The sequence below is a fragment of the Pongo pygmaeus genome, chromosome 5, assembly GCF_028885625.2.
Source record: "Pongo pygmaeus isolate AG05252 chromosome 5, NHGRI_mPonPyg2-v2.0_pri, whole genome shotgun sequence".
Classification (NCBI taxonomy): domain Eukaryota; kingdom Metazoa; phylum Chordata; class Mammalia; order Primates; family Hominidae; genus Pongo; species Pongo pygmaeus.
In genome coordinates, this window is record NC_072378.2 from 52,980,856 (window position 1) to 53,125,034 (window position 144,179).

At 44.2% G+C, this 144,179-nt stretch overlaps 1 protein-coding gene across 1 annotated transcript; it reads right to left on the minus strand.

Annotated features, from left to right (window-relative positions):
* Window positions 1–1,288: 1,288 nt before the first annotated feature.
* TRAM2 (translocation associated membrane protein 2) lies at window positions 1,289–81,239 on the minus strand. Its single transcript, XM_054490760.2, has 11 exons — window positions 81,007–81,239; window positions 40,034–40,097; window positions 20,508–20,617; window positions 19,880–19,996; window positions 13,430–13,488; window positions 12,143–12,227; window positions 11,462–11,532; window positions 9,941–10,045; window positions 9,509–9,652; window positions 8,474–8,637; window positions 1,289–7,154 (listed from the first exon to the last, which is right to left on the minus strand). The coding sequence occupies exons 1-11, from the start codon at window positions 81,124–81,126 to the stop codon at window positions 7,081–7,083; spliced, it is 1,113 nt and encodes a 370-aa protein (XP_054346735.1). The 5' UTR covers window positions 81,127–81,239; the 3' UTR covers window positions 1,289–7,080.
* Window positions 81,240–144,179: the final 62,940 nt, after the last annotated feature.

Here is a 144,179-nt window from a genome sequence, read left to right on the forward strand (position 1 = left end):
GAAGCAGAAATGATCATCACATCAAACTGGCCACCAGGGAGTTGAAAGACTCTAATACACACACACACACACACACACACACACACACACACACACACACACACACAGAGAGAATGAGAATTAAGATTAGCACTGGTAGCTGAAGCAATCAGGTCTAACTGACGAATTTGACTAAGAAAGACTGCTTATAGTGCTTACGGCTTTGGGACTAATAAAAATCTGCCTTGTGGGTAAAGATGGGCTGTGAGTTAGCCACTACTCAGAAACCTGGGCCTGTACCTTGTCTGCACCATCAGGGGGCCTTGAAAATACCATCCAATTAAGGTGTATCAAATCCATATCTATGGGCTTTGAGGGTATTTGGGACGAATAGGTAGAGAAGACTTCTCTAAATGTTGTCTCCAGAGCATCCACTTGGATAAGTGACTCCTGAATATCCTGCTGGCACATAAGTTCATTTTAAAAAGCGAATTTGAGTGCTTTATATGTACCATGAACTTACTTAGCATTCAGTATCTCTAAATCTCTCACCACGATTCCCCACAAAACATGAAATCCTTTTGACACAGATGAGCAAAAAGACTCAGAAGGGTTAACTGCTTGAGTTCACCTAGCTTCTCATGGCAGAGCAGGACCCAACTCTACAATGAAGCTTGCCATGCATCAGAACCAGTCACCTTCACCTCAAGCAAACATTTCCTCTTTCTCACACCCCATGGGTGTACCTGACTAACTGCCACCTGTAACTGCACTCATCTTTTGAAATCTCTCCAAAGATGGTTCTGGTAAACACAGCAAGCAGCTACAGGCAACAGCAGCTATGTAAGTGACACCAGCAATCCCATTACTAATACTTGGGTGTCTTCTAGTCAGCACCAACATATTTGTTGGCCTTTACACAAACGAAACCCTATTTCCTCCAAGCTAAATAACGTCATAGTATAGTAGGCATCAAGGATGATGTGCTTGTTTCTGGAGCTTCCTACCCACAAACCCCATGTTAAGAAAACCCTTTTCCACTTTACTATTAAAGATTCAAATAAAAATGATGATGCTTATTGCTATCCAGCACTTGACATAACTGACTCTCCATCCTTAATTCTAATTCCCTAATTCATATCACAATGGACAAATACGGGTCAAGATATATAAGAAATGACTAATATAGTGAAAAATATTAGACATGAGGGCTAAAACTCATTGCAAACTCCTTTAAGCAAACGTAAACATCCATGTTAAAAGCATCACTGTATAAAAGCACGTCAAGGAAATTATGAAACAATTCTGATAATTTTCTGCCTTTTATTGTTATTTCAGAAAATATTTGATCATTTGTTCCAAAATGTACATTTAAAAATCCATAAAAAACTGTAATTTGTTTTAAAACCAGACAGAAACAGTGGAAAAATGATTTTGAAAAAAAGTTCACCAAAAGTAAAAAGACACCCCTCCCCCCAACCCTTTTACATGAAAGCATAAATACGGCAGGTACAAATTTTCCTTGAGTTCCTTGTTGAAATTTGGTCCATATGAACAGGCTAGAGTAGAAAACAGACAATTTGTCCACATTTGCATTATCAGTTGCTCAGGGCACCAGCAGCCTTAGTTCATCCTTCAGATGTTTTTTTAAACAGAGGAACTGAAAAAATGAGGTTTACAGTCTCATCACATGAACACTCAAATCTGTACCCAAGGAAACGGTGGTATCATATTTACTATCACAGCTAGAGCCTATCAGGTGAACAGGGCTATCCACCTGCGGCTGTTGCTTGGCAAAATATCCTTCCTCTCCACGTGAACAAGAAGCTCTAGAATGCTTTTAGGCAGAGTGACGGTGATGTCATGGGCACCACACCAATCTTATTCCTGGACAATGACTTAAGCCCCATCATGAGAATGGTTTTTTTCCTCTTCAACAGATTTTTAAAAAATAGACCTCTAAGATGATGCTACGTGTTCTAAAAGAATGCCACAGAAACCCACCCAGGATCACGAGAATGACAACAACAAAAGGAAAGTGGCTATTTCTTGTGTAAGGGATGATGACTACCCCTCCCATGGGTCCCATTTCTCCCCCAGTTGCAGGTGTTTTAAGGGACAGAAAGGCTGTGGAAAGGACCACTGGCTGGGAGAGTTATTGCACAACCCGGAAGAGTGAGAAAAACGTGGGCAGGCAAGGGGTAGGGGAGAGGGTTGCTGCGACTAAAACAAGGTAACACTGAATTAGGAGCTCGAACAGTTCTGCAACAGTCAGACATGTATGTGTTAGCACTTGAACTGGAGACTGGGAAGTAAAAGTAAACACCTTTATCATATAAACTTTGGGCTGAATGGGAAGCAAAATAGACCAAAAGAGGTTACGGCAAGTGGGCCTTTTAAAAAACATCTGGGGGTGGGGAAAATAATGGAGAAGCAGAGCTTGCTATGTAGGGCCAGAGGAGAGTTTTCGAAGTGGGGGCTGGAAGCTCTAGGCTTCTCTTAATAGGTATGCTTGTGGTTGGGCCACCTCACAGACTTCCACAGCCACCCAGCTGGGCCAGAAGAGAACTGACACAAGGGAGAAACCAAACAAAACAGAACACACCACAGACCCTAATGCTGGGCAGCAGGGTTAGAAACAAATGGGGCGAAACTGTCACAATCCATGTCCCTTTTATATGTAACTATACTGAGGTATGGTGTCCTTGGCTGCTGTCGAGCCCTGGCAGCTGGGGGCTGGCCACGGAGTACAAGTGAAAACCACACAGCAAAATAAGGCACTTATTCTCACACATGCACGCGCGTGCGCGCAATCTGCTTGGGACAAAAAGTCTACAGGTGTTGCCAAGCATGAAAGGCTACATGGAGACTGCAAATCCCAATGCTCGTCTTTATAGCTCTGCCAGTCCAGGGAACTCCGAATAAAAGAATGAGGCAGCTTTCACTGGGGAGAACTGGTCTTCAGCCTTTGCAAGGTGGAGCTAACACTCATGCGAGTAGTGGGGTAGAGTGAGAAGTTGGTAGTCTTCCTTACTGGGACAACCTTGGGCTGGAGAGGGATCCTATTTAGGTTTTCCAGTCATCTGACAATGACCTAATCCTCCAATAATCCCTAAAGTCCTCTCCTGAGAAAAGGAACCATAAGCTCGGAAGGCAGAGCGAGGAAGAGCACTCCACTGTCTTGACTCAAAAGCTTTCAGCACTCCCTCTGTTAGAGGAGAGGGCTTAGAACATCAAGAATTGAAGTTTGTGCACTTGTGCCATAGGCCCTTAGGCGGAAGAATTAGTTACGTGCAGACTTCCCTACCTCTCACACCAGGCCTAGAAAAACTAACTAGGAAGGCTGAAGCATACAAAGGAAACCCAAGCCAAGACCTTTTCTAGGCACAAGGGGGTCGGCAACCCACTTCCAGTTAAAGCATCCATGGAAGATAAGAATTTTGTTGTGGAATCCTGGGATGAGATGCACTCTTTCACCCAACCTCTTATTAGCTGCTTAGAAAAAAGAAGGGGTATTGACAAAGGAGGTCCCAAAAGAGACCCCAGAAGCACACACTCACCCCAAGCTTCAGGGGTTCTTAGGGTCCCAGGGTTTCCGGTCAAGAGAAGGATCTGTGAACGTGGCCAGGGCAGAGGTGTCTACTGGGGTTTCTTAAATGTTGGGAAGTTATGCCTTGGGACATGAACAGACAAGTTTCTCAGCAACCATTTCGGTCTGGTGGCCCAGACACACATAGGATTAGAACTGACTCGAAAGGGAGGACAGCGGCTCCCCCACTGGCTCAGCCTGCTCCCCTCTCGCCCAGAACCATCCCCTACCTTCAAAAGGAGCACATGCAATTTATTAATAGTGCAGCTATCAGCGCCCGGATGGTAAAAATAACTCCTATCATCACTGCACCTCCAAGGAGGGGAGCGGGTAGCACAGATCCTTGGTCCACCAGCGCCACCTCCCTCTCCTCCTACTGTGTCTGTTGGCTTCCCCACAAATGTAAGTTAGCCAGGGCTGTTGAGAGGCCACAGTTGCTGAGGTAGGTTACATCTTTTCTCCTGCTCTTGGTGCATGGTGCTGAGCTCTCAAGCTTGGAGGTGTCTGGCAGTGCCTTCACAAATGGCGTGCCTTCACAAATGGCTTGGCACTTTGGGGCAGGAGAGAATGCACAAAACTGAAGAAAACAGCCAAAGTGGCCAAAATTAGAACAAGCTAGCCCAACACGCTCATAGGATGAAGTGGAATTATTTCAGCTCTGGCAACACAGTCTGTGTCAACCTGCCAAAGACTTGGCTCTGCCGTGAAATAAATGTGCCAGGGAGGGTGGCAGGGGGAAGAGGGTGACAAAGTACCCTACAACTACCCTCTAACCACCGCCCCCCCACAAACATCCCTGAAGCCCAGGCTAGCAAGATGCCAGCCCCACTCATGGTCTCAGGGTTTTTTTTTTTTTTTTTTACATAAAATAAACCCTTAGCACACCCCTGTCCACCAGGAAGCAGAGTCTAAGTTGACCCTGGCCACTGGGCTGGTGGGACCACATCCAAGGCATGATGTACTGGCAGCACGGGGAGCTTGCAAGAGACAGGGACATGAAGTTGTGGCGTCTCTGGCACGCAAGTGTCCTGGGACAGAGCAATGGAAACCTACAGGCATGACAATGAGGGTTGCTTGATGGCAAAATTTCAGCTGCTCTGCTCACACTACCTCTCCAGCAACTGGCACAACGCAGGCACCTGGCACATCCCAGCATGCCATACATATCTGTTGAAGCCACAACTCAACAGCTTAACCTGGGCTCACCTGAGAGAGGCCTCCTGCATGTGAGGCCCTGCCAATGACACAGCCTGGAGAGCACCCAGGATGGGTGTTCTATAATGGGGGAGGAAGGTGGGCTTAGGAGGCTGCTAGCTGAACATGCCATTTGCAGTTATTAGGCAAGATGGGGGGCCTGAACTCAATTACAGCCTCTTTCAGGGCTGTTTGACTAAAGTGGCTAAGGGATCCCATATCAGGTCTGCTGTGTCGAGACCAAACTGCCCTTTTACCAACGTTTCTGCTGTGCAGCCCAGAGAAGTGTCAGGGAAGGAGAGCGAGAAATGGGAGAAATACATATTTTCAAAAACACTGTCTCACTTCCTAAGGGTAATCAAAAGCAACCACGGGTAGCTCTTCCCATTTCTGCACCCTTATCATAGAGAGGGATGAAGGCCTCCAATGGCGTTAGGAAACAAATCCCTCGGTTACTGGGAAGCTAAAATTTATCTATGATGTAAGTGGCTTGGAGAAGGGGAGTTGCCTTGATGAAAAGACCCATTTCCCCCTTTTTGAATCTAAATCCAAGGTTTGGTTTCTACTGTGATGTCAGAAAGATGACCAGTATTCCAAATGACGCTACTATGCCTGCACCTACCAAGTACTACTCCCCTTTGCCTCAAAACAGAGTTAGGAGGTTCTTAATTAGGACTTTTGTTTTTTTAGACAGTATTTCGCTATTGTTGCCCAGGCTGGAGTGCCATGGTACAATCTCCGCTCACTGCAACCTCCGCCTTCTAGGTTCAAGCGATTGTCCTGCCTCAGCCTCCCGAGTAGCTGGAATTACAGGTGCCTGCCACTATGCCTAATTTTTTGTATTTTTAGTAGAGATGGGTTTCACCATGTTGGCCAGACTGGTCTTGAACTCCTAACCTCAGGTGATCTACCCACCTCAGCCTCCCAAAGTGCTGGGATAACAGGCGTAAGCTACTGCGTCCGGCCGTAATTAGGACCTTTTTAAAGCTGAACGCCCCTTCTAAAAGTCCTCACAGGGCACCATAAGGACTTGGAGGCCTTGTTTTCAGGTGGAAGGGAGGGGAAAGAATCTGTGAGGGAAGGGGTCAGAAAGGCGCCTATCATCTACCCAGAGAGTGACTCTCAGTCAGTCATGGTTTCATGCAGTCTAAAATGCTGTAGTTGTGCTCAAAAAACAATTCCAAAGAACACTCAAAAAGGGCGGCCAGATGAACAGTGGTCCAAGTGACCCTCCCCGGACACCAAGGGACCGGCATGGGGCTGAAGCCCTTGAGGCTTAGTGTTTCTGCAGCTAGAGATGAAGTCAAGGTAGTAAGTTTGGCCCCTGACGGGGCTGGCTGGCTCTGGAGGTGAGGACCAGCCTATCTCAGGCAGGTTTATGAACTGCTGTTTGGTTTGGTTTTGAATGCTTGTGAATGGCTGAAAAAGCAATGGTGACTGGGACTGCTGGAGAAAGGCCTAGGTCAACTCCACTGTGGGTTCTGCCACCATTACCTTTCTGGAGGCACCTGCTGCGCAGTTTGCTCTGCTCTTGCTCTAAGCAGTGGGAAGACGTGTCTCCCCCACAGAGCAACAGCAGGCTGGCTTCCAATCCGCGGCCAGCCACTGGTAGGAGCTCGAGTCACGGGACCCAACCGAGTTCACACCATCCTTCTGGATTGAGTTGTCATGTCCCAAAGCCAAACGCCTTGGCATTTACAACAAGCAGTGGCTGCTGTGCCTCAAGATGGTACATGCAGAACTGGAATCATATATCTCGTCAGTTAATGAGCACCAAGGAGACTATGATCCGAGAGGGCCGCTCTCTCTTCTTGCCCATCCACATGAGGACCACCAAGGGCCTGCTACCAGCCCCAGGTTTCTGACCGGCAGGCCCTGGGGGACCGAAGGACAGGACTGCAATCTTAGCTCCCCTCCCATTGTAAAAATCAGACAGAAAAATTGCAAGATAAGGTGAAATTAGGAAGTAAAAAGGAAAAGCAGCAGCCATGAGGCAAGAGACAGAGCAAGCAGAAAGGTGCCAGCCATGGGTGCCTGGCGTTCTGGAAAAGCCCGCACAGGACAGGAGTGAGGACAGGAGGTGGCCTGAGGGGGAGAAAGAGAAAGATTTTTGGCTTTATTGAGAATGGTTTGTGGAAGAATAAGAGAAAGCCAAGAAGAAGGAAAGCGAAACGCCCCCTCCCCCACATTGAAAGACAGGTTTCAGCTGTTTGAGACGGAGCATCACAGGCAGGGAGGAGGAGGCAGGGAGGGGGCCTGGGCTCCTCGCCCCCTGCTGGGCTCCCACCAAGAGGATTCCTGTTCTTAGCACTTTGGCCTTAGGGAGACTTGAGTTTCTTAGTCCGTGGGGAGGTTCCGTTCTCTGCCTTCACCACTCCATTTTCATGGTAACCTGGGAAGTGGAGAGAGACAAGCATACATGGTGTTTCTGCTGGAGCTAAGGCAGAAGAGGGGAGGGTGGGGCCAGGCCAAGGAAGGGGCCCGGGCAGCCCAGCTGCTATGCATGGATGCACCAAAGTGGCGCCAGGCTGCAGCCTTGCACAGCAAACGCAAGCCAGCAGACGGCTCCCAGGAGGGTCCTGTCTTCCCCAGGGCCCTGGACTAGTGACCCTGTTTGAGAGGCTTGGTCTCTGACTGCGCTTTAGCAGGAGGGGCCTGGGATGACACACAGTAACTCAGCAACAACAGAGGCCAGCCTGCCCAAGCCTGAGGCTGGGGCTAGATACTCGCAGAAATCACTTAGATGCTGTCACTGTCTCACTGTCCTCAGTTCCTCTCAGGCCCCTGCAAGGCATCAGCCCATTTCCAGTTCAGCAAGAACTCCCAGGAGCAGTGGCCACAGAAGGGAGGGGGACAAGAGGCTGTAGGAACAAGGCCTCAAGCAGGATGCCTGACACTCCTCTGGCAGAAAAATTGTGCTCTATTGTTCAAAATACCTCCGTGCGCCTGCTCAAATTCAGAGGTACTGGCTGCAGTCTTATGCCCCATACCTCCCCCGCCAGCCAGGCGACTCTGCGACACACCCAGCTGCGCGCGTGTCTGGTTCAAACACACATAAGCCCTTGCCAAGCAGGTAGCCACCTAGAGAAAAGCAGGTGAGTCAGAAAGCAGCGCCCGGTGCAGACAGGCCCCCAGGCTGGGCAGAACGTGCAGGGCTGGCAGGGCCTGAGGACCTGCTGAAGGTGGGTGATGACTGAAGTGTGTGCAGGGGCGAAAGGAGAAGTGTCCCACCCCTACCCCCCACCTAGCACTATGTCACTGTGAGTCATTCTTGGAGACAGAGGAGGAGCCAGCAAGCTGGGAGGCAGGGGCAGGCTAAGATGTGGAGCAAAAGGGCAGGTGAGGACAGAGGCCACCGTCCGGCACTGAGAATGGGCGGCGGCGGCAGCAGCAGCACTTGGCTGAGGTCCAGAAGCCACCCTGAGGACACGCTTCCTGCCAGAGTTCCCCACCCAGCCACTGCCCTGCCCCGTGGTGGCCAGGGCTCCCAGCCTAGTTAGGGCCAGCCCCACCCACAGCCTGTCCCTGGCCCACACCCAGCCACGTGCCAATCAGGGAGCTAGGAGCCCCAGCCCTGAGGTAGGGGGCAGGAAGGAGAAGCTGGCAGGATTGGTCTGGGGAGCGCCCAAGAAGCCAGGTGCCTTGGCTCCTCCCACCCATCCCAGACAGACTTCCCTGGCTCCACTCTCTGCCAAGGGCCCTGGCACTCACCAGATTCCCTCTTGATGAGCCTGGCTGGTAGTCTGGGTGTAGCTGGGACTCTCCGCTTTGCACTCTGCTCATTCCAGTATTCCCGCCAGTGCCGCAGCTGGGAGTGGATGAAGCGCCACATGAGCCAGGCCTGGGCGGCACACACCAGCAGCAGCATGCAGAGCCTGCAGAGGGGCAGGGGGTGGGCTTAGGCTGGGGCTTGGGCTCACAGCCTCGGGGCTGGGTTGTGCAGGGGAGAACAAGGGCCAGGGGCCCTGCAGTTCCCATGGCTCATCACCTCCGCCTTCACCACTGGCCCTCTTCGATACCACCACTATCACCAGGAAGAATGTGAGCTTCAGTCAGTCTCTGCTCCAGCACACATCACATGTGCCAGGGAGATGGGAAGGAAGTGGCGACAGACGTACGGCCAGCTCTACAATCACGCTACTCCCATGACAAGGGAGGGGTCCATGGCTGTGTCTCTTTTGCACCCATTGCACAGAACAAGACTAATGTAAGCTCCACAAATATTGGTAGAATTCAAATGAATTGAATTTCTGGAAGAGTGGCTTCTCATTTAACATGTCACTTAAAAGTGGAGCAACCCTGGACAAATCACTCTCCTGGGCCTAGGGGCTCCGGGAAATAGTGGCTTCCTCACTGCCTTTCTCACTGGTAGAGGAGGCCACTGGCCAAGCCATTGAGCACATGGTTTTAAAGCACCCACACACAAGAAGAGGAGAATGATATCAACTGAGAGACTGGGTGTGACGCCTCTGTGCGCCACAAAGTGCCAGACAAATGTAAGGGATTCCTATTTGGACTAGTCTGAGTAAACCAGGACCAGGGAGTGAAGATGGTTTGGATGGAACCAGAGGCTGCTATCTCTTCTCCCCTCTGGCCTGATATCCAGAGATTTCCAAAAAATAACATGTGGGAGACTAAAGGGTCTGCTGCCTCCAGACCTTCTGCAGGGGCTGTGCCAAGTTCAGGAGGCTCCTTGTGGTACTCAGGAAGCCCTGGCTTATCACCTTGGACTTCTGCTTGACTCACCTGCAAAACAAAGTGTTGAAGTTCCCTTTCTCGGGATCAAATGCCTGGTTTTCCATGCGAGCCAGTCCAAAGCCAATGGCCAGCACGGCAAGGGTGAGGATGAAGAGGCGGGTGACCCCAAAAACAGCAGCCCAGGCACTGAACCTGCTCACAGAGGCAGAAGAGGGATGTCAGTCTTTAGCGCCCTTGAAGGAATCTTCACCCACTTCTCCAGAAGAGACCCCAAGCGGGAAGAGGATTCAAGGTGGCTGGGGAAAGTGCTTGAGGGACGAGATATCTAAAATCAGATGTTCCAGAAAAAAATAACGTGAGGGCACCATCTGCAGGTAAGCGGGCAGTGTGCACCCAGGGAGGGACCCTCCAACCATCTGGGCCTTGGGGGAACCCCTGCCCAGGTCTCTAAGCAGGCCAGCCTGCAGCAGCCCCACTTACAGTTTCTCGTTGTTTTCATCTGCAAAGTAGAAGAGTCGAGCCGTGTGGAAGAGGAACTCAGTTGAGTACTGCAGTAGCAGCAAGATCAGGCCCAGGCGGCTCAGGCTGGGGGTGGGGAAGACTAGATTACATTCCCTCCAAGATGCTGCGTGGAGCAGAAGCCATTACATCTTGGCTCAGGCTGTCCCCTGTGCCTGGCTGGGCTCTGCTTTCCACTCCCACTTTCCCTGGCTGGCTCTGCTCCATCCTTTAGGATTCAGTTTAGCTCTCACACCTTTAAGACATTTTTCCTAATACTGACCCGCTGGCCGTTCAGCTGTCCTGTCTCGGTCAGATGCCCTTGCCTGCTCCCACAGCAAACCTGGCATAGGCCCTTCACAGTACTTAGCACCTTGCACTCATCACCTAGGCTGGAACCAAGTACATAAAAGGTACTCAGAACACATTTGCTGAGCTCTGAGTATAGGAATATGAAATGTTCCTGTTGTCTGACTTTCCATTATCCAAGCCTTCACAGCTCTGAGGTACATGCAGAAGCAGCAAGTGCTCCTTCTGTGTGGTCCTGCTCATACATTCTTCTCTGGTCCTCGCCACTGCTACGGTGACAGTGCAGACTGGCTTCTTAGACCCGTTATGCATGTAACACATGACCATCCAACACAAGGGCAGAGCTGGCATCACCCCACAGCCTTACGGCCCTCAAAGACCCACCCAGGAATTGATGCTGCTACAGGCCACCAGAGACAGGAGACAGAGTTTGAGAGCTCCCTCCCTGCCTCAATCTTACTAATCCAAGTCAGTCATTTGCACAGGATGCCTGCTGCAAGGACCTAGTCCAACACACCTCAGGATTTCCAGGCACCTCGGCAGAAAGTTACACACAGTGAGCTCTGTAAGTGCCAGCCTAGAGAAAGTGTGGGGTGCTCTCTTTTACTGCATGGATAACACTCAGCAAAAGCCCAGATTATCAATGACACAGCTTATTAACATCAAAAGAATGCTTTTCATAAGAGGCTCTTCAAGAACTAATATTATAGCAATTCTTTCTGCTTCTAGAACAACTAAGAGAGACCTACTCTCCATGTCATTATAAACCAAAGGGAAGGGAATTCCAGGGCTATGAGCTCTAGCAGTGTTTGCATTGGACACTGTGAGGTAAGAGCCCAGCTTTGGGAGGCCTTCAAGCTGCAAAGCCATTGTTCAAAGGCCAACATCCATTGGAAGTCTTCCTGGCTCTCTCTGTTGAGGGTCTTCTGGGTTGCAGAGCAGATGATACATACTGTGTTATGGTGTTCATCACTCTCAACTGTCCTTACTTATGTCTATAACTGTGTCTTCAGACTGAGAATGAACCACTGAAGATAAAGAATCTTCCATTACCATCTTTGTATTGCCAAGTCTTAGCATGGTGCTAGGCACACAGAGGATGTCAACAAATGCCTGATAATTATATGATTGTGTGGACAGATGCATGGACATAAAAGTGCAAGGAAATCTGGCTGGCTCCATGGTCTCACTCACTTTAAGAGGTATGCTCCAGCTATATGCACCAGGTACAGGCAAATATACTGGAGCTGGCGGGGAATTTCCTCCTGGAAACAAGAGAAGCAGATGGTAAATTTGCTAATTCCCTAACTGAAGATTCAGGGAAGGGGGAAAAGTGCAGGGGGATGAGAGAGGGCCAGGCTCCTCTGGGCTGCTTTAACACACAGTCCCATGTCCCACGAGTCCCACAGTCCCACTGCACCAGGCTGCTGAAATTCAAAGACATTCAGGTCCATTCCCAAATTCCAGCAGCCTTGGGTCTAGTGTCAGAGGGCGAGGTTTGGATTGAGAAAGAAGAGACAGGGACTGGAGAAGAGGGCTCTTGGAAATAATTCAGAAGGAAACTATAAAAAGTAAAAATAAAAAAAGACTATGGAAATGGCAAAGACCTCTCCTATGACATCTATAAGACGAGAGTTAGGTTTCCTCCAAAGCCACAGGTCTGGTGGAAGAGGCAGGCAAGAGACTGACACTGGTGATCAACTACGTGGCACTTCTCCAAGAGATGACTCAGCATGTTGCTCAACCCGCAACATATTCCTATCACCACCCAACACTCCATGCTTCTGGAGGAAAGGAAGGGAGGTACCCCTGGGAATAGCAGGAGGGGAGTGGTCAATGAATGGCCTCCAAGAAGGGGGAGAAGTGAGCACTCACCTTCCGTACCTTCTGGAAGTATAGCTCAGGAAGTGCGTGCAGCCAGTAGGCCAGCTGGCATAGGTAGAAAAACTTCACCTGGAAGCTGGAGACAAGGGGGCAAGTCACATGGGCAGGATAGAGAAAAGTGTCCCTGCAGACACTGGCCAAGCACAGGAGGGAAAAGCATGGGCCGAGACTCTGCCTGTGAGGAGCTGGTCCAGGAGCAAGGGAGTTAGGCCAGTGACCGCCGCACCCTGAGCCTGGGACCCTGGCTTCTCCATTGGCCTGTGCCCTTGTTGCACATACAAGACCACTTAAAGGACATGGAAAGTCCACAGAAAGAAACAAACATGATTAAAATAGTGCAGAGGAGGAGGAATCCTTCAGCCTTGAGGAGGCAGCTGATTACAGAGCACTGTTGATGGAGATAGGGACTAACAGATACACTGACACAACAAACGGCTCTAAGCAGCAAGGGAAGGTTCTAACTCAGCCCTACATCCTTTGCTATTGTTGCTCTTAAAGATCTCGGGAAAGGCAGCAAGGCGCGGTGACTCACGCCTGTAACCCCAGCACTTTGGGAGGCTGAGGCAGGTGGATCACCTGAAGTCAGGAGTTTGAGACCGGCCTGGCCAACATGGTGAAATCCCATCTCTACTAAAATACAAAAATTAGCTGGGTGTGGTGGCACATGCCTGTAATCCAAGCTACTTGGGAGGCTGAGGCAGGAGAATCGCTTAAACCCGGGAGGCGGAGGTTGCAGTGAGCTGAAATCATGCCATTGCACTCCACCCTGGGCAACAAGAGCAAAACTCCATCTCAGAAAAAAGACAAAAAACAATCAGGAAAGGCAAAGGGTGGCCTCCTGAGGAGATGGCCCCAGGTATTGCCCTCAGGGTAAACTGCCCTCTTGGCAGCACTATATGAGGCAGAGGACGCTGACTCTGACAGACCACCAGCCATGGCAGGCCAGAAGGAAAGACACTCTATGGATGTCAGGGGGTCGCCAAGAAGGTAGAAACCCAGAGGGCATTATGGAGGGAGATGTTCTGCTTCTGTATCTGTCTCATGCAGTTGAGGCACCTCCGTGATGGGAGCCAGCACAGATGGAATTTCATCTGGGGATTCTCTGGTCAAGCATGCTGAGAAGTGGCTTCCAGACAAGTCTACCATCCACAATAGGCTCAGGGCATGATCTGCTCGTCAGGCCAGCTGGGCCTGTGGTGTTCTGGCCACACTCCGTTGGGACAGGAAGGCAGTGGGCCCGGTTGCTCCTCCCTGGGGCTGAGTCAACAGAATACTCACGGGAGGTGCACATGTGGGTAGTCTTCCCAGAGGCTTCTTGGGTTTGTTAAGTATCCTTCCTGCAGTGGGCGAGAAGAGAGACCATTTAGAGATGTTGACATGAGACCTGCTGGGGCCCTGGGACCAGTCCAGGAGTCAGGGATGCATCCAGCCCCCACCTGACAGAAAGAGGAAGGAACAGGAAATGTGAAAACAGAGAACTTCTCTGTGTGGGACCCCTGGTGCTTGGCTGGTTTCTTTACTGTGGAAGAGTCATGCTGGAGTAGGAAGGGCCACGCTCTGAGGTCCAAAGACCCACATCTGAAGATGAGTCTGACAAGTAAATTAGTCTTGCTCCTCTGAGCAAGCTAATTAGTCTCCCTAAGCCACAGCTGGCTCATCTGCAAAACAAAAATACCCACCCTCACAGAGTTATTGTTTGAAATGAATGGGATAGTTTATGTGCCACTGTCTAGTCCTGTGCCTGGCATGCAGGCGCTCAGGAAATGCCTCTATAATGAATAAGCAAATGAATTCTAGAATCACCACTCGCTGGAAAAATGAAAAGCCTACTTTGGCTTTTCACATCCTGCTGAATAAAAAACATGGCAGGACCCCATAGGCCTCACCTTGCAGCTGGACTCTGACACCTACCACACTGTGTCATTACTGTCAGTTGTTTCCATTACTCTTGCACGTCCCTTCACACTAGGGCCTTTTCTTGCCTATCTTTAGAATTCTAACATCTAGCCCAGCACCTTATATGGGGTGGGGATGGTAACATGAAAATCCTTCCATCACAAAACATCTAGAAATGCTGGGTGAAATCTAATGAATAGCTCACAGTTAAGAAAGGGAAACCCCCTGGGACCCAAAGGGAGAGGGAGGCTAAAAGGCAGAGCAGTAAAGTGACACTGTAGCAGCCCAAAAGGCACTAGTCATGGGCCAGGGTTTTTGTGCCCATGTGAGAACAGAAGATGGTGCCTTGGGAGATGGAACCCAAGACCCTTGTATAAGACCAGGACCTCTGAAAGGCCACTATCTCAGAGAAAGGAAAAGACTAGAAAGTGTTTGCTGACCAACACAGGGAAATGAAGATATCTGCTCAGCCCATACTCAAGGTGAAAACGAAATCATTTATGCTAAAAATCTGCAACCTCAGGTTCACTCTGAGTTTGGAGGTGAAATATACTACCTGTGTGATCCAAAAGCCGCCAAGGTAAGAAATTAGAATTAATAGTGTGGTGGGCCAGTGATACCCTAGGGACATACCCTCATCCAAGGATGCTCAGGATTCCCACAGATAAAACCTTGCTAAAGATGAATTTATAATCCAAGATTACAAAGCACGGAAAGAAATAATCTACCACAAGCAAGAGTCAGCTGACACTACAGGAGTGCAATAAACACCAGTTGGTTGAATGAATGAATGATGAATGCTTTGGGCAATTTTTCTCTTCTGAAGAAAGGGCTCTTATTTGTCACTCAGAAGGCAGAGCAGATTAGATTAGGATGACTTCATCTTAGAAATGGGAAAATGAAAAAACAAATAGGAAGGATCTCCTGAAATAAGAGTTTTGTTTTGTTTGTTTTTTTGATAAGGAGTTTTGCTCTTGTTGCCCAGGCTGGAATGCAATGGCACGATCTCAGCTCACTGCAACCTCCGCCTTGCAGGTTCAAGCAATTCTCCTTTCCTCAGTCCTCCCGAGTAGCTGGGATTACAGGCACGCGCCACCACGCCCGGCTATTTTTTGTATTTTTAGCAGAGATGGGGTTTCACTATGTTGACCAGGCTGGTCTCAAACTCCTGACCTCACTTGCCTCGACCTCCCAAAGTGCTGTGACTACAGGCGTGCACCATCGCGCCCAGCCAAGATAGTTTTTCAGTAGCACAGCTAAAATCTGAGTTGGGCCACAAGCCTTCTGGTCCAATAATTTCAGGCTAGGTTGCTTCAGAAAATCAGAAAATCAGCTGAGCTGGTGGCTTTGATGAGAAGGCTGAGAACCTCAAATGTTCACACTGGGATTAAAGGCAGAGGTTTTACAGTGCTCAGAATGAGGCCAACAGGGTTTAGTAAGAAGCATTCTAGGTTATTGTCTATTAGGATCTTTAGTTGTATTTCCAAGTGAGGGCTGATCCACCCACTTTTGAGTCACTAAACGCCCTGTGACCTATCAGCATGCCTTTCGGGTATAGTCCACAGCCCTAATCCCACTTGGGCCTCCATGAGCGCAATAACCTGACTGATAAGTCCAATCGGATACATCTATACCCCTGTAGTCACAGTCACCTGGATTAGAAGGAAATGATCTCACTTCGAACTTACATGGCCTCATTTCTAATCTATTCTCACTACCACTGCCCTCCTCTCTCCTCCCTGGGTCATGCGCCGATTGCGGAATAAAAGTGGATGAGGCTCTCGGGTGGTGGCGTGTGTGGCGGTGTTGACAGTTGTGAGCTCTTTAAAATACACTGCTTCTATCACCTCCACCCGCCCCGTCTGTCGCGCATACGCCTGCCTTCATCAGCTCTCCTGCCCCAGGCTACCTCATTCCAGGGACATCAGAGAGATGAGAATGTCTCTTCCTAGAGGAAGCAGGAATGTACTTAGCAGGAAAAATGGTACTTCTGAAACTGAGGTGGGAGAGAAAGTTTTGCCCAAACAAGACTCGCCAAGAAAAGCAGCACTGAGAGCAATGTAAAGCCCAGAAAATCTCGTGATTTTAAACAGGAACGCTCCTTGGCTTGGCCTCTTACTTAGAGACAAAGAGGTCAGAACTTTGAAGCCAACAAGCAAAGAAACTCCCCAGAAAAATGTTGCCTGCTTGTGAATGTCCAGTCCACTGGGACTGGAGGAGGAAAGGGGTGGAGGGAGGAGAGCAGGGGGAGCCAGAGGAAAAATGACTCACTGCTCTGAGAACAGCCTTTTCCAGACCTCTGTCCAGGCAGCTGTCTGAGGGAGGACTGAGGCTGGGGCACCCTCTGAGCTCAGGCATGCAAAGCACCTGAGTCCACAGGGGGCTGAGTGTGACCCAGCAAGCACCTGAAACCCACCCCAAATCCCATCCACTGACAGGCCCCAGCGGATGGTTTGGAGAAGCTTTTGAAATCCTTTGTTCTCTCTTGATTCTACAAATCCACCCATGAGCTAAGCAAGGCCTCAACAAGGTGGAGAGATCCCTCCTGTTTCCCCAGCAGCCTTCCTTTTGGTGTGTGAACAAACACAACCACGAAGAACAGCATAATTCAGACATAGCACAGGCAAGTGCTACATAAATTCAGACATACCTTATATTATTTGACCATCAGAACAACCATGCACTAAAAATCTGCCCTAAAGCAACTAGTCTGTTAGTAGAAACCAGTCCTGGTACAAGCACCAGCATTAAGGACATTCCCTCTACTTGGTTCTAAAATCTACGGTGGATTTTAGGTTCTAAAAGATGAAGTCAAATATAGCAAGGAAGTCAGATAGGGAAGACCAAACGCCCACCCATCCTGCTTTCTCCAGTGGAGTGTTTTTTTTTCTTTTTCCCTCAACAATGAGTAGTTGATCAAAGGTAGATTAAAAGTTGGAGGCTGACATTCCTATAAAATTATTGGCGGTCCAGCCACACACCTACTGCTCTGCCTCTATATATGCAGAGAGAAATGTTTCAATCAAACATCAAAATAATACTGGTATTTCTTGTAGGAGGAATTTGCTTTTTTGAACTTCTCTATGTTGTTCACTTTTTAAAAAATGATAATTTATGATATTTATTAAAACAACCAATTCATTACTTAAAAAATGTTGAAGGCTGGAGAGAGAAGATGCATTTGCAGTTTATTCACTCATTCTCATAGCCAACATTTAGTGGGCACTTAGTATGTGCCAGGCACCGTACCAGGGATACAGCAGTGAGCACGGTGCCTGCTAGCAGGCAGCTCAGAATCTAGTGGGAGAAACAGAGAATACACAATCAAGAAAAGCACCAGCAACAGGCATAGCGCAGAAAATGCAAATTGGTGGGGGGTTCTCTGAGGAGATGGTATTTAGGCAGAGACTTGGATGGCAAGAAGGAGTTGGCCATGGGATGGCAGGGGATGGAGCCCTTGAGCAGAGAAATCACCAGTACAAAGCCCAGGATGCAGAACAGCCAGGCCAAAAGTGGGGTTGTGGCCAGTGAGATGAGACCAGCAAGATCAGCAGGGCCCAGATCACATGAGTGGGGAGGAAAAAATGATTTCACTGCAAGTGTGATGGGGCTTTTAAGCACGGGAATGTATGGTTTTATTTCTGTTTTAAAAGATCCATCTGGCTGAGCAGAAAATGGATTGGGGTGGGAGGGTACAAGAGTGGAAACAGTCTCCTTCTAGAAAAAAGATATTCAGTGTCTAGGCAAGAGATGATGGTGGCTTGGACTATACAGATCAAGGTTTCTCAATCTTGGCACTATGGCCAGATAGTTCTTTGTTATGGAGGCTGTCCTGTGCATTAAACACTATATTGTAGCATCCCTGGCCTCCACCCACTAGATACCAGTAGCATATTGCCAAATGTCCCCTACAGGCCCAAATCTCCCCTAGTCAAGGGTCACTAGACTAGGGTTGGTGGTGCCGGCAGAAAGCGGCAGATAGTCTCAATGTGTTTGGGAGGCAGAGCTGGCAGGACCAGCCGATGAAATGACTGTGGAGAGTGAGAGAAAGAAGAGTCATGAAAAAATTTGCATCATAACAGAAAAATATTATTTTTTTAAAAAATCAAGCTGTTTTTATGCCTTTTACAGAACTACCTCTCTTCTTCTTCAATCACTTTCCTTCCAGGAAGCACGGTTCCAATGGAGGAAGGCAAGGAGCCAAATGTTGTTGGGTAGAGTTGGGGGGTGTCACTGGAGCTTTCTGTGGTCCCCTGGTCTCTGTGCCTATTGAATATGTTCAGTGGGGAACTGGCTCTCCCCAGAATAAAAGACTGTTATGTGCCTCCCCAAGAAAAGCCTATGTGCTCTCAAACTAATTAGCATCATGTTCAAATCCTTGAAGAACTGAGAGAGGCAAAGACAGAGCTGTTGAGCATTTCACACCCTGGAAGGCATGTTAAGCAACTTGGCTCTAGCCTCCAAATCTGGTCGCCACGTGTCACAGCTGGGGTGGAATGTTTGGGGGTGAAGTTAAAAGGGTAAAAGTGATTCAGAGATGAGGCAATCCTTCTCCTGAACGGCGTCTTTGGTATCTTGAGGCTGTTCTGCTTCAAAGCAGCTTAGGCCTCCAGGGTTGGGCATGAACTGAACGTCAAGGGACTGGGTGTGGTCTGAAACCTGGAAGTCTAGGGACTTGTGTGCACAGCACGACAGCAGGGATGCACTGTTCACACAGTGTCAATCTGCCCCTGGGACTGTGACAGAGTAGCCTTGCCTGAGAGGATGGAAGTCTTGGGCCCCTCATTTAAAATTCCTAGTGTTCTGCTTAGGAAAGCTGTTCTATGATGAAATGATAATAGGAATAAAAACAATGTACAAAAGGACATGTTGACTCTGGCTTTGAGAATAGGAATTCAACATTCAGCTCTGGAGACAGAGTTCCTTGTGATGGGAGGGCCCATCGCTGTCACTGAAAGAAGAGGAAGAAAGTGAGGGATCTGTGGAAGGCTGGGAAGGAAATCTTCAAGAGGTCACAGGGTTGCTGAATTTTCCAAGACCCAGGCATGGATTTCTCAGGGGGCCAGGTTACAGGAAGGTAGAGCTCCAGGTGGTGGTGGGTACTAACTCAACACTTCCTAGCAGGACAGGCAAGGTCTTGTTACAGCAAACTCCAAAGGACCATCCACATTCCTTTCTATGAGGGAATTTTGCTCTATCAAAGGTTGCTTGAAATAAGAGTCTGTTTACATAGAAAGGAGGGGAAAATTGTCTGGTCCTGCAGGCATTTGTTGAAACCGCATTGACTCTCACAGGATTTGATGAGCTGACAGAGTGAGGCTGGCCTCGTTTATAGAAGGCCAAGGTAGTAAAACAGAGAGTAAGCTGGGCTTCGAACTCTACCTCCAAGTCCAAACTATCCTTTGCTGTTTCGAAACCACAGAACCACAGGCATACTGCAAAATTTGAGCTTGGAACTCTTCAATCTGTAACATGGGTATCAGAATGAATATCAAATGTATCTTATGGGACAGTGTTTGTAGAAGAGCCTTGTAAAACAATACAGTATTATGTAGATACATGGTATCATTACTGCAGTATTGCATAATGATTATAACAAGTGGTGACTGTTGGACTCTTTCCAGCTATAAAATGGTATCTCTCTGCAATACCATGAGGATGCAAACATAGTTTCAGTTCTAAGAAGTAAAGAAGGTTCTAGAAACTTGTTTCCCTTAACAGAAAAAGAAAAAGAGCAAGGGGTCCTTTGCAGTCATTTGATTAGCAATCCCAGAGCCGGAATTGCCCCTTGGTCTGAGCTCTCCCGCTTCAGCAGTCCTGAGAATGGCTCACCGTCACCACCACGTAGAAGCACCAAATCACTGAGGTGAAATGAAAGACGACCAGCTGTCCAGATTCATTGAACTTGCTGTGTTTGACTTTGGAGAGATGAAGCCGTTTGCTGATTTTCTAAAGAATAAAGAAAACCCCTCATATTAATATACAAATGTATCCATATTGGGCAGGTTTCAAACTCCTGTATTCTCCCCACAGAAGGGTTGAACATCGTTAGAAGTTTGCAGCTGGCCATAATTCAAGTCATCTGGTGTAAGCCTACTGTGTGCATACAGTGCTTGGTCTAAGGCAAGCATTTTGAGAAAGAAGCAAGATGAATGTCTCTAGCCTACGTGTAAAGAAAATATCCCCAATTACTCAATGTGCCATAGACCCATAAGGACACCATCTCCAGACAGCTTTCTCTCTGTGTAATAAATACTGCTGTCTCATGTGCTGATTAAAGGAGGCTGTGAGAGGGAACAGAAACCAAAGTGTGGTGAAGGAAGCCCAGGCAATAGACCCAACCAGCACAAGCAAGTTGGAGAATGAATGGTTGCAGAGCTGCAGTTTCCTCTAAGGCCAGGTCCTCCACCCCAAGGCACCTCCCCAGCTTCTGATCTCAGAATCCAGACACATCACTTACATCTAAAATGTACTCCTGAACCACAGCATGCAAGATGATGGTGATGAAGATGTAGAACAAGATTGTGACCAGGTCCTTAGGGCCATAGTGGTAGTGCACGGTCTCACTGTCTGTGGAGGTAATAAAAGTCCCATCAGCATCCCCGGGGGAAGGAAATACTCTGGGACCCAAAACTGAAATGAGATGGGAGGCAAAATGTGCCATCAAATGCTACCCGTTTGCTATAGCCCCAGACTCAGAAGAAGGTTTCTGCCCCAGAATCCTGCCCACCCTCTGGTCTTAGCCCTTGGAAGCACCAATGGAGGTGGCTAAGGAGAACCAAGTGCATGGCTGTATTGTCCTAACAGTATCTCCTGAGTCTGTGCAGCAGAGCACAGTGGTTATAATGGAGCCAGGGTTAGAGACCACCAATCCCCATCACTGGCTCTATCACTCCCTAACTGTGTGACTGTGGATAAAGGACTAACCTCTTTGAGCCTCAATTTCCTCCCCTGTAAAATGGGACCATAGTTACGCTTTCTCAAGAAAGCACCGCGTAAGGGCTAAATGTGGACTCAGAAGCTGGACTCTTCAGTTTGTATTGCAGCTATGTCCTATGTGACCCAGGGATATCTCCATGTGTGACTTTTCTGTACCTCAGTTTTCTCATCTAAAAAATGAGGACAACATTTCCTGCATAGTATGTTTATTATGAGAATTAAATGAATAAATGCGAAGTGCTTAGAACAGTGTCTGGCACATAGTTAAGTGCTATATATGTACTTGCTATTATTTTTGTTGTTGGGCTAGTGCAAGGATCAAATGAGATAATTTGCTTACAACAGTGCCAACAATTTACAGTAAGTCTGCAATAAATGGTGGCTTATTAAAATACAATTTAATAGTAATAAATTAGACAACATCTCAGGTATAGAAATCTTGTGAAACTCTGCCATTGCAGCCTGTGGACAGAGGAGAATCTGCATCCTTGCTCCAGTCAGTGGGCATCAGGCTGCGGGGCTGTGAGCCTGGTGGCCATGTGCCTGGGTCTCGGCTGCTCTCTGCAACCCCCACCTCCACCAGGCAAATGGCTGCTCTCCAGCTGTGCTGTGTTCGCTCTGAGTCACACACACATGAGTCATCTCACTGCTGGGATGCATTTACCAGAAGGTAGCCAGGCTCAGTTTGTTTCAGGGTGGCCAGGGAACAAAGTCAAGCTGATTGGGTCACTCTGGGAGTCCACCCTAATCTCAGCCACCCTAGACTGGGAGAATGTAATGGTGGGCAGTAGTGAGGGGGTGGGAGGAGGTGGCGAGGACAGAGAGAACATGATCTTTGAAATCAGACAAACTTTCCTTTTTCCTCTCCCTCTTCCTTTTCACAAAGACCTATTCTGTGAGAGGCACTGGGCTAACTGTTGAAACATGGAGATAAAAGACACCACCCCCGGTTGGAAAACATACAGTGCAGCAGGGAGACTAACAGACAGATGTATGATTACACTACAGACAGGCAGCGCTCCCGAGAGGCACACACAGTGAGCCACAGCAGGCGAGGGCCCCACTCTGGCTAGGGTGGAGGTTGTGGGTAAACTGTTCACTGGTCAGGGTGAATAGAACAGCATTGGCACCTGGGGACCAGCAGGAGAGGCCGGTAGCGGGGGACATCCTAGCCAGAGAAAGCAGCATCCACAAAGAATGAAGGGACTGCGGCTGGAGTACTGGGGGCAGAGGGGAGGTCACCATGGTGAGCGGCGGGCTGCTGTGCGTGGCATTGTGTGCCATGTAAAAGGGTGTGGACTTTATCCTGAAGGCAACGTGGAAACATCGAAGAATTCAAATTAAACAGGAAAATGATGACATTTGCGTTTTGGAACATTTACTCTGGCAGCAGTGAACATGCCCAGAGGTAAGGACACCGGTTAGAAAGCTCTTCCTGTGATCCAGGTAAGAAGCCACAGGGCCTGAATCAAGGCAGGAGAAGAGAGAGGAACGGAGAAGGAGGTCTGTCAGTGAGAGAGAGCTGATGAGCCTTGGCCACTGAGGACCGAAGGGCTGGGATCCAGGATGGGGAGTCGTCAGGCACTGAAGACCCGAGGAGAAGACATGAAGATGAGGGAGAGCAGACTCATGGCCCAGCCTCTCTGCTCTACCACATGTGACACCAGGATTACATTTTCCTTGCCTTCCTCATAAAAAGGCCAATTAGGTGGCCGCATATTTTGAAATTATAAAATAACTAAACACAGTTTCATCATCAAGATCATCCTTACCAGGCAAAATGGGATTTATACTCAACCAAACAAGCACAGTCCAAAAATCAGTGAAACAGTACCTGACAAGACCTTAGATTATCCATTTTAAAGTCCTTTACGAGGGTCACCTGCCATTCTTGATCCCAAATACTAGGGTTCCAAAGAAATGTGACTATAATCTGAAATCCTTCTTGAAACTAGAATGAATGTAGAAATAAACACAGACTTGTGTTCTGCTGTTGAGAGCTGCGCACATGCATCCTCATTGGCTGACAAACCACGCACAGGGCTCCATGCTGGGCGCTGGGAGACGGCAGTGAGCAAGGTGGGCACAGCCCCTGCCCTCTTGGAACTTAGCGGGTACACACCACATCCTCGTACACTTAAACACCAGCGGCCAAACAACTGTAACTCAACAACAAAAACCAAACAACCTGATTCTAAAAGGGACAAAGTTATTGAAGAGACATTTCTCCAAAGAAGAAATACAAATGGCCAATAAAGACATGAGAGATACTCAACACCACTCATCATGAGGGCGCTACAAATCAAAACCACAACAAGGTTATCTCCTCACACCCATAAGGACGGTTACAATGAGGAAAAAACAAACAAACAAGCAAAAAACAGAAAAACAACAAGTATTGGTGAGGATGTGGAGAAATTGGAAACTTTGTACATTGTTGGTGGGAATGTAAAATGGTACAGCCACTGCAGAAAACAGTGTAAGTGATTCTTCAGAAAGTTAACAATACAATTACCAAATATTTCAGTAATTCCACTTCTGGGTGTTGGGGTAATTGAAGGCTGGATTTCAATAAAATATTTGTACATCCATGTCCATAGCAGCATTATTCACAATAGCCAAAAAGATGGAAGCGATGCAGGTGTCCATGGATTGATGAATGAATAAACAACATGTGCTGTATACATACAGGGGAAGATGATTCAGCCTTTAAAAAAAAAGGAAATTCTGACACATGCTACAACATGGGTGGACCTCGAGGACATTAGACTAAGTTGAATAAGTCAGCCACAAAAGGACAAATACTGTATGATTCAATTTATTTATTTATTTTTTTCCCCATCCAAAAAGAGCTGTATTTATCAGCTGCAGCCAATCATTATAACACAGAAATGCCAGCCCAAAATAGCCTCTATCTCATATTTTTATTTTATTTTTTTTCTTTTTTTTTCTTTTATTATTATTATCATTATTATACTTTAGGTTTTATGGTACATGTGCGCAATGTGCAGGTAAGTTACATATGTATACATGTGCCATGCTGGTGCGCTGCACCCACCAACTTGTCATCTACCATTAGGTATATCTCCCAATGCCATCCCTCCCCCCTCCCCCCACCCCACAACAGTCCCCGAAGTGTGATGTTCCGCTTCCTGTGTCCATGTGTTCTCATTGTTCAATTCCCACCTATGAGTGAGAATATGCGGTGTTTGGTTTTTTGTTCTTGCGATAGTTTACTGAGAATGATGATTTCCAGTTTCATCCATGTCCCTACAAAGGACGTGAACTCATCATTTTTTATGGCTGCATAGTATTCCATATATGAGTTACCTAGACTAGTCAAATTCAGAGACAGAAAGCACAATGGTGGTTACCAAGGGCTGGGAGTGAGAGGAATGGGAAGGTGCTATTTAACGGGTACGGGGTTTGTTTTGCAAGATGAAAAGTGTTCTGAAAATTGGTTGTACAATAACGTGAATGTATTTAACAATACTGAACTGTACATTTAGAAATGGTTAAGACGGTTAAGTTTTACGTTATGTGTATTTTACAATTTAAAAAACAACAACAGCCAAGTGTGTCAATGCTCTGAAGTGGACTGAAGGCTGGGGGTGTGGAGCAGAAGGTTGGGGACCTGCAGAGGTGGGAGATCAGGAAGGACCCCTTAGAGGTCAGGGCAAGACATGCGGACTGTACCCTAAAGGAATGAGAGATACTGGAGGATTTTCGTCACATGTTCATAGAGACCTCTCTTCCTGCCACAGGGAGAATGGGTTAGAGTGGGAAGGCTGGAAGCCAGGAGAGCAGTCAGAAGGCGCCCGTGGGAATTCCAGGCAGAGCAATCGGAGAAGACATGGGCGTCGGGTAGATTCGGTAATGGAATCAAAAGAACCAGCTAACACGCTGGCTATGCGGATTGATTCTCAAGTTCCTTCTGGAACAGTACCTATATTCTATAGCCTCTTTCATGGTTTTAAAATTCTGCAACATGCATTATCTCATCTGATCATCTTAACTATCTCATGAGATGAGCAAGGAAAGTCAATGAGGGAAGAGTTCACAGAGTTAAGGGACACAGTCCGTTTCTTGGGTTTCCTCAATCCTAGAACCCAGCCACCAAATGCCACCTCAAGGTCAACACAGTCCCCCCATCCCACCCCATCACAGCTCTATTTCTGGTAATATACCATTCCTCTGACCTCTTACTCCTACAATCATAAGGAACAGCTTCATACACAATACTCAAAAGCTATATTCTGATTCGCACTAATTATCTCCATGATTTCCCTCCTTACCTGCTATCCTCCTCCTTTTTGTTTTGTTTTTTGAGACAGAGTCACCCAGGCTGGAGTGTAATGGCGCAATCTTGGCTCACCACAACCTCCCGGGTTCAAGCAATTCTCTTGCCCCAGCCTCCCAAGTTGCTGGGATTACAGGTGCAGGCCACCAGTTCTGGCAAAATTTTTTTTTTTTTGTATTTTTAGTAGAGATGGGTTTTTGCCATGTTGGCCAGGCTGGTCTTGAACTCTTGACCTAAGATGATCCACCTGCCTTGGCTTCCCAAAGTGCTGGGATTACAGGTGTGAGCCACCGCACCCAGCCCTATCTTCCTACTTTTGATCAGAGGAGGAAAGTAGTAGGTTGGTACAAATGTAGTAATAAATTGGTTTGGCCCTATTTTCATAGAACTATAGAGATTGGACCTTTGTCCCCTTCCGGATGCCTATAAACAAACTGATGTTTTTGATTTTTTTGTTGTTTTTAAATTTTGGTTGCCACTAATTCTTATAAAAATCCTCACACAAGGCCGGGTGCAGTGGCTCATGCCTGTAATCCCAGCACTTTGGGAGGCCGAGGCAGGCGGATCATGAGATCAGGAGATCGAGACCATCCTGGCTAATATGGTGAAACCCCTGTCTCCACTAAAAATACAAAAAAAAATTAGCCAGGCGTGGTGGCGGGCACCTGTAGTCCCAGCTACTTGGAAGGCTGAGGCAGGAGAATGGCGTGAACCCGGGAGGGGGAGCTTGCAGTGAGCCGAGATCACTCCCCTGCACTCTAGCCTGGGCGACAGAGCTAGAGACTCCGTCTCAAAAAAATAAATAAATAAAATAAAAATAAATAAATAAAAATCCTCACATGACCCAAGTTAGAGCTCCCACTTCTCATAGACTGCCCCTGTCATGCATGAGCTCTCAAAAAGAACAACAATCGTTTGGCAATAATCTATTTTTTTTTTTTAGAAGAATAAGTCCAGCACATCTCTGGCCTATGAGGCCAGAGAGGTGACTCTGATTTTGGATCAAAACAAAACGCCTACAGGGACCAGGGGGAGCACAAATGAGCCAGGTGGTCCAGGTGTCTCAAGATAGCTGCTTTCAATACAGAGGCCCACTGCATTAAGCAGGTCATATTCTTTACTTCCACAGAGAAATATGCTTTCCACTGTTTTTCTTTAAACATATCACCCTCTTGGTCTATCTTTCACATCTCCACTTTGAGAGAAACAAGTTTAAGAGATATCCACTGACCTTTTAACCTTACTAAAATAAATACACGTTAAAACTGAGATAAATGGTAGTAACTGGCAGCCTCGATGTCAGGAACACACTAGAGAGGAGGGGCATGTGTCCCACAGGGGTAAGGGAGGCAGTGAAGAAGCTGCATCTCAGCCACCGTGGCTGTGGGAGAGGCGCAACCCAGTGGCTGGAGTCCCAATGTTTCAATAGCTTTCTTTTGAAAGAAAAATCTTTACGTGAAATCATCTGATTTTAAAATGCTGATGACTAATTCGAAATTTTTAAAAACACCGTATGGGCCAACACCAGACTGGCCAAAGAAAACACATCTGTAGGCCAACTCTGACTACAGGCCACAGATTTGTAACCTCCAACCTTCATGACTCCTGATACCTTTCCAACACCAATACTCTATGAGCCTTCTTCCTATATAACCCTATGGAGTACGCCAATATGCTCTAGTGTAGGAATTAATCCAGCTTTGGTAAAAAGCACCTTCAATAATGACCTTCCTACCGTAGTGGGTTATCCCACCTCCCATCAAAAGTGCCACTTGCTTTGCTTATCTTTGATTACAGTTTAAAGAGAGACCTGAAATAATCAGAATCTTGGCTGTTTTGACAACCTCTGTGAGCAGCTGTCCCTTTTGGGGAGTCACATTCTGCTTGACCTCCTGCTCCGTTTCCTATGACTAATAGATATTTTCCTGTTTCCTTCTGAGGTCACCTGCAAGCGGCTTCTCCTGCCTGCCTTTACATTTCCCAATCCTGTCTGGATCCCACTGTGCGGTCTCTGACCTCCTCTGCACAACCTGAGCTGGTGTCCACTTCTTACTGCCATCCCATCTGCTTCTGAGAACTCATGTGAGCCAGGGCAGGCATCTGCCCTAGAAGCTTCTTCTTTTGTCTGAAAGCTAGTTGTTTAAAGAGCACCACTGTACTCCCAGTTTCTTTCCGAAGCCCTGCAAATCTGGATTTGTAAAATTTTCTTCTATTGGTTTCTGTGCCAAGAGCCAACTCTGTTTTCGTATTATTTTGAATTTTTTACACTATATATAAATCCAGAATTAGATATGGAAACACCACCACAAACAAAATCCGGAGGCAAATGATCACCTGGGGAAAATATTTACAATTCAGATCAGAGACAAAGTGCTAATCTTGCTAATATGTAGTAAGTTGCTATAATTTCACAATAAAAGGATTGTTAAAAATCGAGTAGAAATGAACAAAGGATATAAACAGACAAGCCACAGAAAAAAGAAACACAGAAAAGATGGCTGTTATACATTTAATAAAATGCTCAGCCTTACACAGAAGAGATATGCAAATTAAAACTACACTGAGATACCATTTCATACCTATCAGATTGGCAAAAATCCAAAGCTTGACAATATATTCTTGCTAAGGCTGTGGGGAAACAGACTCTTTCTTACACACTGCCAGCAGGAATGTAAAACGGTACTACCTCTTTGGAGGGCAATTTGGCAATTTCTATTGAGATTACAAATGCATCAATCCTTCGATGCAGCAATTCTACTTCTGGAAATTTATCCTGCATCTGGTACCTGCTACAGTCAAAATGACATGTGTACAAGGTTATACACCACAGCACTGTTTTTAATGGTAAATGAATGGAAACAACCCATGTTGTTTTATCTATAGGGAACTGGTAGATATAGCTATAATACACCAGGGTTACTCAACATGTGGCCATGGGCCAATAGCATCAGTAACACCTGTGAGCTTAAAAACACGCATTCTTGGGCCCTACCCCAGGCCTATTGGCTCAGAAACTTAAAGTAGAAATCTGTATTTAACTACACCTCCAGGTGATGCTGACCCAGCAAAAATTTAAAAAACATTTATGTAAGCAATAGAGAGATTTAAAAACATCGGAGAGAAATGAAATCAAGAACAGGTAAAACTGTAATCGGGGGATTTATGAACTAGAATAGCGGTTACTTTAGGAGGGGTGCTGACTGGAAGGGGCAGGAGAAAGCTGGGGTGCTGTATCTTGATCTAGGCTAGAGCTGCACGGGTGTGTACATATGTAAAAATCCATCAACATGGGCACTTGGCTGCATTAAACCTCAAAACACATTTTTAGAAAGTTGATGACGCTCTCTACATATTGATATGAAATGATATCTAGGATACATTATTTGGTGGGGAAAAAAGCCAGGTACAGAAGAAGCATACAGTATTCCATCTTTTATGTAAGAAAGGGCAGGAAAGAAAAATATGCATTTGTATTTGCATAAAGCAACACTGGATTGCCAGTTAAGAAATTCTTGGAGGGGGAGTGACTGCCCACAGGGAGTAGAGGTGTGAAAGGGAGGGAGCGCAGGGTGGGAACAAGACTCTCCCTCTGTAGTCATGGACTGGATGGGGCACAGGGAAGCTAGGAAGTGGGAAATACTCTATCTTGGTCTGGGTTCAATCGGTACAAAAAACCTTGACCTAGGTTAGAGCTGTACAGGAAAGTGTTTTAATACAGATTTATACTTGAACTGTGTGAATGTATTTCTATTCAAAAAACAATTTTTAAGTAAGTCTTCAAATTCTTCCTGCTTTGTACAGATAAAGTGGTGCCTTCTTCTCTACTTTGTTGCTCTATTTTTTCTTTTTCTTCCATAGGGAGCGAGAATGGGCATGAAAAGACCTGGAGCTCACTTCTGGAGCCGCCACTTGTCTGTCACATGATCCAGGGGTCATATGATCCAGGGTCTCTCTGTCTCAGTTAACCCTTCTGAACAATGGGATAAAACCATCTACCTTTTCTCACAGAGCTATACACTGTAAGGTGCTATGCAAATAGATGAAAGTATTATGCCTATTTCCAACAGAAACAATCAGACGCTAAAGGAACAGAAGAGTCACTTGCTCTATGCCATGCATGATACTGAGCACCTCTCATGGGAACATTTACTCTTCAGAGTAATCCCGGGTATTATCTCCATTTACTGACATGGCAGCTGAGGTGTAGAGGTGAGCAGTCGCTGTGCCCCCAGGACCTGCAGCTAGGCAGCAGTGGGGCCAGGACTCAACTGTGCTACTGATGCCAGGGCCAAATCCATTAGCTCCCCATCAGGCTTCTCTGCCTCCTGATGCCCCTTCAAATCACACAGAAGGTGCACTCATTAAACCCTGGAGGCCTGCCCCCACTCCCCCAGGTGGCAGGGAAAAAAGAGGAGCTTAAGACAGGCATGGGGCAAGCAGCCTCCAAGGGCAGCACTGTCCCCACTCTCCAGGCTGCTGGCCTACTCCCTCTGTGGCCTCCCAACCTGGAAGATGTGACCAGTGGTGTTTTAACTACAAGCATCACCATAGTTCTCAGACACATAAGCATAGATACACACACACAGAGGCTGTTATGGGTTGAATTGTACCTCCATTAAAAAATATTTGGGCCAGGCGCAGTGGCCTATGCCTGTAATCCCAGCACTTTGGGAGGCCGAGGCAGGTGGATCAAGAGGTCAGGAGTTCAAGACCAGCCTGGCCAACACAGTGAAACCTCGTCTCTACTAAAAATACACAAATTAGCTGGGCTTGGTGGCAGGTGCCTGTAATCCCAGCTACTCAGGAGGCTGAGGCAGGAGAATCACTTGAACCCAGGAGGTGGAGGTTGCAGTGAGCCAAGATTGTGCCACTGCACTCCAGCCTGGGCGACAGAGTTAGATTCCAGTCCTAACTCAGATAGAGTCTTTACAGAGATAAATTAAAATGAGGTCATTAGGGTGGGACCTGTTTCAATATGACTGGTGGTCTTCTAAAAAGGGAGAAATTTAGACACAGAGACAGACACAAACAGAGGGAGGGTGATGACAAGAGACAGGGAGAAGATGGCCATTTACAAGCCAAGAGAGACCTAGAACAGATCCTTCCCTCACACCCCTCAGAAGGAATCAACCCTGCCACCATCTTGATTTCAGACTTCTGGTCTCCAGAACTGTGAGACAATACATTTCTGTTGTTTAAGCCATTCAGTTTGTGGTACTTTGTTATGGCCATCCTAGGAAATACACACACACACACACACACGCACATGCACACGCCAGAGAATTAAAGATCTGACAGATCTTCAGAGTTACCATTTTAACCCCACATTGCATGCTTTATAATATATTTTCTCCATTTTTATAGTAAGGAAGGAAGATAAAGAAAGGATACTTCCATGACATAAAACAATGTAGCAAAGATGAATGAAGGGCTGAAGAGAAGTTGATAAGATCCCGGGTTTCTGCATTGCTTTTTGTTTGGTTTTTTTTTTTTTTTGGCCCAGGCTGGAGTATAGTGGCACAATCTCAGCTCACTGCAATCTCTGCCTCCCAGGCTCAAGTGATTCTTGTGCCTCAGCCTCCTGAGTAGCTGGAATTACAGGTGTGCCCCACCACACCCAGCTAATTTTTTTTGCATTTTTAATAGAGACTGGCTTTTGCCATGTTGGCCAGGCTGGTCTCAAACTCCTGACCTCAAGTGATCTGCTCACCTCGGCCTCCCAAAGTGCTGGGATTATAAGCATGAGCCACTGTACCCGGCCTGCATTGCTTTCTTGATGCACCATTCCTTTTTATAAGGCCGTAACCCTCCCTCTAGCTTTCCAGAAAGAAATATACAAGGATTCCTAGGTGCTAGGCACATACTACAGACTCCACCGTACTTCAAAGTTCTGTGGCTTCTGCATACAACATCACCTGGGCATGACACATGCATTCCATAGGCTGCCTCACGTGAAGAATGCTTACAGCTAGGGGAAGGTGTGAACTTTTTAAAATTCATTGAGAGCTATAAAGAAAAAAATAATCTCTCAAGAATCACATCCAAAAAAATTTTTTTTAATTAAGGCTTTTTTTTAAACTTACATTAAAAAAATAACAATTTCAACAAACCCACTGTTAAATTGACAAAAATTATTTCAGTAAAAACTGATTAGAAAAAAAAATTATCCAGCTGGGTGTGGTGGCTCACACCTGTAATCCCAGCACTTTGAGAGGCCGAAGTGGCAGATCACTTGAGGTCAGGGGTTCCAGACCAACCTGGCCAACATGGTGAAACCCCATCCCTACTAACAATACAAAAATTAGCCGGGCGTGGTGGCAGGCGCCTGTAGTCCTTGCTACTCGGGAGGCTGAGGCAGGAGAATAGCTTGAACCCAGGAGGTGGAGGATGCAGTGGGCAGAGATCGTGCCACCGTACTCCAGCCTGGGTAACAGAGCAAGACTCTATCTCAAAAAAAAAAAAAGAAAAAAGAAAAAAGAAAAAAAATTATCCTACCTAGATAGAAGAAACAATTTGATCAGGAGAAATAGGAAAGTGAAATTCAAGTAAAGATGTGGGGTGGGGTCTAGGTCAGAAAGGGTGCGGGGTGGGGTGGGAGGAAGAGCAAGATGATTCACTAGGAGAAGACATTTGGAGGCTCAGTGCAGCAGTTCAAAGATGTGGGTCTGCAGGTTCTGGCCACCGTTCCCGCTGACCGCAGGCTTCAGGCTGGTTAACAATCAGCCACAGCCACTCTGTGGTTCTGCTTATTTAAACCTCTACAAGCTCCACACGGAATGGGATAAATTATCTCAGCTACGACAGGGAATTGCATAAAAATCAAGCTGTGTCTGAAGAAGACACTTCTAGTTTGCATGGAGGTGTTCAGTGTGTGAAAATTCATTGAGCTGAACACATGATTTGTCCACCTTTCTGCACAATTGTTACACTTAATAAGTTTTAGTTATTGGAAAAAAAAAATCAAGTCCAGGGCTGGCCATAAGACCTGGGTCAGAGGCTCCCCATTCCTTTTCAGATGGCCAACCAATAAGGCCAGGGACACTGGGGGCCATGGTTTTTCTCTTATTCATACAAATAGAACCTCAGGGCCAGAGAGCTTTGTGGCTGTTTGGCTCAACAGGGCCAGGACAGAGCCAAGTCTCTACCTCCCTGGTTGGGACTGCCTATGCCTACTGCCCCATTTGATAAACCCAGCTTTTCTAAAGCTTTCCAGAACCCTGGTGCTGTATAGGTGTGAGCACCCCAGCCCCTCCTTGGCTCTCACTGGTGCATCCTTGGGAGCACGAATCAATTCTCTGAGCCTCAGTTTCCTTGGCTATAAAAGGAGCAGGCCAGGCTAGATGAGTCTCAAGTCTCCTCCAGGTGTATGGGCCACAGATTAGGTAGATTTCATCCATAATCAAGTATGGCTTCCATCTCCAGAGCCACCGCTGCCCACATGTCTCTTTCCTTTCTTGACCCCCATGACCTCATCTTACAAAGAGGGGCTCAGCTTGATATGTGATGTCAATCTTTCAAGTATATGATACAAGCAGGAGACAACACTAATTCCTGCCAACCAGCAAAGGGAACAAGAATCATTTTGAGCTCCGGAAAAAGGCCTTTCGCTGAATGAGGCTTTAAAACCATCTGTCTGAGGTTGTTTTGACTGCAGCGAGTCTCATCCTAGAAGAGGCTGCGAGAACAATGGCCAAGCTATGGTGTAGGAGGTTCTCAGGCCTTTCATCTCTGGCTGCAAAATGCAACAGAGCAGATGGTAGTAATAAAGCCAACTGGGATCCACAGGGCCCGGGGATGGATCCTTGTTACCTTTGATCACTCTAAAACCTTTCTCTGGAAGAGTTCCCTCAACCTTAGCCTTGGTGTTCTAGGTGTGCAGCAGCAGGCAGGCTGAGCAACGTCAAAGCTACCAGAACTTCTGCCCACATTGCCTTACAAACGTGTACATGACTTTTTTTTTTTTTTTTGAGACCGAGTCTTGCTGTCACCCAGGCTGGAGTGCAGTGGCGTGGTCTCGGCTCACTGCAACCTCTGCCTCCTGGGTTCAAGTGATTCTCCTGCCTAAGCCTCCCGAGCAGCTGGGACTACAAGCGCCTGCCACCACGCCCGGCTAATTTTTTTGTATTTTTAGTAGAGATGGGGTTTCATCATGTTAGCCAGGATGGTCTCGATCTCCTGACCTCTTGATCCACCTGCCTCGGCCTCCCAAAGTGCTGGGATTACAGGCGTGAGCCACTGTGCCCAGCCACAAATGTGTACATGACTTCTTAGGGAGCTGTATAGCCCCAGCTGGAAACCAACTCCACCAATGATACTCCCCACCTCCCCCGACCTTTCCCAGACCAAATATTTATAGAAAAACAGCAAAACTAGAAAAGGACAGAAAGATGCAAATGAGTTACTGGGTTTAGGGGTTTCCCTATCTTACCTTTGAGGTTAGAAGCACAGGATTACTTGAAAGCCTAACTAGAGATTTTCGCCCACCTCACTTAAAGCCGTGCTTCTCGGGCTTTATGGGGCACAGGAATCTCCGGAGCTCTTGTTAAAATGTAGGTTTTGATGCAGCAGGTCTGCGGTGGGGCCTGAGAGTCTGTTTCTCACAGGTTCCCAGGTGGTGCCGATGGTGTTGGTCTACGGAAAATCTGAGTAGCAAGTCCTTTCAAAGGACTCCCAGGGCTTCCTGTCTACAAGAACCACTGGGGTTAAGGGAGTGCTCATCACTCTGGATTTTGCAGATGGGAGATGGAGATCCAGGCGTTAAGTGTTTCACCCAAGACAATTCAGCAAATTAGTAGCACAACCCAAGACAACCTTGTGGCTAAATGCTTAGCCCGTTTAGGCTCACCTGTTCTAGATCAGAAAGGAAGCCAGCAGGCCTGGAGTCTGCCTGTGGGAAGAACTTTTCTTTTCTGGCCTTTATAGTCTATACATTTCTGATCACACACTAGATGCTTTGTGGTAGTTTAATTAAAAAGAAGACTCAGAGTGTGTAATGGTAAGACCAGAAAACACATATTTTATTCCTTGCCAGAACCGAGCAGGGTGGATAGTTGTGGCCAGTTAAATTTGAATTTCAGATGAATGATGATTAATTTTCTAGTATAATGCTATCTCATACATAATTTGGGACGTAATTATACTTTTAAAAAGATATTTATTGTTTATCTGAAAATTTAACTGGCAGTCCTGAATTTTCATTTGCTAATAGAAAGGCAAGCAGGAATGAGGAGAGCAGAAGTTAGTAAAGGAATATTTCCTGCTTCATCACTGTTGTCCTTAAAGAAAACCTCAAGGACACCAGTGTGGCAGGGGCTCCACCAGGATGCATAAGATGCATCACTGCCACTACTGTGTGCATCTCTCTGAATGAAGCTTAATCTTTTTAACCAGCTGATTATAATGCACAAAATCATAAATTTATAGCTGGTGTTATGAGCTAAATTGTCTCCCCCACCTCCATCAAAACTCTTGTTGATGTCCTAACTCCCAGCACCTCAGAATGTGACCTCATTTAGAAACAGGGTCTCCGCAGATGTAGTTAGTTAAGATGAGGTCACCGTGGAGTAGGTTGGGCCTCTAATCCAATATGACTGTGTCCTTATGAAAAAGAGAAATTTGGACACACAGACTGACATGCACACAGGGAGAAGTCCGTGTGAAGACTGGCACTTCACACGCGAAGGAACTACCAGAAGCCATGAGGGAAGCCTGGACCAGATCCTTCCCAGAGCCTTCCGAGGAGTGCGGCCCCTCTGCTGGCCCCGTGGTCTCGGGATTCTAGAATCCAGAAGGCTGGGATGGTAAATTTCTATTGTTTCAGCCACTAGGTTTGTGGTACTTTTGTTACATCGGCCCTAGGAAACTAATACTGGGAGCTGGGAAGAAGAGAAAGGATTATAGAAGAAGAGGGAGTTACGGCAAACAAAACCGTCAAGAAAAAGCCTCATCCACATTACTTATTAGCTTTGTTCCTTAGAACTTGAAAACTTCCACTGAGGAAGACACAGGGATTTGGAAATGATGGACCCCCTTATATGAAAACAGTTACTGGCTCTACTAAAATTCAGTTTTAAATGTTGGGTTGAGCAAGTTACACACTACTTAAGGAAGAAACCTTAGAAGTCAGAATTTACCCTGGTTATACAAAAAAAAAAAAAAAAAAAAAGGTACATTTCCAAGAGTAGAGTACGATCTAAGGAGATTTTGGGGAGGGTTTTAAAAATCACAGCCTTAACAGACTTGTTATTGTAAAGTGTTTTTTCCCATGAGAAGTTTGCTTTCCTCCAGTTCTTACAAACCAAACATTACCATATTGGGTTTAGTGATTAAGAAGCTCGAAACAAAATTAAGCAGGCCATCCTGATTTCATTGTCTCTCTTGATTATTTGCTTGTCATATTTCCAACAGCCCCAAATGGCAAGATTTAAATAAAAGATAGGCTACTTAAAACACTTTATCTTCTCTTTCTAAAGTAACTGAAACCCCCTCCATTTAGCATGTACTTCACTGTACCTTTTCCTCTACCCAGGCCTGTTCTGGGCCTGGAGGAGGATTCCAGGAGCAGAATTCAATAGTCCCACCCTGTGAAAATGCCAAACCCCACTGGCTCCAGTCACGCTGGCCTATGTACAGTTACTAGAACCCCCCGAGGTGTCTGCACCCTCACTTGAGGGCTTTTGCACATGCTGGTCCCTGTGCCCGGAGTGCTTTCTTCTACGCAGACCTCTCACTCTACTCACAACACAACGCAACCCCCACACTCAGAAACATCTTCTGTCACCACCCCTTTGTTTTTCCTTACCACATAACCTTGTACATTTCCTTCATCACCCTGTTACAACTACAATTTAATTCATTGTTTACTTGTTTATTACCTCTCTCTCTCTAATAAATGATAAGTTTCATGACATCAGAGATCAGATGGGTTCTGTACATTATTTTACACCCAGACCCTGGCCCACAATGGGCACACAAATAGTTGCCTAGCTTGATTAACTAATTAAGCAAATGAAGGCATGACATGATCCACAGTGGCACTCCACTACCCCCACTCCACCTTACTCAAACACTGTAGGAAGCTTTTTCTGCCCAGAGGGTCTGAGTTCAGCTCTAGAGTGTGCTGTCTATGCTTCTCATGCTGTTGTGAGAAGAATGCTTGAGGATATCACTTGTCTGCCAACGTCTCTGGGAAGGTTTCAAACTCAAAAATCAACCCTCTGATCATGATCTGGCTTCACAAATAAGCCCTTCTTATAATAAAAGGATGCCCATTCACAAGCACATCAACTTTTTTGGTCTCCAGGATAATTCTTTCTCATGGTAAATTAGTAACACAGCTCTGGGTATGTGGGGTATGATCCAGGGTCCCCTGTAAGTTGACTTCAGGGAGAAATGTAATGAAAACACCAGCACAATGTTTGATAACTGGCTATCTCTATAGACATTTACAAACTGGCATTCTGATTTTTTTTAATCCTGTGCATTTTATATTTACAAAACAACTTTAAATTTAGGGTTTATGGGTCACGAGTATTAAATGACAGAAGGTATTTTGGCAATACATACATAAAACCTTTACATACTACTTAACCCAGAAATTCCAGTAATAGGAAGTTATCCTAAGAAAGTCATCACAAATAAATGTAAAAATTTAGCCACAAGAATGTTCACTGCAGTACTATTTTCAATAAAAACAGGAAACTTAAATATCCATATGGGGCCGATTGGATAATTTGTGGTAATCCCTATTAAGAAACATCCTGCAGCTTTTCAGAATATCTGGTTGAATGGAATGATAATCGATGACACACAAAAAGGTTCATCATATTATAATAACAAAAAATTGTGCTATAAATCAATATTCCAAAACATTCTAACTTTAGTTTTTTTCTGGGTGATGGGGTCCTGTGTGACTTTTATCTTCTTATGGTTTTCTGTGTTATAATTTTTCTCTAAGAGTTATATATCATTCACCTAAATGTATTTTGAAAAAGTGTTTAAGAATAAATTTTAACTAGTCACAAAAGGTCAAATACTATATACAATTTCACTTATATGAGGTACCTAAGGTAGACAAATTCACAGAGACAGAAAATGGAATGGGGGCTGTCGGGGGCTAGAAGGGGTAGGGAATGGGGAGTTAGGGTTTGGTGGGCGGAGTTTCAATCTGCAAGATGAAAAGAGTTCTGGAGATGATGGTGGTGATGGCAGCACAACAATGTGAATGTACCTAATGCCACTAAGTTACACACTTACAAATGGTTACGATGGTACATTTTATGTTATATATATTTTACAATTTTTTTAAACTAAAAAATAAATCAGTAAATCTTGAGTACAGCCAAGTCTCTGTTATTAGGATTTTCAAGAGGCAAGAGTAAATAAGCCCGGATTTGACTTAGAACACATAGCCCTGAGCCACATCATCCACGTGCCCCTCAGCACTAGAGTGTGCCCTGGGATGAGCGGGCATCTGTCTGCTTCCTGACCACTCGTGCTGGCCACATGTTTCCTGGCCCACTGAGGGCAGAGATGCTCTCCAGTCTCTTTAGTAGCATGGAGCTTTCTTCCTCTCTTGCCAATGTCCCTCAGTTTGACTCTCAGATGAAGAAACTGACTTGGTTGCCCCAGAAAAGCATGGCTTCCTTCCAAGCCTGGCCACAGTGACTGCAGCGGATGGTGGGCCCAGGAAAGATTCATGGCTATATCCTCCATGAGCCACAGGTTCAGGAATTTGCCCCCAAAGTCCTTTAGCTAGTAGCTGGCAGAGCCAGACAAGGAAAAGAATCTCACCTTAAACTCAAGACAAGTCACCTCTCTACTATAAAGAGGAAAAGGCTGGGTGCAGTGGCACATGCCTGTAATCCCAGCACTTTGGGAGGCTGAGGCGGGTAGATTACCTAAGGTCAGGAGTACAAGACCAGCCTGACTAACATGCTGAAACCCCTTCTCTACTAAATACAAAAAATTAGCCGGGCGTGGTGGCGCATACCTGTAATTACTTGGGAGGCTGAGGCAGGAGAATCACTTGAACCCAAGAGGTGGAGGTTACAGTGAGCCAAGATTGCGCCATTGTACTCCAGCCTGGGCAACAAGAGCGAAACTCCATCCAAAAAAAAAAGGCTGGGCACGGTGGCTCATGCCTGTAATCCCAGCACTTTGGGAGGCCAAGGTGGGCAGATCACCTGAGGTCGGGAGTTCGAGACCAGCCTGACCAAAATGGAGAAACCCTGTCTCTACTAAAAACATAAAATTAGCCTGGCATGGTGGCGCATGCCTGTAACCCCAGCTACTTGGGAGGCTGAGGCGGGAGAATCGCTTCAACCCGGGAGGCGGAGGTTGCAGTGAGTCGAGATTGCGCCATTGCACTCCAGCCTGGGCAACAAGAGTGAAACTCCATACAGAAAAACAAACAAACAAACAAACAAACAACAACAAAAACAAAAAAAGGATAAAGAGGAAAGAACTAGGCTCAGCAAACAAAAGTCCTTCCTTTGTTCATCAAGAGGCCATCCAGGACTTTGCCACTGAGAAAGGAGTGATACTCGGGTGCTGGTGGCAGGATCGGAGAACCCCAAAGTTGCAGACCTGTGCCCGAGGGCTCCCGAGGGCTGGACTCGGCCTTCAGATGTGTTGGTTTGGTTTACGCAATGTTGACCCGCATGGTGTTTGCAGATTTTCTAAATTAGTTGGCAACATTTAAAAATCAGAGTATTTCTACCTAAAAAGAGATTTATTTGGATTCTTTTGTGGGTGGTGGAAAAGGAAGCTCTTAGGCACACAGGATTTACACTCCTATGTGACAATTGGCTGGAAGTGAGCAGCAGCTACTCCTTTAGATAGACCCTCTCCCCTGTCCAATTCAGCGATTTACCTGCCTGGCCCTGCTGTTCCTTGAGCTGTAGCCCCTCAACTGTACTGGGAACTGCCTGTGAGGCTGCTCTGGTACCTGGCATGATGCTGGCTGGGCTCCCTGTAAGTGCTTGGAAATGCTCAGCCACTATGGGGGAAGCTTGTGATGCAGCAGCTCTAGTCAGTGGGCCTTAACAACAGTCCTGTGACAAGACTTGTGGCTGGGCCTGAGGTTTAGTCCTTACCCCAACCCAGTCAGAGTGCAGCACCCTAACCCCCAACCATGCTTCCGTGCACTATCAAAATGCAACATCTTGCCCATTCTCCTCACTGAAAATGTTAAAAGGAAGCCATGCTCTGGAGAACAGATCAATGGTCATGATGCTTCACATCCTGTCTCCAACAGAACTCAATGTTAGATGCTTTGGAGAAAGGAGTAGGAGCTGCACGAAGCACCACGTGGTGCAGCAGGTCCTCTTCTGATGAAGAAGAGAGAGAGCAGAAGAGAGGAAGTTCTTAGCTGTTAATGCTGCACCACTGCAATCTCAGTGGTGGAGGCTGCCCAAGGCGGGTGGATCACGAGGTCAGGAGTTCGAGACCAGCCTGGCCAACATGGTGAAATTCCTTCTCTACTAAGAATACAAAAATTAGCAGGGCGTGGTGGCACATGCCTGTAATCCCAGCTACTTGTGAGACTGAGGCAGGAGAACTGCTTGAACCTGGGATGTGGAGGTTTCAGTGAGTCAAGATTGCACCACTGCACTCCAGTCTGGGTCATAGAGCAGAGACTCTGTCATGGGGGAAAAAAAAAATTGTACACAGATGGGGAAAAGGAAGCTTTCCAGGTCCTTCAGGGTTAACAGGGCCAGGAGAAGATGGAGACCAGTGATTCTTACCTGCTGTAGGCACGCTAATGTTATACTGAGGTAAAATAAATAGAAAGGCAGTCTTGGCTGTGACCTGTAAAACAAAGGAAAAGAGTTCCAGTTTAGCTTTTGGCCACATCAAAAGAAACAAGTGGAAGCTGCTAACCGCTCCTTTTACATCTTAGACCCTCAAACCTCTTGACTGAAGGGTTCTGCCTAATGCAGAGTTAGCACTAGTTTTCGTTCTATTTTTCTTTAATGACATACCTCTCAATACCTGTACCCTGGGACTCAGATGGTATCTAGACTGGTACTCACTGCAGATGAGATGAAACAAGCTGTGTGTGGCAGGACGGGAGCTCACAAGTGAATAGTACAAATCTGTCAGCCATTCATTCATTCAGATATTTATCAGTATAGTTCTGTGCATCACCATTGTGGAAGACAGAAACTAATAAATAAAATCACAACCTTCAAGAAGGTTAGGGCCTAGCTGAGGTTTCCCCAGCACTTTGGCTGCCTGTGCATTGGAGAGCAGCCCTGAAAGTCGACACCTGAGCTTCAGAAACAGAGAATTCCAGCTGCTAATTTCACATCTACCTTACTGGAAGGCATGGGGCCAGAAGTAACATCCCACACTGCTGGTTTATTTCAAAACTGCCTTTAAAATCTTAGTTGTGCTGTGAAACAAAAAACTGTGGTTGCCACCTAGTTATGAATGGCCAAATCAGTACTGTGACAGTTTAGCCAGTAGGGGAGGGATGACAAAACCTGGGGGTTTGAAGCTTGGACTCAAGAATCAACTACCTGCGTTCAAATGCCAGCTCTGCCATTTTCTTGCTATGTAACTACCAGCAAGTAATCTTACACACTGAGCCTCAGTCTGCTTGTCCATAAAATCAGGGGTGTTTGTAACAACTCAGCTAGTTTGGGATCTACAGACTGGTGCGGCGCTGGCCCAGCTGCTAGCGTTGTTCAAAGCTCCCCAGAGGTTTCGGATGTGCAGGTGGGCCTGAGAACCATCATCCACACTGTTCTGAAACCTGCATCAAGGCCAGGTGAGGAGGAGGCCCAGGACCAGGCCTTTCCCAAGAGCCCTCTGGAGACACCTCGTCAATAAAGGGGTGCTGGTTCTTCTCTAACAGAGGTTTGAAGGATGCACATGTGAGGGATAGGGTGGAGGACAAACACACTGGACAGTGGCAAAGGCAGCATGGAAATGAGTGAATGATACATCACAGACGCCCTGTGTTGCCCAGATATGCCAGTGAAAGGTCACTATCCTCAGCTACCTCTAGAGACAACCCTCTCCTTTAAAGAGCAAATCTCCCCACTCCCCTGGTCAACAAGACCCATCTCACTCAGTGGGTGTCATTTACTCTGTACACAGAGATGCAGGACGAGCCTTCTAGTGTCTTTCTGCTGCAGCCTTAGACATGTCCTATCAGGCTTGCAGGGAAAAACCCAAATGAGATTAGCTAAGAGGAGTGATAGAAAACACCAAGCCCTATCTGAATATACAGGTCTTCCTAATCCCCACCCTAAAACCTTATTACCTTTGGTCAAGACCTTTTTCAGTGTTCTCGACCTACTTTCCTGTCCAACTGCCTGTATTTTCTTTAGAACAGATGTGCTGGGTTTCAGCCAATACATTCTACTCACTACTTCCTTTGGGGAGTTTTAGCCCCTCTCAGTTTGTGTCCTACCTTTCCTATACCCACCACCACACACACACAGTTCTCCTGATTAGAATCTCACGCATCCCTTCATGACCCACCTCAATTGTAACCTCTGTGAAGCCATTCCCAGCAGTTCAAGGGGCATGATCTCTGCTTGCCGGATGCACTCTGTGTCAGGCTCTGCTGTTTTTATCATTTCCATACCCTTGTTCATAGTTCTCATCAGGCTCTCACCTCCTCCACAGTTCTCATCAGACTCCTCACAGTCCCACAGGCAGGGACTGTGCTGTCCTGTCCCATTTATCCTCCCAGCCCCTCTTAAGTAAGGAGCCCGGATGCACACAGTAAGTGCTCAGTAACGGTTCATTAAGATGAAAAATCAAAAGCCAAGTCAGCTTCACTCAGCTGTACTTATTTCCCCTCTGTCGTGGGAGCTGCCCCCAGTGTCATCATCTAGGCTGTCCTCTATCACCAATGGCCTTCTCTGTGAGACCTGTCCAGGCACTAAGCCACCTGAATCCAGCTCTGCCACAGAGCCCCTCCTGACCACGCTAGCCATGTTGGCTGTCTCTGAACTCCGCTCACATAGGTCATTCCTGGCCCAACCACCTAACACTTCATATTGTCTGACATGACTCCTCTGAAAATAAACCTCATCTTCTCAGCCTGAAATCCCTGTGAAGGAAGATCAGAGGAGTTGGAAGAAATGAGAGAAAGGAGGAGCCAGGAGAAAGGCAGGCAGGCATTAACCAAACACTCTACTCTGCCTAGGCACATATCTCCCACTTGATTTCATTCAGGAAATGCACATGTCTTTTAGAGCACAGGGCGGAGTGGACCTCTGTGGGGCTTGGGCTGTCTGCCATCCATTCTCCTCTCTTAACGGCACCAGGGTTTCCTGAGGGAAGCCTCTCTCCAGCTGTGTGTGGGCATAGGATGTGTGTGGGGTCACTACGGGGGATGAGAGGATGGAGGGGATAGACCCTCTCTTCAGGGCAGGAGCCGGGCCAACCGGACACCCTCCCCTGGGCTCTGGATCTTGGACGGGTATGAGGAGGTGCTGCTGGCCCCCAGAGAGCCTCCTTCCGTTGGACAGGGTCCACTTCTAAGACACATTATCATTCAATGTGAAGAGCACTGGTGTTCAACTCCAGCTGCACATTAGAATCCCTGGGGGAGCTTCTAAAATCTCTCTGCCCGAGCCACACCCCAGCCAATTAAACCAGACTCTTTGGGGCACGGGGAATTTTGTCAAACTCCCCAGAGCATTCCAATGCACTGCCAAGTCTGAGAACTTTTGCATTTTTTTAAAGGAAGATAGACATCTGGTATGTGGGCTCTACATATATTCTTGCCCTCACCCAACATATACAGTTAACTGTCATCATTCACACGAGTTATGTTCTCTCAAGTCACTGCAAACACGGAATTAGTGAACACTGAAACCTTGCTCCTGGGAGAAATACAGGGTTAGGTTCCTGCAAGCCTCTGGTCCCACTTTTGTCAACAGATCAATTCATAACCTTGTTTTATGTGTGTTTCTGTTTAAAGACACCTAATTTAACATATATTGTTGATTCATTAACATTGAATTCATGGCCAACAGTGCTATAACTCATGCCAGAATAAAGCTTATCTAACCACATACGCTATCTCCATGAGGCACATCGTAGTCATCCTACGCTTAGGACGCTAGACAGCACTTCTGCATTTTTAAATAGTGGGGGCCATTTTTAAATAGTGAAATCACCAAAAAGCAGCATAAAAATGCAAAAAATGTGGCACTAAAGAGACTACGAAAAGGACGTCTGTCTACAGGATGAGAGCCGGAACGGGAGGCACAGTGTCGCCTTGTTTGGCCTCAACTGGGAATGTGAGTGTTGGGCAACCCAAAAGTGTTTGCAGCTCTGCACATCTCTGTGAATGACCAAGGAAGCTGATTTGGGGGTTACAAATAAATCTCAACAAGTAAGCGAATTTGCAAAAACAAAATTCACAAATAATAAGGATCAAACGTATCAGGGCAAACCTGAATGTCGGCACCATGAGGGCCAAGATTTTTTTTCTTTTTTAACAACTGTATTCAGGTATAATTTACACAACAACAAAAAAAATCACCCATTTTAAGTGTACAGCTCTAAAGCATTTATCTTTATTTTTAAACTGTCTCTTCCTTGGGGAAACAAGCTGTAGGAGCATGGGGATCTGACCTGCCTTATGATCTGACTTGCCTTGTTTGAGGCGCACATCCATGGATGGCTTCAAACTGCCCCGGAACAGAGCAGCACTCAGCAAATGCTTAAATGAACACAGCTACTAAGCAGGAGAGAGTCAGTGCTGTGCTCAGCTATCTGACCCTCATCCTGTCATCTGTCCACGATTATTCTTCTATGTATGTCCTCTCTCTCTCGGTCTGTCCCAGAGCTGGGTGAATAGTAGGTTTCTCATAAATTCCTATTTGACAAACTCATACTGTAAGCAGCTATAATATTTAGTGACTGCAGATGAATGCTTAACATGTTTTCTGAACATGATTCTGAGAGAACAGGATCTACGACCATAATCATGACAAAAATACTAGATCCCAGTATTTTTCCATCCCTAGCCCCCCGGTAGTAGCAGCAGAAACCATTCTAAAAAGTGCAACTTTCTCTGTAAACAGCCATGCTTGCTCCCACATTACCATAGCTCAACAAGATGGTGTCAGTTTCCCTGGTTTATAGATGAAAAAGCCAAATTTGGGGCACAGAGAGATAAAGTAGCCTCCCGAGACCTCACAACTATACAAGCAGAAAAGGCAACATTCAACTTGATTTTTTAAAAACCTTGTCCCAAAAACAAACTAAGGAGGCACACAATACTGCACATAGAATAGAATGGTAATATAAAATGGAAGCAGGAAAGAACACAAAAAATATGCATTTTAGGCAAAGAAAAGAAGGAAGGAATGAGGCTGATCCACAAAAATGCATTCCAGGAAGTCCTACTCATTGGCTAAAGGTGGCCAGAAATTTGGCTCCAAGCTTTTCTGCAGCCACCTGAAGGAGTGATCAGCTTCTAGACTGACCACATCCATCCATTAAAAAAGCAAAAAGCACTAGTCAAGAGCAGACTTACTTCTTCAGCCTTCTTCTGTGCCTTAAAAGGTCCTTTAGCACCCCAAATCTTCACTCCATGACCCTCTCCTGACCTCAGACTAGGGATGAAACCACTAACAAGTCCCTCTCCGCAAGCACCGGCTGAGTTCCTGTAGCACACAGGGCTGAGAACCAGGGGCCTATTAAAAATGTCATTCCAATTATTTCTCATCCCTCTAAGGCTGTTTATAGGAAACATTATTGAGTTTAATAGCACTTTAAATGCCAAGCTCAGTGGGTAAAAGGTTAAAAGTGACAACGTGCTAATACACTAATGTAAAAGGAGAACACTGAATTATGTAGGAAGGGTCACATCACACACACACATATACAAAGAGAAAGAGAGAGTGAGAAAGAGAGAAAGTTTCATTAAATTTTTAACTAAAACAGGGCATCAAACACAAAGGCAAAGGCCTTGAGCATGCTTGTGTAGCCATAACAAACCAAAACTGTTTCACACGCCATGCTGTATTAGGGGCACATGAACCTGAGCTCTTGGCTGCAACTAGACCAAGGATGCTGGTGAAATAGCTGCTTCCAGCTAAGCATAGTGGATGTGGATTCCAGTCCCAAGTCTGCTGTGGGCCAGCTGGGTGACCTTGGGCAGGACATTTCACCTCTCTAGACCCCAGTTTACTCATCCATTAACAACGACAACAACAGTTAATGTTATCAAGTGCTTACTCGGTGCCATGCATGAGTCCAAGGGCTTCACATAAATCTATCTCATGTCATCCCCACAATGACCCTACAAGGTAGGTACTAATCATGTCCCCATTTCACAGATAAGCGCAGGAAGGATAAAGCCAAAGGAGCAGCTCAGAACAAACATCCTTAAAGGTCCTTCTCACCCTCAGCTCGAAAAGGCAAACTTCACCTGATTCTACTTACTTTCCAATGCCCAAAACGCGACCTTACACTGACAAACTTTCTAAGAGGTCTTTCCAGAAGTTTAAAATATATTGTTGCTTCTTCACCTTGTGAAGATAAGGTCTGGGTATCATCTATGTCTGACAGAGCAAGAAAATAAGGCCTCTCGGGTTAATCCACCACCTGCCAGCCACAGGCACTGAGTACACCTAGGCTTCCAGATGCCCAGATAGGTTCTCCTTTCACTGCAAGTTGTTAGCTGGTCACCAAAGATAAAAGAGAAGAACTGTGATGAAAGCAGTTTCATGGCTTCTCTTTTAAGTATTAAATCCTTTGGTTCGGTTTATTCTGTTTTTTTTTTCTTGGCAGACACATCCATGCATTGGCACTTGGAAGGGGCTGTGTGGGCAGACCAGCCCCCGGGGGCAGACAGTGTACAGAAGGCCTTATTTTCACAGGAGCAGCTCTGCTCTTAATGACTTCTGTCCCATGGACACCACCCCTCCCACCTAAAGGACAAAACACAGAGACACATATGTCCCACGACTGACAGTGAGGACCCTCATTTTTTCTTCCTGAGAAACACAGGGTAAAGCCAAGTGACAGGTCCTGCTGAGGCTGGGAAATTAGGTACCTAAAACTTCCCTTCTTCTCCGAGCTCGGCCTGTTTTTGGAAGCCAAAGTCTTCACTAAGGCTTTCCCCCAGATTGATTTTGCATCTTTCTGCGGAGGAAGTGAATAGGAAAATTTCAGGCAGACAAGAAAACCTTGGAAGGTTACGCCCAATTGGTGGGGAAGAGATTTTTGGGTTTTTTTTTTTAACAAAAGAGTCTTTTAGCCTTTTTTCCTGGAGTGTTTATGTCCCAAGCCCACTGATCACCTGCATGCACCAGGTATGTGGTCAGGGTGTGATGGACGTGGGTTTGCAGCCCCTCCACTGCTCGATAAAAGGCAGATACAGCTGAAACAAAGACGCTTTTCACTTGTGCTTTCTGAAAATGTCCATTTTGAAGGGCCAGAGGCTGGCTGCGAGGGCTGAGCGCCTGAATCGCAGGGGGCAGAGTTCTGACAGTACCTTTCTGTGTGGCTTTTAGCAACGCCTAGAGATTGTGGTTTTTCACCTGAAAAACTGCCTTGATACAAAAATCAGGCAAAGCTAAACAAACACGCACACAACAGATTCTCTACAAGCCTGTGATCACGATGTTGAATAGACTCACTATTAACAGTTTTGATAGCAGTTTTAGATTAAAAGTGACATTGTGTATTTATGAAAAAAACTCGCAATTTGAATAGCCATGATAAAATTATATTACTTGGTTTGTTACAGTCATTGATTTAAAAGTCTAAACTTTACATTGGGATACAGAGGAATGTAGAAAGAGTCACAATAAAGGGTTTAAAAAATCTTTCAAGTTGGGCTTTTTAAAAAAGAGAATAAAGCTTGAACTTGCCATAATATACATCCCCAATTTGGGAAATTAATCGGGTACTGAAAAACAGAGGGTGGCCTAGGGAAAGCCCTTCCCCACTGCCTTTATATCCACAAGTTAATTATAACTTTAAGAAGACTGTGTATTTATGCAATTTATGCTGGTATAGCTTGAACTTGGCCTTCTACGTGCTTTATAGATAGCCTTATATAAAACATACGAATTTGCCTGAAGTAAATGTATTACTTCTTTGAGAGCCTTAATATATATATTCTCATCCTCCCCTAAAAAAAAAGCACTGACTAGGTATTTCTAATACTTACCACTTGATTATATACTTTGCTCTCACTCATACCCACCTGCCCCCACCAAGTAGCTTTTCCCCTTATCTGGATAGCACAGCATACTCATAAACCATTCCTTATGGAAGCTAAAAACTACAAAACAAATTTTAAATGCTCAGGCAAAATAATTTTCCAGAATAGTGACATTCTTAATATTTATTTCTCCTGCATCATGGGGCAGAGTTCATATTACTGGTTGTGTTTGGATATGAGTAAAACACACATTGGTCAGAACAAAATGTTTTTACTTTTGGCCAAAAGCCACCTGTTCTGATGCAGTATCATTGATACATAAAAAATAATAACATAAAAAAGAAAGGATTATGGAGTGAAAAATTTTAGATTGTGAGTGATTTTTGGAGAGTTGAGATTAGGTAATATTTTAGACTTGACCACAGAAAAGAAACCCCTCACTGGTATAGCACAGTGTCATTTCAGCTGTAGTTTTTAAAGATGTTTTCGCTCTGTAAGACAGAAAGCAAAAAGAGAGGAGGGTCATTCTAATCAGCATAGATGTGTCTGCGACATCCTGTCTGTCACTAATCTGCAGCAAGCAACAACAGTGGGTGCCAGGGAGAATCATCCCCAAGGAACTTCTGGCATTTCCTGGTATTCAGGGAAATAAACGGATTATTCAAGGTCTCCACAGACTCAGGGTAGCTGGACCAGGCAGGACCCAGGTATATTTGCCTTCATTTGCTTGTTTGCTCTTAGAGAAAGCAAGAGTTGGCAGATAGTGATCTGCTGCAACCATTTTAAATTATTCTCCACCACCTTGAAAGTTTCAAACATCAGCATGTTGACCCCCACAAAACATCAGCATGTTGACCCCCACATTTTGACTGAAGAGCTAGGCACGTGGATTAGAGCCTGCTAAGAAAATGAACTGTGAGTTCACACAGCGATGGAGCAGGGTGAAGCCATCTCCAGGGGCCATAAACCAGGCCCGTCAGCAGGGCTGCAGGCCAATTCTCACAGGAAGCCTTCAAATTCCTCTGGGTATTTGTGTAGGGGCACATAAAGACAGGCCTTGACCCTGGATGTCAACCTCCGCCTATCATTAAACTAAGCGAACTGACGCCGGAAAGTGAAAATATGAGTTTTTTTAACGTTAGATGTGTGATCTCTGTGTCCTATTTCCGTACTACCCCTACTCCACGGAGGAGTGTGTCAGTAAAAGAGCTTAAATGAGGGGTCTCATGGAGTTGGCCATGGTACCATTCCAGTAGCTTTAGAAGTCAAGGTCAGGCTGGGGACCTCTTCTATGTGTGTCTCAGTTCTGAATCACCTTGGTTTCCTACCACTCTCTGTTACAACAGTGCATCCTCCTCCTATGGGAAATGCATCCTAACACACCCGGCACTGGCGTTTGAGTCCATCTTGCTTGAGTCTACAAAGACCGGCCAGTGACCACCTACGTGAGGGAACCCGATAAGCAGAACTTCATGATGATGATTTGATTCCAGCGTCTTAAACCAAGGCCAAGAACATTAATGAAAAACATCCAGCACTCAAACATCTCTGTTTGTCAGCAAATAATATTCACAAGGGGATATTCAGAATCATCTTCAAAGTGGAGAAGGAAAATAACAACATAAAAGGCAAGAGTTCCCGGGAAAATGTGCTACAGATGAACAGGAAATACAAATCTAACACCAAAGGCAGGACCTCAGGTAAACACTCCCCACACTTTGCCACAAACCAGTCTCCACATACCCCTAAGCCAAATAAACAAAGCCTGGGCAAATGTCAATATTTAAATACCATATCCCAAGGTTTCTCTGTCTCTCACATACACAGTTATATATGTATAAAATCTCATTAGACTAACTTGAAAGTGGGTTTTAACTAAAATATAAAAAGACTTGGGGATTTTTCTCAGTCCTGCTAGGTTAGTCTCCATTCCAAGCTCTAGCATCCCAGGAATCTGATGGTGACTTCATGCAGGGCAAAGGTGGCCTAGGAAGAAAACCAAAAATCAGATGGAGAGGCTGGACCCCCCATCTGAACTCACAGCTGGGTCTCAGAGGTTGACAGGAGGCATCAGACACCCTCGGCCGTGGCTCAATGTGCAAAACCCCACTTGGTGCTGAATGCAGGCCTTGGAGCAAGGTCCAGGAGGCCAGGTGTCCCCCACCTGAGGCCCATTAAGTAAGTCTCTTTCAGAGGCCTACAAGAAGAGACAGGAACGGCCTGGGACACGAATGACCTTAAGCTTTTGCCAAGAAGCACAGATAATCTCTCTGTAAGAAAATCACAGGGTAAGAGCATAAGAAGGGGTGGACACAGACACACACAAAGAGAAGGAAAGAGGAAAGCAGCTCTCCTGCCAAGGCCTTGCAGGAGTAGGGGAGGAATGGGGAGCATGGTTCTCTTCCTTCATTCTCCTAGTCACTGCTATGAACCCCACCTCCACCTACTGCACACACACCCCGAGCAGGAACCAAGGCCATGGCCTTGCCAAGGGCAGCTGGAAGACCCACCCCCAGGTGCTGTTTCTGCCATCTCCCTCTGACCAAGCCCTGGGAAAGACAAGAGATCCATCTTAAAATTCCACAGGCCCTGTTCCATAGTCCTCCATGGCTCCCTATTCCTCAGGACAGAATCAGGACCTATGCTGACATTTCAACTCCAAAGTGGCCCTACCTTGCTTCTCATGTTTTGCCCCCACTCCCACACTCAGGAATTTTGCTCCAACCCCACACCCGGCACCACCATCCCAGCTAGGAATGGTACCACTGCTCAAATGTGCAGCACAGACAGATAAATCAGTATGCAAAAAAGTCATTTACAACACAACAGAATCATCATTCTCACAGGGCAAGTACAGGCGGTTCAGGATGGAGAGGCTCCTGACTGTGAGAACTGAGGCTGCCCCACCCCAGGGAAAACTTCACCAGCAACGTTCTACCTGATCTGCACTCTGAAGGGCTGAAGAGGCAAACAGGAGGCAGGAAGGGTGCTACAGGCTGAGGGAACTGCGTGCACTAAAGCAGAGAGAAGGGAGAAATGTGCTCCCTGGGAAAATGAGGGGCCTGTGTATGGATAGTAGTAAGGCTGGAAGGTTGGCAGAAGGTAGGTCCTATGAAGGACCCTTTACAGCAGCAGATATAAAAATCAAACTTCATCCTACACGTGAGAGGTAGCCACTGATGGTTTTCAAGCAGGGGACAACCCAAGGTGATTTCCATTGCACAAATCTCATTCTGCTCACAGTGTAGAGAAAGGGCTGGAGACGGGAGGTGAGCCAGGCAGCACAGAGACTTAGGTTACTGCAAGAAGAGATCATCCAGGCCTGGACTTAGGTAGTGGCAACAGACCTGGGGTGGGGCTAGGCAATTTTCAAAAGACTTGATGGCACAATTAATTAAGGTGAGGGAATGGCCAAAAGTGGTGCTCAGGTCTTGTTCAGGAAACAGACATACAAATGTCCAATTTAAATAAAATGTGCTAGGGGTGATGACAGATATTCACAGGGTGTTGTAGATGGCTAGGGGTATGTGAGGTGAGAAGGGCGCTGAGAAGGCACAGTCAGAGGGGCCAAAGGAAACCCAGAAGGAGCCCAGCAGCCCAGGGAGGAGACCATTGCAAGGAGTCAGCTGCACACCTGCAGATGCCCCAGGGAGGACCAGTCAACTCAGGACTGAAATGTGAGCAGCCCGTGAGCAGGTTTTTGTTTTGTTTTCTGATGGGTCCCAAGTGCCTACAACAGCACTTGGCACACAGTGGGGACTTAATAAATATTTATGGAATGAATGTGTGAAGTGTCCATCAGATTTGTAAACCAGAGGTCACTGGTAAATGCTGCCAAAGCTGGAGGAAAGGAGGGGCAGAGCTGGTGTGTATGGGTGAGCATGGAGTGGGAGTGTGGAGACAGAAGTGTGGACTGCTCAGTCTAGCAGCTCAACTCTGAAGGAAAGCAAAGAGATCAGGAGCTAGAGAGGAGTGGACAGTCAGGGAGGCACGAGAGAAGCTTGGACCATGTGTGGTGACGAGAAGGACCATGGAGATAAATGTGGTTGGACATGCAGAAAAACAAGTGGGGCCTAGAGAGGATGATCTCCTGGGAATTACACCAATCCAAAGGGTATTTCTTCAGGAACTGAGATCCAGGGCTACAGAGAGGGATGCCCAAGAGGGAGCACTGGGACTGGGCAGCTTTTGTTAAGACCACGCCCTTTCTCAGTTCTCCAAGACCCCTGCTGCTTGTGCAGTTCGGACACCTAGTCTTGATACACACACCAGCTATGGAGAATATGCTCAATAAACACCCCATGAATTAATGTACTTTCAGAGGAGCTGGAGGGGAGAGAGGCAAAAACAAAATTAACATCCTCCCTCCACTATATTCACAAAGGGGCTGGGAAATTTTCTGCTATTTAATCAATTCTTTTGAACCGATGCTACACTGCCACTCTCAGCAGCTGTGACTTTAATTTCATTCATTTCTCTAGAGGGACAGGCAGGGCCACCTGGATGGATTTACAAGGGATGACTGTTCTGCACGTTCCCAGGCGGAGAACTGTCAGGGTGCCAAAGGGGTGGAGGGCCACGGGAGGCCTTCAGTCTCCTCTCAGCCTGTCAGCCTTTACTGCGTCAGCTGGACTGATAGAGTTCAGAATCAGAACCCACAGACATGCAGATAAGCACCTGGCCATGGGCCAGGATCCATGTTCACATTCTACAGCCACAGTGACTGCTGCCATAACCATGGGGCAATTCCAGATCTGACAATGGCCACACCGCGTTTTCTAAACAGATATGTCACGGAACGCATTAGAAGTATGGTGTGTTTGTGTGCTTATGTTCATGTGCACAAAGCTGGCTGGTAAGACACTTTCACACCCTAGTAATATGTCTTTGTTTAGCACTGTCCCTACAAAACAAAATATAAACATTTTTAAAAATCAATTCTTCAATCACAAAATATTGAGCACATGCTCTGGGCAAGGCACAATGCTACTGGAGATGAAAGCAATTACAAGACCCACTTCCTTCTCTCAAAGGCTCAGGACCAGAATCCAGAGTCAGGCTATACATCTACTGCAACTCCATTATCACGAAGATGATAAAACCAACCACTCTTCTTTGAATATTTACTGCAAGCCAAGCAAGGTAAAGGCACTTTACACAATTACATCAAATAATCCTCAGCAACCCTGCAAGGAGCGACAATGACATCCAACGTGTGAGATCTTATGAAATGCCAGGCATTGTGCTAAACGCCAAACAGGATTACCTCATCTAACCTCCAACTCTATAAGGAACTGCTACATTACTACTATTCACTGAACTTCTATCACCTGCCAGGAACTGCTCTGAACACTTACAGAAATGATCTCACTTAATGCTCCCAGAGGCCCTAATGTGCAGAAAAGTGAGGCCCAAAAAGCTTAAGCAACTCGCCCCAAGGCACACGGTTAATGAGCCCCAGAAGCGAGACTAGAATCCAAGATCCATCTGACCGTGACATCTGGACTGTTAATCACCATGCTACCTGAACGATGTGCCTAAGATCTAATGATCAAAATGAGACCTTGATGCATAAAGGGTTCATTTTAAGACAAGAGATGTCATAGATCAGGACAGCGTTAGGCAAAGGGCAAGTGGAAGCTCCTTTGCTTTCTCCAGGGCAGAGACCATGTCTTTATTTATCTCCATACCCACAGTATTCTTGGCACAAAGGAGAGACCCAAAAAACATCTGTTAGTGCCCTGGGTTTGGAGATTTCTGGACCTTCTCTGCGAAGATTTCTGGGAGGGGGTGATTTGAGCCAGAAAGATGTACATAAAGTGGATAAAAGGGGGCAGGTGAGGGTTAGAACAGAATCATAATGGCACTGAGAAAGGACTGGAGAAGGCCTAGAGATACAATGGTTTAGCTTAGGATAGTCATGATGGCTTTATGGGGGCTGTCCACTGTGTGGTCCAACTTCAGATCTCAGCTGTGCCCACTTGTTTCAAATGAACTAGTCTAAAATGGAAGAAAGAATATCTGGCCCTCAGATCCCTTAACGCTTTCCTTCCCTTCCTTCCCTTCCTCCCTCCCTCCCTCCCTTGCTCCCTTCCTCCTTTCCAAAAGCTGCCCAAAATCAACTGTCTGTCTCCTGAGTTCATCAATGGGGATATCACCTATTCCAGCATGGTGCGCATTTCAAAGCTTTGCTTCCCACAGTGAAATGATTGTCTCCCTCAAAGTATAAAGGAGGCAATATTGTAACATAAAATTTGAAACTCTTTTCAGCCACAAAACTCTAAAAAACCATCTCATATTTAATAATTAAACAATTAAATTTCATCAGTTACCTAACAGATACGTGAGTCCCAGCTCCTGCATGTGAAACTGTCAAGAAAGCCATTTCCTGTTGGATGCAGATATTCAAAGACTAGCAGTAATTAGACACAGTGATTAGAATCCCATTTATGCTGCACCAGAAACTCCTCTTGGTCCCTGAGGGCTAGTGTGCAAAGCACTGGGGCAAGAGAAGGAAATGGGTTTAAGTGGTGCTTGCGTATTATCTGAACCAGCCAAAAGATGGAAGTGGAAGCATTTAATGCGCCATCACTTTAAGAAGCAAGGGTGATTCTAAGTCTCACCAGAAATCAGGGCAAGAGTAGCTTAAAGTTAGATGTGTTGCATTATTTGGCTTATTACAATCAGGAAACGTCTGTCCAAAAGTCCTATTCTCAGAGATGGTAGTATTTCAGGGACATCAGTTTAGCTTTGCCACCCTTTGATTGCCTGTTGTCATATATGAGGTAGGATTCAAACAGAAGGCAGAATAGCATCTGTAAGTTCTACTGGGCTGCACAATGCTCCATCCTACCCTGTGTCCCAGAACAGACAGCTTCACCTTTATGGAGTACTTCAGTGGACTTCCGATGGAATCTGCAGAACAGGAGAGAGCATGAAAGGGGTATTCATCACCTGGCTCCTTTCCTGCTGGACAGTTCTGGCAGTGACTGCAACCCTCCACCAAAGCTCCAGCCCCTCCCCTTCAACCACAGCTCTCAATGGTATTTCCTCTCTCTCCCTTCCCTCTTAGTTCTAGATCCATGCTATCCTCAGCCCCTTCAAGCTTAGGGATATCTCCCCACGTTCGCAAGCCTTAGAATGCTTTACTGTTCCTTATCTGTTTCCCCTGAGCCAGTCCACGCCCTTGTTAATAGTGCCTACATAACCGTTCCTCAATTACCCCACCTGTTTCCTGTTGGGACCCTGACTGATGGAGATATGCTCCTCAAATAAAAGAATACTAACACCATATGATAATAATTAACCTCATCAATGTAACCGCTGGCAATGGGACACTATTTTTATTTTTTATTTTTTTGTGACAGGGTTTCACTCCCATCGTCCAGACTGGAGTGCAGTGGCAAGATCTTAGTTCACTGCAGCCTCTGCCTCCCGGGCTCACGTGATTCTCCTGCCTCAGCCTCCCAAATAGCTAGGATTACAGGCATGCACCACCACACCCGGCTAATTTTTGTACTTTTAGTAGAGACAGGGTTTCATCATGTTGGCCAGGCTGGTCTTTAACTCCTGGACTCAAGAGATCCACCTGCCTTGGCCTCCCAAAGTGCTGGGGTTACAGGAGTGTGCCACCATGCCCAACCGAATAGGACACTTTAAACCAGCAAAATTATCCTCCACACACATCCCGGTACTATCCCTCATGAAACGCATGGGAGGCAGACAAATCGCCACTCTTTATGGGCCATCTAATTTCCAAAGGACCAACAGTGTTGATAACCAGTGTCAGAAATGGTTTTCTTTAGGGAAGACACCCTGGGACTGGCTTCTCACAAACTCAGATCAAGATAAACCACTGCGGTGGACGAACAATTTCCTGCCTGAGCTTTTCAAGGGGGCCTTTACTGAGGCAGGAGGAGGTGAATATAGGATCTTGAGGACACCACTGGCCTCAAGCTGCAGTGACGAATATGAGTCCTGGCTTCATGAACACTCGATCACATAGCTTTATTATTTTGGAAAAAACATATCTGTTATGAATGGGGATTGGCTCTACACTAACCAATACTGTCTCCTAATTAATATCTGATCTGTTTCAGCCCAGAAGGCAAAGGATCTTTTACCTTTATGTGCTCAGAGTGCCACACAGGGTCGCCTGGATGAAGGGATTACGCTGCTAGTCCCTAGCCATTTACCTCCCTTTCACAAAAGGATTCTTTCTAACGTTTTCAGGATAGAGCAGCAACTGAAGCGAGGGTGGGCATGCAGGGGAGGGTGAATGAGGAAGGAGGGAAAGTCTGCAAACAAACGGGCCACTTATCTCCAGGAGTCTTTCTACCTTTTCCTACAGCTGAGTAGCTTGGGGGAAGGTTGTCTGCCAAGCTTCCCTGGCCCGTGTAAACACTCTGGCACCAGCTGGGGTTTGGAATCTGCTGAGTCTCTGCCAGCTGGCAACCTGGAGATGGGTCAGATTAAAGGAATGCATAATGAAGAAGGGGGTGGGAGATAGAGGCTGTATTTACACAGAGGGGGTCTGCAGGGGTCAGTACGGCGCTAGCCAAAGGGGCCTCTGGAAGTGGAAAAATAGGAAGGGAAGAGGAAGGGATTTCAATGTGCCCAAGCACCATGCCCCACCCAACTGCCCAAGACTGTTATGTTCATTTATTTTTTTCCTTTTAAAAACTGACTTCTTTGTCCCCTTCTCAGTCCCCCGCAGCATCTCCCAAGCCAATTACACACAGCCCTTTGAAAGGTTTGCAGCTGGCCGCTCGAGAAGGCTCAGCGTGATCAGACAACACGGACACTTGATCTTCTGAGATCCCAATTTGGGAACGTTAACACGGAAACCCTAGCCACGTGCTGACAAGCAGGCCCTGGGCCACATTCTGCCCCAGACTGAGCCCGGGCAAGAGGAGAGGGCACAGACAGCCAGCAGTCTCAGGCAGCCATCCTGGCTTCCAGCCTTAAAGAGAGAGAGATTCCAGGCTCCCCCATGCAAAGCCCAGGGGGCACGGATGCAGAGAGGACAGCCCTGGGACAGGACCAACAGGCTCCCCAGCCCTTTCACTACCCCGAGGAGGCAAGGAGGACAAGAACAGACTGAAATCTGTTGGGTATTTGGTGGCCACACCTGCTAGGAAGGCCACCTGCAGCTCTACTGAAGCCCGTGCAAATAGGTAAAGCTCAAATGGCTGTACATATATTACTAAGACAAAGCAGAAGGGAGAAAAGTGCAGTGAGGAGGCAAGAGACCTGTTCCCTGACAGCTCAGTCACAAACCCGACGGGCTGCTTCCAGCTGCTCCCATCCACCTCGCTGGGCCTCAGAGTTCTCATTTTTTAAGGGTGTTCTCTGAAGTCCCTTTACATCCACGGATTCTTCCCCATGCTTCTGGGACACGGCTTCACTTCCAGGCTCATGGTGCAAGCCTCAGCTCTTCTTGCTTTCTTGGAAATCTCTGCTGTAGCAGCCACCTCTATTCCAGTGACACTCAGATCTACTTTTCCTGCTGGAATCTTTCTCCCCAGGGTGGGAGGTGGGAGGCTGCATCTTTACCTAGATAGTGCACGATTAACTCCCATTCAACATGCCAAACCTGGTGCCCAGGAGAAAGCTCTATACTTGCCTATGTCCCAGGCTGCGGTCAAAGACTCCCCACCTTTCCTTATAGCCGCTTGTTGGCTTTTTCTTTCACTATTTTATTAAATCCATCATTTCTACTCCGAATGCTGCTAAGAGCTTCATATTCTCATTTGCCACCAGCCTGTAGGAGAGACTTCTAACTGGATCCTCAGCCTCAAGACTCAAAACCCCTTCCTCCCCTCCCACTATCCACAGCTAGAACAGCCAGGCATATACACACAAACATACATGCACGCACCACAGCCCCTCCATTGCTTTCTGCTGCTTAAAGGATAATGTCTAACTCTTTAATCTGGCATTCCTAATCCTCCCTGCCTCTCCACATTTGATTGTCACAACTTTCCAAACTAATACGATAGCCCTGTATGTCCTAAAGGATATATTAAGGATATTATTCCATTAAATATTCTCCAAGATCAACAAATGTATTTGGTAGAGAAATATGTAACTCATTAATACTGTATGAAGGCTCTGACAAGTCCTGCAATAAAGAAACAGTAAAGAAACAGCCTAGCATTTCCCAGGGCAATCTGGCCCAGGAACCCTTGTGTAGCAGTATGCGTAGTAGCCGCTTTCTTTGATTCTCTGAAGGTCCTTTCTTGCCTGCACTCCAGCCATCTGCTCTGCCTTCCATTTGTTCATCTGCCTTGGCTTTCCTTTGAGAGCCTGCTCCAGCCTCACCTCCTCCCTCCTCCTCCCCATTCTACCATCAGTCCTCTTGGCTGCTTCCTCCTCACACCTGAAGCACTCGCTGCCTGTACCTCTTTGTTGAGAGGTAGTAGAGCACAATAGTTAAGAGCCCAGATTTTGGATTCAGAAAGACCTGTGTCAAAATCCCAATTCTGCCCTCACTAACTCTGAAATGGAGTTGTTCAGTTGCTTGGTGTAGACAGAGATAGAATCCATAAAGAGGACTGTGGAGGGGACTAGTGGGATTAGAAGGTCAAATGTAGCACAAGGCCTAGCACATCACAGGTATTCAATAAATAACAATTAGTCATTCTTCCTCTTGTTTTTTATCATTGCTTTGTCATTTATCATTTTCTGGGTTCTCCTGCCCCTACCCTTTGCATATATCAAGCTTAACAAATACGTGCTTATAAGCCACCAGCAGCAACAGCTCCATCTTCTATGGGACAGCAGGAAGACACTCCAACCTGCCAGCCCTGAGCACACCATCCGCCCCAGCACACCATCCGCCCCAGCCTACCAGCCCTGAGCAAGAGGCTCTCCCAGGCAATCAAGTCCTAGAACTTCACAGAAGCCCCTCAATGTTACCACCCAGCCCTGTCCCCACCGCCTGTTTGCTTACTGCACCCCTGGGAAGGGATGCGGAGGCAGGGCACCCCACTTTGGTTTTGAAAACCAAAGTGGGCCAGGCGCGGTGGCTCCCACCTCTAATCCCAGCACTTTGGGAGGCCGAGGCAGCTGGATCACCTGAGGTCAGGAGTTCGAGACCAGCCTGGCCAACATGGTGAAACCCTGTCTCTACTAAAAATACAAAATCAGGCATGGTGGTGCGCGTGTGTAATCCCAGCTACTCGGGTGGCTGAGGCAAGGGAATCGCTTGAATCCAGGAGGCAGAGGTTGCAGTAAGCGGATATCGTGTTACTGCACTCCAGCCTGGGCAACAGAGTGAGACCCCATCTCAAAAAAAAAAAAAAAAGAGAAAAGAAAGAAAGAAAACCAAAGTGAACAGATCTCACCCAAACCCAAAAGCTGACTGGGTAACTTACTTCCACAGCCTCTCAATGGGGTAGCAATGGGCTACTGTGTTGGGGTTTAAATTTTTCAAATTTTCACCATTTCAACAACCATTTCACCACAGGCCATTTCATCCATGTGGCTTGTGTAGTTAATGTCTAGAAGTAAGAAGTTACATTTCCACTTTAGAGTCAATCTTTTTTTTTTTTTTTTTTTTTTTTTTTACAGAGGTTCTTGCTCTGTGGGCCAGGCTGGAGTGCAGTGGGGTGCAACCACGGCTCACCACAGCCTCAACCTCCCAGCCTCAAATGATCCTCCTGCCTCAGCCTCTTCAGTAGCTGAGGTACACGCCACCATGCCGAGGCTGGTCTCGAATTCCTGGCCTCAAGGGATCCTCCTGCCTCAGCCTCCCGAAGTGCTGAGATAACAGGTGTGAGCCACTGTGCCTGGCCAACTTCTAGTCAACCCTGACTTGAGTTTTTCTTGATGCTTTTGTATCCTTCTCTGACTGATCTAATACCCCCACTTTCACCTTCTGAGCCACTGTTCAAAAGGCTTCCAAAAAGTAACGCTTTGATTTATGTTAGATGGGAACGGTATCTGTAAGATCCAGGGTGCGGGCTTCTCTTTCCAGCATCCCTTGGCTGTCAAGCCCCCTCCTCCTGCCCTCTTCGCTCTCCCACTTCCACCCCCACCCTCCACCTGTGCCCTGGCTTCTACCCCCAACCCGCCACCTCTCCCCCAGCAGCAGGCTTATCACTAATCCAAACTTTCCATCTTTCCATTCCCAAAACAAAATCACTTTAACATTGCCTTTTTCTGATCATCAAAATAATACGCACTTCATTAAAACAAATATATATATATGAATAGACAGATATAAGCATGGAGAAAAAACGTAAAATTACTTGAAATCCTACGACAGAGAAAAACATTGGTGCTATTTTGATGATCATCCTTATAGGTATTTTTCTATAAAAATAAAACACATCCAAACGCTTACAGAAAAAGGCCCACACCAATATGGTATTCTGTAAGCTGCTTTTAAAAAAACCATAACCATATGTTTTGGACATCATTCTATGACACTGCATACAGATTTATGTCACCATTTTAAATTGATCTAACCAATCCTTTACTGGTAGGCATTTAGGACAACCTCATCTTTAAAAAATGCTAACATCTCAAAATATTTGGATATACTATTGAGTGGGAAAAAAAAATCGGAATTCAGCCTGTGCATTTTTATTACAACCATAAAAAATCATACTGTCCAGGCACAAAAACAGAGTAAAAATTAAGTCAATTTTTTAAAGTGGAAGAGCTATAGGAAATCTGCTTATAAAAGTGGTATTTACACAGAAAAGAAAGCCCTTCAACAAAAACAACGTGTAAAATGCAAAATCTCCATTATTTTTAAACATGTTATGATGGTTAGGTCACGCCTCAGTATAAAATATTTCAAGCAGCTGATCTCCATTTAATTTAACCTCATCGTTTTCTTCCCAGTGGGAGAGGAAGACAGCAGTAAGCAGTGCTGAAGCCATATGATCTTTGAGAAGGGACAAGGTGAGGGGTAATTCTGGAGCTTGTGGCTCTTGGGGGAGGGCATTCACGGGCAGAGCCGGGGGCTGGGGGCTCAGGCACGAAGGGAGAAGTGGGGCTCAGAGGTCACCGAGAAGCCCTCCGCAAACCCACTCAATCTGTACTTTTTGTTTTGTTTGGCTTTTTTTTTTTTTTTTTTTTGAGACACAGTCTTGCTCTCTCGCCCAGACTGGAGTGCAGTGGCACGATCTCAGCTCACTGAAACCTACACCTCCCGGGTTCAAGTGATTCTCCTGTCTCAGCATCCTGAGTAGCTGGAACTACAGGCATGTGCCACCACACCTGGCTAATTTTTTGTATTTTTAGTAGAGATGGGGTTTCACCATGTTGGCCAGCCTGGTCTCAAACCCCTGACCTCAAGTGATCCACCCGCCTTGCCCCCACAAAGTGTTGGGATTACAGGTGTAAGCCACTGTGCCTGGCCCAATCTGTAAATTTCTTAAGTCTTCGTGGCCCAGACAGCAATGTTTGAGTGTAAAAGGTATAGGCCAGGCACAGTGGCTCATGCCTGTAATCCTAGCTCTTTGGGAGGCTAAGACAGGCAGATCACTTGAGGTCAGGAGTTTGAGACCGGCCTGGCCAACATGGCGAAACCCCATCTCTACTAAAAATACAAAAATTAGCTGGGTGTGATGGTGCGTGCCTGTAGTCCCAGCTACTTGGGAGGCCAAGGCAGGGGAATTGCTTGAACCCAGGAGGCGGAGGTTGCAGTGAGCCAATATGATGCCACTGCACTTCAGCCTGAATGACAGAGTGAGACTCCATCTCAAAAAAAAAAAAAAAAAATCATTTTGGGAGGCCGAGGTGGGCAGATCACCTGAGGTCAGGAGTTCGAGACCACCCTGGCCAACATGGCGAAACCCTGTCTCTACTAAAAACACAAAAGTTAGCCAGAGTGGTGGCGGGCGCCTATAATCCCAACTACTTAGGAGGCTGAGGCAGGAGAATCGCATGGGCCTGGGAGGCGGAGGCTGCAGTGAGCCAAGATCACACCGTTGCACTCCAGCCTGGCGACAAAGCAAAACTCTGTCTCAAAAAAAAAAAAAAAAAAAGTCTGGTGAGGAATGGATGCACCAGGATGTACAGACTGTACATAACCTATAATATGAAAATTAGAGGCACATAAAATGGCTGCTTAATGATAGAGACAATACTCATGGAATTAATTAATTAACATTCAGGTACTCTGAACAAATACATTGAGTCCTTACTGTATATCAGGTTCTATAAGGATGCCATGCATGCATTATTCACTTATCTGGTCCTTTCAAAAACTCACTGAAGTAGGTACAAGAATTTTCAACACCATTTTACTGACAAGGAAACGGCCACAGTTAAGTAACTTCATCATGTTATCTAGTTAAGTACAGGAGTTGGTAAAGAATCAGACAATCTAAATCAAAGCCTGCACTCACCACGCATGCATAACACCGTATTTATAAGCCCCGTGTGACGTGGCAATGAGAAATGGAGAATCAGGGTGTATGTCCTGATAAGGCAACTGAGCCTCAAATCTGCAGCCTATTTTTCCAGGGAAGAAGAGCCTGCGAGTTAATCATCATAATAAACCTTTTCCAAAAGGAGCTCTATATACTATATAAGAATGCCTTATCTTTCACTTTCAAGAGGTCTCCATGGAAATGAACAAAATCAAATGTGAACTGGAGCCAGTTCTCTGCAATCTGTTTAGTTTTACACATACCCCTAATGTGGGACTTCGGCCACGTCACCATGGCCATTTTTTAGACACAAAATGAAGAAAAGGCACTTAGGAGTAATCACAGAAGTCATTCCTAAAGGATGCTGAGCTTGCAAGCTGAAGGACAGTATATTTAGCTTAAATATGATGACTGGAAAGTCTAGGATACTATATTTGGGCAAACTGTTGATTTGGGGTTTGGTGAAGTTCTGGTTTTGGCAGCAGCGCCCTTCTCCTGCCCTACCCCCACCTCAGGCCACGTGGGCTCAGCTATCGAGCACAGCTCTCGCACAAGCAAAACCTGCAGACTTGGCCTCCCCAAGGCTCTGGGGAGCAGAGCAATTCCTCCAGGGATTGACAGGGTGAGAAACTACTTCGCAATCAGCAAGTAGCCAAACCGGATGCCAGAAGAGAAGGAACCCGGGAGCAACAGGTGGGAGCAGGCCCAAAAGCCCCCCCATGTCCAGTCCCATAACGAGTACCTCACCACTCTGGCCATCCTGAAATGTAACCACTGGTTTTCCTATCTGTCTTCCCCATTAGACTGAGCAGGGAGTGTATCCTGATAATCTCAGAGCAGTTGCTCAATAACTGTGGAAGGAACTGAAGAGTTCTGGAGATTGGTTGCACAATGTGGATGTGCTTAACACTACTTAACGGCACACTTAAAAATGGTTAAGATGGCAGATTTAATGTTACATGTATTTTACATAATTTTTAAGAAAACACAATAGTGACACTATTACAGCAAACAAAAAGTAATGGCACTTGGATCCTTCTAACACTCACTGTATGAAATCTGGTAGAGTGTAGGTGGACTAATTTGAGTTTAGGAAGTATGGGAGGGTTAATTAGGTAACCTCCCATACACCCTGTTAATGGTGAATCATGATTTGCTGCAACAAAAAGTCACAGAGCAATGGCAAATACGATCCCCCTATTAGGCTTTTCCATGTGTCCTAAAGAAGGAAGATTCAGGAAAATGTGTCAGTGGCTACAGATGTGGCCCCAAACCCAACCAAGAAATCACACTCCATTAATTCCAACAAATATTTTTCCTCACACCCTTCTGGCCTCAGACCTTGGAGCTGGCACTCTTACTTATTAACAGAGACAGAGAAAAATGGAAAGCTGTTCAAGAACCTGTGCCTTCCTTATAGGACAAGAAGATGGCGTTTCACAAAGTGGGATCTGTGGAATGTTACTATACACTACTTGGAAAGAGATGATCACAGACTTGAGAAATGGTGGATAGTACTTTAGTAAGTTTATATGCTCTGCGAATCTCCAAAAAAGGGGGCATGGTAGAAAGAGTTCTGCACACTTCTCTGGCCCAGAACCCCCAGCCCCCACTGTCATCCCCAGGGGTTTCAACAGCTTGGACTCCACATCAGGAAAGATCAGTGTAACAGACGCAACGGATTACTTGGAATATCCTGAGTTCAGATCCTGGCTCACCAATTTACCAGCTGTATCATCTAGGGCGAGTGACTTGAATTATCTTGGCCTCCATCTCCTTCTCTTTAAAATAGAGTAAAGGACTCAGGCTGTGAAGTCAGACACACGGACCTTGAATTGTGGCTCTGGCATTGATGAGCAACGAGAGTCCTTAGTCTTTCTAAACCTCAGTTCACTCATCTGTAAAAGGGAGGCACCACAGTATCTGCCACACAGGCTGATTGTGGGGGCTGAATGACAGAATACAGGTAGAGTGCTTTTTTACAAGACTGAGCACAAAGCAGGTAGTAAATACAGAAGACGAGCTTGTTATCTTTGATTCTATAAACTGTGAAGTGCTCTATAAATGCTACCTATTCTTTAAGGCCCAAGTCAAGTCCCATTCTTCATGAAGATTCCCTGATTGCTAGAACCTAAACACTCTCTCACCTCTGGGCTTACCCCATTTGTAAACTATGTTTACCACAAATGTATCTGCATTGAATCATATGCCAATATGTGGTATTATATCCTACATTACTATCTAGTGGTTCAGACATAATTCTTATCTCAAGTTTTTTTTTTTTTTTTCTCAAAACAGAATTGTGGGAAGTTAACTGAATTTAAAAGCAATATACACCTACTGTAAGAAAATTTTAAAAAAGAAACATATAGGCCGGGCGCGGTGGCTCATGCCTGTAATCCTAACACTTTGGGAAGCTGAGGCAGGTGGATCACCTGAGGTCAGGAGTTCAAGACCAGCCTGGCCAATGTGGTGAAACCCTGTCTCTATTAAAAATACAAAAAAATTAGCTGGGCGTGGTGGTGGGCGCCTGTAATCCCAGCTACTTCAGGAGGCTGAGGCAGGAGAATGACTTGAACCTGGGAGGCGGAGGAGGTTGCAGTGAGCCGAGATCATGCCATTGCACTCCAGCCTGAGCGACAAGAGCAAAACTGTCTCAAAAAAAAAAAAAAAAAAAGAGAGAGAGAGAAACATATAAAGTTGAAAGCTGAAGTCTTCCATAAACTATCTCCTAGAGAGATACCAATGTTGACAGTCTGCTGTGTGTGATCTTTCCAGGTGTTGCCTGTGCATATATAAACATAAGGTTTTTTTTATTAAAATAGGCTCATTCTATACATACTAATTGTAATCTATTTTTTTTTTGGTCAGATATCAGTCCAGGTCAACACAGAAAGATTGATCTCATCCTCTTTTAAACAGCTATAGAGTATTCCATTGTATGGCTATACCACAATTTACCTAATCGGTTCATTGTAGGTGGATATTTGGGTTATTTCTTGCTGTTAGAGCAAGAGCTGTGTCCTGTGTGTTTTGGCATCTCCATGGAGTTCACACTGTCGTATGAACTCTAACAACATTTGCTCTGAGTCACAGAGGATTACTGGCTCACAGTTTATCAAATATAACTCTCAATAACCAGCACTGCTGGGTCAAGCCAGAATAATGGGCAATATTCATAATACTGGCCCTGAGCTATCACTCTCAGATCAAAAAGACAAGCTGTTCAATATCGTTTTGATGCTGGCTCCTTGCCTGTATTAAAATCAATTAATGACCCAGCAATTCCACCCCCAAGGTATATATCCAAGAGAACTGAACACATGACATCCACACAAAAACTTGCACATGCGTGTTCAGAGCAGCATTATTCATAATCGCCAAAAGAGACAAATGTCCATCAACTGATGAATGCATAAACAAAATGCACTTCGCAGTACAATAAAATGATTCAGTCATAAAAAGAAATGAAATACTGATACATGCTACAGCACAGATGAACCCTGAAAACATGCTACATGAAAGAAGCCAGGTACAAAAAACCACATATGGTATGATTCCATGCATATTAAATGCCCATTTGCGAGTCCAGAGACACAAAGTAGAGAGTTGTTGCTGGGGTGGAGATGCAAGTGGATATTAAGGTGGGATGGGGAGCAATGGGAAATGAATGCGAAAAGTTTTTTGTTCGTCTGTTTGTTTTGTAGAGACGGAGCCTCGCTCTGTCACCCAGGCTGAAGTGCAGTGGCGCAATCTCGGCTCACTGCAACTTCCGCCTCCCAGACTCAAATGATTCTCCTGCCCTCAGCCTCCCAAGTAGCTGGGACTACAGTACAGGTATACGCCACCATGCCTGGCTAATTTCTTTTATACTTTATAGTAGAGACAGAGTTTCTTTTTTTTTTTGAGACGGAGTCTCGCTCTGTCGCCCAGGCTGGAGTGCAGTGGCGGGATCTGGGCTCACTGAAAGCTCTGCCTCCCGGGTTCACGCCATTCTCCCATCTCAGCCTCCCGAGTAGCTGGGACTACAGGAGCCCGCCACCACGCCCAGCTAATTTTTTTTTTTTGTACTTTTAGTAGAGACGGGGTTTCACCCTGTTAGCCAGGATGGTCTCATCTCCTGACCTCGTGATCCACCCGCCTCAGCCTCCCAAAGTGCTGGGATTACAGGCGTGAGCCACCACGCCCGGTCCTAGAGACGGAGTTTCACTGTTTTGCCCAGGCTGGTCTCGAACTCCCGAGCTCAGGCAATCCACCCGGCCGGCCAAACAGGTTTCTTTTGAAGATGACGGAAATATTTTGAAATTAGATAATGGGGATGTTGTAAAGCATGGTGAATACTTTAAAAATCACTGTATCATACACTTTAAAATGGTAAATTTCATGGTACGTGAATTCTATCTCAACTTAAAAATGCAAAAAAAAAAAACTTTAAAAAGTGGTTATCAACTGGTAATTCCACTTTACCACTCATGTATTGAAAATATATGAGATCCGATTGAATGTCAAGTGCTGTGCTGGGTACTAGAGATACTATGGTAAGCAATGCCTCCTGCCCTCAAAGAACGCACAGCGAGGTTGTGGAGTATGACGGGCTGCACATGATAAACTTGGGGGTCATCAGAACCATGATAAGGGAAGCACAGGGAGAAAGGAGGGCTTTCCAGAAAAAGTGGGCTGCAGCTTGAGGAATGAGGAACAGCTGGCCAAGTGAAAAGAGGAAGCATGTCCTGAGTAACTTGTATGAGGTGCCAGAGGCAACAGAAACGTCATAGAGGAGCTGAAATATAATCAATAGGAGAGAGCCCCATGATCCAAATGTGCCCAACAGAGTAACTTTAAAACTCCAACATGTATTTTGCCTCCTGTTACATACCAGGCACTTGCTAGATGCTGAGAATTTTTTTTATTATACTTTAAGTTCTGGGGTACATATGCAGAACATGCAGTTTTGTTACATAGGTGTACACACGCCATGGTGGTTTGCTGTACCCATCAACCTGTCACCTACATTAGGTATTTCTCCTAATGCTATCCCTCCCTTAAGCCCCCACCCCACCACAGGCCCTGGTGTGTGATGTTACCCTCCCTATGTCAATGTGTGCTCATTGTTCAACTCCAACTTATGAGAACATGTGGTGTTTGGTTTTCTCATGCTGAGAATTTAGCAGGGATCAAGATCAATGAAGGCACTGGTAGAACTTGTAGTATGTAACCATACATTTTCATGGGTATACAGTAAACAGTCTATGGCTAATTCATTCATTGACCTGGACGTGGTATTTTAAAAGGACCAGTACAATTTGTCAATATCTATCAAAAATACAAATGCAGTTAACGCTTTGACCTTATCATCCCACTTCTGGGAAAATATCCAACAAGATATGCCTGTATAGGTACAAAATGACATATGTACCAAGATATTCACTGCTGCATTGTTTATAAGAGCAAAACACTGGAAACTACCCAAGTGTCCGTCAAAAGGGGACTGGTTAAATGAATTAAGGTGACCCTGCACAATGGAAGACTGTGCAACCTTCCACATGAATGAGGAAATTCTCTGTGTACTGACATGGAAAGATCGCTCAGATATTTTGTTAACTGAAAAGGCAAGGTGCAAAAGTGTAAATAATACACTTCATTTTGTATAGGAAAGGAAACAGACAGATAGATAAACAGACAGACACATATAAGGATATATCTTATTTATAGCTGCTTGTACTTGCTTAAATAAACCCAACAAGACAAATACATAAAAGTCAATAAAAAGTGGTTACTTGGGGCCGGGCATGGTGGCTCAAATCTGTAACCCCAGGACTTTGGGAGGCCGAGGTGGGCGGATCACGAGGTCAGGAGATCGAGACCATCCTGGCTAACACAGTGAAACCCCGTCTCTACTAAAAATACAAAAAAATTAACTGGGCGTGGTGGTTGGCGCCTATAGTACTAGCTATTCAGGAGGCTGAGGCAGGAGAATGGTGTGAACCCAGGAGGCAGAGCTTGCACTCCAGCCTGGGGGACACAGCCAGACTCCGTCTCAAATAAAAAAAAAAAAAGTGGTTACTTGGGGACAGGGGAGCTAGATGAGAACAGGTGGGGAGGGACAGTTCTCAATGAATTCCTTTGTGTTTTTTTATTTTTGAGTCATGTGAATGTATCACCTAATGGTACCTAATCAAAAACACTATATATATATATATTTTTTTTTTGCCACATGAATGTATCTCCTAATGGTACCTATTCAAAAAAAAAAAAAATTTAAGCTTTAAAAGGCTAAGATTATAGGCTCTCTGTCTGCATGCACATGCTAAAGTAGCCAGCATTCCTAATGTGCTCAAAAGCATCTCTTACTGGTTACCCAAGAACTCAAAAGAGACAGCAGGGATAGAAAAGCTTCAAATGACCACCAGTAGCAGAAAGGCAACTCACACACACACCATCCTGTGTGTGCATGGGACCATACCTGACAAACTCATACTGACTACGTAGTAGGTACAGAGGTGCTGGGGATACTGAGAAAATGTGAAACACCTCTTTCCTTGGGTCATGGACGGATGGCTCACAGCAAGTGCAAGGAGCCATGCCCGGCCCTACTGCCAGTGACCTTGCTAGTACAAATTGGAGTCACTCTCACGCTGAAAAATCTTCAATGGCTCCCTATTACCTAAGCTGAGGACCAAACCCCAATTTTTAAACAAACACCTCCATGGCCAGAACCCTGCCTGCCAGTCCGGTGTCACCTTTCACCACTTGCACCCTTAACCAGCCCCTACCCAGCCCACTCTGGCAATATAGAGGCACTTGCCATATTCCCCCTGCGCCCATGCCTTCTCTCTGCCTGGAACTCCCTCTCCCCAGCACATCTGCCTGCCCCATGCCCCTCAAGCCTCAAGGACCAGCCCAAACATCTCCTTTTTAAAATGAACAGTCCCTACCCTTCCCAGAGGGGTTATGCTCCCTTCCCTGACACACACTGTACCCACCACGCACAAGAGCAGCAGTGACACTGTCACTCCCTAAGGACTCTCAACTCCATGGAGGCAGAATCTTCACCTCTTCATCCTTTATCCCTAGCCCCAAGAACAGGGCTTGGCAGAGAGCAAATGCTTGGCCCAAGTCTGGCTGAATGAATAAAGAAGAGAAAGACAGAGGTGGGGAGAAAGGAAGAATTAACCCTCTCAGGGCAGAGAGGCTGGAAAATGCGTTCTGAGCAGGTGGTGCTTTTTGCCATATCTGAGGTGGGCCTTAAAAAAGAAATAGCAGTTATAGGATGAAATGGAGAATGAGATGACTTGGAGTGCAGGGTTCATGAACAAAAGCAGAGAAGCATGAAGGAGGAGGGAATGTTCAGGGAACACAGGTAGGTTGGTCTGCAATGAGGGTCAGGGCAGGGACGAGGCCTGAGGGAGGTGCAGAGTCCAGGACAAAGGCTGATCAGATTGCCGGGAAGCTCTGAAGCCAAGCTAATTGCCCGGCCCTTAAGCGGGCATCTTGGAAGGAGTCTAAGTAGGGAGACCCATGTTCAGCTCTGTGTTTGAAGACAATCCGTGACAGCTATGAGGAGAAAGGATCAGAAAAGATGAGAGTGTGGGGTCCAAGTTAGGACAAACCATAGCCATTTAGGTGAGGAATATCAAATGCCCAAGCTAAAACAAAAGATCATTAGGGCGAGAGGAGACCTGGGGGCAATTCAGGAGGTAAAACCACTGGACTTAGTGAACAGACACTGGGGGCAAGGCAGGGGAGGGCAAGTGACAGCTGCGGGCTTTGGTTCCGGTATATACACTTGTTGAATTTCCCTCTTCTAGAGACCATGCAAACTACAGTCATGCATGGGGATGGTGGTATGGGAGCTAATAAAATTGTGGTGTCACCAACAGGCCTTGGGAAGAAGACCCCTAGATACTCAACTAGTCTGCTAGAAATCAGACAAAGGGAAAATCTCACTGCATCTATTTCTAGGGGGTCTGGTAAAAGTTTAGAGATAAACAGCACACAATGGATCCACCAGTCCTCTTCATGTTACCACACGCACTTCAAAAAATTACTTACTGACACCTTCATCAGGAACTTCCAGGCGCAAAATATAGGTAGACCTCAGTACATAGCGAGTGCTAAGTAACTTTTCTGAATAAATGTTACATACAGGCTGTGCCTACTTCTTCTGTCCACTGAACATGCCATGTCCCTCCCAACCTCCACTACCTCTGGAAAAGCCTCCACAAAGGAAGTTCCCACCCTCTGTGCCTACGCTGAACACTGGACCAAAACCAGTTTCCTTAGGTAAGTCCACGGTACTTGCATGCAAGCCTCTTTATGGCTTATTTAGCTAACAAAACAAAAAAAGATAGAGGGAAAAGATGTTCGAACTCACTGCGTCCCTACCTTTTAAGAAATTAGAAGTTACATGAGATACAAACAAATACCTTTTTATTATAATAAGTCCATAGGACACTTCAGTGATAAAGTCATACGAAGGCAATGCAAGACAGTGAAACGGAATGGTATGCACGTTCAGGAGCACCACTGGCATCACTGCACACCTTAGGGTTATAAGAAGGTCTAGGGAAAAGCCCTTTCTCTCTCCCAGCTTTCACTGTCCTTGCCCGCCCCACCACTGCCCTGCTGCTTGCCTGTGTCACATGAAACATATAAGAAAGAGAGCTGAGAATGGCTTTGCAGTTTCTGAAGTCTCTGAATCAACACCAGAGACAGTTCAGCTGCTTTGGGGGCTTGCTTCCTGGTTGGGGGTTGAGACTGAAATTTCCCCAGGTGGAAGTTCTCACCTGGACCAGTGCCCCAGCCTCCTAACCAGACTTCCTGTCTCTAATCTCTAATCTCTAATCTCATCCCCTAAGCCACTCTGGTAGTCTCCAGAGCAACCTCATCACACCGCTGTCCTTCCTAACAGGCTTTAAAGACTCCCATTACCTCCAGGACAGTCTCAACTCCACGGCAGGACCTAAGGGGCCCTGGGTGATCTGGCCCCACCTCCACCCTTGTCCCCGCTGCATCGCACCTCCAGAGCATCCTATGACACTAGTGTGCTGAGTGTCCAATGCTACACACCAGCTCATCTGTCTACAAAGGATGGACTGTTCTATCGCCCTCCCATATCTCCTTCTTTCTCTGGCCTTATCTAGCATCCATCTATCCCTATTCTGAGCTAGGAGACCCCCCTCCATGTTCCCAAAGCATCCCCTCTAGTACACTACACTTACTGAGCACCACTGTGTGTGCTAGACCAGAAGACCCACATGGCAGCTCAACTGAGGTAGTCATCATCAAGTGACTGTACTTGCCTCCTTTTATCTATCTCCCTTATGAGATGGTAAATTCCTTGTGATTAAGCAATGTGTCCTTTTTCTGTGTGTTCCCAGCATCTAGAATGATGGTTCACACAAAAGCACTGCTTAATCAACATTTGCAGAACAAGGGGCAAGAGGTCAAAACCAGCTCAGTTCAGACTCACGTCCCTTGGGCCATGTGAGCGGCAACCCAACTGGTAGGGCTGAGAAACCAACAACATTGGTCAAGTTACACTTAGCTATGCCACAGCTGCAGGCTAAAGGCGTGGTAAGTGGTCAGTGAAAATCTGGCGAGGCCATAGTTGTCATGCCTGAAGTTATCTGGACCCAGGAAATGCAGGGAAGAGTAGCTGAGAAGTGTCACATTCTCTTCTTTCTGAAGCTCCAGAAATGAGCACAGTAGAGAGAGTTGTATCAACAAATATGTTAGCTGGCTTGAATTTCATATTTCAGTGTTTTGTACAGAGTAGGTGTATTTGCTGAATGATTATAAATAAAATAAAACTCAATGGCCAAATGGCTGAATGGTGTTGAATGTAGATATTTCCCAGGCTGGGCAAAGAATGACAGAAATGTTTCTTTTACATTTCTTGGGTAATAAAATGTACTATGCAGCAGACCAACTTTGCTTTTTACTTCAGCGCTATAAAACTGTAGCTTTCCAGAAATTTCTGCGGATGAATCAGTCTGGATAGCCAAATTCTCCATATTGCCACAAATTTAGTTTTGAAACTTCAACATTGTTCATTATGGATGGCAATCTTAAAGTCTCAAAGCCAAGCCCAGATTCCTTTCCAATATACAGATTTTCTCCTTCTCCACTATGGGTTCTGCTAAGCCATATTTCATGCCAACCCCAAATTTGTGCTAGAACCTGGTTTCAACTCAAATAATAAATGAAACCAAGATTAGAAATGAGCCCACTAACCTAATGGACCACAATGTTTGCCTAGCTACTACTCCTAAATCTATAGGATTGGGGAAAGGTGCCTCTCTCCTTCTCCTCCCAATTTCTGACTGGCAATTTGAGTTTTACACACATTTTCCAGTCCTGTTCTACATATCCATGTTAAGAAGGCACAACCAGGCCACCGGACATTTGACACATCCATGAAGCAGGTGAGCCCCAGAGACGTGAAGGGCCTTGCATGGGCCACAAGGCTATTTAATGGAAGAATCCAGGCCCCTGTCCTCACCCCTTTCACTGCACGCCTCCCTGTTGCAGGCCCTCCACTGGCACCAGCCATAATTCATTCCTCAAGAACCCTGAAAGAAGGGCACACGTTCCAGCCATCATAACCAAACCAGAACCCTGCTATTTTTTAAAAAAATCAACTACCACCCATTCCTTTCTACTTCAACATTCCTCCTCCAGTCACAAAATCCGTACAAACAAGTTATTCCTTGCCTGTTGAGGTCACAAGTTGATCAAGTACAAAGCTGGACTACAAACTAAAAACACAGTCTCAACTCCAAAACCATGGGTCTGAAAAGTTCCAATTCTGCTCTGAGTTCTGAGGAATTCTTCTCAGCCGGAAACCAGGCATTGTGAGGCTGGCCCTGTGATTTCCTGCAGGACTCCAGGAATTGCTGGAGGGAAAGCCTGTTTATCCTGGGATTGCTCCTCCAGGTCAGGAGCTCCCAGACTGCTCTTAACCTTCATGAAAGGAGCTGATAAATAATTGCATAAGTTCTGTCTCTATCCTTTGTCTTGAGGTAGGTACGTCCTTCTCCCTCTCCAATAGCCACAGAAGTCTTCATAACAGTGCTGGGCCCCTCAACAGTCTCTTTTTAAAAGTCTCTATAAAAAGAAAAATTAAATACCCTCTAAGACAGAATATCTACACTTATATAATAAAGATGAAGGAACAAACTGATTAAACTAACAATACTCTGCCCCTGCAAAATTCAGGGGCTTTATTAAGAAGTCCTCTTTCCATTTCAAAGGCAGGGCAACTGAGGCTAAGAGAGCTATGTCCTTCCCACCAGAGGTACAATCATCAGCTCCACCAACCCAAAAAAGACATTAGAGATCATGTTTGGGTTTGATGTTTAAAGTCTTAAGAAACCATATGGAAGAGTTCTCCTAACTCCAGCCAGGGTTTCAATCAATACAGGCCAGCACCTTGATCTTCAGAACTATGAGAAATAAATGCAGGGCCAGGCACGGTGGCTCATGCGTGTAATCCCAACACTTTGGGAGGCCAAGGTGGGCGGATCACCTGAGGTCAGGAGTTCGAGACCAGCCTGGCCAAAATAGTGAAACCCCATCTCCACAAAAATACAAAAATTAGTCAGGCATAGTGGCAGGCACCTGTAGTCCCAGCCACTTGGGAGGCTGAAGTGGGAGAATCGCTTGAACCCGGGAAGTGGAGGTTGCAGCAAGCCAAGATTGCACCACTGCACTCCAGCCTGGGTGACAAAGCAAGACTCCATTTAAAAAAAAAAAAAGAAAGAAATGCAGGTTGTTTAAACCACCAAATCAATGGCATTTTTGTCATAGCAGCCCAAACAGACTGCCTTTACGCAATAACGTATGTATAAGGGTACAAACTGTGCCTCACAAGGTATCTAAAAGTGACCACCACTCTTCTCCTTGAATACTAACCACACTATACCCAGGGCATTAGTTCTTAATTTAATAAACCACCCCTTCCATCAACAGCAATGGCTCAAGGTTGAGGCCCAATAGTTTGAGGACGCACCTGCCACTCACATCAAGTTTAAGACCTGACTTCTATCCACAAATAATCTAACAGCTTTAAGCTACCATACTAAGACCTCTTTGAGAAGAGGGACCTCACTTATTCATCTCTGCATTCCCAGAGCTCAGCACAGGCCCAGAACAGGCACTCCAGCACTCAATAAAAAGCTGCCAAATAAATGAGCAGAGCACTCAATTTCAAGACTTCTACACAAATACTGGCATTCAAATATTGGAATTCAAATTCACTAGAATTCCAGTGGGCAGAGCTGTAGAAGACCACCAGAGATGAGTCAGAAGACTTGGATTCTAGCCCCCGTTTTACCAAAAATTCACTCTACTATCCTGGGCAAATCTCCCAGCCAATGAGGGTCTTATTTTGTTTTTCTGTAAATACAGTAGAAGACTTCTTAGGTTTCCCTCTAAGATCTTAAACTTATAAAATACAAAGCAAAGATGTGCCCTTGAGCTACAGCTACAATGTTAACTTGATGATAAGGGCAGTAAAAATATAACAGCCAGAGTCATCTTTTCTTACACAGATGCTGGGTAGCAGCAGGCAGTAACTTTACTAGTAGGTAAAGCTCCTGTGTGTTTGCTTATGTTCACATGTTATATACACACACATTTGGGTCACTCCCTGTAGTGTCTTTCAGGGAGATGCAAATTTCAATAATTGTTCCAGGCAGAAAAGCCTCCAAGTGGAACAAAGACCCACAGACATTACTCCCAGGTAATAAACAGATTCCCCTCAGACAAAAAAAAACAAAGCAGCCGGTGGCTACATTCCATAGACGCCCCATTTGTGGAAGCATCGGGGCTGAGCTCTAAATGTAAGCCAGACATTGCTGAGTTCTTACTTTGGCTCCGACTCTAACTTGGAGTGGATGGTCCTTGGCCAAGTCTCTGCTCTAGAAGCCAGGCTCTGGATGAGTATGGCAACCCCCATAAACCATCCCGATTACAGGGTGAGGCGAGTGAAGCATTTCACAGATGTAAAGTGCTGCCAGCCCCTCCAGACAAATGAGGAAAGCCGTCACGAGGCAACGTGGCTTGGTGGAGAGCCACAGAGCAGCCCCTCTCCTAACCTTGGGCTCCTACAAACTCACCAGAGACCTCAGAGATCCGCCCCAATCCTCCCTGCCACACACACACACACACACACACACACACACACACACACCCCACACACACACACCCTGCCTCCATTTCCCCTGCTGAAAAGCAAGGACTTTTTGCAAGAGTCACTTGCAAAGCTCTTTAAACCACACAGTTAACTCGCAATGTTAACCAGCTGCGACCAAGTTAGGTGTGGTTCTCCTCTACTATGGGACATCTGAGACAATAGAGGTATACCAAGGCAAAGTAATAGAATGTATAAAAGATAAAGGTCTGTTTGTGAAATAAGAAGGGCTGTTCAGGAACCATGTTAGTACATTTACTGTTTCCCCCCACCCCTTTCTTTAACCATTAGGTACCAATGGATACCAGATACACAGAGCTGAATAAAAAGGTTAAGAGATACTATCAGTAAAGTTTCCCACCAAAGCCTGCTAATAGCGCTCTCGCTGATTAGAAAGCACTTCTGTCATTTGGGAACTCTAATCTGCTCTTATCAACCCTCTGGCTTCGTCATTTATAAGGGTGGGAATGAGAGGTACATCAGCTATGCCACAGAGTGATTTCTGGGGCCCCTGCCCATGAAGAAGCAGATCAAAAAGGAGCTCATGCCTGCCAGAGTGAAGCTTTCACCATAGCAACACATGTTATTCTACAAACAGTCGGGACTAAGGCACTCTGTTGTGACCGGTCCGGACAGTGCCCCCGAGAAACGACTGACTGAGGGTTCAGACAACAGAGCAGGCAAGAGAAAAGTGGTACCTATTTAACTTGCAGGGCAGTCTCCCTGTGGTTTTTACTTCTCCACAAAGTTAATAGTGGCAGCCCTAAGACCCTCCAGTACCCACGGACTGTGTTCTAATAAGATAGATGTCAAAGAGAAAACAGGTGTTCTCCGTGGAGCAGCTGCACCACCAGGCTCCCTGGGGAAAAGAAGTTCTGGGGTAGAGAGATTGGTCTGTTTGGAGATTAGATGGCTAGCAGTGGAGAACTTGGGGGAAAGGTCTCCATCTCAAAACATATCACCTCTAAAATGAAATACAGCCAGGATGCTCAATGAGCCACCTGAGGACGAAACATGGACTCCCAGACCCACCAATGAAGTCAATAACAATAGTCATCCGTGTACTTGTTGAGACCATTAAGTGCCCATGTGCCAGGTACAGTGCTGGGTATTTTTACACATATTACCCTTCAGTGGGTAGTTAGGGTTAAAATGTCATTAACCAATCAATGTCACTTTTCTGGATATCACATTTGTGCCAAGGAAAGAAACAGGAAGAATCAGTGTGCCCTTACATCCCATAGGATAGGATTACACTTGAGGCTTGACCAGTAGTAAATCTAGCTCCAAATTTCTGCTCTGTTGCTCATATCATGGAGGCACCTGTATAGAAATCCAACCACAGAACAAGAGCACTCAAGAGAATACGTGACCCTCCTTGGTTTCCTCTGTCTAACTTCTCTAGGACACCATGGATAGAGTAAGTAAAAGGCTAAAAGGGAGATGCATAAAGTTAGGAACTAGAAAAGCTGGCAAATGCACTTCTTCGAAAATGCATTAGAAGTTAGTCAAAGAGGCCAGGCGCAGTGGCTCAGGCCTATAATCCTAGCACTTTGGGAGGCCAAGGTGGGCGGATCGCCTGAAGTCAGGAGTTTGAGACCAGCCTGGCCAACATGGTGAAACCCCGTCTCTACTAAAAATACAAAAATTAGCAGGGTGTGTGGCATGTGCCTGTAATCTCAGCTACACAGAAGGCTGAGGCAAGAGAATCACTGGGACCTGGGAGGCGGAGGCTGCAGTGAGCCGAGATTGCACCACTGCACTCCAGCCTGTGCGACAGAGCGAGACTCCTTCTCAAGTTGACCCGTGTCCACAGATGTATTATGTGTGCCATTTGCACACGTCTTTCTATGAACACAATAGAAGCAGGATTGTTTTATGATGCTGCTAACATTCACAGACAGGACCCGTAGCCACATTTCAGGTTACGATGCCTACAGGTATGTCTGGGAGGATGTGAACCAGTGCCATGGAAGCCATGTACTAGCAGGTGGTGACACAATGGGCTCCCATTGTATATGCTGCAAACATTTCACCCTGACAAATCAATCAGTGTCAGGAGCAGGCAAGAAGGTGATTCCTGAAGAAAAGGTAAATCCGCCAAATCTGCCTCCAAAACAATTAAAAAGCAAAAACCAGCCATCACCAAGAACTCCTCTGGGTCCCTAAACCTTTAAGTCATCACAGACCAAAAAGAAACCAAACCTACAAATGATAGGCTCAGAATTGTGGAAACATTTCTTTGCAGCCGCAGAGCCTGTAAATGAGCTTAAAAAAAAAAAAGTTTCAGTCCTGAACTGACATTTTAAAGGTAGTATATAAATTGCTTCCTCTCTCTTCGGTGCACCCCCTTTTTCCTCATTCTCCATTCGCTAATGAAAGACTTTTCCTCTTCCCTTGCCTGTTTCAATTTGAAACGTGGCACAGAATGGGACACTGGAAGAAGGGAAGGTGGAGGGGGAGGAGGCTACTTTCAAATCTGACACACATACCCCCCAACCAGCTGTCCACACCCTGGTTGATGGTCAGGCCAGACTCCACCTAAGACAGGACTGAAGGACCAAAGAGTTGAGTAGAAAACTCCCCCTGTGCCACCTCTAGCAAAAGCAGACTTAACGGTGGAAAGGAAGGAGGGGGAAAATAAAGTTCCACATTCCTGACATTTTTTAGCCAAGTGCTGTGGCCGCACAGAGCAGCTTCTCTATTCCAAGCAGCCTGTAGGACTGGGAGAAAACCTGGGTTCAGGGGGGAAAAGCTGCCCCCTGCCTTCGAAACAGGATGGCTCAAACCTAAACCAAAATCGGGGTAGCAATAGGGGTGAGTGGTAAGGGGAGAGACAGCCTTTCATATGTGTTCCCAAAAGGAAATTATCCCAACGGAAAGAATTTCGAGTCATCATCTCCCTGGGGACAGAGAACTAAAGCCCTGGGGTCCCTAACGGGGAAACAGAAGCCCCCTGAATGCAGAAGAGGTGACCAGTGAGTTGGGGAAAGAGCAACGCAGGGATGCAATGCAGACACAAGGGCTGTGGCTGCCTGGGGCGTGGGCTGATAGGGGGAGAGGGACCCAGCCCATTGGCAGAGGCACGACAGAGGACCCCAAAAGGAGGAATGGCCAAGAGAGTCGCTCTTTGTGGGAAGTATCATAATTGAGTTTTCCTGGCTCAGTTTCTGAATGAAGGAATCCTAGCCAGGGCCAAGTCAGAACTCCAAGAGCCTATGTCCTCTCACCCCTTTCTCCCATTCCCCTTGCACCTCTTCCTGCCATCACTTCTAGGAAAAGTGTAGCGAGTCCCCAGCTGTACCTACCATCACACCATATGCATCCCTACATACCCACACATGCACACCACACACTTCCAGAGGGAAACCCAGAAGATCCTAAATGATATCCAGCCAGTCCTGTGCTGGGTTATGAGGCGTCTCCCCAGGCTTTACTCTGAGTGTGAAGATGCCCACATTTGTTTCTCTGTGGTACCTACAGTATCCAGGATGCTTCTGCTCTCATTCGATAGAGGCAGCAGTTCCAAACTCCCCCTCCCCACCCCCAGGAATACTCATCTCTGTGGAGAGTTGGTCGGTGGGTAAAGACAGTGAGGCCCCCACCATGTGCCCGGCACAGAAGAACACAAGACCTTCTTACTGGAGGCTTAGGGCAAAGCCCTCTTTCTCCCAGAGAAGCACAGACTGATGATCTCACAAAGTACCTCCAAAAGAAGGAGACACCTGCCCTGTACGTCCTGTAGGTTCAAGGTGCTATGGGAAGAAGTGATGGGCTTGGCAGGAAAAGGGGGCCTGTAGGCATTTCAACCAGGGGCCTTGCTACACTCCCCAGTACAAGCCTAAGGGGGAGGAAGAGTAGTTTTGTTTGTTGTTTTTCTCGTCCTGGGCCTTTCTCTTTCACCAGATACTGGAGGTAAGAGCTCTTAGCACCTTTCAACTTCTAGAGTGGCAGGTTTAATGCACAGGACTTTCCATAAGACTAGAGACCCAGGGAAGGAGGTAGGTACCAAACACTGGCAGCTCTTTCTGAGCAAAGATAAAGCAGGTAGGGCCACAAACCCTAACAAATGCTAGAAATATGACAGAGAGAGCCACAGGCTATGTGAGAAACTTGGCCGCTGCAGAGCCTGTGGCTTTGAGGTTTACAGCTGTCACGTGTATCTTTCCAGCCACACCCTCCAAGGCTGGGGACACGCACTCGGAGGCCTCTTAGAATGGAGGACAGCAAACAGACAGCAGAGAATGCTCTGGGCAAAGGAAATTCTGTTATTTTGTTAAGCTATTATTATGATAAATAATCACAGGGCTCCAGGCGCAAGAGACTTTTTCATGTTGGTAGGAGATGTTATGGCTTTTGTTGCTGATATGATCTCAGTTAAACCTTACAACCACCCTGTGAGGAAGACTAGTTTTATGAACGTCTTTAATGATGGGGAAACTGAGGCTGCAGTCAGTTTTCAGTCAGACTAGTCACGGAACAGGGACTGAGACACACGGATATGACTCTGCGTGACACCACACACTTCCAGGGGAGAACCCAGAACAAGGTGGAGCAAGCCTGACCCAATATACCACTAGAGAGAGCTGTGAGAGGGAGAGGAAGGAGAGAGGGACTGAACTAAAGGAGCACTACCAAAAAGTAGAGTGGAGACCCCAGTCCCAGCACCACCGTTTATTTCCTACAGACCCTAAAGCCCAGCCACGGACACATTCATTCATCCAACCCTGACTTGGCCACCACAAGAATGTTCCCAGCTTGAGGGCAGCTTCGCCAGCCAATTAGGGCCCTTGTCATTCGTAGAGATACAGGGAACCCGAGACAGAGGGACACGGAAGGAAATTTAGCCAGGCAAGCCATCCTCCATCTCCAAGGAAGTTTGTAAATGATCACAACTTCCTAACCCAACCGTGAGAATGCAATAAGCAAGCTGGCCCAGAAGGGAGGACAAGGAGTCTCAGGAACCAGAGCAGACCACGGTGAGAGTGAGGGGAATGTCGCTCACATATCTCACTTCTGAAACAAGATATACCGCAACAAACCCATGCCAAGCTTCCTCCAGTTCTTCCCACTTTTGAATATCACATTCTTCTTGCTCTGCAAGAGTAGGGAATCCTTCCCATCAGTCTTGTGAATTCTGACCCCTTGCTAGCTTTCTACAACTCCCTGTCTGGGAGGCCGACACCAGGACATTGCTGTTGGGGGTGGGATCCCCATCCTCTGCCCCCAACTCCTACACTATAAGAGAATCAACTTTCCCCAAAAAGTGGAGGGTATCCCTGTCTCTCTTCTTGTCTCTGTAAAGGGGGTGAAGCTCTGGATCGCTGCAGATGGATCTAAAGGGACAGTCCACGGAGTGGTAAAGGATATCCAAAAACTGGCCTTCTAGAGCACAGCAAAAAAGTGGGAGCGAGATGAGCGCAGAAGGCCACTGCTGGGATGGGGCCAGGGCCACACGTGAACATCCGAGCACATTCCAGAGCTGAGAAGCAAAACACCCAGAAAATCAGATAGGAAGTGGAAAAGGGTCAGGGTCTCTCCTACTGGAAAAGCCCAGAAGAGCTAGTGGCCACCCCTTGGGGCAAGAGGGGGTTGTGCAATGACTGCGGGTCTGGGAGTCTCTGGGCTTGGCTCCTGGAAGCCAAAAAGGAAACCCCACGCGTCAAGCCAAGGTGGCAGCGCGGCGGTTGGTTCGAGGCCAGGCTGGGGTTTCAGGGCTGCAGACAGAACTGCAGGATACAATGAGTGTCCAAGGGGGCGGCAGAGCATGGCATGGCTGGCACGGCGCGGAGCTGGGGGTGCTGTCTGGGCTGGCCGGGGTACAGGCCAGAGGGGTACAGTGCACAAAGCCGGGGTGCCGATAACGTACACGGCAGCCAGGAGCCTCCGATCAGAGGAGGGCCCGCTGACCTGCAGGGGTGTGCCGGGCGGCGCACGACAGGGGGCACTGTCCCTCCAGCTCCCTCCTCCCCAGGCTCTCACCTCGAACATAAGCCCGATGAGGACGCAGAGCACCAGGCAGAAGCCGATGTCCGCATGGTTGTGGATGACGAACTCCTGGCTGAAGAGCGGGTAACTTTTCGTCCTCCTGCGGAAAGCCATGGCAGCGGGCGCGCAACGGCCGGCGGGGCCCGCACCCTGCGCTCACGAACCGCAGCGCAAACTTCTCCAGCCCCGGCCCGGTCCGCCCGCCGGCCCGCCGCCCGCTCTCCCACAGCCGCCCGCCCGCCCAGCGCGGAACAACTTCGGGGCCCGCCCCCTTCCTTCGCCCGCCCCCGCCGCCCGTAACCGCCCCCGGCCGCAGCCCCCGCCCAGCCCGCGGCCCGCACTCGGCGCGCCTGGCCCCGCCCCCCGCAGGCTTAACCCTCTAGCCGCTGGGCACGCGCGGGCGGCCTGGGCGGAGGCGTACGGGGGCGGCGAGCGGCGCTCGGCTCCTCCTCGTCCCGCGCCAGCGCGGCGCTCGGCCGCATTCTCGGGGCCCGGGGCTCAGCCGTTCGCGGCGGAGAAAGCAGGCCGCGGAGGAGGCGGGCGCCCGGGCCTGCCCGGACAGGAAGTGGGCCTAGCTTTCCCACTCCTCGCTCCGCTCCTTCCTCCGCGGGAAGGGCAGGCCCGGGAGGCAGCGAGCGCCCCGGGGGTGGCCGGGCAGCCGGATGCTCCCGGGGTTGCGGGGCTGTGGCCCCGGGGGCTGAGGGCGGCGCGGGTGCGGCGGAAGCAGGGAAGCCGCGAACCGGCCTTCTAGCTGGCCACAGCGCCCTGCACGGACGATCAGTGAATGGAGATTACTCAAGTATTTATCGAGAACTTGCAGTGGGCTAGGCACGGTTCAGGTAGATCAACAAACCGAAAGACCCTGCCCTAGGGGAGCTTTCGCTCCAATGCGGGGAGAGGGTGGATGATTGCAGTTTTGCCCAGTAATTTTTGGGACCCTCATGCCACCATTAATTAGCTACACACATCTCACCGAAAGTCTACCTTACATATTAATCAGAAGAAGTGGAAGAATAAACACAGAAGAAGCAAAAAAGGGAGGAACTTTCTCACTGAAAGTTTCTATTTAATATTAAGTCTTAAAAGTACTCCTGGAAGAACAAAAGGTGTTCTTAATAAATTATATTCGCAAATATTGGATTTAATCCTACCAGTGATGAAGGAGTCAGTTACTTTCCAGATGTACAGAAATACGTAATGAACAAAAAAAACTATTTAATTCCTATTCCATTTTTTATTAGGTTCACAGTTATTTCACTTCTAAGTAAATATGATTTTTTAAAAGTGGCACGGGGTGGAATGTAATTGAGACAGGATGGAGTTCCTAGAGAAATTTTACTTCCTCAATTTGCACTCCACCTTACTTAGCATACAGTGTTGGGTCTGTAATTCCCTTATCTGACTCTCAAGGAAATGAAAAAGTAATGCCTAGATTGGACTAAACCTCGTTTAACTTCAAGACTGAACTTTCTCAAAGTTGAACCTTCGTCTTGTGAGGAACAGAAAGATGAAGAACTCTGAAGCACCTCGACTTTCCACCTGTGAAGATGTGTTCAAATTTGCAACGTGTGGCCACATCTATGAGGTTGAACTTTATACAGTTGGTTTCTTTATAGGTTTAGATGGTTGAATTTAAGTTACCCCCACCGCTATAATTATTATTATTATTATTTTGAGACAGAGTCTTAACTCTGTCGCCTAGGCAGGAGTGCAGTGGCGAGATCTTGACTCACTGTGACGTCTGCCTCCTGGCTTCAAGCGATTCTCATACTTCAGCCTGTAGCTGGAACTACAGGTGTGCTACCACACCTGGCTAATTTTCGTATTTTTTAGTAGAGGTGGGAGTTTCACCATGTTGACCAGGCTGGTCTCGAACTCCTGACCACAAGTGATCCGCCATTTTTTGAGACAGATTCTCTGTTGCCCAAGCTGGAGTTGCAGTGACGCCATCCTGGCTCACTGGAACCTCCTCCTTCCAGGTTCAAGCAATTCTCCTGCCTCAGCTCCCGAATAGCTGAGATTACAGGTGCCCTCCACCCGCCCCTGCTAATTTTTGTATTTTTAGTAGAGACAGGGTTTCACCATGTTGGCCAGGCTAGTGTCGAACTCCTGACCTTCAGTGATCCGCCCGTCTTGGCCTCCCAAAGTGCTGAGATTACAGGCTGCTGCACCCAGCCTTTTGCTACACATTTATAGTAAACTATACTATGGGGCAGCACAATAGGTTTGTTTACACCAGCATCACCAGAAACACGTGGTTAATGCATTGTGCTACAATGTTACAGTGGCTATCACATCACTAGGTGATAGGAAATTTTCAGCTCCATTACGATCTTATGAAACAACTGTTTTATATGTTGTTTGACCAGAATATCATTATGTGGCATGTGGGTATATGTCCTCCAGTTTTTCGACATTCCTCCCTTCAAAAAGAGGCAATTCATTCCCCTCCCCTTGAGTGTGGGCTGGACTTAGTGGCTCACTCCTAATAAATAGAATGTAGCATAAGTGATGGTATGTGACTTCCAAGACTAGGCCAGAAGAGGCATTTGGGGGTTTCTGTTTTCTTTCTCTCAGGTTGCTCCCTCTGGAGGAAACCAGATGCCACTTTGTGAGGATACTCATAGTCCTGTGGAGGCATATCCTCCATATGGCTGAGACCGCCTGCCAACAACCATCACTGACTTGCCAGGCATGAGTGTGCCACCTTGGAAGCAGATTTTCCAGCCCCAGTCAAGCCTTCAGATGACATCAGCCCCTGCTAATCTCTTGACTACAACCTCATGAGAGACCCTGAGCCAGAACTAGCCAGATAAGCCACTCCTGAATTCCTGACCCACTGCACCTGGGAGAGAATAAATATTTGCTGTTTTAAGCCACTAAATTTTATTGTAATTTGTTATACAGCAAGAGGTAGCTAATACACACTGCTAAAGCTTACAATCTTTTAGAATTGACTGAGACATCATTACAATTCAGTGTGATGATGGTGACTCTAAGAACAACCTGAAGTATGCATACTCTGAGTACAAGGAAAAGGTAAACATTCTGTCTGGGGTGTAGGGAGGAGGTCATTTGGGCTGGGCCTTTACCTGACAGATGGTATTGACAGAGAATGCAGAAAAGGAGTGGTAGATGAATTTGGAGAGTTAAGACAGAACTGGATTGTGGCAGGTTTTGTATGCTGTAATAAAGAATTGTGACTTTATTCTGCAAACAATGGGAAGGAATGGAAAGTTGGTGTTTTTTGTTTGTTTTGAGATGGAGTTTCCCTCTTGTTGCCCAGGCTGGAGTACAATGGCACCATCTCAGCTCACTGCAACCTCCACCTCCCAGGTTCAAGAGATTCTCCTGCCTCAGTCTCCCAAGTAGCTGGGATTACAGGCATGTGCCACCATGCCTAGCTAATTTTGTATTTTTAGTAGAGACGGGGTTTCTCCATGTTGGTCAGGCTGGTCTTGAACTCCCGACTTCAGGTGATCCACCCACCTCAGCCTCCCAAAGTGCTAGGATTACAGGCATGAGCCACTGTGCCTGGCAAGAAATGGAAAGCTTTTAAGCATGACCAGATCTGTCTTTAGAGAACTATTAGGAGTATGGAAGACCATCCTGATTTAAACAGGAAGACCACTTTGGAAACTATTATAACAGTCCAGTAAAGAAATGGACACTTCTCTCTTCTTTTTGAGACAGGGTCTTTGTCACCCAGGCTGGAGTGCAATGGTGCAATCACAGCTCACTGCAGCCCCGACCTCCTGGGCTTAAGTGATCTTCCTGCCTCAGCTTCCGAGTAGCTGCAACTACAAGCGCACACCACCAAGCCTGGCTAATTTATTTTTATTTTTTGTAGAGACAGGGTCTCCCTCTGTTGCCCAGGCTGGTCTCGAACTGCTAGGCTCAAGTGATCCTCCTGCCTCTACTTCCCAAAGTACTAGGATTATAGGCATGATCCACCGCATCTGGCTAGCACTCCTCAAAGAACAGTAGCAGTAAGAATAAAAGGGAGTTGAATGAGTCAGAACTTGCATCTGGGATAACATAAATGATAGTGTGACCATTAAAAAATTTATTTGGAATAACAGATAAAGAGCCTGTTTAAGGGAGGAGAAGAAGATGGCCTCCGCTTTGAACAAGCTGAGGTTGAGGAGCCATGGAACACTTTGACAGCTCAGTTGGAAACTGTTGGATTGGACTTGGGAAGGGAAAATCACAACTAAAGTATTTTCAGTTCATCTTCAGTAGGACTGTTGAGGTCATCAGGTTACGTAAGTGTTCTGAGAGAATGAGAAAAAGTCTGAGGTCAGCAGAATCCTAGTGAACCCCGACACTCGGAATGGGGGAAGATGAGGAAAAGGAAAGGGTGGCGTAGAGGAAGCCATGACATAAGAATTTCGTTAAGGACGGGTTGAATCAGGCAGAACAAGAATGAGATGAAACTCCCAGATTCAGCCATCATGGCTTTTAGAGATCACTTAATTGAACATTAGAGTGGGCTTAACAGTAGGTAGAAGTTGAGAAAAGGAGGTGGGTAAAAACGTCTATTTGTAAAAAAACGTTTTGTGAGAAAAAGAGAAATGGATGGTGTTTTGAGGGCTATGGAAGATCTAAGGAAGGACCTTTAAATTATATTTAATTTTTGAGATTGGAGCATATTTGGAGACAGAGAGGAAAAACCCAGGATAGAGGGAAATACTGAAAATACTTGAGATACGGGAGATCAGTGATGAAACCGAGGAGGAGACTGGAGGGTGGCTCCAGCAATAGGAACAAAAGGGGAAACTCTCCTGAGATGGATCAGGGGCCTAAAAATGGGTGAATACAGTTCCATCTGGATGTGGAGGAAATAACAACCCCTTACGTTTATATTGCACTTTCCAGTCACCCTGTGAGGGAGGCAAGACAGTTATTACCAGCCCTTTCTTGTAGCTGTTCTGAGACATGAATGACCAAGGGCCACATAATGAGTGGGTAGCTGAAGCTGGACTCAGACCAGCCAGTCAGGCTCTCAGCACAGGGTTCCCTTTGCTGGACCATACTTCAGCCCACTCAGGCTTCCTAAAGCACAGCACTATCAGGCAGGCACCACCTGTGTCCCTCTCTGCCTGTCTAGTCATGGCTGCCAACAATTCAGCTGTATCAACTTTTTTTTTTTTTTGAGACAGAGCCTTGCTCTGTCACCCAGGCTAGAGTGTAGTGGCACGATCTTGGCTCACTGCAACCTCTGCCTCCTGGGTTCAAGTCTCCCAAAAGTACCTGGGATTACAGGCATGTGCCACCATGCCTGGCTAATTTTTATACTTTTAGTAGAGATAGGGCTTTGCCAGGTTGGCCAGGCTGGTCTTGAACTCCTGACATCAAGGGATCTGCCCACCTTGGCCTCCCAGAGTGCTGGGATTACAGGCATGGGCCACTGCAATTGGCCTCAACTCTTAACTAAATTAAATTACTCCCTCTTTACAAAACAGAACTTATGGTTTCCAATCTCTATGTCTGTGTGTTTTTGTTCACCTCTCAATGTTAACCATCTTTCAAGATAAAGAGTGTGCACCTCTTCTATCACTAAGCTTCATGGCATTAGTCTGGGGGCATCAACACAGCAATTTGTGTGTAGCTCTCAGCTAGCACCAGGTCCTCCTGCAATCGGTGTGTTTGTCTATGAATTTAACCCCTCATTACATGGTGCCATCCTTCAAGGCATGAATTCTGCCATGGAATACTGTCATAGTCCAACAGCATAAAGCACAAGAGTCCCGCATCTTATGTTCTCATCAGATATTGGTTGAATGCATGATTGAATGAGAGACACTGTTGCTGTAGGCTGTGTAAGAATGACCACTATCCCCAGCCTTATCTACATGGAGCACAGCATGCTTTTGTGTTGATGAGTTCTTTCCAGTAGCTGTCCTTTCCCCAAAGTGGAAAATTTATTTTTTCACACAACAAGAAGCCTAGAGTTAATTTATTCCTAGGGATAAGTAATGCACCCAAGACCAGGGTCTCACTATCCTCCTACTTTGAAACTTCTTTGCTTTTGTTTTGTAACCCCTCATGGTTACAAAGTGGCTGCAACAGCTCCAGGTGTTCTATCCTTTAACACAGAATAACTCAAACAACAAGACCCAATATTCAGACAAGAAGGAAAGGGACTTTTGGAGAGTGAAGAAAACTTTCCTAGAAACCTCAGACTTCTCCCCATGCCTTATTGGCCAGATTGTATCCCATGCCCATTTCTAAATCAATCATTGGCAAAGTGAGTGGAATTGACGTGATGAGATAACTTTACCAAGAATGCATCCTCAGAGAGGCTGAGAAAAAGTCTAGCCTCCTATGAAGAGCCTGGCTATCTTTCACCTGAAAAAAACAAGAATTCTGATGAAAAGAAAAATGGAGAATGTATGTGGAGCAGGCATCCGGAGTGTCTATGCCAGGATTTTTTTTCAGTGCATTTCACCAGTTATATTTTCGTCTCTTTACCTTACAAGATATGTGGCACGTTTGCCTAAAACAAGCCTTGCTTTCTGATTTCTGTGCACTAGGCACTTAAACCTTGCAAATGTTGCTTACCTAACAGTCACTGTCAAGGAGTACCTGGCTAAAGAATCTCCAGCTAGACAAAGTAGAAGTGTCTGTGCTCTGGCAGTTGAATATATTGTATCAGGCTCAACAGCACCTTTCACCAAAGGGTGAGACTTCACAACCATTAGATCTTCTTTTATTTTGTTTTTATAAAAAAAAAATTTTTTAACACACCATTGCTAACTTGAAGCCATTAGATCTTCTTACCCCCAATACCACAAAAGTTTAGCGGAATCAGGGGTATATCAAGGCAGGTGGAGTAGGTGAGCTGGGAGTGGTCAGCCCCCAGGGCAGGCAATGAGGGATTGTGGATCTGTGAAGAATTTTAAAGCAATGATACAGCTCTAAATGCAATGTACTATCCTGGACTTAGCCCTGGAAGAGAAAAAAGATATTAGTGGAAAAACGTAAAATTCAAATAATGTCTGTAGTTTGGCTAATAGTATTATACCAATGTTAATTTCTGTGTTTTGATAAATGTACCATGGTTATGTAAGCTGGATGAAAGATATGTGGGAAATCTCTCTACTATTTCTGCAACTTTCCTGTAAACCTAAAAATATTTCAAAATAAAAGATTTAATGCTAAAATTGACTGAAAATTGATCTGCTTTTTTATTATCACCATGCACTGCACATGCTAAACAATGTTAGGAATAAAATACTTCCTCACCTCCTCCAAATCTTTTGGTCTAAGTTCTAAACAATTGCTGTAGATCCTGTTGAATCTTAATAATATATATGTAAATTTCAACTTAGCATATTTTTATTATTTGTTAATGAATTTTGCAGGCTGGGTGCAGTGACTCATGCCTGCAATCCCAGCACATTGGGAGGCCAAGGACAGAGGATTGCTTGAGCTCAAGATTTCAAGACCAGCCTGGGCAACATAGCAAGACCTCATCTCTACTAAAAAAAAAAAAAAAAAAAAAAAAAAAAAAATTAGCCGGATATGGTGGCATGCACCTGTAGTTCCAGCTACTGGGGGCGCTGAGGCGGGAGGATAGCTTGACCCAGGTGGTTGAGGCTACAGTGAGCCATCACTGCACCTCTGCACTCCAGTCCGGGTGACAAAGTGAGACCCTGTCTCAAAAAACTAAAAAAAAAACTAAACATTGCATTCTACATGCAAGTCAATCCTAGAAACTCATCTACCCAAACAGCCCCTGATGTGTGCAGCCTCAGGTGCACATATTTGTTCATACCCCATTGGAATCATCTGAGTTTGTTTGGGGCACAGTTCACATCCCCAATCTGGTACTACAGATTCTTGTGTTTAAACTAAAAATTTGAAAAGTGATAGCATGGTGATTGTAAAGACAAAGAAACAGGACTGGTTACTTTAATTCTGTCATTCTATATGACCACTTGAACCTTTTATTTGTGTTTAAAACTTAAGTTAGTGAAATAGAGGACACGATGCCAGTACTATCATTTGTTTCACGGAATGATTTGTGTGTGTGTGGGGGGGGGGGGGGGGGGCATTCTTTTCACTTTCATTGAGAGGAGCAGGGGGTTAAAAATGATCTGCTCCAGGGCTGGGCATGTTGGCTTATGCCTGTAATCCCAGCACTTTGGAAGGCCAAGGCAGGAGGGTCACTTGAGCCCAGGAGTTGGAGAACCACCTGGGCAACATAGGGAGACCCTACAAAAAAAAAAAAAAAATTTAGAAAAACAGATCTCCTCCTGGTATCAGATATGCTAAACATAAGAGTGACTGGAATTAAGATTCGAGGTATTAGAACTACCTTAGGGCTGGGCGCGGTGGCTCATACCTGTAATCCCAGCATTTTGGGAGGCCGAGGCAGGTTGATCACCTGAGGTTCGAGACCAGCCTGGCCAACATATAGTGAAACTCTGTCTCTACTAAAAATGTAAAAAGCAGCTGAGTGTGGTGGTGCACACCTGTAGTCCCAGCTACTTGGGAAGGTGAGGCAGGAGAACTGTTTGAACCTGGGAGATGGAGGTTGCAGGGAGCTGACATGGCTCCACTGAGCTCCAGCCTGAGTGACAGGGCAAGACTCTGTCTCTCAAAAAAAAAAAAAAAAAAAAAAAAACTACCTTAAACATTTTAAACATTATAGATCCACTTTCTCACTTTAGAAGCAAAGAAAGGAAGGCTCAGAACTTGCTGCCATTGTAAGGAGTTCGTGAGCGGAGTTGAAAACAGGCCCCCTCCCTCATGGTCTATTGTTGCCAGCACTGCCTCTGAACCCTACGCCTGTTCTACTTTAGCAGACAGATGATAACTCAGAAGAACCAAGTCCCTTGTCCAATGGCCACTAGTGACTCAGTGGCAGAGTAGGCGTGGGAACCGGCACTCCAGACAGCTCCAGGGCTCTGACCACCGTGCCCAGTTTCCCCTTTCCAGCTCTCATTCAGCTAGAGACAGATAAATTCCAGGCAACTAATGAATGTGCCACCTGACTTTCAGATGGGAAGAGGGGAGCATTATTAAAAACAGACTTTAAAAAAAAAGACACAACTTGACACTAAACGTGAGTAAACTTCAGCCAGAATTCCCATCACCAGAAAAATACTGGGATATGACATTTGGGAAGCAAGGGAACAATTTCAGGCACTGTTTTCCTCTGATTTGGGAGACATCTTTGTTTTTGTTGTTGTTGTTGTTTGTCTCACTCTGTCACCCAGGCTGGAGTGCAGTGGTGCGATCTCGGCTCACTGCAACCTCCACCTCCCAGGTTCAGGCGATTCTCCTGTCCCAGCTTCCTGAGTAGCTGGGATCACAGGTGTGTGCTACCACGCCTGGCTAATTTTTGTATTTTTAGTAGAGCTGGGGTTTCACCATGTTGGCCAGGCTGATCTCGAACTCCTGACCTCAGGTGATCTGCCCCCTTCAGTTTCCCAAAGTGCTGGGATTACAGGTGTGAGCCACCACGCCCGGCCTAATTTGGGAGGCATGTTTGGATGAAAAGTATATTAGAAACTTAAGCTGCTCACAAATATGCTTATTCCTTAGATTTTCTTTTCTTTTTCTTTTTTTCTTTTTTTGAGATGGGGTCTCACTCTGTTGTGCAGGCTGGAGTGCTGTGGCATGATCGCAATTCACTGCAGCCTTGGCCTCCCAGGCTCAAGTGATCCTCCCACTTCAGCCTTCCCAGTAGCTGGAGCCACAGGCGCATGCCACCGTGCCCAGCTAATTTAAAAATTTTTTTTGTAGATACAAGGTTTCACTATGTTGCTCAGGCTGGTCTCAAACTCCTGGGCTCAAGCGATCCTCCCACCTCAGCCTCCCAAAGTGCTGGAATTAACAGGTGTGAGCCACTGTGCTGGCCCTTAGTTGTTTATGTACACAGAGAAAGCAATAATTATCAGAGGGACACTGTTATGATGTAGTATGCCATCACACTGAGGAAAAGTTCAATAGAAAGAACTCTGTGGAAAGAAGATTTTCATGAGCCGAAACACAACTCATGAACCCCTGTTACTCAACCGCCATGCCTGCCTTCTCTGAACAGTTCTCTCCTAGGCTGCAGAGAAACTCAGAAACTATCTTGATTAAATTTAGGCATCTCTCTATGAACCTTGTTACCAGCCCTTGCAATTTATCCCATCTCTGCTTCTCAGATCACAGCCCAGTGTTCAGGAAACATTCACTTGTTAATTATCAGGCACAGACAATGCATGCAACTACCAGTGTTCTGTCTTTACACAACTCTCTACCATAGTAATTGGTTATGTATGCCCTGCTCCCTGCTGGACCAATAAATGAACTCTTACCACATGCTTGGAAGGATGATGGATGAATGAGCAGAAGATAGATGGATGGATAGGTAAATGGATGAGTGATGGATGTGTGGGTGGATGGATGCGTGCATGGATGAGTGGATCGATGGGTGGTAGGTAGATGGATGAATGGGTGAATGGATGGTTGCTTGTGTAGAAAGGTGGCTGGGTGGATGGATTAATGGATCAAAGTGTGGAAATCTGTATCATTCCATCTTTATGTTGATACCTAAGGTAATTCCACAGTGAAGATGCTCCAAGTGGATTCTGCTTCCACGTAAAAGATATGTTCAGGACGAAAGTTATGTTTAGATTTGGTAGAAGTTTGCCTTGGGGTAGACTTTAAGACCCTGAAAGGCAGGGATCATAGCTTTCCATCTATGAGACAGTAACCATCATTGCCTGCCACATAGTAGGTACTGAGTAAATATTTGTTGACAAACATGTATGAATGAATCATTTGGGAAACACAAGGATGGCTCTCCTTGACTCTGAAGTTCAACCCCACATTCTGATTCTTCATGCTTATACAGTTTTAAAATTGTATTTCTTTATAAATTGGTTAGGCATCCAGAAGTGTCCTGTTATGATGCAAAACATTCTTCGATGTTAAAAATATTAAACCCTTTGCATCTGTTGTCCCTTTGTCAGGAATTAGCTGGTCACATTGCTGTCTCCTTGATTCTTTGCTGATAATGTTGGGCATGGGGCAGGTCTGGTGGTTTCTCTGACTGGGCTGAAGGACTTTTGCTGACAGATAGGAGAGGGTCCTTTACAGTAGGAATCACCAAGCCTGCAAGGAAAGACCCAAAGACTCCCCTCTCTCATGATCTCAGCAGCCAACCCCTGCCCACAGTGCCTTCTTAGCAGCCCTGCTCCTGATTTGGAGGGAATTCCTCACTTTGTCCCATGGGTTTCTGCAAGCTGAGCAGGACACCTAGGTGAGGACAGAAGTAAAAAGAGAAGAGGAAAGGTGAGAGCAAGAAAGGAAACATGAGAAAAAGGGAGACACACAACAGTAAGAAGAGAAGAGAGGAAAGAGAGGGATATGAGCAGGGGGTAGGAGAGACAAAAAATAGATTGTATTTGCAGCACAATTCCTCTAGTAATAATATTATCATTATCTTGCCTGAACAGATGTGCAAGGACTCCCATCTACTCGTTATCCAACATGACAATGGAACACGTTTTTATCAGCCTCATCGGAAATCTTGGCAGATGCTGTCAGAAAGTGTGTGCTGTTCCTGAGATGTGATTTTTCAACAGTGTAGACTGTACTATTTGACTAGGGGTGGGAAAAAGAGGAGAGGGAGTTGATTGTGCTTTCTTTTGGTTTTGTTTTTAATTTTGAAATTCTTCTCTCCAAGGGGGCCTTGCCTTGGACTATGTCCAGCTTTGCTGAATAGCCATGCCTGCATGACCAGTGGTCTGGGGCTGGCCAGCAATCCCAGGGCCACACCAAAGCCCAGTGCCAAGGGCCCATTTCTTTGAAATAGTTCCCTCACGGCTCTCACTTCCCCTTACTCCAACAGTATTCGTACCTACCATGCCCCGCTATTCCACTTCTGCCCTGACCTCAGTATCTTGCATTGAGACATTTGAAGACTGTGGTTCAAGGAAAGAGCATGTTTGTTCCCAGCTGAACAAGGGCTCAGGGAGACTAGCAGTGCCAGAGACAGGAGTGGGCACCATTTCTCTGTGAATTAAGCCATGCAGTGTGCAAGTTCCCTGTAGCAAACACCACCTTTCCCTGGGAAGACAGCCAAGGCCTGGAGCCCCATGTAGGAAATCTCCTGTGAGAGGCCCTTCCTGAGCCCCACAGAAAATGATTCTTTTCATAGGCACTGAGTCCCCTTTTTTTCTAGCCATAAATGCCCACATCACATTCCCCCTTCCTGGCCTTCTACACTCTGCTCCTGTGCCAAGTGCCCTCACCCAGGCCCCCTCATAGCTCGTGTACCCCTTTCCCTTCCTTTCCACACTCAGCTGGCCTCCCCGAGCCCTCAGAAAGCCTCTTCCTTTCCCCTGCTGGGCTGTTGACTCTCCCTCCATCCTGCACTCTATGCCTCTCACATGAAACTGCTCCATGCCGTGACCTAACATCTCCAGAGGCTCCTCTCGGGTTGAACAGACATGATTTGTTGACTTTGCCAGATTAGCGAAGGGAGCAAATTCCATAGATGCCTCTGCCCCTAAGTCTCAAAGTGCAGGCCTTCATCTTGATAGCAGGAGCGAGGTGATGGAGGCAGCCTGGGATTGCATAAAACAATAACAGCAATATGATGACTCTGTAGGGACAATTACTCCCTGGCAGGTCTAAGGGCTAAGCCTTAATCTTTCCAACAAGGCTATGCAGTAGGTACTATTACTAGCCTCATTTTATAGTCGAGAGAATGGAAGGCCGGGTGCTGTGGCTCATGCCTGTAATCCCAGCTCTTTGGGAGGTGGGCGGATCACTTGAAGTCAGGAGTTCAAGACCAGCCTGGCCAACGTGGTGAAATCCCGTCTCTACTAAAAATGCAAAAATTAGCCGGGTGTGGTGTAAACCCAGTTACTCCAGAGGTTGAGGCACAAGAATTGCTTGAACCTGGGAGGCAGACGTTGCAGTGAGCCAAGATTGCACCACTGCACTCCAGCCTGGGCAACAGAGCAAGACTCCGTCTAAAAAAAAAAAAAAAAAAAATGCCAGGCAAGGTGGCTCACGCCTGTAATCCTAGCACTTTGGGAGGCCAAGGTGGGTGGATCACCTGAGGTCAGTAGTTCAAGACCAGCCTGGCCAACATGGTGAAACCCCGTCTCTACCAAAAATACAAAAATCAGCCAGGCATGGTTGTGGGTGCCTGTAATCTCAGCTACTCAGGAGGCTGAGGCAGGAGAATCGCTTGACCAACACTCTCCCCTTAACCTGGGAGGCAGAGGTTGCAGTGAGCTGAGATTGTGCCACTGTACTCCAGCCTGGGCAACAAGAATGAGACTCTGTCTCAAAAAAAAAGGAAAAGTAAAGATGTTAAGTGACTTTTTCAAGGCCTGGGTTAGCAAGAGACAGACCCCTAGCGCGCCTGGGGAGGGGCTTTGTGCACTCATCCGGCTGCCTTTCCTGGCATGCCCTGGGGATGGCAGGAAACCTGGATCCCTGCCCGGCTCTGCTGTTTCTAGGTAGGTTACCTCAGGTCAGACACATTCATTTCCCAAGTCTCTGTTTTCTAATCAGAAAAATTATGGGATTTGAGGTGATTTCTTAGGGCCTTTTCCATATGGTGATGCTGTCATTTTTTTCCTAATGATAAAAGTATTCAGAAAGCTCTTCAAATTTTCTGGACTCAGGGCCAGTCCTAGGCAAAGGGAAGAAATAGGAGGCAACATTGATCTTTGGTGACACCTAAAGGCTCTATCTGTGCAACCTTTTCCTCCGTCCAGAATAAGCCTTTGGTGTAATCCCTGCTGCCTCTGGGGACCCCAGGGCAAAGTCTTGGGGAGGGCGCAAAGAGGGCTTGTCCATCACTTGAGGACGCAGAGGACACATGTGCCGTGCACATCAGGATGAGTAAACCTGAGCTCCTTACTAAAATAAAGCTGTCTTTTGAGTGTGTCCTCACTTGTAACCGGGGTAAATGCACTGACCAGTGCTAGTCAAAGATGACCTCAACAACTGCTCCATTCCAACTGTCTTGCGCAAGAGGGGAGTGACCCTTTATGCTCTGATATGAGATGGAGTCATAAATACTGTTTCAGATGTTTCAGATGCCAGGCGAACATATGACCAGAGACACCAGATCATACGGTCATGCCAGGAAACCTTCAGGGACTGCCTGCTAGAGGAAGTTCACATCCCTTAGCTTGGCTTCAAGGAGCTCCAGGAGCAACACTCTCGCCTTCCCACCTTGGCCTCTGCCTTCCCTAGCTAGACACTCATGAGTATACATCCCCCCAATTCCCCAACCAATTTTGACTGAGCCATTAGCACATCAAGGGTTAACCCTTACCATTGGTGAAAATTTTGTATCATCATATTTGGTTGATTCTAAGATGCACGCTTTTTCTCATATTAACCTCTTACTCATTTAACATTGATGTTACAATCAATGACATGTCATTGTTTTGTGGCACTTTTTCTTTCTTAGTGGTTTGTAAAATAATGGGGCATCGTGACTGAAGGCCTCTTGGATTTGCTGAAATACTGGAAGTAGCATTCTCCAGATTTGAGCTCTAGCAGCTCAGCCGGAAGCCAGGAACCTGTGTGCCCATACTCTGAGTTTGTTTTCCCAGTTAGGACTGGGTCCTAGTGTAATGGGGTGATATCTGGGAACCTATACAGCTCCCTAGTTGTAACCAAGGGTGATATTCAAAGTGTTTAATGACCATACCAGGCCAGGTGCAGCGGCTTATACCTATAATCCCAACACTTTGAGAGGCCGAGGCGGGCAGATCACTTCAGGTCATGAGTTTGAGACCAGCCTGGCCATTGTGGTGAAACCCTGTCTCTACTAAAAATACAAAAATTAGCCAGGCATTGTGGCAGGTGCCTGTATTCCCAGCTACTCAGGAGGCTGAGGCAGGAGACTCGCTTTAACCTGGGAGGCAGAGGTTGCCGTGAGCTGAAATTGTGCCACTGTACTCCAGCCTGGCTGATAGAGTAAGGCTCTGTCTCAAAAAAAAAAAAAAAAAAAAAAAATAACCATACCAATTAGAAGAGAAGATGTCTGAAAACAACTGGCTTGTGTATCCTGGAGCTTACCTGCTGAACACCAGGCCTACTACCGTGCTCCTTACCTGTTGGTTCTCAACTCAGCTCATTCCTTATTTTATGGATACTTGACAGCACACTCAGGGAACACGGCCTGTTGCCCATTCCCAGGAGACATTCCCTAATCAGGCTGAGCCAAGCATGGTTACCCCAGGCTACTTTAGGGGAGGGTATGTGTACTAGTTTTCTGTTGCTGTTGTAACAAATTACTATGACTTTAGCTCAAAACCACACACATTTATTTTCTTACAATGATATAGGCCAGAAGTCTGGTTCATGTCTCACTGGGCTAAAATCAAAGTGTCCACAGGGCTGTGTTCGTTTCTGGAGGCTTGAGGGTAGAATCTGTTTCCTTGCTCTATCAGGTGTTGGCTGATTTTAGTTTCTTGCAGCTGCAGGACTGAGGTCCCTGTTTCCTTGCTGTCTGTCATCTGGGGGTCTCTATTAGCTTCTAGCAGCCTCTCTCTGTTTTTTTTTTTTTTTAAATGATTAAGTATAGAGTTTTTTTAAGGCTAAAGCCTGAGGATAGCCACCCAAGGGCATAGATTCAAGTTGCCCTGAGTGCACATTCTTATTAGCAGTAGTTACAGGTGGCACTTGTTTGTTTTTATTGCTACATTATATTTATACATATTTAAGGGATCTCTCTCTAGTTCTTACACATCACCTCCTACATCTCATCCCCAAATCCTTCCTACACTGCCATCTCCCTTACTCCCCTGGGCTAATGTGATTAGATGGGGCGCACTGGTAATCTGGCATAGCCTCCCCATCTCAAGATGCATGCCCTTAATCATATCTGCAAAGTCCCTTTTGCTATGTAAGGTAACATAGTCACAGGTTCCAGGAGACTAGAATTTGAACATCTTTGACAGCATTATTCTGCCTATTACAGTATGTAAACCATCCTTGCCAATGAAATGTAGAGAGAAATCTGCTGAGGCTTGCAGGGAGGATTTTGCTCTCTGATTAAGAAGAGAGACAGTAAGGAGGTCTGCTTTGATTGAGGTGATATGAGCTGTGGCAGCTATCTAATGATCATAAGGCCCTAACACCAAGAATAAAAGCAGGCACACTGAGAACAGCAGTAAGAGTATCAAAGTGAAAAAGTAGAAAGAGCGTGGCCTTTTGATAACAATGTTTAGCCATCAAGCCAATCCTAGAACACCTACTTCCAGACTTCTTGAGAGATACTTTGCTATCTTTATTGCTTAAGCCACTGTTAGTTAAATATTGTTACTTGTAGCTAAAATCATCCCAATATTCTGTTACTTGTAGCTAAATCATCCCAGATCATCCCAATATTCTGTTACTTGTAGTTAAGTCATTCTAGTTAAAATTTAACACCTTCATTATTGGTCCATTTCAACAATACCTTGATTTACTGCTTGGTAATTTCTTTCTCTGTCCTACCTATTAATAGTATCTTGGTCCTACTATAGTACTGATACTACCCACCTCCTCCCTAAACTTTTGCCTATGTAACTAAGGTCCTGGCCTCCTGTCTAGTTTCTCCTGGCACCCTCTTTAGGGGCTAGGCAAGGCCCCTATATTTCCAGTTATGGCTGGGGATTAGTCTTGGATGAACAGATCTCCCCAGCCCATGACACTGCCTATAGATTGTACCTCCTAGTTGAGATGATTGAATTATACATGACTTTGCTGCCTTTAAAACATGATTACTTGGAAAGCTGACTGGCTTCACAGTGGCTCCATCTCCCCAGCCCTGACCCATCCAGTTTCACTGTTTAATCCTGCATTTCCAGGGTCACATCATAATACACTCTGTCCATCTTGATATCTCTGGTGTCTCTCCTTTTGTTTTTTTTGAGACAGGGTCTCACTTTGTCACCCAAGCTGGAGTACAGTGATACAGTCTTGGCTTACTGCAGCCTTAACCTCCCAGGCTCGAGCGATTCTCCTGCCTCAGCCTCCCAGGTAGCCGGGACTACAGGTATGCACCACCATACCTGGTATTTTTTTGTAGAGATGGGGTTTCCTCGTATTGCCCAGGCTAGTCTCAAACTCCTGGGCTCAAGTGATCTGTCTTAATATCCAGGCATACTAGACCACTGGCCATTCTTTGACTAGTCTTTTCACTTTTATGCTTTTACTCAACTTCTCATGCTGGTCCTGTAATCAGAAATGCCCTTTCTAGACTCTTATATCTTTACCACTAAATCCTCATGACAATCTTGTGAGAAGGTGCTATTATTCCCGTTTTGCCAATGATTAAAAAAAATTAGGTAACTTATTTAGGGTCATACAGAGTGGCAGATTGGGATGCTAATGCAGGTATCTCTTACTTCAAAGCTCATGTCCTTTCATTCCCATGTTTGGCGTTTTAGAGCTAGATAGTGCCCAACCCAAGACCTGAAGGACTTATTTCCCTCAATGTGTTATAAACACCCTGTGGGCAGGTCTGATTATTTATTGACCACTAGAGTCAGCAGTGTGCTTGTAAAGGGTTAACAACTGACTCTCCAAGGGGCATGGGGGATGCCCTGATTTACAGAGGTTTTCTGAGTCCTGTGGAGTAAATACTCCCATCTGTCTGATTCCGAGCTACTAGCATGACGTGTGCCACTGAACAAGGGGTAGGGAACAGGTGCGCAGTAGCACACGTTAGAGGGTATTTCCACTACACAGACATCATTCATCTGAGCAGCCTCAAGGGCACAGTTAATAGTAAACTGGGAAATAATTAAGAAATGATGAGTTTGTATCTTTATTACCTTCATTTTAAACCTGATTTATTCAACAGTTATTTTATGTAATTTAATCTTTAATAATCATTACATTTAATAATCAGTTTGCAAATTTCCTGAAAATTTAACAATTAGACTCATAAACTGGTTTGAACTAGCTCCAGCTCACCACTGCTAGAGTCTATTATAATACTTTGCTTTTAATAGACATGGAATGGTGGTAAGAATGCTAATAAAAAGAACATGCTTCTCCACTTATGAGCTTTGAATGCAACTGGTAACCCAGATTTCAATATTCTTTCCTATATCTGAGACTTTCTTAGTTCTATCTCTCACAGTTAACAGAAGGCCAAACAAAAAATAGTTGAGGGTGGATATCAAAGAATAGCCAAAGCTCCAACTAAGGACTGTGAATATTGAACTCTGCCCAGGGTCAGGGTGGGGCCCGATGCCTGCTTGCAGTTGAAAACGGTCCTCTACAATTGCGCTTGAGCAAGCCTCTGAGCTATAACTGTCTTTTCTCCTCGCCTCTTCCTGACCACGCCCACAACAAGAGGAGTACTGAAGAAAAAGCACCAGTCATAATATTCTATTACATTCCAGAAAGGACAACCTCCCAGGAAGTGGAGAGCCTAGAAAGAAGTAAAACCTAAATTGCATCCTCCCAAAGGAGGCGAAGTCCTGAACTTCAGCTATCTTAACCTTTTGTTATGAGTGCAGTGCTGATCTTAATGGAAACTGGAGTGGGCAGGCACAGCTTAGGGAGAGAGGGACAGCTGGTGAATCAGCTGTATTGCATTACAGTCAGCACTATCCCTGTCATGGTTCAGGGATTATACCATATATGGACTCAGGCTCAGGACAAGCGAGCCCGCTGATTTGCATCAGGACTCCCCTAAAATTGCATCTTGGGATTAGGTCATCGTTACTAGAAAAGGGAGACCCCAGAGAGGTTGTCAGTATGAAGAAATCAGGACCAACTGTGGTCTGGTAAGGCAAAGATGAAAGAAGGAGGGTGCAGCCGAGCTGTGCTTGGGAATGAAGTCCAGAGCCTGAGAAAGCTGTGGGAGTGATTCTGAGAGTGGTTGCAAAGGGAGTGAGGGTTACAGCAGATGACCGGCCCCCTTCTGCAGACTCCATCCTGCCCCTCACCCGCCTGGGGCTGTGGGAGCTGTATCCTGAGGCAGACTCAGTCCAGTTTAATAGGGATCAAGGGGAATAGCTCCCAAATTTTAAACATGAGAGGCAGTTTCTCTTACTGTGGGTGAGGGTGGCTATGATGCTGCTGAAGATGCAGAAACCCTACTGGCCAAGTTGGAGACAGTCCAGGCTCTGAGTTATTCTAAGGTCAAGGTGGGTTCACCCAAGTAGAACACAGCTCATTAACCTCCATCCCCCAACTTTCTGTTCAGGCTGGGTGATACAGCGATGTGGGGCTATGGGCATCTAGGGGAAAAGAGAGGAGAGAGGGATGGGGGAGTGATCTGGGAAAGCGGCTTTTAAGAGATGGCCAGTAAGTTGGATCTAATTTGTAAAGATTAAACTACATTTTTTTGGTGTTTGAGCAATTTCATTGCTTTAACTTTTTTTTGTTTTTAAGGACCAGCTTGAAGTGTTTCAGGACACTTCTCTCTGTGTGTGCCTCTTGATTTTGTTCAGAAGCCCAGTGCTATGGAATACTCTATCGCAGTGATAATTAACTACTCGATATGCAAAACACAGACAAACCTCACAAACATAATGTGGAGCAAAAGAAGCCAGACACAAAAGAGTACTGTGAAATCCCATTTATGTCAAGCTCAAAACCAGGCAAGACCAATCTGTGATGTTAGAAGTCAGGATAGTGGTCCCTTTGTTGGCGGTTGTGGCTGGGAGGGGCTGGAGGGCTCCAGGAGTGCTGGTAATGCACTAATTCTTTGTCTGGGTGCTGCTTACACAATGTGGACATACTGGGCTGTCCATTTATGATCTGTGCACATTTCTGTATGTATGCTGTATTTCAATCAAAAGTCTCAAAAAAAAAAAAGAGAGAGAGAGAGAGAGAAACCAGAATGTAATCTTGTGAAATAAGTAGTCACAGGAAGTATGAACTATGTGCCAACCAAAAATAAGCCTCTGAGGATTGGTGAGGCTGGAGAACAGTATCATAGGGCTAAGAGTCAGAAAACCTGATTTCCAGTCCCACTTCTGTTATTCACTGGCAAAAGGATGCTGGAAACTTAGCTCCCCTCAACTCATAACAGCCAGTGATTAAATGAAGGCCTTCAGGAAAATCTAAAGATGTTCCCCATTCCATGCCTTGCCAGGAAAGGTTAAGGATCCCAGATGAAGACCAAACACCAAGAAACTTGGATGAGTAGTAACAATCCCATGTTTGTATAATGCTTCCCACTCCCAAAACACTTTCATAATCATTATGCCATTTGATTTTTCATAATAAGATCAGGAATGCAGGCTCTAGGGTCAGACTGGCTGGGTTGGAATCCTAGTTCCATCTGTTGCTAGCTGCTTGACCTTGGGCACTTCGTCCCTCTGCCTCAGTTTCCTTATCTGCAAAACAGGGACATGAGGGGATTCAATGAATTTAACGTGAAAAGCATTTACAATGATACCTACCACAAAGTTATCATTTGATAAATGTTAGTTAGAACAGGAACAAAAGTCCAGATAGCATTATCTAGATTTTATAGATGAAGAAACTGAGGCTCACAGGCTATCACAAGACTAATTCACAGCAGATCCAGAACTGAAACCCAGGCCTTCTGGGTTACAACACTGACTTGTTAGGTTATCTGGAATAATCTAAATGGACTTGTCCATTTTTATGTGATAATAATAATAACAATAATAACAATAACACTACCTTTTACTGAGTACTCACTAAGTGTTTTATGTACTATATCTCATTTAATCCTCATAATAATCTATGAGGCACGTGTTGTTATCCCCATTTTAAAAAGGGACAAATTGAGGGCTAAAAATTGAGAAAGCAAACCTGGATCACCCAGCTAGTGACAGGGAAGGCCAGATTCTGAATGCAGGTCTCTGCAAACCCAGGACCTGAGTTTTCAACCACTTACATTCCATAACCTCTGGACAAAAAAGACCACCATGGTTGCTGCTTTATAAACATTTGGGGGTTTCTGGGACAAATTGGGTGATTTTTATAAGTTCCCCAAGGTCAGGCAGAGCCCTTCTTATCCATCCTTCATCCTTCTCCTGTGCATCAGGTACTGGACCTCCATAGGTGTCCCAGAGGCTCCCATGGAAGGATTTGCAAATCAGTTTCCAAGAGCTTAAAAAGCCAGGTTTAGTAGTGGAGAGGCACCAAATGAACTCTTGATAGCCCAGGCAAGAACTGGGCACCAGCAGCATTACTTGATGGTGTCAAAGAGATAGAGGACCAAATGCCAGGATGCAGAGGGAGCCATGGTGCCTGGGCACAGAGACTTTGCAACAGCTATCAAGTTTGCAAAATGAAAACAAAGGGAAAGATTAATGAGACTCTACCTAGAGGCAGCCACTCCTGGACAGGCTGCCCCTCCCTAGATGGCTTCACATGGCTGCCAGGGAACATCTGCCTGGTTAAGATTTCAAGTGAAGACCTAATCGAAGCAGCCCTTTGGCAGGCTTTGCACTGGCCGGCCTGACTCTGACATACGCTCCGATGCCCACACACGGTTGTGGCTGGCAGCTCAGACAGACATGACCGTTTTGGCTTCTGTCATTTCTTTTTCTTCCTCCAGGCGCTCAAGTTCTTGATCCCAGCTCGCCTGATTATGGGTCGTCATCAGTCCGCGCACCCTGCCTGTGCTTCCTGGGGCCCCCTGGTGGATGATCAAAGGATAAAGGGATGGTTTGAGGCAGGAAAGAGAGAGTTGGGGATGGTAGTGCAGTGGACTGTGTGGATCTTTCCCTATAGGCTTCCAAGAGGTCTTTTGTGAATATCTCTCTCGTCCCCCACTGGGTGAATGATTTACTATGACTAAAGGGGCCGCATACACACCAGCTCTCACCCTGGAATGGACTTTGAGAGGGAAGCAAAAGGAAGCGTTGCCCTCTTTGCTGGACTTCCCTTTGGAGCGCCCCACAACTCTCAGGGGATTTAGAAGGTAACACATTTAGAGCTTTCCCAAAAGAATGTGTGGCTGTGGCTTGAGCAAAAGGTGTTTACTCCCACGGAGGTGGGATTTTTATTGCTAGTTTCAGCATCAAGTAGGTGTGAAAGTTATATACAAATCCTGACAATCAATACCACCTGAGAAAGGCAAGAAAGAGGGCTGCGTGGGCCAATGCTTCACAAACTTAAGGTGACAGCTTGGAAGCATTGAATGGTGGGGGGTGGGGATCTTGTAAAGTGCAGATTCTGAATGAGTAGGTGTGGGGTAGGGCCCACAGTCTGTGTTTCCAACATGCTTCTTTCTGCCACAGGAAGACCGTTCTGGACTAAGAAATAGTCCTGTGCATTTCTTGGCACCAACGCTCACCTCCCCCCACCAAAAACATGAAATAAAACAAAACAGGGACATTGCATTTCCTGGAAGTGTCTTACATGAAACCAATTAAAAGTATCTTTTTTTCTTGCTCATAAATTTATTCTTTTTCCTTTTTTTGAGACAGAATCTCTCTTTTTCGCCCAGGCTGGAGTGCAGTGGTGTGATCTCAGCTCACTGCAACCTCCGCCTTCTGGGTTCAAGCGATTCTCCTGCCTCAGCCTCCTGAGTACCTGGGATTACAGGCTTGTGCCACCACACCCAGCTAATTTTTTTATTTTTAGTAGAGACGGGGTTTCACTATGTTGGCCAGACTGATCTTGAACTCCTGACCTCAAGTGATCCACTTGCCTTGGCCTCCCAAAGTGCTAAGATTATAGGCGTGAGCCACTGTGTCCAGCCTAGAAATTTATTCTTTTTTTTTTTTGAGATGGAGTTTCGCTCTGTTGCCCTGGCTGGAGTGCAGTGGTGCGATCTCGGCTCACTGCAACCTCTGCCTCCCGGGTTCAAGTGATTCTCCTGCCTCAGCCTCCCGAGTACCTGGGACTACAGGCGTGCGCCACTACGCCCAGCTAATTTTTGTATTTTTAGTAAAGATGGGGTTTCACCATGTTGGTTGGCCAGGATGGTCTCCATCTCTTGACCTCGTGACCCACCCACCTCAGCCTCAAGCCACCGTGCCCAGCTGAAACTTATTCTTAAAGGTGGCTTTGACTGATGTACATAAAAATCACTAGAAAACATGGTTATAGGTAAATTTTATTATTTCTTTGTGTTTTTCTACATTTCCCAAACTTTCTACAAATGAACCTACATTGTTTTTATTTTTCTTGAAGGCTAAACTTGAAACATCTTGTGTTGTTTCAAGGCCTTTCTTTTCCGCTGGTGCTAGCTAGACCTAAATGGATTGCTTAACATCTCAGGGCAGATGTCTGAACCTTTGCAGGTGTTGGGAGACTCAGAATCTTCTGGTGTTGAGGAGACCAAGCTTGGTCAGGTCGGGACCATGTTGAATCACCGTTTAACATTGAAGGAAGGCCAGGGAAGGCCTGTGAGGGGCACGCAGTCTCTGCCTCCCGAGGTCATGCTGACTGCTTGCTGGCCCAAGTCTAATTTATTTTAGTTTCTGTGTCTGTGAACAAGGCCAATTTGCATGAATGATGATCTGGCATCTCGATCCATGTTTACAAATCAATGAGCAGACCACCTAAATCAATGAACTGTGCATTTTATAGATGAGAAAAGGCAAGCTGGGGGAAAGTGACTGGAGTGGGTGGTGGTAATTATAGAAATGAGACCTTCATAACTCAACTTTCCATCCCATGGCGTTTTCTTTAAACAAGGGATTCCCAATCTTCAGAAGCACTAGTGCAGTACAACTTTGGATAAACACAGTTCTGTCTTATCAGCACATTGTTTTGTATTCAATAGGTACTCAATGTTTAATATGTTATAAAATATAATTTTTGAATACTTTTTTTCTATGATGGTCTGAGCACACAGCACAGAGCAATTTTAGGAAATTGCCATGCTTTCCCATAGTAGCTATAAGCTTTGTGTATCCAGTCACCCAGGACCTATTTGTTAGACAGGATAAAAGAACATTGAAGTGACAAGATTTGACAGAAAACCTAGGCAATACCATTCAGGACATAGGCATGGGCAAAGACTTCATGACTAAAATACCAAAAGCAATTGCAACAAAAGCAAAAATTGACAAATGAGATCTAATTAAACTAAAGAGCTTCTGCTCAGCAAAAGAAACTATCAGAGTAAACAGGGAACCTACAAAATAGGAGAAAATATTTGCAATCTGACCAAGGTCTAGTACCCAGAATCTACAAGGAACTTAAACAAATTTACAGGAAAAAAACAAACAAGCCCATCAAAAAGTGGGTGAAGGATATGAACAGATACTTTTCAAAAGAAGAAATTTATGCAGCCAACAAATATATAAAGAAAAACGCATCATCACTGGTCATTAGAGAAATGCAAATCAAAACAACAATGAGATATCATCTCGTGCCAGTTAGAATGGCGATCATTAAAAAGTCTGGAAACAATAGATGCTGGTGAGGCTGTGGAGAAATAGGAACACTTTTACACTGTTGGTAGGAGTGTAAATTAGTTCAACCATTGTGGAAGACAGTGTGGCAATTCCTCAAGGATCTAGGACCAGAAATACCGTTTGACCCAGCAATCTCATTACTGGGTATATACCCAAAGGATTAAAAATCATTCTACTATAAAGACACATGCACACGTAATGTTTATTGCAGCACTATTTACAATAGCAAAGACTTGGAACCAACCCAAATGCCCATCAATGATAGACTGGATAAAGAAAATGTGGCACATATACACCATGGAATACTATGCAGCCGTAAGAAAGAATGAGTTCATGTCCTTTGCAGGTACATGGATGAAGCTGGAAACCGTCATCCTCAGCAAGCTAACACAGGAACAGAAAACCAAACACCACGTGTTCTCACTCATAAGTGAGAGCTGAACAAGGAGAACACATGGACACAGGGAGGGGAACATCACACACCGGGGCCTGTTGGGGAGTGGTGGACAAGGGGAGAGAGAGCATTAGGACAAATACCTAATGCATGCTGGGCTTAAAACCTAGATTATGGGTTGATAGGTGCAGCAGACCACCATGGCACATGTATACCTATGTAACAAAGCTGCATGTTCAGCACATGTATCCCAGAACTTAAAGTAAAATTAAAAAAAAAAAAAAAAAGAACGTTGAAGTGACGAGATTTGGGAGGACTGAAACAAAACAGACTACAAGGAACAGGAGAAAAGGGACAACTGTAAGAGTGGTAATATTCTTTTATATTTATGCACGTAAGATGGCTATACTAGTTTCAAGCATCTGACTTTTAATATCTGAGGAAATAAAATTCCAAATATTTGAGGAAATAAAATTCTTGCTTAAGTCCTTCCACCCGCTGTTCAAGAATGAAGATTGATCTTCTGTTACCATCTTAGCTGATCTGTCTGCTGCTACCTTTTTGCTTGTCCTACTCAGTTTTGAGTAATTTTCATCCTTCATGCTCTGGGCTGCAAAAATAAATATAAGCAACATTTGCTGTCTTCATCTCCAGTCTTCATTCTTCTAGGTCCTTTATTCCCTCGACCATGACCTTTCCCACCGGTGTTCAATATTTCCATGGCTTCCTCTTAGAAAAAAAGGAGAAATTCCTTTATACAGAGGTACAAACAACTGATAACGGTTTAGAGTAGCATAGATAAGTTCTATTTTAGGCCAAACTGGCAGACAAAATTCTTCTCCTAAGGATCTCCTTGCCTGGTTTTGATCCTTTGTTTACAGTGTTAGGATGTCTCTGGGTCTAGGAGTACCCCCCTGAGGCTCTCTATCTGCTAGGGAAAGGCTCCCTATTTGCAACCTTGCCCTAACCACCACACCTCTCCCACTCTCACCATCCCAACAAAACCTTCTAAACTTGTCCCAGCTTTCAGTGTCTTCATCATAAATGTACCAATAAGTCCCCTTAATAGTGAGATCAGGGGTAACGGCATTTTTGAGACAAGAGAACTTTAAATCATCAAATGTAAGTGGACCTGCTCTTTTGTCCAGGGGTCAGATAAAGGTTGATGGCAGATGAGTTGGGCTGTGGCCTAGTGTTGATCTTCCCTCCATTCCAAAGCACCTTCCTCAGGCCTTGTAGGTGTCAGTGACTTATTGGTAGCCTGGGAGGCTCAAAATACTCCAAAAGTAAATCAGATAAGATGAAATCACAAGGTGGTGTTTGCCGAGGTGGATTAATCGCCATTTAGGCAGGTTTCCATTGGCTCTTTCTGATCTGAGGTCCCTGGCTGAGTAAACTGAGACTTGACCAATTCAGTTTCCCTTGTAGCCGATGTAGCACATGTCCAAAGCCTCAGTCATCATGAAGTACATTTCCTGAGCACTTGGCTAACGGAAGGGGGCTCTGCATCATATGGAAGAACCAGAAGACCAGATGTGGGGCTTGGACACCCATGTCTCTTGGCAAGAACCAGCCCTGAGTTCCCCATAAACCTGCCACGCCTTACTACTGTCCTACAGTGGAGCTCTGTGATTGATCATGGAAAGCAGTCTGCCATAGAGAAAAACAGCTGGGAAGACTCCAGGACATCCTGACTTCTGGGATGTGCTAGGATCAGTGGCTAATAAAAACAGTGCTTCATTCATTTGCTGTCAGGGGAGCATGAGCTGGAGTTCTCAGACCCAGGTCAAGCCCACATAAACTTGAGAAGGGAGCCCTCTGTACTTAGGGGAAGAGTCTGGCATCTTTGATTTGCTAGGCTGCAGGGGTATCTGGGTCAGCATGTCAAGACCCTAGTTTAGAGTACAGGTTGGACACCTTGTCAGGAGCTTGAGCTAGGGTGGGTCACATACTACCTGGAACTCTCCAGGGGACCTTTTTAACCAGCAATCATCCAGCTCTGACTCGTTCTTAGTCCACTTAAGACTGCTGACAGGAAGGGGCCTCTCAACTTAACTGAGGATGTTAGATTGGGGCAACTGGAGAAATATGTTCCAGGATGTGTATGTTTGGGGGACAGGATGTACCACTTATTTTCTGATCTGAGAACAGATGTGATTCGATTAAAAAAGACTCCAGGAAGGGTAAGTTACGTGCAAACACAAATGTTACCAGTTTACCTATCTTGAGAGGCTTTATAATATAGTGTTAAATCCACAGACTTTAGCATCAGACAGATCTGGGTTCAGATTCCAGCTGTACTTGCTGTGTGGACTTCGACAAGTTACTTAACTTCTCTGGACCTCGGTTGCCTTATCTAAAACATAGAGATGATGATAATAATAGTCCCTTCTAAATAAAATTATTGTGAGGATTAAATGAGTGAATCTAATCAAAGTGGTTAGAACAGTGCATTATTTCATAAGCACTCAATAAGTGTCATGTATAATGTTGGGTATGTGAAAGCCCATCATTTTTTAAAAATAAAAGTCAGGTTTATGGAGGTCCATTTTATGTACAATAAAATCCATTTCTTTTAGTGTACGGCCCTGTGAATTTTAACAAACACAATCGTGTGACCGCCACCACAATCAAGATGCAGGATAGTTCTATCGTCTCAAAAAGCTCCTTGGTGCCACTTTGTCATCAAACCCTCTACCCACCCTTAGCCCTGGGTAACCACGGGCCTGTTTTCTGTCCCTGTAAGTTCTGTCTTTTCCAGGATGTCGTATAAATGGAACCATACAGTACCTAGCAGAAAGCTCATCATGTTTAAAGGCTGGCCTATATTTGGTATCTAATAAATTTCTAAATGCATTTAGAGAATCAAGTTAGAATTTTTACTCCAAATCAGATTATATATTTTTTGTTGGCGTATTGAAGAGGTATAGTATTTTTGGAATGGTTCCTGATTTCGTTTCTTTATTGGGGTGTCTTCCTCATATGCTGTGGCTACCTATCAGTCATTGAGTTTCAACCTTGAGGCTAAATAGTTGGTAACGAGGAGGATAGGGCATCATGAAAATCTCAGATATTCAAAAAGTGAGGAAAAAAGAAACATTCCCCTTCTTACCTGAATGGACAGAGGGAAAGGAACTAGAGTCACATGAGGAAGTGAATTATATGGTTCCCCATCTCTTCATTTTGGGAGAAACCTGGGGAGCTATGGAGAAGAATGCCAAAAGCAGGGGCATTTTTTTTATTTGTTTGTTTTTCCAATTCATAGCTTGCACTCTTAGAGGATATTGCCTTGTAGCCTGCCTTGCACCAGACCTAGGAGATGGCCATTTCGGGTAAATTTGGTGGCACAGTGACTATCTCAGCTCTCATATGGTATGGAGGAGGCTCAGAAGTGCCTTCACGAAGTGGGAGGAGACAAAGTAGCTGGTTAAGCGTGGCCCACTGTGACAAGCGGAGATGCCTCTGCAAACAGGGGCTAACCACCTAGACAAGGCACTAGACCAAGATGGCGGTTGAGAGGGATTTCCCATGAAATCCTGTCAAGAGGCCAGGAAGACCCAAGCAGCCAGGATCACCCCCAAACCCTGGCTGAGAGACCAGATGTTGGAACAAACGTACATCTGACTTAGCTGCAAAGGTCAGCAGGAAGGGCAGTGCCCAGACTAGCTGCCGGGGATCAGTGGGCAGGGGCAGGGGAGGGTAGGAGGGATGAGTAGAGCATCCTCGGACACTTCTTGGATTCCAGAAGCTCTTTAGTCTTATGACGATTCGGTTAACACACCCCTCCCCTCCTATCCTATTTTATGGAAGCAGAGGAGAAGGTGATAAGATTGGGAAGATTGAGCATCTTACCTCAAGTACTGGTTATATTATTGCAGCAGACTAAGATGATTCAGTGGGCCAGGGCTCGTGAGAAAGTCGGGCCAATTAGAGATTAAAAAAAAAAAGGAGCTATGTTTTCTCAGCCCTCCTGAGCATAACGTGTGTAAATCAACAGCCCCACTATAGTCTCATTACAACTTCACAGCTGCTTTACCTTAATTTCTGGGCTATTACGTCTTGACAGTGCCCACTAATAGTGTAGCTTTAAGAATTTTGGTCTAGCAACTTCTGTGAGAGCTGGACATTTTAAGAAGTGGTGCAATGCATATATACCTCTTCAAATAATGATTTAGAAAAGTTTTGTAACTAAAGTAGGTGTTCCATAACTCATGTTTCAGTTCAGGATTTTACCTTTCTTCCCTCCCCTCCCCTCCCTTCCGCTCCCCTCCCTTTTGTTCCCCTCCCCTCCCCTTTATTTCCCTCCCCTCCTTTGTTCCCCTTCCCTTTATTCCCCTCCCCTCCTTTATTCCCCTCCCCTTTGTTCCCCTACCCCTTGTTCCCCTCCGCTTTGTTACCCTCTGTTCTCTTTGCTTCTGTTCTCTTTTTTTTTTTTTTTTTTTGAGGCAGAGTCTCTCTCTGTTGCTCAGGCTGGGGTACAGTGGTGCAATCTCAGTTCACTGCAACTTCCACTTCCTGGGCTCAAGCAATTCTCATGTCTCAACCTCCCAAGCAGCTGGGATTACAGGTGTGCACCACCACCCCCGGCTAATTTTTGTACTTTTAGCAGAGACAGGGTTTCACCATATTGGTCAGGCTTGTTTCGAACTCCTGAGCTCAAGCATTCCACCCACCTCAATCTCCCAAAGTGTTACCCTTCATACTTCTTCAAATGGGCCCCTTCTCTTTCTTTTTGGATACACATAAAGGCACATTAGACTGTTAGATGTGTTTATGCATTTCCATAGGCAAACATGAGCTTTTAATAATGAGCAATCAGAATGAAATTTTACTGCCAGGAAAAGATTAAGAAAATGGTTATAAATAGCAGAAAGAACAAATGCTCTTTATTTGGGAACAAATAAACTTTAAATGTTAGGATGGGTTACAATGTCACAGTGATAAAATAATTAGTAGTTCATATTGAAACAAACTTAACCCAAGATAAACTCCATCAGCAATTATATTTCCTATGTGTAACTGGGCGGAAAAATATGAGACCTAAGAAAGCAGAAAAGAAACTTCTTTGTAGACATCCATTAAAATGGAATGTTGGAACATGAATGCACCCTTTAGTATATCATTATTTTTCTGCACCCTTTTATCACTCTGAAGCAAGAAAATCAATCTAGGGAAAATGCGAGAGAGAGTTTGCATTTTGAAATGCGCTGAGAAATTCTAAATTATGAGAGGTATTGACAAAGCTGGTATTTATAGCTCTATCAAGGATTTTTATAATATTTACATCTATCTGGACTATAAACACAGTCAGAGCTCACAATCCTATTTCAATTTATTAATGCTGTTTCCATCCTCAAAGCCACTAGATTAAAGTATCATGACACTCTTCTTGCAGCCAAATCCATGCAAGACAGAGTCACACTGAGAGGTTAACTTGGATCACGATTTAAAATACAGACCATTAAAATAAAGGTCACCCAAGCCAGACTATGCACTTTGACAAGTTATAAATTGGATCTAAATTTGCATCATCAAGGACATACATTTTTTAAACTAATCAGCTTAATTTAAGATTCAAGAGATATAGCTTTGATATTCATCTGCGCAGCGTAAATTCTTATAGCAAAGTCAGACATTGCCCGGGCATGTAAAATGTCCATGGAGCTGAGGGATTTCTGATTCCTAAAACTGTGGCAGAGTTTTCTCTAAAACCCCACCTTCAGATTCTGTAGCTGGAGGAAACATATTCAAATAGGAAGAATTAACAATTGGCTTCGTCTTAGCACCTATGTTCATTTCCCCCAGGTCTTAATTTCCCCTTCCTTTGGTGAGGTCTTCCATTTCATTCATTCATTTATTGATACATGCATTTGTATATTGTATTATTTACCTGTTGTGGTGTAACAAATTACCCCCAAGATTTAGGGGCTTAAAACTGCACATATTTATTTGTTTTCAAATGTTTCTATTATTTATTTATTTTTAAAATTTAATTTAATTTTAAGTTCCAGGGCACATGTGCAGGACGTGCAGGTTTGTTACATAGGTAAATGTGTGCCATAGTGGTTTGCTGCACCTGTCAACCCATCATGTAGGTACTAAGCGCCACATGCATTAGCTAGTCATCCTTATGCTCTCCCTTCCTCCGCCCCCCACAGCAGGCCCCATTATGTGTTGTTCCCCTTCATGTGTCCATGTGTTCTCATTGTTCAGCTTCCACTTACAATGTGGTGTTTAGTTTCCTATTCCTGCTAGTTTACTGAGTATAATGGCTTCCAGCTCCATCCACATCCCTGCAAAGAACATGATCTCATTCATTTTTATGGCTGCATAGTATTCCATGGTACATATGTACCACATTTTCTTTATCCAGTCTATCATTGATGGGCCTTTGGGTTGATTCCATGTCTTTGTTATTTTGAATAGTGCTGTAATGAGTATACACATGCATGTATCTTTATAATAGGATGATTTATATTTCTTTGGGTATATTCCCAGTAATGGGATTGCTGAGTCGAATGATATTTCTGTCCCTAGGTCTTTGAAGAATCCCCACACTGTCTTCCACGATGGTTGAACTAATTTACAGTCCTACCAACAGTGTAAATGCATTCCTTTTTCTTCCCAATCTTGCCAGCATCTGTTATTTTTTGACTTTTTAATAATCACCATTCTGACTGGCGTGAGATGGTATCTCATCGTGGTTTTGAAGTGATGCTGAGCTTTTTTTCTTATGTTTGTTGGCCACATAAATGTCTTTTTTTGAGAAATGTCTGTTCATATCCTTTGCCCACTTTTTGATGGGATTGTTTGTTTTTCTCCTGTAAATTTATTTAAGTTCCTTGTAGATTCTGGATATTAGACCTTTGTCAGATGAATAGATTGCAAAAAATTTCTCCCATTCTGTAGGATGTCTGTTCACTCTGATGATAGTTTCTTTGGCTGAGCAGAAGCTCTTCAGTTTAATTAGATCCCATTTGTCAATTTTTGCTTTTGTTGCAATTGCTTTTGATGTTTTCATCATGAAATCTTTGCCTGTGCCTAGGTCTTGAATGATATTGCCTAGATTTTCTTCTAGAATTTTTATAGTTTTGGGTTTTACATTTAAGTCTTTAATCCATCTTGAGTTAATTTTTGTATAAGCTATCAGGAAGGGCTCCAGTTTCAATTTTCTACATATGGCTAGCTAGTTTTCCCAGCACCACTTATTAGATAGGGAATCCTTTCCCCATTGCTTGATTTTGTCAGGTTTGATGGGTGTAGATGTGTGGTCTTTCTTCTGAGTTCTCTATTCTGTTCCATTGGTCTATGTGTCTGTTTTTGTACCAGTACCATGCTGTTTTGGTTCCTATAGCCTTGTACTATAGTTTGAACACTGGTAGCATGATGCTTCCAGCTTTGTTCTTTTTACTTAGGATTTTCTTGGCTATATGGGCTCTTTTTTAGTTCCATATGAATTTTAACGTAGTTTTTTCTAATTCTGTGAAGAATGTCGATGGTAGTTAAATGGGAATAGCATCAAATCTAGAAATTACTTTGCACAGTATGGCCATTTTCATGATATTGATTCTTCCTATCTATGAGCATGGACTCTTTTTCCATTTGTTTGTGTCCTCTCTGATTTTCTTGAGCAGTTGTTTGTAGTTCCTCTTGAAGAGGTCCTTCACTTCTCTTGACAGCTGTATTTTTTGGTATTTTACTTTCTTTGTAGCAATTGTGAATGGAAGTTAATTCATGATTTGGCTCTCTGCTTGTCCATTGTTGGTATATAAGAATGTTTGTGATTTTTGCACATTGATTTTGTATCCTGAGATTTTGCTGAAGTTGTTTATCAGCTTAAAAAGCTTTTGGGCTGAGACGATGGGGTTTTCTAGATATAGGATCGTGTCATCTGCAAACAGAGACAGTTTGACTTCCTATCTTCCTATTTGAATACGCCTTATTTCTTTCTCTTGCCTGCTTGCCCTGGTCAGAACTTCTAATACTATGTTGAAAAGGAGTGGTGAGAGAAGTCATCCTTGTATTGACTGCACATATTTAGTATCTCTCAGTTTCTGAGGGTCAGGAATCTGGGCACAGCTTAGTCGAGTCCTCTGCTTTGGGATCTCTTACAAGGCTATAATCAAGATGTTGGGATCTCATCAGAAGGCTTACTGGGAAAGGATCTGCTCCCAAGCTCATGTGGTTGTTGGCAGAATTCAGTTCCTTACAGGTGGTTGGACTGAGAGCTTCAGCTTCTCCCGAGGGCACCCTCATTTCCTTGCTGAGTAAGCTTTCCCAACACAGCAGCTTGACTCTGGAAGCATGTAAGCCAAGAAGGTAACTAGCAGGATGGAAGTTACAATCTTTTGCAACCCAATAATGCAACTGGCATACCCTCAACATCATCATATTCTAACATTTAGAAGCAAGTTACTTAAGGTAAGAAGATTACACAAGGCTGTGCAGACTAGAGAATGGGGATCACTGGGAGTCATCCTAGAGGTTGCCAACCACGTGTATTAAGAATTTATTCAGCATCCCCTAGCTGCCTGACACTGCTGGGTGTTGGGACTGTAGTGATAAACATCCTGCTCTTATCAGAACTTGCAATAAAGCTGGGGGAAGGGAGGAGACATTAAATAGATTATTGCAATTGTGATAAGCACACTAAATAAATACAGGGAATAAAAGACGCCTCTCGTTGTCTAGGTTGAGGAAGATAGGATGTTAGGCAGGGAAATTTCAGTGGAGACTTGAAGAAGGACTGGCCCGACAGGCAGAGGGAATCCGGAGGCAAGAAGATCATGCTGCAATTGGCAGAAGAGTTGCTGGAATATAGTTTGAGAGTGGGAAGACCAAGAGAAGGAAGTGGGGCTTATCTGCTGCTATGTTAAGATGGGTGGTCCAGAGTCAAGACCATAGGGAAGCCTTGAGAGGTGACATAGAAGTCCCCTTTGGCCACCTTTCTCCTTGTCCTGCAGGTGGTCTCTCCACTGGCCTCTGGACTGACTGCTAGTCTTGAGGTTGTGACCATGCTTGGACACTCCTGACTCCTCTTTGTCCTGTAACAATGTCCTGCTGATATTGTACCAAATGATCCCACATGGCATAGTATTATAGCAGGACAGGTTCTTCCTTCTACATACCATATTTTTCGAACAGTTTTCAAACAAAACTAGACATGATATACCCCTAATATATAAAACAGATAAAAGCAGAGCCACTTAGATCTGAAAGATACAAGAGGAGAAAGACACTCGGGAACGTGTTCCCCCACATTCCCATGGTGGTCCCCAAGAGACCCCTCTGGAGCTCTAGGACTCTGCAAATTCTCATTTGAGAGGCACATCTGTAGGCCACAACACTGCCAATGGTTGTTCTCAATGACTCATTCATTTGATTACTTGTATTTAATCCTTATGATGTGTCAGGGATGAAGTAGGCACTGAGAATACAAAGGTGATTAAAACAGTCTCTGCCCCTCTGTAAACTCACTGTCTAAGGAGGGATTCACACGGATAAGTGAATGCTATGGTGTGAATGTGTCCCCCAAAAGTTTCTGTGTTGGAAACTTAATTGCCATTGTAACAGTATTAAGAGATGGGGCCTCCAAGAGGTGATTAGCCCACGAAGACTCTGCCCTTATGACTCACTGCATTATAAAGTGATGTGCAATTAGAGAGGTTTGAGCAGCAAACAGTGGTATACTTCAAAGGGGCACAGGAAGACGTCACAAGCAGAGAAGGCTTGAACAAGAGGCCTGGTGGTGCCTGTCTCTGAGGATTTTTCTCTTGCATCTGAAATTCTTCCTGTTATTCTGCCCATTTCAGATCACACTGTCTAGATGGCTTTCTGGAGCCCTGTCTCACTAGGCTAAAACAACTCTCCTATGCTTTTTTTTTTTTTCTTTTGGGATGGAGTCTAGCTGTTGTTGCCCAGGTTGGGCTGCAATGACGTGAACTTGGCTCACTGCAACCTCGGCTAACTGCAACTTTCACCTCCTGGGTTCAAAAGATTCTCTTGCCTCAGCGTCCTGAGTAGCTGGTATTACAGGAGCCTGCCAGCATGCCTGGCTAATTTTTGTATTTTTAGTAGAGATGGGGTTTCACCATGTTGGCCAGGCTGGTCTTGAACTCCTGTCCTTAGGTGATCCACCTGCCTTGGCCTCCCAAAGTGCTGGGATTACAGGTGGGAACCACTGCACCCAGCCAACTCTCCTATGCTTTAAGTAGAAAAGCCTCAATTGCTCCCCTAGGTTCTATAACAACCATAATGTTAGAAAGTTTGTATTAGATTTTAAATTTCTCATAGTTTCTGGATTGGAATAGAAAATGAGCAACTTTACATGGTTCTGTGCCCCAAATTGTCTTTCTTCACTTACAGGAAGGAAGGAGTGAGAACACTCCCTGTATCCTACCCTAGTATATTTCCTGCCTACCAGGGCTCTGCACAGATGAGGAAGTGACAGCCTTTGACCTCCTATCTGATCTCTAAGTCTTAGCCCTGAGGTCATCTATCAGGTCTAGCATGTTCTGTTGGTCTGTTGGATCCTGCCTCATGTATTTGACAATCCAGAATTCTAAGGTAAAATGGCTTCCATTTGCTGATTAATTATCCAGGGATTTGGCTAATCCTTCTTGATGATGAACTAAAAGTCCCTACCAGTCCTCAATTTTAAAAAATATATGTAATATTATTTAAATAGAGATGAGATCTCACTATGTTGCCCAGGTTGGTTTTGAACTCCTGAGCTCAAGTGATCCTCTTGCCTTGGCCTCCCACAGTATTAGGATTACAGGCGTGAGCCATCGTGCCCAGCTGACACCAGTACTCAAACAGTAAATTCAGTAAATTTACAGTCCTAAAACTGTAAAGGACACAATGGTAGGCTGAGGTTATACAAGATCAGAACAACTGGGGCATTCAGAGAAAAAGAGTTCAGACTGGATGTTGGGTTGTACAAGCCAGGCAGTCTGTTATTTAATTGTTTTATCTCTTGGTGACCATTTGGCATCTTTTTGCTTAGCCTCAAGGCATGTTTAGATAATAGCAAAATAATCCAGCCCAGCTCTCTCTTCCTTCACAAGAGCTTTCTTCCAACAAAGAGTGAGCTCTGTCTTTGTCTTACAAACTCAGATCACCTCTGGATTTTTCCATATCCTGTTAAGTAGTAGTATAGAATCTTGGGATACTTCTTAAAATGTTTCATTAAAATTTTACACAGTTTTCCTTCTCCCATGATGCACTTTGTCTGCCAGAGTAGATTGTAAGCTCTTTTTGGGCTCCGGCAATGCCTTACTCCTATTGGTATTTCTTATACTTTTCCATCTCCAGAATATTTAGCGCAATGTCATACAGAGAGTAGGCACCCTATAAATATTTGTGTATGAATGAATAACCATGGCGCTTGCCTCAGGCATTACACAGCCAGTCTCAGTGACAGGAGGGTGACCTGTGGGTGCATTTGTGGGGGAAAGGAGTTCTGGCAGGCAGTCTGTGTGGGCTGCATATGGTTCACAGCTGGCACACAACCTCTGTGGACCCCAGGTGGAGTATGTGTGAAAGTCAACATCTCTATGCCCTTAAAAAAATCCTTAATTAAAATTGTATGGAGGGCAATTACTATTCACTTAAATCCAAGTTGAACTACACATATCACTAGGCTTCACTGGAGCCCCTTAATTTTGGTGTCATCTCACCATTTGTGCCACATTTCCCTTCTTTACCCAACTAAGCATTCTTTGGAAACAACCAACCTGAGGATTCTATTAAGAGCAGCATGGTTTTTATTTCCTTTCACTATTGCTGTTTACCTAGATGACAGGCAATTAGTTTCACCTCCTTCAACCTAGATGAAAAGTTGAAGAGCGAGTAATACATCCAGAGTGTCATGATGCCCTTATTCAAAGACAGGATTTGCTTTTTAGTGCAATTATAGAGACTGTGTGTTCTTAGCCTTGGATAATCCTGCCAGAAGGGGTTTAGACTTCTGTTCTTAGGATAGTCTTTCCCGGTTTTATGACTGAGTGATTCTCTCATTCATCAGGCAACTTTCCTCCAGCCATTAAAGGTGAGAAGGACAGGGGTAATATTATGAATTGCTTATCAGGCTTATGGACATTATGAGAATGAATTGCTTTTGGTTTGTCCCTTTTAGAAAAAAGATACACCATAAAATATGGATTTGTAGACTTATCATTTTCCCAAATTGGATCCTCTTCCTATTTCCTTTATTTCTAGCAATAGAAGCGTTTTCTACTTGACAACCTTCCAGAGGCAGCCATTCGACTCTTACCAAGTCTTCCTTTTCAAAGTCTGTGCATCTGTCCTTCTTTATGGACCTCATTTAGTCACCTAGTGACTACTACAGGGCATGAGTGAAATGCAAGCCATTGTATTGGTTGCAAGGGATTGAAATAAGAATAACACTTGGTCTCCCAATTAGGAAGCTTGCAAAGCTCTGTCATTGTCACAGCTATCAGCTATATTCTCAAATTTTTTCCTCAGACCCGAGAAAGTGAAGTTTCACGTGTCATCTCCCTCCTGCAATCTCTTATTAATTTTCTCTATCAAGCATTCTACGGGCAAACTAATATTCTTAAGCAAACATTTTAATCATGTCATTTCATGGAGTGAAAACATTCAATAGCTTTTCACTGCTCACAGGATCAAGATCAATGTCTCTTTTTTTTTTTTTTTTCTGAGATGGAGTCTCACTCTGTCACCCAGGCTGGAGTGCAGTGGCGTGATCTCAACTCACTGCAACCTCCACCTCCCAGGTTCAAGCAATTCTCCTACCTCAGCCTCCTGAGTAGCTAGGATTATAGGCGTGTGCCACTATGCCTGGCTAATTTTTGTATTTTTAGTAGAGATGGGGTTTCAGCATTTTGGCCAGGCTGGTCTCGAACTCCTGACCTTGTGATCCGCCCATCTCAGCCTCCCAAAGTGCTGGGATTACAGGCATGATCCACCGAGCCAGCTAAGATCAATTTCTTAACCTGAGTGTTCAAGAGTTTCTGAAATCTGAAATAACCTTATTTCCTGAATTTACTTCTCATAACTCCTCATTATACATTTTCTGCCTGGACAAATTGGTCAGATTACTACACTAAAAATATACCTCCATTTCTTTACTCCAGTCTATTCATTCATATATTTAAGAACGTACTGGAGGCTGGGCATGGTGGCTCATGCCTGTAATTGCAGCACTTCGGGAGGCTGAGGTGGGCAGATCACTTGAGGTCAGGAGTTTGAGACCAGCCTGGCCAACATGGTGAAACCCTGTCTCTACTAAAAGTACAAAAACAAGCCAGGCATGGTGGCATGTGCTTGTAATTCCAGCTACTTAGGAGGCTGAGGCATGAGAATCACTTGAACTGGGGAGGCAGAGGTTGCAGTGAGCCAAGATCACGCCATTGCACTCCAGCCTGGGCAACAGAGCAAGACTATGAAAAAAAAAAAAAAGAATGTATTGGATTCTTTTTGAGTGCATGGTTTCTGCACTCAAAGAGCTTACTTATTGTTTACTCAAGGATGCAGACAAGTGACTTGAGCATGGCAACGACAGAAGGAACACTGGATATAATGAAGCACTGGATGTGATAGGAGCCCACAGAACTGTACCTAATCCAGCCTTGGAAAAGTTAGAGAACATTACTTAGAGAAAGTGATATCTCACGTGAGACACACAGATTGAGTAGCGGTTAGGCAAGAAGCTGAGGAAAATGTACCAGAGCAAAAAACCAGTGTATTTAATGGTGTGATGATTAGAATCCAATGGATTGGAATAACTGAGAGAATTTGAATCAGATTGGAATGTGGAATACGAGAGAGAGAGAGTGTGTGTGTGTGTAGGGTGTAGGTAGGGCAATTTCAGGAGGAGAGGCTGAAGAGAAAAGCAAGGCCACATCATTCAAGGTCTCATAAGCAAGGCTAAGAGGTTTAGGCTGGCAGGTTTGGAGCAGCAGAGTGTCATGACCACATTTGGCTGTCATCGGACAAATACCGCACCCTGGTCCTGTAAATCAATGCTGTACCTGTCAATCTTTTTTCTTTTCTCATTATTTATACAAATCTTTCCCACTTGTCAAGCTCCACATCAAGCCTTACATTCTATATCAAGTCTCTTTTAACCATTTCAGCATATAGTCATCAATTTTTGTTTTTTCATAACACCATCTAACTCTTAATCATATGTAGGCTTGTATTGACATCCAAGTTTGTGTGCATGACTTATATCTGCAACAAAATTGTAAATCATGTTAAGGTAGAAACCATCTCCATATGTCTTTTTACAGCAGACGGCAAACTTTTTCTGTAAAAGGCCAGAGAGTAAATGTTAAATTTAAATTTTGTAAGCCACATATGGTCTCTGTCATAGCCATAGAAAATAGATAAACAAATGGGCATATTCTGATAAAACTTATTCACAAAAAGAGGCAGCGGCCAGATCTAACCCACAGGCAGTAGTTTGCTAATACATGCCTCATAACATCCACACAGTACCTAACATAGAATATGTGTTTAATAAATATTTGTCAGATAAGTGAAGAGGCAAGGAATTGATGTTTTGGAGAGTTAAGTAAGGCCTTGCTTTTCAGGATCATTATTAATAATCTTCTTAAGATGTCTGCAGTTTCCCTGCATTAGTCTTGAAAGTATGAGAAATGCAACTGAATCATTCTTTGAGAATTCAAGCCTTTGTAGGGTCTTAGAAGAATGATATGGAAGATTTGCCTAAATCAACACATGACAAATACATCCCCTGGTGGTATTTCATACCAAATTCTTGCCTTAAAGATAATAGGTGCCACTTGGTTGAGTGCTCACTACAGGCTTTTATATTAACTTGTGTGAGGTATGTATTAGTATACCCATTCTATAGACTTGAAAACCCATTCTCAAATAATTATGTGATTGGCTTGAGGTCTTGCTCATTAAGAACAAGTAAAGCTGAGACTTAAGCCTAGATCTGCCTGATTTCAAAGTACAAGTAATTTTAAGGTCTTGTTTAGTTAAAATTTATTCTATATTAATCAAAGGTATTTTAGGATCTTTCCCTTCCATCATCATTTCTCCTAACTCCAGATGTACAGGCTACTCTACTCTGTCTGGGGTGGGAGGTATAAATAAATACACATAGCACTGGATAAAGAAATAAATCAAGGAGGGATACTCCAGGGGAGATGGTGAGGGTTATTTTAGGGTGATTCGTACCGCTGAGACATTGGAGAGCAGAATTTAAACCATGCAAAATAAGTAGGACTAATGCTTCTCTCACCAACTTCAACTTCGATCCAAGCCCTATGGTAATAACTAGTGGGTTGGAGTGAAATTGCTTCTTTCCTACGGCTCATTTGAGAGGTATAATGAATGGTTCCTTACATAAGGCTCCCTTGTATGGTGTGACCAAGTACACAAAACTGAGTCCTCCAAAAACAGAGGCCCCTGTCCAGGTTTTAAAACCACCAACCAACCTGCATCCAGAAACAGTCATTTATTTAGATGTGCAGGAACTGAACAACTTCAGAAATGTTCCAAGACAAACGGCACAGGGTAAAAAACAAACAGCAACAGTTGCTCGCATGATGTTTCCAGGAATCACCCTGCCCAATAAAGAAAACAACTGCCCAGATATGCATGTTAACCCATTCACATCTGAGACTATAACTCTGGGTTTCAATACTATTTTAAAGTGCAAAAAATAATAAAGATCTCAAGTCTAAGACCCTGAAAATAGGTTAGGAACTCAATGAAAAATCAGAATTTCTATTCTATCACCCTACTGCCTACTCTAGGGAGCAAATATGCAAATGTTTACTATAATATCGCATGGGGCCAGAAAAAATTGGAAACAACCTCAATATCCATTAATGGGGAATGGCTAATAAACTAGTGTAGTTGTATTTGTAGAATATCATGCAACAAGAAAAAAGAAGTACTAATGAGTACTAATAAGTACTCAAATGGACAGTTCTTCTTATCATCCAGTTGAGTAAAAAAAGTAAGTTGCAGGACATTATGTAGTTTGACAATATCAAAGAATCAAAATATCAAAAAAGTACCCAAAAATAGAAAGTAAAGCTAAATTTCAGCAACTCTATGTCTTTTCTGTGAGTTAATGTACTGGAGAAAGTTATGGAAAAATACACAGCAAATTGATGAGTGGTTCCCCTGGAGAGGAGGATAGGATATGGGCTGAGGAAAAAGTGGAGACTTTAGTTTTACTTATAATATTTTATTTATTGATTTATTTATTTTTTTGAGAGAGAGTCTTGCTCTGTCACCAGGCTGGAGTGCAGTGGTGCGATCTCGGCTCACTGCAACCTCCGCCTCCCGGTTTCAAGCGATTCTCCTGCCTCAGCCTCCCGAGTAGCTGTGATTAGAGGCATGTGCCATCATGCCCAGCTAATTTTTGTATCTTTAGTAGAGACAGGGTTTCATCATTTTGGCCAGGCTGGTCTCGAACTCCTGACCTCAGGTGATCCACCTGCCTCGGCCTAACAAAGTGCTGGGGTTACAGGCGTGAGCCACCATGCCCGGCCAATATTTTATTTTTTTACAAGGAGATGTATTCATGCATTAGTTATATAATTATAAATTAGTAATAATTATCAAATTGATAGTAGTAACAACTTGAAAAAAAGAGGCTTCTTGGTTACTAATATGAGAATCCCACCTAGATATGTGCCAAATTCATGTAAGAAAAAACAAATCTCGAAGAAGAAATTTAGACTTCTCAAGGGAGAACTTCCATTATTAGTGTTTTGAGACTATAAAACAGATAACCAAATGAAACTGTGAAGACTTTCCTATGAAAAGCTTTGTTATTAGGAAATACTTAATGAGTATAATTAAAGAGTAAATAAGGGGCCACCCCTCAAATGAAGTGTAGTAAGATATCCGAAGTTTATGCTCAGTTTTCCAATATCCAAGCAATTATTGATTAGAAGACTCTGATGAAAACGATTATGTGTATAATAGCAGTGGAAAAACATAAAACATCCTAGAAAGTACAGAATCTATGTGACCACAACTTTATTAAGAAATACAAAAGAAGATTGAAATTAATGGAGAGAGAATGTTCCTTGGTGAGAAAATGAATTGTAGTAAAGGATAAACAAATCTTTTCCAAATTAATTTACAAAATTAAGTCCATCTCAATAAAAAATTCCAATGAAATTTTATTTTATTATTAGAATTTGAGAACATGATTCTAATTCACTTGGAAGAATAGACTGAAGAGAAACATCAAGATTTTTTTTCTTGTTCAACTCTATGTTAAAATGAACTATTATATGTAAAATTGTAGCACAGAGCTTCAATTTTAAAAATTTTGTGGTATCAATACAAGAGTCAAAATAGGAATTAATGTAAAAGAATAAAACAGTCTAAAACAGATTATCTATATACCTTTCTCTATATATGTGAATGAAATATCACAATCCAATGATGGAAGAAAGGATTATCAGTAGGTGATTTTTTTTTTTTTTGAGATGGAGTCTCACTCTGTCACCCAGGCTGGAGTGCGGTGGGGTGATCTCAGCTCACGGCAACCTCTGCCTCTGGGGTTCCAGCTATTCTCCTGCCTCAGCCTCCCGAGTAGCAGGGATTACAGGTGCGTGCCACCACGCCAAGCTAATTTTTGTATTTTTAGTAGAGACGAGGGTTTCACCATTGTTAGCCAGGCTGGTTTTGAACTCCTGATCTCAGGTGATCCACCCACCTCGGCCTCCCAAAGTGCTGGGATTATAGGCATGAGCCACTATACCCAGCCAATAGATGATATATATATTTTTTACACTTTAAGTTTTGGGGTACATGTGCACAACATACAGATTACACATAGGCATGGGCAAGGACTTCATGTCTAAAACACCAAAAGCAATGGCAACAAAAGCCAAAATTGACAAATGGAATCTAATTAAACTAAAGAGCTTCTGCGCAGCAAAAGAAACTACCATCAGAGTGAACAATAGATGATATTTTTAAACAAAAGATTATATGAAAACAACAATTAAACCAAACTTAATTTCAGTGTTTTGACTTCACAATTTCCATACATCTTTGTATCCATTGAAGTTCAGAAAAAAATTTCCGTATAAACATAAGATATATATTTTTATTTGAAAATGTAGATTAAGATATTGATATTTATAGAGAGGAATATTCTAAGCATAAACAAAGGAAGAGGTCATAAAAGAAAATATTATATTTTGAGCATGGAAAAAAGTAAAACTGATTCACAGGGTTTCTGAGTTCTACAATTGCAGGGGAAGGATGGGAACTCCTGGAGCCTCCATAGCCCCACATGGGGTCTTGCTTCTGTAGATCAAAACCCAGCATCATCCCAATTAAATAGAGATACTTCCTCAACATACATGACAAAGAGATTTAGACAGAGTGGTTACTTATCACACAGCAGATCACCTCCCTCCTCTATTCAGATCCTTTCAGTAGCTTTCATCACACTCCAAGTAGAAGCCGAAGTCTTTCCAGTGGCCTCAAAGCCCTATGGCCACCTCTTGGACCTCATCTCTTTCTACACTTTTCCTTAATGACTCCACTCCAGCCACACTGACCATTGTACCTGCAACCCATCAAGCACACTCCTGTTTCTGGGCCTTTGTTTTTGCTGCTCCTTCTGCCTCAAGGCCCTCTCCACTTTCTTCAGCCCTTTCTGTTTCTTTTTCAGCAGGGCTGCCTCTTCCCTGGCACTTGCTTTATTTTCCTCCATACTACTAATCCCCACTGACACTATATGTTTACTCATTCCTCTGTTTTTTGTCTCCCTGCCTCTGGAATGTAAGTTTGAGACAGAGTCTACTTTGATCACTCCTATATTTCCAGCATCTAGGGCAATGTCTGCATATGGTATTCAGTATTTATTGTTAAATGATTGAATAAATATACTTATTAATTAGTACCTTGTTTTCCAAGTAACAGAGAACCATTTGAACTAAAGTTAAAATTGGCTAAGGGTGGGGAGGGAGCTGGACCATAGAACCAGGGACTGGAGTGTTATAAGCATCTGAGGTTGTTCTCTTTCTCTGTTTTCTACTTCATACTTGCCTCTCTCCATAGAACCCCATCTCTGTTTCTCAGAGCACATGGTGAACAAAGGGCCCCAACAGCACTCAAGTTTTACCACAGCTGGTCCAGTTACCTGGGGAAGAAATAACCTAATTCTGTTGATTCTCATTTCAAGTCCCTGGGGAGGCTGTGAATGACTCAGTCTGGATTGATGCCCATCCAGGAGCAATTGACTGTGGTCAGGGTGAAGGTGGGGTGGGAATTTCATTGTGATCCTATGGCTGCCCCGCTGCAACCATGCATAGAGGGGAGGGCAATTCCTAACAAGGGGTATTAGGCAGGCAAGCCAATAGGCATCTACTATAACATAAAAATAACTCTTTCAGTTCAATTATAAAAAAATGCCAAACTCTAACTTAAAATTGGAAAAGATAAGAACAGATAGTTTGCCAAAAAGGAAACACAATTGTTCAACACATTTTAGAAAGTAGGTTGGGCATGGTGGCTCATGCCTGCAATCTCAGCACTTTGGGATACCACGCAGGAAGATTGTCTGAGGCGAGGAGTTGGAGAACAGCCTAGGTGATATAGTGAGATCCTGTCTCAAAAATTAAAAAAAAAATAGCTTGGCATGTTGATGTGTGTCTGTAATCCTAGCTACTCCGGAGGCCAAGGCTGGAGGACTGCTTGTGCCCAGGAGTTTGAGGCTGCAGAGAACTATAATTGTGCCATTGCATTCCAGCCTGGGTGACAGGGTGAGACGCTGTCTCTAAAAATAAAAAAATAAAGTGTTTGATCTTATTTATCATTGAAAAATACTATATGAAGTGGTGGTATACTATAAAGTATTGTGATACTGGCGTAAACACAGACATCTAGACCAATAGAACAGAATAGAGAGCCTAGAAATAAGACTTCATGAATATGAGATGAAGTGATCTTTGACAAGGGTGCCAGGGTCACACAATTGGGAAAGGACAGGCTCTTCAACTAATGGTGCTGGGAAAATTGGATATCCACATGAAAAAGAATAAAATTGGACCCTTACCTTATACCATATACAAAAATTAACTCAAAATTGATCAAAGGCTTAAAACTGTAAAACTCTTAGAAGAAAACATAAGGGCAAAGCTTAATGACAGTAAATTTGGCAATGATTTCTTGAATATGTTGCCAAAAACACAGGCAATGAAAACAAAAATAGACAAATGGGACTATATCAAATATGAAAACTTTTGTGCATCAAAAGAAACAATCAACATAGTGAAAAAGCAACCTACAGAATAGAAGAAAACATTTGTAAATCATGTATCTGATAAGGGATTAATATCCAGAAAATATAAAGAACTCCTACAACTCAACAACAACAAAATAAATAATCCAGTTTTTTTAAATGGGCAAAGTACTTGAGTAGATATTTCTGCAAAGAAGATATACAAATGGCCAAGGAACATGACAAGATAATCAACATCACTAACCATAGAGAAATGCAAATCAAAACCATGTGAAATATTATTAGGTTGCTGCAAAAGTAATTGCAGTTTTTGCCATTAAAGGTAATGGTAAAAACTGCAATTAATTTTGTATCAACTTAATATCTGACATCCATTAGGATGGCCACTATCAAATAAAACAAAACAAAATAACAAGTGTTTGTGAGGATATGGAGAAATTGGAACCTTTGTGCCCTGTTGGTGAGAATGTAAATTGGGTAGGTGCTGTAGAAAACACTATGGAGGTTCCTCAAAAAATTCAAAATAGAATTACCACCTGATCCAGCAATCCTACTTTTGTATATATACCCATAAGAATTGAAAGGAGGATTTCAAAGAAATATTTGCACACCCATGTTCATTGCAGCATTATTCACAATAGCCTAGAAGTAGAAGCAGCTCAAATATCCATCAAAGGGTGAATGGATAAACAAAATGTGATCTATACAAACAATGGAAAATTATTCAGCCTTTCAAAAGAAGGAAATCCTTTCTCATGCTACAATATGAATGGAACTTGAGGACATTAGACTAAGTGAAATAAGCCAGTCATGAAAAGACGAATACTATATGATTCCACTTATATAAGGTACCTGGAGTTGTCAAATCCATAGAAACAAAGTAGAATGGTGGTTGCAAGGGGTTGGGGGAAGGGAAAATATAGAGTTGTTGTTCAATGGGTATAGAAGTTTAGTTTTGGAAGATGAAAAAGTTCTAGTGATATGTTGCACAAAACTGTAAATGTATTTAATAGCACCGAACTATACTCATAAAAATGATTAAGATAGTAACTTTTATGTCATGTGTTTTTTACCACACAGAGGAAAGAACCCTATGAGGGTTTGTACATGCATTCAAATTTGAGATGCTAATAACTTTGATACTTTAGAGTTTCAGAGCTTATAAACTCTTAAAAATTATTTTATATACATTATCTGGAGAATATAACAAAACATGTGAACAAAGCAACGAATAAGATGAGGGGAGATAAGTTATACCTTTCAAAAATAGTATCCACCAAGGAGATTTAATGTTGTTTTATAGATACAGAACAAGTAAGGCTTTCCCTCATTGACCAGAGTGCAAAATTCCAATTGTTAAAAAAAAGTATGGATGGTCAAATAAAGAAATTTGGTGATCTCTGTCTTAGGCATAGCAACCCACTTGGTAAGATGAAAGGAAAAAAAAGATATACTAATCCCATCTATCAAATTGGTAAATATAAATATAAAAATATAAAAATATTGAGAAATAATATGCATACAGTAAAGGACAAAAATAGTACATGTAATAGTCAATAAATTTTCACACACACACACACACACACACACACACAGTGAAACCAAACTTCTAACAGTCTAGAATTCCTTCTCATTCCCCTTTTCAGTCAACCTCTCTTGAGAATGTTTTAAAGATAAATACTAAGTACTTGTTTGACATGCACTTTTCATACATCATTAATAGAAGTGTAATTAGTGGAAGCTTTCAATAAAGCAACTTTATAATATTTTTAAGAGTATTAATTATGCAAAAATTATTTACTAAGGAATTAAGCTTCTTGGAATATATCCTAAACAAATAATCGGAGATGCAATAAAACATATACATATAAGGATGCCTACCACCACAAAAATAGTATCAAAAAATTGGAAATAGCCTAAGTATCCACCATGAGGGAATGCTTAGATTAAAATATATTCACTTGGCAGGGCGCAGTGGCTCACACCTATAATCCCAGCACTTTGGGAGCCCAGCACAGTTGGATCACTCGAGGTCAGGAGTTCAAGACCAGCCTTGCCAACATGGTGAAACCCCATCTCTACTAAAAATACAAAAATTAGCCAGGCATGGCGGCATGCACCTGTAATCCCAGCTACTCAGGAGGCTGAGGCAGGAGAATCACTTGAGCCCGGGAGATGGAGGTTGCAGTGAGCCAAGATTGCATCACTACACTCCTGCCTGGGTGACAGAGCAAGACTCCGTCTCAAAAAAAATATATATATATATATTTCCACTTGATGAAATAGTTTGCAGACATTAAAAATTAGGCTTTTGCTGAAAACAAGCAATGGAGAAAGGACTCCCTATTCAATAAATGGTGTTGGGATAACTGGCTAGCCATAAGCAGAAGATTGAAACTGGATCTCTTCCTTATACCATATGGAAAAATTAACTCAAGATGGATTAAAGACTTAAATGTAAAACCCAAAACTATAAAAACCCTGGAAAGCAATACCATTCTAGACATAGGAATGGGCAAAGATTTCATGACAAAGATGCCAAAAGCAATTACAACGATAGCAAAAATTGACCAATGGGATTAATTAAACTAAAGAGCTTCTACAAAGCAAAGGAAACTATCAAGAACAAAATGATGACCTACAGAATGGAAGAAAATATTTGCATACTATGCATCTGACAAAGGTCTAATATCCTGCATCTATAAGGAACTTAAACAAATTTACAGAAAAAACAAACAACCCCATTAAAAAGTGGGTAAAGGGCCGGGAGCGGTGGCTCACGCCTGTAATCCCAGCACTTTGGGAGGCTGAGGCGGGCGGATCACGAGGTCAGGAGAACGAGACCATCCTGGCTAACACGGTGAAACCCCGTCTCTACTAAAAATACAAAAAATTAGCCGGGCGCGGTGGCGGGCGCGGTGGCGGGCGCCTGCAGTCCCAGCTACTCGGGAGGCTGAGGCAGGAGAATGGCGTGAACCCGTGAGGCGGAGCTTGCAGTGAGCCGAGATAGCGCCACTGCACTCCAGCCTGGGCGAAAGAGTGCGTCTCAAAAAAAAAAAAAAAAAGAAAGAAAAAAAAAAGAAAAGAAAAGGGGGGGGGGGCAAAGGACGCAAACAGGCACTATTCAAAGAAGACATGCATGTGGCCAACGAGCATATCAAAAAAAAGCTCAACATCGCTAATCATTAGAGAAATGCAAATCAGAACCATATGAGATACCATCTTACACCAGTCAGAATGGCTATTATTAAGAAGTAAAAAAATAACAGATGCTGGTGAGATTGCAGAGTAGAGAAAAAGGAACGTTTATACACTGTCGGTGGAAATGTAAGTTAGTTCAGCCATTGTGGAAAGCAGTGTGGCAATTTCTCAAAGACCTAAAAACAGAACTACCTACCATTTAACCCAGCAATCCCATTACCAGGTATATACCCAAAGGAATACAAATTGTTCTATCATAAAGGCACATGCATGCATATGTTCACTGAAGCACTATTTATAATAGCAAAGATGTGGAATCAACCTAAATGCCCATCAATGGTAAACTGGATAAAGAAAATGTCATACATTATACATTGTGGAATACTATGCAGCCATAAAAAAGAACAAGATCATGTCCTTTTCAAGAACATGGATGGAGCTGGAGGCCATTGTCCTTAAAAAGCTAACACAGAAACGGAAACTCAAATACTGTATGTTCTCACTTAAGTGGGAGCTAAATGATGAGAACATATGGACACATAGAGAAGAAAAATAAATGCTGGGGTCTACTTGAGGGCAGAAGGTGGGAGAAGGGAGAGGATCAGGAAAAATAACTAATGGGTACTAGTCTTAATACCTGGGTGACAAAATAATCTGTACAACAAACTCCCATCACACAAGTTTATGTATATAACAAACTTGCACATGTACCCCTGAACTTAAAATAAAAATGAAATAAACAATTAGGCTTTTGAAAAATTTGTGACATAAAAAAACTCATTATGATTAGATATTAATAAATAATGATGAAATAAAATAGTAAATTGAATATGATCCTAATTTTGAAAAACGTTATTTTTCATAGAAAAATTTACTATCTTGGTATTATCTTAAATTAATGGCGTTATAGATAACTTTAATTTTGTTCTTTTTTTGTATTTTTCAAAAATTTTAAGAGTCACATGTATTTCTTTTATAATCAGAAGAAAACAGTTTTTTTAAAAAAAAGCAAGGAAGGAAAAAGTAAATGAATCACAATTGGTTCAGTTCCTTTGATAATGAAATAAATGCCTTTCCATGGTTGACTGCAATTTCCATACAATTTGCTCTGGAGACTGAAATAAAGGAAACAACAAAATACAGAAGAGATCAAAAGTCAAATGGGTACTTCTATGAAGAATCTCATGACACACCTTTTTTTACAGACAATTCATAAAGGCTCATCACTGTGATGTTTTGTCAAAAGGAAAAGACCATGAAAGTTGCATAAAATTCTGTATTATTTCTTCCATGGAAAGAGAGTGGGGAGATAAAAGAAAAAGCCAAACCCTCTGAAACAGCTCATTTTTATCTTCTTTCTGGAGTTCATAGGAGAGGTCAAAATCCAATCTGGGATCTTCTGGAGGGAACCCAAAATCCTTCTAACACCCACATAACATAGATTACATGCATAAGCAAACATGTAACCTGCTCTTTAATAGTTTTGAGTTCCTTACCGAAGAGCAAAATATGAGACGAGAAACTTTGTATTCCCTGGTGGACCTTGAAACAACTCCCTGCTTCATTTTTGCTGGAAGTTAGAGGAGGAAAAAATAAATTTACCAACCTCTGTACAACACAATCCATATGGATGGAACAAGATTTTAGGGTTTAATTTATATTTATTTTTATGTCACCTTTAATGTTTTCTATTCTTTCTGTGTACAGAATATATCAGCACAATGGTACATCTACATACTTTAAAAATAACTTTCTCTCTCTCTATACACACACACACACACATACACACACACACACACATACACACACACACACACACATTGGGGTGTGTATGCTTGCATTTTTTTTAAATGATGGGGGTACATAAAAAACAAACTGGAGACCCTCAGTCTATACCAGAGGATCTCAGCCTCAGCCTTTAACTGTGAAACATGTTGTAATTAATATTTTATTGACAATAGGGAAACACTGTATCAGTTTAGGATCTTAAACAATCAGAGCAGATCTAAGATTATCCCTTTCATAGAATCACTGTCACTTCTTACATAGTTTGTATGCTTTCTTCAGTGGAAAAGATAAGCATAATCTTGCCCAATTTTCTCCAAAGCCCCAAATAAGACCTCACTACTGAGGTACTATTAATAATTAAGAAAATTGAAAATCATTGTAATGCATTGTAGTTTCTCATTTCTTTTAAATGAGAAATGTAGATAGATGTATAACAGGAATAAAGGAATAGGCAAAAGATACATAAGTGGTTAACAAGAATGGTGCCATGAACACTTATATTAATAATAACACTTATATTAATAATATCATTACTAAACCAAAGCAATGACATTAATGAAATTTGCATTAATGCTAATTATATTAATGCTATTACTTAAAAATTCAACAGATGGCACATTAAAATAATTAAATAACTTTTGCCTAAACTTATTCTTCAATCATAATACTTCCTTGCCTGATTAATATACCTGTAGAGAAATGTACTGAAAAACAACTAGTCATGATTTTTAAAGTTTAAAAATTAGACTGGTCCTGTGTTTTACCATGTTTTTGTAGTTTTTGAAATTCTAAATGACTGACAGATATGATGGATAAAATGCTTTTATGAACACCAAATCAAGAGAAAAGATCTGGGGTACTATTTTCCTATTTTTTCTATAAAACATTTCTAGATTTTTTCAGTATTTGGATAGACCATGAAAGAGTGTCATGCTTGTGGCATCATCCATCATTTGCATTGCAGGAGGAAAAAGACAAGAATCTCAGGCCTATCTTTCAGTCCCATCTGAAGAGGTAATTTCTCCATCAGTATTCAGGAAATCCAAATTTCTTCTCCAGCTCTAGGTAGTTTATGTGGACTAGAATTACACAGGTGCTGATGGTGTCAGAACCTAGAGAGGCCCAGAGGCCAAGAATGGAAAGGGAAGCCAGGTGTGGTGGCTCACGCCTGTAATTGCAGCACTTTGGGAGGCTGAGGAGGGCTGATCACTTGAGGTCAGGAGTTCGAGACCAGCCTGGCCAACATGGTGAAACCCCATCTTTACTAAAAATACAAAATTAGCTGGTGTGGTGGTGCGCACCTGTAATCCCAGCTACTTGGGAGGCTGAGGCATGAGAATTGCTTGAACCTGGGAGGCAGAGGTTGCAGTGGGCTGAGATCACACCACTGTACTCCAGCCTGGGTGATGGAGCAAGACTCTGTCAAAAACAAAACAAAAAAAAAAAATAGGAAAGGGAGAGCTGTGGAATCGGGGGCAGGCCATGGCCACAGATGGATCAATGTGTTGACGTTATTCAAAGCTTATTCAAAGACAGACTGGCAGTTTGTCAGAATAACATCCTAAGTCAACACCTCCAGCTACTCATGGTCTACCTTTGCCATTAATGGGATCACAAAACATGGTATTAAGGTGAGAGGTCATTTCATTCCATTTAGATCTCATAGGAGTTTTGCCAAACCTAGAAAATAGTATGTGTCAGAAAGGCAAAAATCAAGAGCCAGAGGAAAAAAATCAATCTAAACCAAATCAAACCCACCAACCAAATAACAACAAAACAAATAACAGGAGCTTTCTAGTCTTTGTACTCAAAATGGTGAACAGATGTTCCTCAGATCCACTGAGAAATGGCCTGAAGTTATAATAATGGGAATTTAGACAGATCATAAATTTGGTACAGATGGAATGAAGAACCAAGGGGGTTAAAAATCTCATTATAAATAGGAAAGCAGAGGTAGTGGGTTGGGGAAGGTGGGTGAAGATATTTTCAGAGGAGAGTTAGTTAACATGGGAATGGGTTATTGATGGAGATTGCTCAAAGAACATTTGCTCTTAGCAGACATTAAAATAAGATGGACTCTCACCTCTCTGGAGCAGCATAAATAAATTCTTAGGCCTCTCAAGATTTTGCAACTCTAGGATTATCTGTAGGGTGTAATTAAATATTAGTACCAGAGTTTTTTTAATGAAATGTCATGAAATGGACATCTCTCAGAAGTAGGTCTTCCTGGTCAAGATAAACCCTATTTCCCTGTCCTTAGCAGGACCACATATGGACAGATTACCTAAGATTTGTGATTTTGGGGACAATGAGAAATGCTTCTCATCTTTGGGAACCTAAGCAATGGTCCTCAACAATGGCTGCATATGGTAATCACCTGAAAAGCTTGAAAAAAAATTGATGCTGCAAGACTTATACACTGAAAACTATAAAACGTCACTGCGAGAAAATAAAGAAGGCCTAAATAAATGGAAACATGTCATGTTAACGAATTGGAAGGCTTAATATTGTTAACATTGCAATACTCTCCAAACTGATATACAGATTCAGCACAATTCTGTACAAATTCAGGCTGGCTTTTTTTTTTTTCGGTAGAAATTGATGTGATCCTAAAATTCATAGGGAAATACAGGGACCCAGAATAATCAAAATAATCTTGAAAAAGAACAACAGGTCGGGCACGGTGTCTCATGCCTGTAATCCCAGCACTTTGGGAGACCCTGGCGGGTGGATCACCAGAGGTCAGGAGTTCAAGACCAGCCTGGCCAACATGGTGAAATCCCTTCTCTACTCAAAATACAAAAATTAGAGAGGCATGGTGGCATGTGCCTGTAATCCCAGCTACTTAGGAGGCTGAGGCAGGAGAGTCACTTGAACCTGGGAGTTGGAGGTTGCAGTGAGCCGAGATCACACCAGCCTGGGCGACAGGGTGAGATTCCTCTCAAAAAAAAAGCAAAGTTGTAAGTCTCACACTTCTCAATTTGGAGCTTACTACAAAGCTACACTACTCTAGACTCTGTGGTACTGGCATAAGGATAGAAATAGATCAATGGAATAGAATCAAGAGTCCAGAAATAAGCCCATGTGTCTATGTGGCCAACTGATTTTTGACAAGGCTCCTGAGACAATTCAATAGGGAAAGAATAGCCTTTTTAGCAAATAGTATTGGAGCAATTAGAGAATCCACATGTAAAAGAATAAAGTTGGACCCCGACCTCATACCATATATAAAAATTGTCCCAAAATACACCAAAGACATAAATTTAAGTGGTAAAACTATAAAACTGTTAAAAAAGAAAACATAACAGGATTCTATGAAATTAAAAAAAATTCTATGAAAAAATATTGATGCCTAGTCTCCACTCAGATTAATCAAATTCAGATGTCTAGGAATGAGGGCTGGGCATTTAAATTTTTTATTGCTTCCTGGTGATTTTGAAACACCATGGGCTTGCAATAAACCATCAACCTGTTTTGATTGTGTATTCGTTGGCAGAGATTAACATGATTTTTGACTCCTATTGCACTAGTAGTTAATTTTGACTGGGGACAGACAGCAAGAAAAGGACCGGAGCAATCCTAGCTAAATGCCAGAATTCACCAGTACCATCAACAGAGGAACATGTTAATTGTTACATTATATCCTAATGTACTTTTTACAAACAAGTTTTCCCTAGAGCTAGCTATTCAGTTAGCGTGTTCCCTCATATTCTCCATACGGTAAGGTTTTTCAAAGGATGTAACATTAATGTCACATTATCCTTAATGACAGTGTCAATATAACAATATGTAAGGCCCTTCTTTTAAAATTTACTCCTGCTTCAAATTTGCCACTGGTATAGCATGGTAGACCCTAGCTGTCACCCCTAGCTCTTTGGACCCAGGAGTAGGATTTAGCCTTCAGACCATAAGTGGTCCAAATGGTGAGGTGGGAGTACTTTAGGTAGTAGAGCCCAAACTGTTTCACTTAAGTGAAGGCAAGAACTACAACTGTCCAGTGGTTTTAAATTTTACTTTATCATTTGTTTAATATTCCTACTTAATTCCAAAAAGGAAGTTGAAGCAATCTATTTCATTGTTTGTCTGAGAAAGTAGATTTAGGCTCAGAGGAGGCCTGATAAGCAAAATATTAGGTTTCCAGCATGGTTCCTTATGCAGAGAGACTTGAGTCTAATAATTCCCCCTAACCTGGATATTATATATCATTTTGGAAAATGATTGTTTTCTACAGGGTCTAATCCTATGACGAGAAGCAGCAGGGACAAAGTCACGCAGAAGATACAAACATAATTGCAAAGTTCTTGTGCACACCTACTGGGAAACACCTTTTTTTCTGATAAAATGCCAGAATCATACACACATATGTTTTTGTTAGAAAAGTTTTGTATATTTAAATGATAATCTTTCTGAAACATGTAAGTCTCTAAATAATGGGTTTCAAATGTTTAATATGTTGTTAATAAGCCTAGTGAATGAGATGCAAAACATACTCTTGGGACATGTCAGAGTTACATAAAATAACTCTATCTGTAACTTTACTACTTTTTATTCCATATAAAAAAGTATATTAAAATTGAAGTAAAAGTAATGTTATTTATTAATACTTGAATCTAGGTAGTAGGCATAAGACTGTTGTTCATTGTACTAGTCTTTGCTAATACTGAATTGTATAGTTATATGAATATTTAATTTGTGGGTGGATTCAATAGAAATGCAATTAGTATAAACAATTGAGGTAGTTTCAATATTGGGATAATATTGAATCTGTTGAATCTAAAATTACCCTAATAATAATATCAACTTAAACAAACATTTTACTAGAGACTTCTGGCCTAGCCATGATGGAGTAACTAGTACCAGACATCCCTCCACTCTCAGCAACCATAAAACCACACACAATACATAAAATAACTATGATAAGACACTGGACGGCATTCAAGGAGGACTGTGATTCCTTAAAGAAGGGAAATAGGTAAGCTATACATAAAAAATGGCTTCACTGATAAATTATCTCAAACACTTAAGGAAAAAATAATATTCTACAACACTCGTTTTAGAAATACTTAAAAGCTTAAAAAAATTGAGACAGAGTCTCACTTGATCACACAGCCTGGAGTGCAGTGGCACAATCATAGCTCACTGTAACCTCCAATTCCTGGGCTCAAGCAATCTTCCAAATAGCAATCCTAGCAAGTAGCTAGGACTACAGGCAGGCGCCACTACACCTGGCTAATTGTGTGTGTGTGTGTGTGTGTGTGTGTGTGTGTGTGTGTGTAGAGATAGGGTCTCACTATGTTGCCCAAACTGGTCTTAAACTCCTGACCTTAAGTGATCCTCCTGTCTCAGCCTCCCAAAGTGTTGAGATTATAGGGACGACCTGTTGCATCCAGCCAACAACTCACTTTATGAGTCCAAAACTATTCTGATATCAAAACCAGAAAAAGACATTACAGAAAACTGACTAACATCGTCATGAACATAGATGCAAAAGTCCTTAAAATTTTAGCAAATTGAACCCAATGACATAGAAAAAGAATAATGCATCATGATCAAATGGAGGTTATACTAAGCATGCCATGTTAGTTTAATGTTTGAATATAAACTGATGCAATTTAATAGAATAAAGAAGAAAAATCATATGATCATCTCAATAGATGTAGAAAAGCATTTGACAAAATTCAACAACCATTCATGATAAAACCTGTCAACAAACACAGAAGAAAACTTCCTCAACCTGATAAAGCAGTGGTCCCAACCTTTTTGGCACCAGGAACTGGTTTCATGGAAAACAGTCTTTCCACAGACATGGTGAGGTGGTTGGGGTGGGGAGTGGGGAGTGGTGGTTTCATCAGGCATTAGTTAGATCCTCATAAGGAGCATGCAACCTAGATCCCTCTCATGCGCAGTTCACAATAGGGTTCACAGTCTTATGAGAATCTAATGCCACCGCTGATCTGACAGGAGGTGGAGTTCCGGTGGTAATCCTTGCTCGCCTGCCGCTCACTGCCTGCTGTGTGGCCCGGTTCCTAACAGGCCATGGACCAATACCAGTCCACGGCCCAGGGGTTGGACCCCTGTGATAAAAGACACCAATGAAAACTTTATAGCTGACAACCTATTAATGGTGACAGATTAAAACATTTTCCCCCTAAGTACTGGCCTTGATCAGGGCCAGTATTTCTACTTTCACCACTTCTATTAGAGGTCTTAGGCATCTCTATTAGATGTCTTCAACAGCACAAAAAGACAGAAATAAAGAAGAGGCACAAAACCATAAAAGAAAGAGTAAAACTGTCTTTATTTGCAGGTGATATGATTACACAGAAAATTCTAAATAACTTAACATAAGCTACTGGAGCTAATTAGTAAATTTAGGAAGATTGCAGGATATAAAGTTAATATATAAAGTTCAGTTGTATTTCTATATGTTAGCAAATGAACATTTGAAGACTGAAACTTAATACCATTTAGAATAACACCAAAAGCTCAAAATATTTAGGAATGCACTTAATAAAATTTGTGTAAGAAAGACATATACCTTGAAAAATTATAAAATATTGCTAACAATCAAAGAAGAAAAACAAATGGAAAGACACTATCACTTATTGTTAAGATGTCAATTCTCCCAAAATTGGCCTGTAGATTCAACACAAGCCCAATCAGAATCACAGAAGGCTTTTCTGTAGAAACTGGCAAATGGACTATAACATTTTTCTAGAAATTTGAAGGCCCTAAAAGAGGTAAAGCAATTCTAAAAAAGCACCAAAAAAAAAAAAAAAAACCAAAAAACAAAAAACAAAATCAAAAGCAAAAAATCAAAGTTGGAGGATGTATACTATTATTAATTTCAAAATTGCTATAATGCCATGGTAATCAAGATAATGTGGTATTGACATAAGGACAACCAAATAGATCACTGGATAAGAATACAATATAAGAATAGTCCCATATATATTGATTTTTGATCAAGATACCAAAGGAACTAAAAGGGGAAAGGAAACACTTTCATCAAACGGTGTTGGAACAACAAGCTATCTATGTAGGAAAAAACACTTGAAATTCATACCTCATGCTAAACACAAAAATTGATTTGAAATGAATCATATTGCTAAACATGAAAGCTAGAACCATAAAGCTTCTAGAAAAAAAAACACAGGAGGTTATTTTTACAACTTACAGGTAGGCAAATATTTGTTTTTCAGCACACTGTTAAAAATTGAATAAACAAGCTACAGATGGGAAAAAATATTCACAGCATATATATTTGACAAAGGACTTGTATCCAGAATAAAAAATAGCTAAAAAACCCTGTACATTTTATATAAAACAAAGAAAAGAAGACTCTGAAAGGTGGAAAGAAGGCAGACCAGAAGTTGACCTCGGGATCAGAGAAACAAGTGGGTGAGCTCCCTGGGCTTTCTTTTTGCTTCATATACATATATCCCAGACTGGTTGCTTGAGAAGCCAGCAACCTGGAAATATCAATGGACACACACACACACACACACACACACACTCACACAATCATCTAGAAAAAGCCTGCTCACTCTTGCCAAAGGATCAGAAAGGGACAGCCTAGGGAGACAGAAAAGTATTAGACAATAATGACTCTACCCCAGCTAAACACCACAGAAAAATCTGTGACCTCACCCCCATCCCTGCCTGCTAAGACCAACTGGGGACCCTACCCTTGTGAGGTTATAATGAGGCACCCTACACATCCTTCCTTCCTGCTTCCCTGCTTAAGGTGGTGTTAGAAATCAGAGAGCTGGAAAAAAAGTCCTGGCTTCACTCCACTCTGATTTCAGTTGTTCAACCTTTTAAAAAAACCTGCTATGAGTTGATGAATCACCATTTTAGCCTAAATAACTTCCACTAGATTTAACTGAGAACTCTAATTCAACTTAAAACTCTTTTTTTCTAAGATCTAAACTCTATGTACTCTCTTATCTCAACTTTCTATCCTTCCATGCTTCTGACTACTTGATTCTTGTCTTGTCTTTAATTGCATCAGCCATGCTTGCCCCACTTCCTTTAGTGCCCAATGTACATCCTATACTGCATCTCCTCAATGATGATTTTGTTTAAATGACTTTTATTGAGCTATAATTTGCCTGCATTATTCAGCCCCTTAAAATGTATAATTTGTTCAAATGTCTTATCATAAAAAATGATAGGTAAGCAAGGTGAGGGATCTATATATATATGTATATATACATTATATACATGTGTGTATATATACATATATACATATATGTGTGTCTATATACATATATACGTATATGTGTGTATAGACACACATATACGTATATGTGTGTATATATATAGACACATACGTATATGTGTATATATATACATATATGTGTATGTGTATATATATACATATATGTATATGTGTATATATACATATATATGTATATGTGTATATATACATATATATGTATATGTGTATGTGTACACATATGTATGTATATATATACGTATATATATATAGATACTTTTTTTTTTTTTTGAGACAGTCTTGCTCTGTTGCCCGGGCTGGAGTGCAGTGGCATGATCTCAGCTCACTGCAACCTCTGCCTCCCGGGTTCATGCAATTCTCCCTGCTTCAGCCTCCCGAGTAGCTGGGATTACAGGCACCCGCCACCACATCCGGGTAATTTTTGTATTTTTTAGTAGAGATGGAGTTTCGCCATGTTGGCCAGGCTGGTCTTGAACTCCTGACCTCAAGTGATCTGCCAACTCGGCCTCCCAAAGTGCTGGGATTACAGGTGTGAGCCACTGTGCCCGGCCAGTGAGAGATATCCTAATTGGCTTTATTTAATCATTCCACATTGTATACATACATCAAAACATCATATTTTACTCTGTAGGTGTATGCAATTATGTACCCTGTAAGTGTATACAATTATGATTTGTCAATCAAAAGTAATATTAGTAATACATTTTTAAAAATGTAAAAAGCCAAACAACAAAATATACAATTTGATGAGTTCTAAGGGATGCAAATACAAGTGAAACTACAGCTACAACCAATATATGAGTATTTTCATCACCCTCAAAAGTATCATCTTGCCTGTCATCAGTCCATCCCTCCCTCCACCCTCAACCCCAAGTTTTTGTGACTGTATTTGCATTCTTACTATAGTTTGTATTTACATTTTTATGTCTGGCTTCTTTCACTTGTCAGAATGGTTTTGCATGCACGTTGCATTTATCAGTAGTTTGTCTCCTTTTCATTGCTAAGGAGCATTCCATTGTACAGCTAGACAATAAATTTTGTTTATCCACTCACCAAGCGAAAGGCATTTGGGTTGTTTCCAGTGTGGGTGATTGTGAATAAAGCTGCAATGAACACTCATGTCTTTAAAAATGATGGCATAGAAGAATATTTAGCGATAGGGAAAGATGTTCATGACCAATTGAATTGTTAAATGAAAAAAGTTACAAAATAAACCCTTTTTTGTAATAAATATATTGGCACAAATAAGTAAATACACAGAAAAAATCCAAGACGTTAATGAAGGTTATGGCTGGGCGTTGAGATTATATGATTTTTAAGTTAAAAAACGAAGTGGGCAAAAGGGTTGAACAGGCACTTCACAAAGGAAGATGTGTCAATAAGCACATGAAAAAGCATTCAACATCACTAGGCATCAAGGAAATGAAAATTAAAGCACAATGAGATACCACTACTCATAGCAACAAATATGGGCAAGGATGTGGAGCAATGAGCACTCTCATCCATTACCGGTGGGGATATAGAATTGTGCAAGCACTTTGAATTGGTCTGGCAGTTTTTTATAAAGTTAAACATGCACCTACTCTATGACCTGGCAAATGCACTTCTAGGTATTTACTCAGGAGAAATGAAAACATCTGGACACAGAGAAGACTTGTACATGAATGTCCATAGCAGCTTTATTCATAATACTGAATACTCCAGGAAGAAAATCAGATTTCAAAAAACTTTTTTTCTTTTCTCTTTTCCCAGCCTTGGCCGCAACAAAAATAGCAACAAACTAGAAACAACCCAAATGTCCATCAGCAGGAGAATGAATAAACAACATGGATATTTACATACAGCAGAGTTCTGCTCAGCGATAACAAAAACACAATAGCTCCTGATACATACGACACGTGGATGGACCTCAATATTGCTATACTGAGTGAAAGGAAGCCAGGCACAAAGGGGTACATACTGTAAGATTCCATTTATATGAAGTTCTGAAACAGGCAAATGCAATCTATTGCAAAAGAAATCAGGACAGTGGTTTCAAGTGGGGCAGGGAGTGGACAGAGATTGACTGGGATGGCACAATGGAAATTTTGGGAGTTATGGCAATATTCTATATCTTAATGGGGTGTGGGTTAACAGATGTATGCAACTGTTGAAACTCGTCCAACTGTATATTTAGACCTGTCATTTCATGATGTAAAAATTATACTTCAACAAAAATAAGGAAAATTAAAAAGAAACAAAATCTAAACCTTTTTATTATGAAAGTTTTCAAACATACAAAAAAGTAGAACGTATACTGTACTGAGCACTAAGTCACATTTGAGTAATCACTTGCTAGCTTCAGTTATTGGTAATAAATTGCTTAAGTCATGGGTCACAACAGTTCCCTACATGTTTGTGACCCAAGAATAATTGAATGTTCACTTTCTAATGAAAGGCCTTTCTTCTCCCCTTGACAGGTCTCATGATTTGGTAGCATTTTCTTGCCTTCTCAGGGATTTCAATGGAATATCAGAATTTGACTCATTGAGACCTATTGAATAAACTTGGTCATTTTTAAATATCAGCGGGGCGTCATCTTTTAGGGTTTTTCCACTAGTAAACATTGCCTTTTAGAAGAAAATACCCAGGATTTATTTATTTATTCTAAGATAATCTCAATATTTTTGCTATTTCACCAAGCAAAGAATTACAGCGATAGTTTATACTAATACTTCTCTCCGTCATGTTTTAGAAGATAAATTAATAGAGGGAACGAGGCAGATTTAGGTTAGAATACTGTTTTTACCAATTGTTTTCTATGTGACCCTGAATAAGTTTCTTTTCTTTTCTTTTTCTTTCTTTTTTTTTTTTTTCTTTTTTTTTGAGATGGAGTTTCACTCTTGTTGCCCGGGCTGGAGTGCAATGGTGTGATCCCAGCTCACTGCAACCTACGCCTCCCAGGTTCAAGTGATTCTCCTGCCTCAGCCTTCCGAGTAGCTGGGCTTATAGGCATGAGCCACCATGGCCGGCTAGTTTTGTATTTTTAGTAGAGACGGGGTTTCTCCATGTTGGTCAGGCTGGTCTTGAACTCCCAATCTCGGGTGGTCTGCCCGCCTTGGCCTCCGAAAGTGCTGGTGTGTCCAGAATTGTTTCCTTCCGGTGGGTTCTTGGTCTCGCTGACTTCAAGAATAAAGCCGTGGACCCTCGCCGTGAGTGTTACAGTTCTTAAAGATGGTGTGTCCGGAATTTGTTCCTTCAGATGTTCAGATGTGTCCGGAGTTTCGTCCTTCTGGTTCGTGACTTCAGGAGTGAAGCCGCCGACCTTCGCTGTGAGTGTTACAGCTCTTAAAGGTAGTGCGGACCCAAAGAGTGAGAAGCAGCAAGATTTATTGTGAAGACCAAAAGAACAAAACTTCCACAGTGTCGGAGGGGACCTGAGTGGTTGCCGCTGCTGGCTCGGGTGTCCAGCTTTTATTCTCTTATTTGGCCCCGCCCGTGTCCTGCTGAATGGTCCATTTTACAGAGTGCTGGTTGGTCAATTTTTTTTTTTTTTTTTTTTGAGACGGAGTCTCGCTCTATTGCCCAGGCTGGAGTGCAGTGGCGTGATCTCAGCTCACCACAAGCTCCGCCTCCCAGGTTCACGCCATTCTCCTGCCTCAGCCTTCCAAGTAGCTGGGACTACATACAGGTGCCCGCCACCAAGTCCGGCTAATTTTTTTTGTATTTTTAGTAGAGACGGGGTTTCACCGTGTTAGCCAGGATGGTCTCGATCTCCTGACCTCATGATCCGCCCACCTCGGCCATTTTACAGAGTGCTGATTGGTGTGTTTACAAACCTTTAGCTAGACAGAAAAGTTCTCCAAGTACCCACCACACCCAGAAGCCCAGCCAGCTTCACCTCTCACTGGGACTATAGGCATGAGCTACTGCACATGGCCATGAATAAGTTTCTTAATCTTTCTGACCGTCAGTTTCCACATCAATAGGCATAAGAATACCTATCTCAAAGTGTCATAATAAGGATTAAATACTGTCTGTGAAAATGTCTCATATCTGTAATCCCAGCACTTTGGGGGGCCAAGTCTGGAGGATCCTTTGAGGCCAGGAGTTCGAGAGCAGCCTGGGCAACTGTCTCTACCAAGAAAAAAAAAATTAGCTGGGCATGGTGGTCCACCTGTAGTCCCAGCTGCATGGGAGGCTGAGGCAGGAGGATCACTTGAGCCTAGGAGTTGTAGGCTGCAATGAGCTATGATTGCATCACAGCACTCCAGGCTGGGTGACAGAGGGAGACCTCTCTCAAAAAACAAAAAACAAAAACAAATAAACAAACATAAAACAGAAAAAAAGAAAATGTCTTGGCATATGCCAGGAACTTAGTAAATATTACTACCTTCTTTTCACTCCTTAACAGAAGGTAAGAATGAAGAACATTCCTTCCTCTGTATTTCAGAAGTAGGTACACTCTTTGGGGGAATTTATACAAGTCCAATTTGAACTCTTTTACAGGTGAGGTTGGCAAGGATGGGTCAAGGTAGGTGGGGATGGGTGAGGGGTGAGATATCCTTACCTTTTATCTCCCTAGAACATCATGAATATTTTATAACTACTAATGATGAAAATATTGTTTGTACTCTCTATTTTTCTCTGTGAAAGGGTGTTTGGAAAGTCATTTCTTGTTGTTGTTATGTTTGGTTTCTAGTGCTCCCTGGGAAGCACTGATCTTGGATTTGGCTGCTGTGTGGGAGACCAGTGTTCCTCTTAGCTGATGGTGGAGACTCACGTCAGTGCAGGCTGCAGCGATGACTCTCAAACTGTGAACAATGCTCCCCAGTGTGTGCACGGGAGGACCAGCATATGGAGACCTCGCGGAGAGCCAAACGCGGGCTCTCTGCACTTCCTTCAGTTTTGTTTAAATACAGGATCCGGTTTGCCTTTGTCACCCTCTGTAGCACCACCAGGCTTCATTCACTGTGAAGC

Bases quoted from the DNA above. Each gene is read 5' to 3' on its own strand.
- TRAM2 (XM_054490760.2), bottom strand. From the start codon at position 81,126: ATGGCTTTCCGCAGGAGGACGAAAAGTTACCCGCTCTTCAGCCAGGAG. The intron at 40,098-81,006 runs GTGAGAGCCTGG...TTTGTTTTACAG, and splicing joins TCATCGGGCTTATGTTCGAG to GTCACAGCCAAGACTGCCTT. The intron at 8,638-9,508 runs GTGAGTCAAGCA...GCCCCTCTGCAG, and splicing joins TTCAACACTTTGTTTTGCAG to GCTCTGCATGCTGCTGCTGG.